At 34.5% G+C, this 122,394-nt stretch overlaps 13 protein-coding genes and 1 non-coding gene across 19 annotated transcripts; 10 read left to right on the top strand and 4 right to left on the bottom strand.

Moving 5' to 3' along the window:
• Positions 1 to 3,547: 3,547 nt before the first annotated feature.
• On the bottom strand, positions 3,548 to 4,494 carry LOC110424573 (auxin-responsive protein SAUR71-like). Its single transcript, XM_021439168.2, has one exon. It carries the CDS (start codon positions 4,282 to 4,284, stop codon positions 3,934 to 3,936), a length of 351 nt encoding a protein of 116 aa, XP_021294843.1. The 5' UTR covers positions 4,285 to 4,494; the 3' UTR covers positions 3,548 to 3,933.
• Positions 4,495 to 10,316: 5,822 nt separating this feature from the next.
• On the top strand, positions 10,317 to 14,328 carry LOC110424381 (zinc ion binding / transcription regulator). 3 transcript variants are annotated; one of them, XM_089784971.1, is made up of 7 exons: positions 10,317 to 10,499; positions 10,596 to 10,709; positions 10,788 to 10,868; positions 12,322 to 12,426; positions 12,726 to 12,779; positions 13,631 to 13,701; positions 13,809 to 13,950. In XM_089784971.1, exons 1-6 carry the CDS (start codon positions 10,497 to 10,499, stop codon positions 13,661 to 13,663), a joined length of 390 nt encoding a protein of 129 aa, XP_089641097.1. In that variant the 5' UTR covers positions 10,317 to 10,496; the 3' UTR covers positions 13,664 to 13,701; positions 13,809 to 13,950. The 3 variants fall into 3 exon arrangements, with proteins under 3 accessions (XP_089641097.1, XP_089641096.1, XP_021294611.1); XM_089784970.1 differs by lacking the exon at positions 13,631 to 13,701 and having other exon boundaries at positions 13,809 to 14,328; XM_021438936.1 differs by lacking the exon at positions 13,631 to 13,701 and having other exon boundaries at positions 12,726 to 12,803; positions 13,809 to 14,328.
• Positions 14,329 to 18,556: 4,228 nt separating this feature from the next.
• LOC110423672 (putative LRR receptor-like serine/threonine-protein kinase At1g56130) lies at positions 18,557 to 29,860 on the top strand. The gene is made up of 24 exons (XM_021437960.2): positions 18,557 to 18,841; positions 21,116 to 21,305; positions 21,658 to 21,729; positions 21,911 to 21,982; positions 22,505 to 22,576; positions 23,286 to 23,357; positions 23,451 to 23,522; positions 23,642 to 23,716; positions 23,837 to 23,908; positions 24,032 to 24,103; positions 24,241 to 24,312; positions 24,402 to 24,473; positions 24,605 to 24,670; positions 25,380 to 25,442; positions 25,698 to 25,742; positions 25,928 to 25,989; positions 26,107 to 26,489; positions 26,647 to 26,842; positions 26,939 to 27,100; positions 27,860 to 27,978; positions 28,096 to 28,306; positions 28,577 to 28,808; positions 28,910 to 29,060; positions 29,168 to 29,860. Exons 1-24 carry the CDS (start codon positions 18,730 to 18,732, stop codon positions 29,555 to 29,557), a joined length of 3,105 nt encoding a protein of 1,034 aa, XP_021293635.2. The 5' UTR covers positions 18,557 to 18,729; the 3' UTR covers positions 29,558 to 29,860.
• Positions 29,861 to 34,840: 4,980 nt separating this feature from the next.
• Positions 34,841 to 44,793, top strand: LOC149526705 (putative LRR receptor-like serine/threonine-protein kinase At1g56140). The gene is given in 29 exon segments (XM_089784896.1): positions 34,841 to 35,185; positions 36,586 to 36,775; positions 37,302 to 37,373; positions 37,603 to 37,674; positions 38,278 to 38,349; positions 39,117 to 39,188; positions 39,294 to 39,365; positions 39,483 to 39,557; positions 39,667 to 39,738; positions 39,868 to 39,939; positions 40,022 to 40,093; positions 40,188 to 40,259; positions 40,396 to 40,461; positions 40,791 to 40,853; positions 41,108 to 41,152; positions 41,300 to 41,361; positions 41,487 to 41,866; positions 41,993 to 42,188; positions 42,268 to 42,429; positions 42,507 to 42,510; positions 42,757 to 42,825; positions 42,827 to 42,875; positions 42,988 to 43,195; positions 43,508 to 43,524; positions 43,526 to 43,604; positions 43,607 to 43,739; positions 44,160 to 44,310; positions 44,412 to 44,689; positions 44,691 to 44,793. Coding segments are annotated over 29 exon segments (3,147 nt in total). The 5' UTR covers positions 34,841 to 35,016.
• A 7,546-nt stretch (positions 44,794 to 52,339) lies between these two features.
• On the top strand, positions 52,340 to 60,309 carry LOC110423671 (putative LRR receptor-like serine/threonine-protein kinase At1g56140). Its single transcript, XM_089784900.1, has 21 exons — positions 52,340 to 52,374; positions 52,985 to 53,056; positions 54,225 to 54,296; positions 54,402 to 54,473; positions 54,592 to 54,666; positions 54,783 to 54,854; positions 54,978 to 55,049; positions 55,185 to 55,256; positions 55,353 to 55,424; positions 55,572 to 55,637; positions 55,934 to 55,996; positions 56,255 to 56,299; positions 56,455 to 56,516; positions 56,642 to 57,021; positions 57,181 to 57,376; positions 57,456 to 57,620; positions 58,250 to 58,368; positions 58,484 to 58,694; positions 59,010 to 59,241; positions 59,650 to 59,800; positions 59,910 to 60,309. The coding sequence occupies exons 1-21, from the start codon at positions 52,355 to 52,357 to the stop codon at positions 60,291 to 60,293; spliced, it is 2,673 nt and encodes an 890-aa protein (XP_089641026.1). The 5' UTR covers positions 52,340 to 52,354; the 3' UTR covers positions 60,294 to 60,309.
• Positions 60,310 to 63,954: 3,645 nt separating this feature from the next.
• Positions 63,955 to 64,036, bottom strand: TRNAS-AGA (transfer RNA serine (anticodon AGA)). Its single transcript has one exon. It is a non-coding gene; the product is annotated as a tRNA-Ser (tRNA).
• Positions 64,037 to 64,725: 689 nt separating this feature from the next.
• Positions 64,726 to 65,292, top strand: LOC110423931 (uncharacterized). Its single transcript, XM_021438366.2, has one exon. The coding sequence runs from the start codon at positions 64,826 to 64,828 to the stop codon at positions 65,030 to 65,032; it is 207 nt and encodes a 68-aa protein (XP_021294041.1). The 5' UTR covers positions 64,726 to 64,825; the 3' UTR covers positions 65,033 to 65,292.
• A 113-nt stretch (positions 65,293 to 65,405) lies between these two features.
• Positions 65,406 to 70,743, bottom strand: LOC110423930 (putative potassium transporter 13). The gene is made up of 9 exons (XM_021438365.2): positions 70,082 to 70,743; positions 69,190 to 69,421; positions 68,845 to 69,093; positions 68,534 to 68,584; positions 67,997 to 68,257; positions 67,857 to 67,909; positions 67,484 to 67,598; positions 66,798 to 67,052; positions 65,406 to 66,709 (listed from the first exon to the last, which is right to left on the bottom strand). The coding sequence occupies exons 1-9, from the start codon at positions 70,121 to 70,123 to the stop codon at positions 65,730 to 65,732; spliced, it is 2,238 nt and encodes a 745-aa protein (XP_021294040.1). The 5' UTR covers positions 70,124 to 70,743; the 3' UTR covers positions 65,406 to 65,729.
• Positions 70,744 to 80,090: 9,347 nt separating this feature from the next.
• On the top strand, positions 80,091 to 84,370 carry LOC110424819 (E3 ubiquitin-protein ligase WAV3-like). 2 transcript variants are annotated; one of them, XM_021439516.2, is made up of 2 exons: positions 80,091 to 80,470; positions 82,113 to 84,370. In XM_021439516.2, exons 1-2 carry the CDS (start codon positions 80,291 to 80,293, stop codon positions 84,063 to 84,065), a joined length of 2,133 nt encoding a protein of 710 aa, XP_021295191.1. In that variant the 5' UTR covers positions 80,091 to 80,290; the 3' UTR covers positions 84,066 to 84,370. The 2 variants fall into 2 exon arrangements, with proteins under 2 accessions (XP_021295191.1, XP_021295190.1); XM_021439515.2 differs by having other exon boundaries at positions 82,110 to 84,370.
• Positions 84,371 to 84,803: 433 nt separating this feature from the next.
• PEX1 (peroxisome 1) lies at positions 84,804 to 93,941 on the top strand. Of its 2 annotated transcripts, XM_021439099.1 has the most exons (17): positions 84,804 to 85,179; positions 85,302 to 85,475; positions 85,629 to 85,728; positions 86,041 to 86,517; positions 87,304 to 88,032; positions 88,723 to 88,814; positions 89,264 to 89,337; positions 89,510 to 89,732; positions 89,922 to 90,015; positions 90,165 to 90,319; positions 90,628 to 90,852; positions 91,401 to 91,601; positions 92,058 to 92,183; positions 92,261 to 92,322; positions 92,694 to 92,811; positions 93,095 to 93,379; positions 93,467 to 93,941. In XM_021439099.1, the coding sequence occupies exons 1-17, from the start codon at positions 84,979 to 84,981 to the stop codon at positions 93,503 to 93,505; spliced, it is 3,375 nt and encodes a 1,124-aa protein (XP_021294774.1). In that variant the 5' UTR covers positions 84,804 to 84,978; the 3' UTR covers positions 93,506 to 93,941. The 2 variants fall into 2 exon arrangements, with proteins under 2 accessions (XP_021294774.1, XP_021294775.1); XM_021439100.1 differs by lacking the exon at positions 84,804 to 85,179 and having other exon boundaries at positions 85,434 to 85,475; positions 85,629 to 85,724.
• Positions 93,942 to 94,294: 353 nt separating this feature from the next.
• LOC110424445 (Vacuolar sorting protein 39) lies at positions 94,295 to 101,132 on the top strand. Its single transcript, XM_021439007.1, has 14 exons — positions 94,295 to 95,494; positions 96,015 to 96,290; positions 96,638 to 96,834; positions 97,103 to 97,244; positions 97,918 to 98,190; positions 98,304 to 98,376; positions 98,554 to 98,602; positions 98,944 to 99,232; positions 99,422 to 99,477; positions 99,625 to 99,693; positions 99,812 to 99,923; positions 100,114 to 100,203; positions 100,271 to 100,441; positions 100,782 to 101,132. Exons 1-14 carry the CDS (start codon positions 94,406 to 94,408, stop codon positions 100,872 to 100,874), a joined length of 2,979 nt encoding a protein of 992 aa, XP_021294682.1. The 5' UTR covers positions 94,295 to 94,405; the 3' UTR covers positions 100,875 to 101,132.
• A 1,399-nt stretch (positions 101,133 to 102,531) lies between these two features.
• On the top strand, positions 102,532 to 108,963 carry LOC110424197 (cyclin-T1-4-like). The gene is made up of 7 exons (XM_021438725.2): positions 102,532 to 102,680; positions 104,269 to 104,607; positions 105,773 to 105,854; positions 106,226 to 106,360; positions 107,031 to 107,206; positions 107,291 to 107,442; positions 107,770 to 108,963. Exons 2-7 carry the CDS (start codon positions 104,381 to 104,383, stop codon positions 108,789 to 108,791), a joined length of 1,794 nt encoding a protein of 597 aa, XP_021294400.1. The 5' UTR covers positions 102,532 to 102,680; positions 104,269 to 104,380; the 3' UTR covers positions 108,792 to 108,963.
• Positions 108,964 to 110,222: 1,259 nt separating this feature from the next.
• PSAF (photosystem I subunit F) lies at positions 110,223 to 111,598 on the top strand. Its single transcript, XM_021438738.2, has 2 exons — positions 110,223 to 111,014; positions 111,364 to 111,598. The coding sequence occupies exon 1, from the start codon at positions 110,322 to 110,324 to the stop codon at positions 111,003 to 111,005; it is 684 nt and encodes a 227-aa protein (XP_021294413.1). The 5' UTR covers positions 110,223 to 110,321; the 3' UTR covers positions 111,006 to 111,014; positions 111,364 to 111,598.
• A 2,498-nt stretch (positions 111,599 to 114,096) lies between these two features.
• LBD4 (LOB domain-containing protein 4) lies at positions 114,097 to 116,807 on the bottom strand. Of its 2 annotated transcripts, XM_021439270.2 has the most exons (3): positions 116,376 to 116,807; positions 114,843 to 115,016; positions 114,097 to 114,603 (listed from the first exon to the last, which is right to left on the bottom strand). In XM_021439270.2, exons 1-3 carry the CDS (start codon positions 116,550 to 116,552, stop codon positions 114,592 to 114,594), a joined length of 363 nt encoding a protein of 120 aa, XP_021294945.1. In that variant the 5' UTR covers positions 116,553 to 116,807; the 3' UTR covers positions 114,097 to 114,591. The 2 variants fall into 2 exon arrangements, with proteins under 2 accessions (XP_021294945.1, XP_021294943.1); XM_021439268.2 differs by having other exon boundaries at positions 114,222 to 115,016.
• Between the last annotated feature and the right edge of the window lie 5,587 nt (positions 116,808 to 122,394).

Here is a 122,394-nt window from a genome sequence, read left to right as displayed (position 1 = left end):
TTAAAAAGAAAAAGATATGCTCAGGTAATTGTCGCGGCGGAGAGCTTCTTACAGACGACTAAATATGCAGGGTGCAGACAAAGAAAAGGAGGGTGAATCTGTTCCTAAAGGGTATGTCCCAGTCATGGTTGGGACGGGGAAGGATAGTGCAAAGTTTTCGATCCACATCGATATGTTAAAAAATGATTACTTTGCTGGATTGCTTGAGATTGTTGCTGAAGAGGTTGGCTATGAAAACCCCGGCATCCTTAGAATCCCATGCGATGCAGATTGTTTCAGAAACTTAGTCAACGAGATTTCAAGGGTCAACTAGTGCTTCAAGCCTACAACTGGTTGTTTGTTTTTTTTTTTGGCAAAATTCTTTCATTCGTTAAATTAACTTCACAATTCCTGCCCAAGTAGCAGAAAAAAGCAGCAGCACAACACATTAACGGTATTAATATTTGAAGTGCAATGAATTGGGCCGAACCCACTAAGGATTTGGGGCCTCTTAACTATTTGGGCCGACGTTTTATGGACCAGTGCCCTTCACGTTCTTTTATTTGTTTTTCCCTTGTTCACAAATTACATTCTATTTGTTAAAAAATTCCTAAATACATCACTTGATCAAAAAATTGCGATGTCATAGAATTAGGCAAAGAATTTTAATTTTTTCAAGTGTTTATTTTTAATGATTCAGTGACAGTAATACGTTTTAAGTTTTTCATTAGTTTTTTATTTTATTTTATTTTTTAGATCACGTGAACCTCCCGCCGACTTTCCACATGCAAGCAAAACACAAGTATGCTCTCCAGTGTGAAACAGAAGTTGAATTTTTAACAATATTGCCATTTAGATTAAATTTTTTTTTTTTAGTTTGAAGCAATACTCCAATTTGATATAATACTAAGATTCTTATACAAAGTCAATGATCCTTTCTAGCAGCTCAGTGATTAAGATAATTAATCATCAAACTATTTCTTTAATATAGCATTGAATGAAAGATCTCAAATTCCAATATCTTAAAAACGTTTTCTTTTTGTTGATTTCTTAATCCAATGTTTTCTTTCCTTTGCTTTTATTTGTGTCAGTTGAATTTTACAATACTTTCTTGATCTTTCTTTAATTCTAAACTCAAGAGTAAAATTTATTAATTATTATTAATCAAAATATACTACGATTTTATATTTTTAATTTAAAACATATACTTGTTAAATGTATGAAAAATCTTTATTTGTAAGTTCAAAAGTCTTTTAATTTAGGATCCATAGAGGAGAGGGAGCTGCTTACCTTAATCTTAATATCTTATGAAAAGTCTCACATAAGAAAATTTTTTAATAAATTCAAGTACTATTTGTGATGGGTCTATACTTATAATCCAAAAAATATGTCTAATAAGTAAAAAAAAACTTTTATTTATAAGCTTAAGATTTATTTTATTTCTTTTCGATGTGTTGATATTCACAACACAAACAGAAAAATAATTAATAAGTTAATAGAAAGAGTCTAATTTCAAGGGCTTTTTTTTTAACCAACACATGAAAATGAGACTATTCCTTATGAACTTAAAATTGTGAAATAATTGATGATTGATCACTCAATTATATGTTCAATTTGCGTAGATATTTTAGCTGCAATGTCAAGCTAGAAAACTTAGTTGGTTTCCTCATTCGTACCACGGAAAATGCACTTTGTAACGAATTGTTAAGGCGCAATGAATAAACCCCGAAAAAACCACATGAAAAGACTTTCACTTTCCGAGAAGACGTAAAGGAGGGCAAGGATGGAACAGCCAACTCAAAACCGTCGCACGTGCAAAAACCCGAAAAGAATTAAAGTAGTTTAACCACATGGAAAACGCTTTCATGAAAATGGCGAGTGCTCTGGCGACCACAGCATTTACTGTGCCAAGCCATTCCTTGTTGTTGAGTATTCCACGTCACATGCTTTCGGGAAGGACACCAATGTTTGTCCAATTTAACAAACCATATTTTTTTTTAATTTAAATCGCACAGCTTCACCGTCGTACGGAGGAAAGCACGTAACGTACGGAGCATTAACGTCGACATCTACAAAGAAACAGAGTACTGCTTCTAACATAAAAGTGTCGGACATTGTTTTACTTACTCGACATCTGTCCATTGTTGTAGGCGAACCACCGAAATAAAAATGGGAAGAAGTTGCACTGATAAGGCTAGACAACAACTTGTACTCAAATCAACGTTCGTGTTTGGTATTGTGAATAAACTAGTTAAATTTGATTGTTAAGTGTCCACATTTTAAGTGAAAACGTAATTTAATATCATAATTAATACAAAATTAAATTACATAAAAAAATTTAGTGTAATTTGATATTCATTATTTATATTTGTAAGCGAGAATAAAAAATCCATTATACATGTAAAAGTTACAAAAAAAATAAATTCAAACATCAAAATATATGTGTATTTGTGTAATTTAATGTTTTTTCATTTTTTTTCACATTCTTGTAACTCTCTGAAACTCTCACGTATTAGTAAAGATCTACTACTTAATCACCAGGAATCTTTATTTACAAATAATTCTTAACTATTAAGTATAGTTATTTTTGAAATAAACTTAATCACAAAATAATTTTAAATCAATAAATATCCAACAGTAAATAAAATATCAGACAAGATATAAAAGTAAGATGAAAAATTTTCATTACCATAAATCTATTTTCAATCACAAAAGTAGATATAAAACTATAGTTACAATTGTGATTACAATTGTTTTTAACTGCAATTGTAATGTAAAGCCAGAAAGGAAGGGATTAGTGGGCAATTTTTGGTGTATGTGTTTTCCTTTTGTCATCTTCAATCACGGATAACAAAGAAGAAACAAAATACTATAATTCAAGCTACAAAAATATTTTAAGAAATTACAAAAACTATATGACATTGAGAATTGTTTAAATTTAATCATCTTTGCACATATAGATCTTCCGTTCGTTTGTTTAAAGAAGTATTGTACAAACTTTGGGCTGCAAAGGCAAGGAGGAACGCAATATGTGTGGAATTAAAAAAAAAAAAAAGAAAACCTTGGAATGCCGGACGATGCCGATTAAGAAATTCCGTACGGTGGCAGTTGTAATCGAGTATGGAGACCGTACAGTCGCATTATGCCTTTCTGAAATCAAAACCAAGCATCTGGCAACAAATGAAACCGGGGGCTTCCCCAATTCAGCCGAAAAGAAGGAAATAAGTAATTAAACAGAACTGGGGTTGCCTTTCAAAAAAAAAAAAAAGGAAAGGAAAAAGGGAAGTGGGGCTTGCTATTAGTCACCCCGAATCAAGGCTGTGCAAACTGCAAATTGCAAATGGAGTAGAGTGAACCAAGACTTATAATCATTAATTGAAGTTTTGACGAAATTAAGAGTTGTTTTATAAATACAACTAGCATGTTTAGCGTGAGTAAATTATCTAGTAATGAGCAGTAATTGGGAAAATAAATGGAATATTAAACAAAATAAGAGTAGAAAAACGGTATTTTCTCGCATGGATACCAGCACAATCCTCTCAAATTAAAACAAAAAAAGAAAAAGAAAAGATACTTTTCTGTGTTAACAGTATGTTTGGTCCCAATATTTAAGAACAAATTCATCCAAATTGTCTAAGCAAATACATTAAAATTAGCATGGAATAATTAATAGCTTCTTTTTATTTATAATAATCCAATTTCACAAAAAAAAAAAAGCAGTTTAATTGAGCACTGAAAAAAAACAAAAAGCCAAGGTCCTACTTTCGTTTTGCTGCTTTTGAAACAAGTAACTGCTATTTTACAGCACCAAAGCCTGCTTTTTCCATCATCACATTATATACAAACGACGAGGAGATATCTCACCTAACAAGAAATATCGTAAGAAGAAAGGGAAAAAAACATTCTTTCTTTTTGGTTTTTCATTTATTTCCCCTACATATTTTTCTTGTTTAACTAAACCAGTTCATCAAGACTGGAAGGTTCTTGGCCTTGCCTGAGAGATTCAAGAACACGTTCAAAGACAACATCGTTAATGGGGATCCTCAACACTCCCCTTTGCTCGTACCCGTACTCTTGGGCTGATCTGTTCAGCAACTCCACGAAGATCGGGTGCCGCAGCATCTCGGCACTGATAATGAACCTCCGCCCCTGATCAATCCCCACGTATACCGGGAAATGCCCTTGCGGTACGTCCGATCTTTGCTTGGTGGGTTCCACAGGATCAGGAGGCTCAGATCGGAGCACTGAGTATTGGGTCGAGTGAGTCACCTTAACTCGTGATAGTCTTCGCATCAGTTTCTTCATAACCTTAGAAAAGAAAAAAGGAAGAAGAAGAAGAAGAAAGTTGAGAGGCAAAACGAGAGTGTTTTATAGAGAGATTACAATAAAAGAGCCTTATGGTACAAACAAGAGTACTTGAAAAGTACATAAAAAAGATGGAAAGAGAGAGAAACAAATCAATAATATTTAGGTTTGGACTATGCGTTTTTTTTAAGAGAAAGTGATCGATGGCCACATATCCCACATGCATGATCTCATGTCATGAAACTAAATATACAATACTAAGCTTCTTAAAAATTGGAAAATTACATGTGGGGTTCTTACTCCAAGTGCGTAAATTAATTTGGGAAGGGAAAGGGAAAGTTTTATGCATTTAGCCACGAGAATGAATGTTTGTAAGAGCGTAAGCATTAATTAATATATCTCATTGGGTCCATATTACATGCCAAAATGTAATTTTAAAGGACAACCCCCAATTGGTTTCGTGAAATTTTGGGTTTGTTAATCATAGCATATGGATTTCGTTGTTACGTGCAAAAGATCTTGTCCATTTCTTTTAAGTTATCGGATCAACCACCCCTTTTTTAGTTTCATTCAATACTTCATCATCATTTTGATTTTTAAAATTCAAAAATTCAATGCTCAAAGTGTTTGTCTCTATCCGATATTTTGAAAACTATTGCATGTTTCTTGCTTTTTGTATGTAATGTAAACCTATGCTCGAGTGCCATCTCTATGCCGGGTAGCTAATGAGCTTGGCCTTTTTAATGTGATAAGTTTGGAATCTTTTCTTGTAATTGTTCTGAGTGATTCAAACTAGAAATCTATTCGTTAAAGGAAAAAGTGAGTGCCCCTCCTAATTTTGCATGCTGTATCATAATGGAACCTTTATGGAACTAATTAATACATTTTCTACCTATACACGCATCTAGCTTGACGAGAGAATCACTTTTCATTTTCTACATATTTTTAATATTTTCTCCACTTGACACGACGTATACTAATTATTTATTATATATTAAATTATAATTTTATACATTAATGACAGAATATAAAATTTCACACGTCTACTAAATTAAGTATACATTAATTTTGAACTGTTTGTGAAATTCTTAAAATGCACTCTTAAATAAATGCATTATAGATAAATTGATGCATACACAACGTATATGACCTTAAAATAAAGCTTAATTATCCAACCATGGTAAAAAGAAAGATGTATAAGCAACATTGATCAGTTGACAAATTAGACTAATTATACAGTTGATCTTATATGATGTGTGCTTTGTGGTTTTTTCCCTGACTTGAGTTTACTATACCGAATGAATACATTCATGTAATTTGACCAAAAAAAAAAAGCACGTGCGTCATACTTAGGGCCTTTAGACGTGTAGAGCAATGCCATGGAAGCTGCTCCCCACCGCACTATCTCGGCAGGTTTAAACGGCTTTTACTCAAGAAAACATAGCAATTGCGATGATTGATGGATGAGAAATTGAGAAATAATAATAAATAAACAAATGAAAAGGTGAGGAGGAAAGGGGAACGTTGATTGCGTGATTGTGGTTCTCTTTCTTCTGTAGTCCGTTTCAGTACAAATTCCGTGAACAGAGCTTGTCTTCTTTTATGCTTGTGTGGCAGTGTCGTTTTCTACTCAAAAGTGTCGCAGTATGTGTTATTTGTTTTTTCTTTGCTTTGAATTTAATCAACCTACCAAGTACCAACGCTTTCTTAATAAATCCAAGGTTCCACCTAATTTTGTTGATGTCATTAGATGTAATCACTAAGCAGCCAGTTAAGAACCTACTCCTCAAACCTGTTTTCCAGAAATTAATCATTTTTTTAAAAAATAAGGATGAATAATTTATTTCCCAAAAAAAAAAAAAAGAGGGATAAGTATATCCCCTTCCATCTTTGCAAAGGACCCGCAGCAACAACAAAAACCTTGCGGGGAGCAAAATGCTTTACATCATTGTCAAGAGAACCACTAATCTATATGAGATTTGCACAGGGTCATTACAAGTTAAGAGCAGTTGCCAAAATATTAACTATCGAACGGGTCCACCAACATGAGAGAGTAAGATATTAGCTCAGACAAGGACCCATGAAAGAAAAGCAAAAGAACAAGGATAAAGCTTTCATGACAGGAAATGCCTCCAGGCAGGAAAGCGGCCAAGAAAAAAGAACTCAGATAGTGAGTGCAGCCTCCAGTTCCTGTTCAACAACTTGGGATGACCTGTGATCACAAATTCAAAGAAAGTTCTCTGGTTTGAGAATGCCTTCTTTGGTCAGGAAATCAGCCTCGTTATTTGCCGTGTGCAATATGTGTTTAATCTCTCATTCACTAATTTTACGAAAAAAAATAAAAGTTTGGATTACCAACAGTCTCAACCTCCATGGCACATCACTAGGAAAAGTGATCCATTTGACGACATTTCTGTTATCAAATTCAATAAGCAGAGGGTGAGAGATGCACCTTCCAGAGGTAGCATAAATGAGGGCGGCTTCTCTTACTGTCATCAATTCAGTCTTGTTAGAATCACAGATGCCAACAGATTTGGCGAAGAGAACTAGTACATCCTCGTGCTCATTTCGTAGGATACCACCAATCCTTGAGTCAACAGGGCAACCTCTTGAGGCACTGTCTGTGTTAAATTTTAGTCTTTCCATAAGTGGTTTGGTCCATGCCATCTTTTCCTTGGCGTTCTTATTCTTCTCAGGAGTAGTTCCCTCGCTTGAGAGCCTAGCAAGATCACCAATAGAGCCATTATGATTTGGCCATTTTGCATTTACCCAATATGCAACTCAAAGCTTCATAAGTTCAAAGATTTGTTTCTCGTCCCAAATTTTGCCGTTAAAGATAATGTCATTCCTTTTTGTCCAAATGGCCCATATGACGGCATACCAAGCCATTGTCCATATTTGCCCATTGCTAAGAGAGCTGGCCACTTCCAGCCGGGAAATGAAGCAAATCGGAGGGTCTTTATAGACAACTTAGCGCACATTTCACAAGGCTTCCCACTACTGCCACAGGTGCCAAGGTTTACCACAGAAGAAGAAAACATGGTTCACCGTTTCTGTTTGGTGTCTACATAAAAGATAGGTTGCTGCTTCAACACCAATAATGCCCCCACGAACTAGGTTGTCCTTAACAGCCAATCTTCCTTAAAGAAGCTGCTAGCAGAAAACCTTAATTTTAAAAGGGGCAAGACCAATCTAGACGTGGTTCCAATGCTTAGCCGAGGTAGAAATACGTGTGAGCACCTCCCGGCTAGAGGTATTAGGGGAATAGGTGCCATTAGGGCTATGCTTCCCAATAAGCTATTTTGAAAATCTCTATGTAGGGCCTGCTCATTGATCAAGTTGCGGAAGCTAACCCATTGATCATTAGCCCATCCAAAGATATTGTTGCGAAGTGCAATGTTCCATCTCCATTTATTATCAATCCAGTTGCGAAATTCATCAATATTTGCATCTTTATTGGCTCGCTAACGCTTAGATTCTAGGACAGTCGCACTCGAGAATAAAACTATCAACCCATTCGTCATTCTAGAAACTTAATATGACAACCGTTACTCAAAGACAACCTCATGCCTCCCACAACATAAGAGCTGAACTCACAAGAACCATAAAAAGGCTTGGTGAAATTTTTCCACAGGTTTGAAGCTTCACTCAGGTTACCTTGCTCAAGAATAATTTTATTTTGATCCAAACTAGATTTTGCAGCAACAAGATTTGGACTAACTTATAGGAACCATTTGAAAATTTTTTCAATCGCTGTCTTGATTTTTGTCGGCATCTGAAACAATGACATATGGAAGAGAGGCAGACTACTCAATGCAGATTTGAGAAGTGTGATACCCCCGCTCATCGAAAGAGTTTTAGCCTTCCCAGAGTAGAGCCTACTTTCCATTTTTCTAACAGTTGGCTGCCAAACACTAGTAGAACACGAGACAGCTCCCAACGGTAGTCCGAGATAAGTTGCTGGCAGAGTACAAACTCTACAATTAATCATACCAGCCCAAGAGTTCACAAGATTCAAGTCAATCCCAACATCGTAGACATGACTCTTCTAGAAGTTAATTTTCAAACCAGAAGCCACAAACATTTTAACAACCGTTTTAACATTAATAGAAAAGTAAGGCTAGGCTTACAGAAAATTACCGTGTCATTGGCATATTGGAGATGGGAAACAAAGACTCCAGTAGAACCTATTGCAACCCCTCTGATGAGCTACTTATGGATAGCCTTGAACATGAGTGCACTAAAGGTTTTAGCAACCAGGTTAAAGGCATCGACAGTGATGGACAACCTTGCCTAAGTCCCCTCCTCAGGTGTCAGAAATGAATCAATATAACTTGAAAATAAAAGAGACTTATTTAATTAAAGTTTGGAAATATGGAATGATTTATTTGTTTCAGTATGAGCCCAAGGGGATCAACTCTCTCCTTAAAAGGAAAAAAAATGCTTTCTTAAAGGGAGAACAAGATGAGTTGTTAGAGTTCACTGCTCATCACATTATTAGTCATTAAGTTTGAAGTTATCATTTCCTTTATTCATAAGTAAAGAAATAAATTCACATTAATGGAGCTAATAATAAAGAGATTGGAAAGGTCAAGCAACGTGAGCGTGGCTTTAATTATGGGAACATGACTTGTTTTAAAGGTTTTTGATGTGAAATTGTTAGACCTTTCAATAAAATCAGTGTTTGTACTCTATAATTCTTGATATGATACTGGGTAGTTAAAAATAACATTTAAAACTATCTTACTCAATGTGAACAAAAAAAAATCTACAGTTATGATACATTAATTTTAAGAATTTAGAAAATAAATAACTCTAACAAATCCTTATCTTCAAGTAAAATATTTGAATCTTGTTTAGATGGCAATCATGCTTCAAGGTTTGAATAATCATCATCTAGTATTCATTATTATAAAAGAAAAAGAGATAGTGAGTTTTAATTTATCTAAAATTATTAATTTGACAAGAAAAAATTAGAGACATTGAAACATATAAAATAAATAATACAATCAATAGTTAAATTATTAATTTTATATAATTAAATATATAAAATTATTACATTAACTAAAATTATTAATTTTTTTCATTTGGCCACAGGGTTGGCCTGCACCAACTCGAGATAATCCACCGATTAGATGGGTTAACTCATCAAGACCCGATTCTAATATGGGTCTGAATTTTCATACCCTTACCCATCTCACTTTTAATAAAAAATGAACTGACCCAATGAGTTAAGTTCATTTTGAGAGGACTAGTTATTTGTATGTCGCATAGTATTGATGTCATATACTAACATGTTATAATGGCAACTGATGTGGCATTTCACTTTTCACGCTAGTGCCATATAAACTTAGTCAATTATTAGCTACGATAATTTATTTGATTTAAAATAAAAGTATAAAAATTTAAATGAGTCTACTAGTATATATAACTCATTCAAATTTTTTTAAATAATTTTAAGATTTTAGATAAATTATAAAATATTTATCTTTAAGTCAATTGTCACGATTTTTGTTTATACTTTTTCTTTCCAAAAATGATGTACGTACGTATGCCAATTAATTCCAACTATATGTGTTAATGGCCAAAAACGTTTTAAGGTTATTATCCAATCAAACTAATAAATCCAATTCTAGCTGAATTTAAGCAAAATGAGTACTCGAATGATTTAGTAGGCCATGTTAACAAAAAAACCATTGCATAAATATGTACTATTCATGTAATATTTTACATATTTTAAATATTTTAATAAAAATATATTTTCTATTCAAAAAAATTTTCAATCAAACTTTTTAGCACAAATTTGTAATTTTTTTAAAAAAAATATCAGGATAATTTTGTAATCATTAGAATGAGCATCCATATAAATGGACGGGGTTTTCTTACCGGGCCACCAATTACAAGCCCGTAATTCTATGCCGAAGTCGGCCTGCCATGGGCCGCGATCCGTAAAGAAGGCGGTGTTATCGCAGGTCATTTTCTTAGTTTAAATAACCAAAGTATAAACCGTACTGAACGCGTGGATCCAACGTTTCAAAACAAAAAAGAGAAAAAGACAGCGAAAGGTTTTCCGCCTTCAAAGTGTGTTCTGTCCAGTGTTCTACCCTCGCTCTCTCATCTAGAAAGAAAGAAAAAAAAAACTCTCTTGCCCAGTTCTCCAAAACCGCGGAGGCGGCACTGCTGTTTTGGCCGTCAATCTCCACTCTCAAAACATGGTATGATAATCTTTTATTGCTTCGTCTAATTTTGGTTTTAGTAATTTCTTTTGTTGGAAACTACGAAGTTTTGATCGTTGTTGGATTAATTCTTAGGTGGAGAAGAACGCGGGAGCTCTGTCTTTTAACGTGGGCACAAATGGAGTCTTGCGTAAACGTAAGTCGCGTTCTAAATCTGATGGTGATCTATCTGATATCGATGACGCTGAGGTGCGTACCTTACGAAATACTTGTTTTCATTTCGGGTTTTTGTTTTTTTAAATTTAATTAATCCTAACTGCATTGTAGATTACCGGATATCTTAACAACAACACAGAGATGCTTTTCAAGAAGATGGTTTGGGAAGCTATGAATAAAGATTATCGAAAGGTATTTTATTTTCTTCTCTCCTCTCTCTCTTTGTTTGTGTTTCATTTTTCTAAACTATTATGTGAATGTCTTTAAGTTTATACTACAGTTTTTAAGAACTCTAACAAAGAGGGGAACAAGTTGTAGAGGAAAAATGAAACTGATTGTTTCCTGCTTGTTTGAATAATTGGAGTTTAGGGGATGAGATATCCTAATATCTAGTATCAATGTCGCTTCGTGTTCTAGATGTTTTAGCAAATAAGTTAGCAGAGTGAGCCTCGAAGGTAGATGCAAGTCTTTCAGCTGAGAATTATCAATGAAGCTTGTCAGCAGAGGTGCTGAAGGTATATATTGTTTTTCCTTAATAGTTTAGTTCAAAAAAAAAAAAAACCGAATTCTTAGCCAGTTTAACTTTTAGGTGACTTCAGTTGTAAAATATTTCTTTGGATTTCGTAGTTCTTGCATATTGCCTGAGTTAGAAGCATATTAATTTAATAAGTAATCTTTATTTTCTGAGTGAAGTTATGAGCTACTGGAGATATACAATTTTTTTTTTTTGATAAGATGGAGTTATACAAATTGGTTAGCTAGTTACTGCAATTTTTATCAGAAATTCTAAATTGGTTAGTAGATTGCTAAAAGAGGATCCATTGGAACTAGAATGTGAGCTCTTGTATGCCCTTGCTAACCTTTAAATGATATTTCCTGGTTAATATAAGTAAGATATGCGAATGAAGATAAAGATTAATTAAGGAGTGGAAGAGATATGATGAGGGATGAATGAGAAGAGGTAGTTCTCTGTTCTCTCTGTCTTTGCAGTTGCAAATTGCCGTTTGGAAAATAGAATGTTGCCGTGTGTGCTAAACTGCACAAAGTCCAAGTGGTCATGTTAACTGCTAATGCTTCAAGTCTACCATTGGAGTCCAATGTCAGAACTGCTTTCCCCTTGATGTCATATTCTTTTTGGCATGCATATAACAACTGGCACATGCCTTTATTTATCACGTGCCTATCAACATTTCGTAGTTCTATTTGTTCATACATTTTGTTTGTCTGAATTAATGTTAGAACTTGCATTTACTTATACTTTTATCATCAATCACTTTCTTGGAGTCCTAGACCATGCATTTGGTTTGTCTTGCATTCAAATTTGTGATGTGCGGTAATGAATCTAGGCAGTGGTTTTAGCTTGAACTGTACAATCACTTCATCAAACACTGGAAACTTGTGTCACAAGTTTTGCTTGTTCCTTTATTATATCTGTTGCTCTCTTAAAGTTCATGGCTAATATCTTTAGTTAATCCTGATCATCATCATGTCTTTGGTTAAGGATTATGAGGGCATCTGTATGCTGGTGCCAACAAATATAAAAACTGGGTTAGCTACTGATTCTATTTTGGCCTCAACTTATTCAAATTCTCCAATATCTTATATATATATATATAATATATTTTTTTTTTTTTTTTTTTGTCAGCAAAAACAAAAAAAGCCTACTATGGGAAAGAAATCTACTTCTGCTAAGAAAGCTGTTGCTAGCAGGATGGAAAAAAGAAAGGAAGAGGAAAAGGAGAATAAAATGGTAAGTATAGAGAAAGTTGTTAGCTATACCAAGTGTTCCTCGCATGTAACATATCCCTTGTTGAAGTTCCGTTTATTTACAGATGAGTGGTAAGTAATGTCATGGCATGCTTTCTTGCAACACTGTAGAAAATTTCACTAGTAATCTTATGAATTTTTTACATTTCATATCCGTGCCTTGCTGAGATGCTTCTTTATATTGTTAAAGTTCTCTTTAAGTTTTCTTCCAGAGTAATTATTTGTGGTCCTATTTTTTTCACTTTTTTTCATATTGATGTGGATTTTTTTCCTCCTTTGTAGAGGCTGAGTTCAAAAATCAACTATGATGCATTGGAGAAGCTAAGTGATGAGCCTGTACTCTCTCTCTCTCTCTCTATGGTATATTATATTATAGTAATTTATGTTAGAAATAGCTTGCATATAATGCTTTAATTGAACACAAATTGTCACTGTTATTCAACGTATTTACGCAAATTTTCTCTGAATATTTGCACATCTGTACTCTCTTGATTAACATCTGATAGATTGCTTTGTATTTCTTCTTTGAAGAGAACCTCTAATCAAGCAGGAAAAAAATAGTAGTAGAAATGTTCACATACATGATCTTGTGCTCATATGCTTTCACCAGATCATGCAGTTGTCAATAATCTTTTTAGAATTCAATTATCTTGTGAATCCATGGTTTGTTAACACAAATATTAGGTTGTGTGAAGCTTGTCAAAAAAGTGGGTGGTAGGTTTCATTAGATACTAAAGCATGAGAAACTTTCAAAAAATAGTGCAAAGGAAATGTCTGATAGTGTGATATCTGATGGTATTCTTCTTGATTTCATCACAATTACTACAAATGCATCAGCTATATTTAGTGTGAGAAACTTTACAAATCCTATATTGATATTGACATTGCCAATGTAATGATCAGGTTAAGATGGGTTTTTATTTGGATCTTACATTTGTATTTTTACTTGGTCTGCTTAAGTATTTGTAGGGATGACTTGCTGTTGAATAACATACTACTCTAAGACAGAATTTACCTATAAGTATCTATATAGTTTGTATTAACATATCAGTTTCATATTTCTACCATCAGTAACCATTGGCTTTTGGTCTCCTTGCATTTGTCTAACTGGTTAGAGAAAGACTTGGACTTTCATCTTCTTTTCATCTTAAATATGCTACATTTTGCTTTTGATTGGGAAATGACAGATATCAGACCATGACAGTTTGCCTAAGACCTGATATTATGTTGATACCTAAGAGACAAGAACAGTAGAAGTGTAAGAAATCAAACTATAGACCAACCATCTCTTTGAGATAATCCAAAATTTAATTAGAAAGTTTTACACCTGGATTTTGTGGATGTACTTAATTGATTTTCTTATAGGAAGAAGTTGCTGAAAAGACTAAGACGAATAGTATAGACTTGAACTGGGGCAATCAAATTGACACACAGCAGTCCAGAGGAACATCAGGAACATCGGGTTTGGAAATATGTGGTTTTGAGGAAGACATTTTCAGTGATGAGGTTGAGCCTGAAAATTGTAATCTATACTCCTATGGAGATGGGGAAGAGGATGGATATGGCTATAGGGAAGATTATAACTATGAAGAATTTTGAGGGTAAAGTTCTTTTGTCGATATTCTAGTGCTGTTAAGTTTCTAGGCAGGCTTTTAGGTCACAATTATGTGATGAAATTTTGCATAGTTGGCTGCTATTGCTGCAACAGTTTTGCAACTTGTGAAAATACATGATGCAACTTATTGCTCCAAATAATGGAGTTATTTTGTAAGATTACTTTTTGTTAAACGTCGGTATGATATTGATATTTGTGTCTTATAATCTATATTTTCAACTTGAAAGACATGTTTATTAAGTGGAGGAAAACTTTTATTTATAAGTTTAAGATTAATCTTATCTTTTATTGATGTAAAATTTTTGATATTTTATCTCATTTAATTGTGCAATGCTCTTATTACATTGATTTTTTTACTCATAAAAAAGAAAGATTTATTTTGATTTGGATTGATTTCAATCGTAGTATCTCTCATTAATCTTACATAAATGAAAAATTGAGTAGGTTTTTTCACGAGTTATATTTTCAATTTAAAAAATATTGATTGAAGTAAGATTACGTATAAATCTAAAATTTATCCCATCTAATATTGATACGAGATTTATAATATAAGCATGAATAATTTATGATATAAGCATGAGTCATTGGGATAAGGTTGTGACTCGTGTGAAGGCGAATGCTCGCACTTGTAACTTGTGAGTGCTCAAGGTGCGTTAGCATGACGTGCCTAATATTACAAATGAAAGGATGAAAAATGGATATTTTGATTGTAGTTTTGGATCTACTGGAAGTGGCGGTCCAAGGAATTTTGAACGCGAAAGGTGATGGATATAGGCTTTTGCCTATTGGGTGGATGGAAACGGATCATTCATATCTTGGGCGTTAGTCAAACCAAGCCGTCAATGTGCAGCGGCTTAGCTTTGCGACCGTGATCACAACCTGCAGATGTGATATTTCCTTTGTCGGCTCATACATGAACGGGGTCCTTTTGGCTGTGGCCCTTACACGTCCTGCTTTTTCTGCCGTTGTTTATTTTTGGTTTACTGGTTCTCTTCATAAATGAGATCGGAAAGCAAGACACATTTCTTCCTTCTTTAGGTCCCACAGAGAAGAATATGTAGTACTGCTACAAAATAAACAAAGTACTAAATGGCGTTTGGTTTTAACTTTTGACATTTGTCAAGTAGTTCGGTAAAAAAGTATGAAGGAAGGAATGCTAGGATATTCCCCTGGCCTAGGAGCAGGGTATCTTCAAGCGTAAATTACCAACAAAGATCGATTCGAATTAGTTAATTCATTTATTTTATTTTTGTTGTTATTATTTAAAATAAGTGAAAATATTGCATATTCATGCGTGGTTGGAAAATTGGAAAAGTCTATTGCATGCAGACTTTTATTGATCATGGAGAAGAAGCAAGCAAATTCGTGCCACGTGTTTCTAGACTGTACCGCGTTGAATCAGTTTGTGAATGTTGCGTTCAAATATTCTATTAAGTGAAACAGGCGCCAAAATAGAGGTGGTGGGAACACTGGTGCAACATGTGTTCTCTTCTCCTGTGTCCTCATCTGTTTAGGTAGCCAGTCATATTTCCTGACCCCTCGAGTTTGAAAATTTTGCAGTGTGTTGATGTAATAAAAACGTTTTTAGTACGCCATATTCTCGTGGTCCGCCATGGGACCGTATTTGTCATAAAGCTGAGATTCTTTATTGATGGTACAGCTTGATTCCCTTCTCCTCTAACCGCCCGTTCTGGTTCATAGAAAAATGTCTCACAGAAGAAAATAGGATTTCATGTTGGAGCTCCAAATATATGTTACTTGGATCGGATAAGAGACGATTTGTTAAAATCAAAGATTTAAAGTAAAATATTTAAATTAAATTTTTTATTAAAATTTTATTTTTTAACTTTTTGATATGTAAAATTTTTAATTAAATTTTTATAATTAAGTTTTTTAATATATTTTTTATTTTGATAATATAGTTAATATGTTTAATCTTTTTTGAAACATTATTTATTTTAAATAAGATTTTATTAATTTTAATTTCAAAAAATTTCTTTCTTCTAAAATAACATTTATTGAAATTTATTAATATTATTTTAAAAACAATATATGCAGTTAGAAAAGAATCGAGTTTTTTTATAAAATTAAGTATATTGATCGGATTATTATTTTTTATTTGTACAATTTTTTTTCAAAGTTTTAACTTTGAAAACCATCAATATAAAAAAATTGTAATATTTTAAAGAAACAATATTTTTTCAAACTATTAACTTCAAGTTTTTACTGCTAAATGAGCAAAATGGTCAGAGGATGATGGAGATATGGGAAATGAGGAGGGGATTGAGATCCCACTCATAGGCATAAGAAAAGAACAGGAAAAAACCCTCAGGAACCCTTAGTGGTGTTCCTTGATCATCAAATTGTTGGGAAAGCCCTTGAGTTTCTCATCTCTTCAATGTCAAGTATTCAAGCTTTGGAATCTTAAGGGTGAGGCTAAATTAATTGATCTAGGGCTTGGGTATTATGAGGCAATCCACAAAACATGCTTTGGTTGCGAAATAATGGGTCATCGCATGGAGAACTGTTCTTAAAGGATGGAAGCGGCTGCACCTATGGCAGTAGGAATAATGTAGCCTTTTCACCACTTGATCTTAAAAAATGTTTATTTACTAATTGCTCTGACAATTCTGTTGGTGTGGATAATGTGTCCTGGAGTATACAATTCCCTTTGACTCTATGGTTCATTTGGAAGAATTGAAACATCTACATCTTTCAAACCATTAAGACTCCCTTAATCGAGTGAGGAATAGTGCCAGAATAACGGCAAAGGAGAATGGCAGGGTGTTAGAGAAGAAATCGAGAACTAATATTGCGCCTCGATGGGTGAAGTGGCACCCACCACGATTGGGTCAATTTGTTCTTAATACAGATGGGGTTGTTGAGTCAAGTTCAAAGTGTGCTTCCGCTGATGGGCTGATATGTAATAGTGGCGGAGAATAGATTAGTGGACCTGTGTCAAACATTGCCATCACTGATAGTTTAATGGCGTAACTCTGGGGTATTAGAAAGGGTCTAATTTTGACAAAATCAATGGAACTAACCAAAGTTGTAATTGAACGTAACGCAGAACTGGTAGTTTACTTTCTGAAGAAAGGGGTTGAAGCTACTCATCCATACTCTACATTGATTCAAGATGTGATTGCTCTAATACTGGGAGGATGGATCATAGAATTTTGGCATATACTCAGAGAAGAGAATAAGTGTGTTGATTTCCTTGCAAATTTAGCCCAAAATTGTAGATTTAGGACTATGGCACTAACCAATCCGCCTTTGGACCCTCTTCCCCTTCTAGAGAATGATAAGCTGCAAATACCTTGTATAAGAATGTAAGTAAGGTCTTTTTAGCCTACATCATATGTACAAAAAAAAAAAACCTTTTATTGTTAAATAGAAAATTAAAAATATTTTCATATATCTTAAATTATTCAAATTTACTTTAGAAAGAAAAAATTGCTTGATCTAATATGTATAAAAAGTAATCAATTCTAAATAATTCTTCAAGAGATCTTGTTATTTCATTAAAAACATTCTCATTAAATTGATTTTTTTTACGAAAGATTCGTGTATTACAAAATTTATGTTTTACATTCATTTTAAATGTAATTTCTTTAGAAAAAATCAGAGTAAATGCAAATCCGCCTTTTAATTGTTGGGAATTATTTTTATTGTAGGAATTACAAAATAAAAAATTAAAATTTATTAGATACATAATTAGAGAAATAAGATAATATATATTATTTTATTAATTATCTATTTTTAATGAGAAATGAGATAAATAATTAAAAATTAATAAGATGTAAAAATGAGAGAAAATATATATATGATAGGAGAGAATATGTAAATATTTTATTAATTATTTTAATTTTTATATATTTTAAATATAATTAATTATATTATACTTATTATAAAATTATAAAATCTTCCAAAATAGGGCATCTAAAATTCTTGCTTGGTGACTTTACCCGAAGACCGGCCCTGATTGGGATTGGGACAAGATGGCTGCTACAATCCTCCCATGAGTAGTGTGTAAATATTATTAATCTTTATAAATTTTGCTGTTTATGCCATTTTAACTTTTTTTTTTATAAAACCATACGAATTTCACTTTACAGTTTAAAGTGAAAAAGCAAGTATGCAATTTAACCGATCTAGTGTCTTTATAAAATAAACACTAGGCATCAAGGCGACTTTTCATAATAACCATGCATTGATTCCACTTGCAGAAACTTTCAATAAAAAACGATCAACCGTTTCACCTAGAATCCAGCTACAAGCACTGCGTTTGACTTGACTTAGACATTAAAATTTGATAAAATGAACATCGATAAAGCTCCCAAGTCGGAACCCGAAGTGGCAGAGCCCCTTGCCAGCTGGCATAGCAGGTACAGCACACCGCTGTCTGCGGCCTATTGAAGTGAGTGTAGGCTTATAGTGTTTTCCTCAAGTTGCCAACTTCCAATTATAATTGAGAACACGCTGACAAACGGTTGGCAACTTGTGCCAAAATCAATAACTAGTTCCAGAGTTCAAATATTTTTGTTAATTTCTTTGTATTGACCAGGCTAGCTCCGAGTCGATGCTTTCTACCTCCGTACAACGAGATGTTCATAAGAGGTGACTGAGAAGCAGGAGCAAACGTCCAGTTTCCTGTCTGTGGAGAGAGAAAAGATGATTTTGAGGCTGAAGCCACCGTCTTCTTCCATATGCCTTGTGCTCTTCTTTGTCTTCTTTTCGTGCAGCAAATCCAATGCCCAGAATGCTACCACTGACCCCTCTGAAGGTACTGATTTCTCAGTCTCTTTCTCTGTTTCTCTCCCTTTATATCTAGATATGTGTATGTCTCTGCAGAATCCAAGCTATGCAATCTTCAATCATGTTAGTAGAGTTAGTAGAAAACGGTGGAACAGGTAATCATATAAGAAACAAATGAAACAACATCGTATCATATCAAGATCATCTATGTTCAATTCTTAAACTAGGAATACACCGATACTATCCGAACTCCTCAGATATCAGCTGTCTTCTGCTAATTAATCTTCAGCTATGAATCCACTCCGTAACACAAACACACACACTCTCTCTCTGCCTATCTCTCAGACAAAAGGTTATTGCAGATAAATTTTGGTTTTCTTTTGGAAGTGGTAGGTTGTGTCAGAATTTTATATACCAGTTAGTTGCCATCCGAATATTCGTTTGCCTAACAAGTACAAACAGATGCCACTATATACTTCCAACTAATGATCTTTAAAAAATATTATCTGAATCATTATATGTTTGTTATTTTGGCATGATAATGGTGAAGCAACATTCATACCTTTCGTTTCTTAAAATCCAAACGAGTTTGTCCAGATCATCGAAATTTTAATTGAATTCAGTCATCCATTTTTTTCTCAATAAATTCATATCTGGGTGCTTTTACAATATTGAAGTTCATCTATTTAATGGAAATTCTTGGAATATTATGCTATGCTTGTGCGCAGAAGTTCAAACCAGTTCAGAAGTTTTTATTGCTTGCTTTGAAATTTTCTTTAATGAAGATACAAAATGTAACAGTAATAATTAACCTGTTATTGGGCAAATCAAAACGAATATGATATTTTCAAAACCAATGTAATAGTCATAGATATTTTCAAAAGCAATCAGGCTCATTATTTTGGTGCAAATATGATTATATTTACGCTGTCCAGGTCAAAAGGAACCTCTCTCATCCACCTAAGTCTTCATCAGGCGATTACATTTATGCTTTCAACTTGTCATTTTTCATCAGAGGGCGTAAGCATGCTGAAACTTTTGAAAGCTTCCGCCTTCCATTGACTGTTTTGCCCATTAAAAAAAAAAGATTATCATCAAAGAATTTTGTGCCATTGCCCTCATCCATCTCTTTGTCAAACATTTAATTAGAAATTGTTGACTGTTCCTTCTTACTGTTAATTCTCCTAAAGTTAATAACTACAATATATAAAACTTTTTGGACAGTATTGTCATTTTCGTATTGTGTTTGATTTGACTATATCGAGAAAAGATTCTAATTTGTATTTGTCCTTACCGAATGCACCCAGCCAGGCCGTACAATTTAGATCTGTCGTTTTCATTGTCCAAATGTGAATTCTTTGAGCTTTCGCTTTTGCTTTATGAGCGTTGATTATAATTGGCTATTATTGTCAACAGAAATATTTTTCCAGCTTTGAACAATCTTTAGCCTTGATAATTCTGCTTAAGGGTTACGCATGGGCTAAATTCTTGGTATCAGCTCCGTACACAAACGTTAATTAATAGCTCTTTCATTTCTGTTATGATTCACAAGTTAGCTTCACATGAAGAAATTCATCTCTATTTTCTACTAATAAGTTCCCTGAGAATTGACTTTTGGACTTAAATTATTAATATAAGTGAAATAAATATATATTGGTAGATTAATTGAAGCCTTCTGTTTTGGGGCCGCAAGCCAATTATCTTTTTCCTTAACTATTTCCAGTTAATTAAGAAGCTCTTGAACAATTTGTAGAATGGAAAAAGGGGGAAATATGGGTTTAGCAGGTTTTACATGTGTCATTGACCTTTGAAAAAAAACAAAGAAGAAGTTTGATCAAAGTTCAGTTTTGCTTCTAAATGGTCTCATATTCCACTGTATGCTTTATTGCTTTTAGATAGAGAAATATATGTACTTTTGACCAAGTGTTCTTCCACAACTAAATATTAATACCATATTTGACTTTTGTTTAAGAGAAAATGAACAAAGTAATTATGGGCAAAAAAAAAAAAAACTATAGGAATTAAAGTTATGTTTGATCAACTCAATTATGAATTTGACTAAATATATTATAGTATAGAATGATAATTAGTATGATATATTAATATAAAATGGAAAAGTTTCCTCTCTTCTGACAATCATTTTAGTATTAGAATCTTCAAGCTGATTTTTAAAATATCAGTAGAAAATGTTAATAGTACTTATTATTTCTGATAGAATTCTGTGTTCTTAGCCATAATTAATTATGTTGGTAATGTCCTAACATGTTTTAATTTTTCTTGGATTATTATTAATGGGAAACAGTAAGGGCATTGAACACAATCTTCCAAAAATGGGATACACAAGCTGTGGCATCATGGAACAACAGTGGAGAGCCATGCAGTGGGCTTGCACTTAGTCCAAGTGATTCTGTGTTTGAAGATGGTGCTAATAACCCAGCTATCAGATGTGATTGTTCTTTCAACAACAACACTCTCTGCCACATCACTAGACTGTATGCTTGCACTCTCGCTTTCTTCTTCATTTCCTCTTTTCGTATATACGATATAAATATTAATTATTAATATTGAAGTACCAGTTAATTTAAAAAAAAATGGTAGTACCAGTTAAAATAAGGCCAAGGTCCAGCTCCAACTAGTCCATATTGACTAGTAATATTGAAATGGATCTTCCGGAAAGATTTAAGCATAAGGTTTTCATATATTGTAGTTTAATTAGAAATCTTTTTGAATCACATTGTGTTGCAAGTAATCCTGCCACATTCCAAATGAATTCACGTTATGATGACTTGAATCAATAGCCTTGTGGGGGTTCTAATGGTTTACATGTTTATACACTTTTGTCAGGAGGGTATACGCTCTGGATAAACGAGGAGTGTTACCAGAGGAGCTTTTGGATTTGCCTTTTCTGACATTCTTGTAAGAATGTTCTTTTCCCTCTCTTTTTCTCCTCGATTTTTAAGATTTCCAAATGAATACAGATTTTATAGTATTTACCATATCAGTAACTGTAAGGATGTCTTTTATTCATGGTAAATAGCTAATTGTATTCATTATAATGGGAGAGTAACTAACATTTATTCCTTGTTTGATGATGCAGGAAGATTGATCAAAACTTCTTTAGTGGTTCCTTGCCAGCCTTTATTGGAAATATGTCTAAACTAGAGTTATTGTAAGTACTGAAGTCTGGTCTCCTTTTTGGTACAACATTATCTCTCTGAAATTTGCAAAATCTATCTAGCTTTGTAATGGTTTCAGGCCTTAACAACAAGTTTCCAGTAGGAGTAGTTAAGGATTATCAACATAATAAAGAAAGGAGCCAAAAAAGGCCACTTCCATGCCTAATTCAGTAGTGGGTTTCAACTATGGGATTACCTTCAACTAATAACTAGTGGAACTCATAAATTTAATCTCATTCCCTGTCATACATGGAAGCATGGTTTTTATAACGAAGATGAACCACTAAAGTGTTAAACTCCTCTCTCTTTTATTCTAGCATAGAAAATCATTCTTTTTCCTTATTTTCATGTATATTTTCCTTTTTTTTATTGGTACAATATGTTTCATTTATTTTTGACATGGTAATTGTGCACACTTGAAATATAACTACTCATTTAAAATATTATTATTGCAAACTTATTATGTTCAAGGAGACACTATTCTTGAGATTATTTATTTGTTTTAATTTGTACAGGTCAATTGCCCACAATGATTTCTCAGGACCCATTCCAAAGGAGCTTGGAAATCTTAAGGAGCTATATATGCTGTAAGACTTGAAAAAACTCTCTAAAAATGAAACAGGGTTCTTTTGTCACCTTAAAGAATCAATTAGTTCTGGTTTTTAGGCAAACATTTACTCTTTTATGCTACCATATGCCTTAAAGAATAAAGTAATTGATATTGTCTTTCATACTTGTCAAGGAATACAATTATTCTAGCTTTTGATTTGAAGGATACTGCTGCTTGTAGATGTAGTTGCTTGTACATGTTCTGCTAAAGTGCTGTTGCTTTAATACCACAAATCTAAACTAGATATAATCAGTTCTTCTCTATTAAATTTAAGGATATAAGTAATATACACTTCCTGTTTAATTCGATCACTTCATCTTCATGAGATTATCCAACTTTATTTACAGTCAAACATAAGATTTCACTGATTGCAATTATAATCATTCACAATCACTGTTGTATAACCAAAACATCAGAACATAGAGAAGAACCACCTCACAACAGAAAATTTGGTATGCCACTCAGACATCTTTCTTAATACACCTTATTTAAATTAGAATTTCTGATGAAACTCCTCAAAAGAGTTAGATGTGAATTCTCTGGAAAAGTTTTCTGATTTGTTCTCTCTTTTGTTAAAATTGCATGATTTGTATCCATTCAGGTATATACATTGTATGGTATAAAAATAAATCGGTTCTTATATATGATTTCTGCAAAAAGTATTTATGTGAATCTATGTCATGCAGGTCTTTTGGTCATAATAATTTCTCAGGAACATTCCCTCCAGAGCTTGGTAATTTAGTCAACCTTCAACAAATGTAAGTTCTAACCTTTTTTAGTTCTTTTCAGGTGATTTTGTTCACAGGTTTACCATGTGAAATTATAACAACATTGGTTTGTAAATGTGACAGTTACATTAACAGTTGTGGATTGGGTGGTGAGATTCCCTCAACATTTGCTAGCCTTGAAAAACTGGAAATTGTGTAAGAAAGACCTAGGGATTGTGACCCTTCCATATGTTTATTGCCCTTTGTGTCTCCAGGACCTGCAAATTGCCGTACATTACCTTACCTTATTAACAGTGAGCTTTGCTGAATTTCAGGTGGGCATCTGACGTTGCTTTCACAGGCACAATACCCGACTTTATTGGCAATAACTGGACAAAGCTTACATCATTGTATGTTATGAAAACATTTTAGTTAATCTTTCAAATTAGTTCTCCCTGAATCAGCATTAAGGATAGCTCTGCCTAGATTTTTCATCAGTTTGACTAGTGATCTGTCACATGTTTGTACAGGAGATTTGAAGGGAACTCTTTTGCAGGACCAATACCATCCAGTTTTGCGAACTTAACCTCATTGGAGTCTTTGTGAGTAGATATCTTGTTTTTTCTGACACTTTCCCACACAGTGGGGCTCTTTCTCATTTTGTGCATACTTGTGCTTGTATGTATATAGGAATGTGTCTTTGATGCTTGTATATAATCATGTAGGCGAATTGGTGGTATATACAATGGAAGCTCTTCTCTTGGTTTTGTAAGAAATCTAAGGAACTTGACTGACTTGTGAGTTAAGCATACTCTTTACTTCTTGTACTCATCTGTTACTTCTTTTTGGGAAAAGAAAATGAATGTTTTCATCTAAATTTGTCGACTAAAAGACTTATTAAGCTTTTTTTTTTGTTTCTTTTTATTTCCTGTAGAGTTCTAAGAAATGTCTTACTCACTGGTAATTTGCCATCTTATATCACCGAATTACAATCTTTACAAAAGCTGTAAGTTTTATTTACAGATTAACTGCTTCTGTAGTTTATCATATTTGCTTCTGCTTTATTTATTTATTTTTTAATTTGTCTGCTTCCAGGGATTTGAGTTTCAACAACTTAGCAGGCCAAATTCCAAGTGCTTTGCTCAATATGAATTCTCTTATATACTTGTAAGCTTTAAAAAAACCATCCCTTCAATTGTTAAAAATCTCATTTTATGTATCTTGGACTTTTTGTGAGCTGTAAGTTTTATATAGATAGCATCATTCTCCTCTGTTGTTTTTTCTAATCAACTGGCCAGGTTTCTTGGAAATAATAGTCTGTCAGGTACCCTTCCGAGCCAAAAGAGCGATACTCTTCAGACTATGTAAGTCATCCTATCAAACCAACTTATTTCATTGCATCAATTTGGCATTATCCTGCTGACTGATGTTGTTAATTCTCACACGATGCATAAACCAGTCTCCCAATAAAACAATGTCATCGCCGCCTTTAGAGGAAAAGGAGGGCTTGGGAAGTTGTAGGGGCTGGTATCTTTTGTAGCATACCTTGGATGGCATGAGTTGACTAAGGACAACCATCTGTTACTGCAACCACTTATAATTTTGCAATGGCATCATCCTGAAGATGCATTTTTGCTAAATTCTTGGATGAGAGAAAAAGGAAATAGACTAGTCAAAAAACAAATCTCTTGTAGGTTGCATTGCTAAATTGGTTTATGGTTTTGAGTGGTTACAAATAAAATTCTCGAAAAGAATTTTCCATAGCAGCTTCTTATGTTCCTCACCATTTTCAGTAATCTTTAAGTTGCATGTTTCAATCTCCCTTTTCTTCCATGATGGAAGAGGGTTGGGGAAGTAGCTGCAGGGTAAATCCTCCATGCAAGTTCAATTAGAAGTTTCTTTTTCATTGAATATGATTCTTAAACATCCACCATCTGGTATTAACCATAATTGAAGCCATCAGTCAGTATCTTCCACCTAGAGAACCATCAAACAGTAAAAGCAGTTAAATCCTGTTTCTGATAATATGTTCATACCCCTACTTACTTTTTGCTAATGTACTTCTCTGTGCAGAGATTTATCATACAATTTTCTATCAGGAAACTTGCCATCATGGATAAACTCAGGCTTACAACTGTATGTATCTCAAATCATGATACTTCCTTTAGTTACCTTTCTTTTCTGATTTTAACACTATGCTTTGAAGCTTAAGGCTTTTTTGGTGCTCAAATGGAGCTTACTTTCTCATATTGATAACTTAACGTTAAAAGGAACCAATTGCAAATCAATGCCAATATTTAATGGTGTACTTTGTTCACACATTGTCAAAAGGATTTAGGACATATACTTAAAAGACATTGTTAAGAGGTTGTTTCATGACATTTTATGTAGGAATTTGGTGGCCAATAACTTCACATCCAACAGCTCAAACATAAGGTGAGTTATCATCCTGTGGCACCCTTTTTTTCCCTTCTTTCCATATTTTCCCAATGAGTAAAAGTGTAAAACTATCTGGAAAGAATTGTTGTACACCTATGAAACCAAATGCTTTCTACTATCTCTGTTATGTGATGCATTGATTTTAGAATGCCTAATCCAGTAATTGCTTTGAAATTCCACAGGCTTTTGCAAGGATTAGAATGCCTTCAAAGAAGCTTTCCATGCAATAGAAACACTCCACGATGTAAGCTTAGCTGTAACTTTGGAACCAGCATTTGTTTTTGAGGTTTCAATTATATATAGATTAATCATGACAAATGCTTAGTAGTTCGCTAACATATTTCAATGTTGGCATTGGCAGATGCAAACTTCTCAATCAAGTGCGGTGGCCCACAGATGACATCTAATGGGATAGTGTTTGAGGCTGAGAACAGTACTACTCTAGGTGCAGCATCTTTTAATGTAACCAGTACACAGAAATGGGCAGTTAGCAATGTTGGCTTGTTTGCAGACAGACGAAATCAAAAGTATGTGGAAAACACCTTTGCACAAGTGAGAAGTACAGGCACTCCGGAGCTGTATCAGACTTCAAGGCTATCCCCTGGATCACTCAGATACTATGGCCTAGGCCTTCAGAACGGGCTTTATACCGTAAACTTGTTCTTTGCAGAAACAGGTTTCCCAGACCGAAGTACACAGACTTGGGAGAGTCTAGCAAGGCGTGTTTTCGATGTTTATGTTCAGGTAATTTTTCATTTAAAGTAGAACTCCATACCATTCTCAGTAGTAGATCATATGATTCATGCCCTCTATTTCTGATGTTTCTATGGTGACAATTATTTTCACTTAATTTTACATTTAGAAATTTTACTGCTATAATATCTCATCAATGCTTCATCAGGGAAATCGGCAGTTAAGGGATTTTGATATATCAAAGGAGGCAGGTGGGGTTCAGAGAGCAATAACTAAGAATTTCACTGCTAATGTAACGGAGAACCATCTTGAAATTCACCTGTTTTGGGCTGGTAAGGGAACCTGCTGTGCACCAGAACAAGGTTATTATGGTCCATCCATTTCAGCTATTAGTGTTGTTCCAAGTAAGACACTTTAAAACTTATGAATCTTCATGTATTATATGCTTCATGTGCTTATCTTCTGTTAGCTGTTTCTAATAAGTTTGTTTTGTTGCTCAGATTTCAGACCAACTGTCAGTGGGATACCGCCAGGCACTCCTAAAAAGAAAAACCAGACAGCATTGATTGTTGGTATTGCAGTTCCTGTTGCAGTCGTGGCTTTGATACTTATAATTGCAATTATTTATGTTAAGAGAAGAAAAGAAGATTATGATGAGGAAGGTAAGAGCATCAGTATATCATAAAACATATATGTAGTAATAGCAGTCATTCTATGTCAGAAAAAAGATGCATCTCATTGAATTTCTTGATTTAGAACATTGAATCCTCCCATTCAAGATTTTGAGGGAGTTAGTGAAGGAGTTACTTTTCACGTTTTAGCTATGCGGGAGGTAGTGGATACTATGTGTATTGTAAATTCTCTACATTCCCTTGATAGCAATGGGAAATGGTTTAGTTTATTGCAGTTAAAAAACTTATTTTTCAAAGGCCGTGAGAGCACAGGCACATACTTGCCATGGATAGAAGATAACCAAAGCTCACTGACAGAAAGTAGTACCCTGTCATGTGCTGATCAGAAAATTGGAGAGACACTAACCATTCTGCATATCTTGGAAAATTTGCTTGAATAATTCGAATCTTAGCCTTCTTGGTTTTGGAATTTTATAAACATTACGCATCTTGTGCCCCGTAGTGCGGTTAAGGTTCAAGGCAGCTGTTCTCACCTTTGGATCTCTTATATTCAATATCATTCTTTTGGATTAATTTATTTGAAATTACTCCAAGATATTAAAAAGAGAGAGAGAGAGAGAGAGAGAAAAGCCTTCTGTCTTTAAAAATGGGATGCTTCCCATACACAAGCAAATTTCATTAGTCTTTCAAAGTTATACCTAACAATGTTTATTGGTGATAGTAGAGAAGTGTTTTTGCATTTCATCCCTACAACTTGCATCCTACTAATTGCCTTACCTGACTCTGCAGTGTTTCTTGGTATTGGCCCTAGACCAAACACGTTTAGTTATTCTGAGTTGAAAGCTGCCACAGAAGACTTCAGTCCTTCAAGGAAGTTAGGAGAAGGGGGATTTGGACCTGTATACGAGGTAAACTCCGTCTTACACTTTTAGCATGTAGCCATGGTAAAAGCTTGATGTATAATGATGAAAATGACTAATAGATGATGATTTATAACAATGTTACTAAATCTTAGTACGTTTTAGGGAACACTTTCTGATGGGAGAGTTGTAGCTGTGAAGCAACTTTCAGTAGCATCAAACCAAGGGAAGGATCAATTTGCTACTGAGATAGCTACCATATCAGCAGTGCAACATCGTAATCTTGTCAAATTATATGGGTGCTGCATTGAAGGAAATAGGCGCCTGCTTGTTTACGAGTATCTTGAAAACAAAAGTCTTGATCAGGCACTCTTTGGTATGAAGAACATTCTGTAATTATTTAATGCTCCATATCCTTTGGAGCCAACGTCCTCTGCAGTTTCCAAAATTTCTAACCTATAATAATACAACTTTTTGTTTTACAAACAAAAACATAAAAGAATGGGATTTGAATTGTAAGATAATCATGTGCAAGATTTAGTTTCTCTTGTTCAGTCTTTTGACAGGAAAATGCAGTATATGTGCAGTCCAATTGATTCCTTAATTGATTAATGAACAAGTTTATATGACTTCTTGGATTATGCAGGAGACAATGACTTGCGTCTTGATTGGCCAACTCGCTTCAATGTCTGCTTGTCAACTGCAAGAGGGCTAGCTTATCTTCACGAGGAGTCTAGGCCAAGGATTGTCCATAGAGATGTCAAGGCAAGTAATATTTTGCTTGATGCAGAGCTCTGCCCAAAAATATCTGATTTTGGATTGGCAAAGCTTTATGATGACAAGAAAACGCACATCAGCACTCGGGTTGCTGGAACCATGTAAGCCCCTTCAACCTTTTGTTCATGGCTCCCTCCATAATGCGTGGTTAGGTTTAGGTAGTTTCTATAACCATTCACCATGTAATTTAATTATCTTGAAGTGGTTACCTGGCGCCGGAGTATGCAATGCGTGGGCATCTCACTGAGAAGGCTGATGTTTTTGGCTTTGGTGTTGTTGCTTTGGAGATTGTCAGTGGTAGACCAAACTCTGACAATAGCTTAGAAAATGACAGAATTTATCTTCTTGAATGGGTAATGAAAAGGAAAATTTTCCCTTTTGTAGTACTATATGTTCAAGTACCCTTTAAAATTTAAAGGACTTACTCATGATCATATATTTATTTCCACAATGTCTCTAGGCATGGACCCTGCATGAAAATAACCAAAGCTTGGATCTGGTGGATCCAACTTTAGTGGAGTTTGATGAAAATGAAGCTCTTCGAATGATAGGAGTGGCACTTCTATGCACTCAGGCATCACCAGCGATGCGGCCGCCCATGTCCCGTGTTGTGGCTATGCTTGCAGGAGATATTGAAGTGAGCAATGTCACATCAAAACCAAGTTATTTAACTGATTGGGATTTTAAGGATATAACGGGCACCTTCAGGAGTGAAGAAACACAAACATCCAATGCTTCCGATGACAGCGACATCAAGAGTAGTAAGAACAAGACTACTTCAGCGACAGAACCAATGCTCTCTCCATTAAATGTTACTGAATTCACTGACATTATTGGAGATGGAAGGTAGAGTTGTTTGTTCCATGCTGCTAATACACCACGTCACTATGTTACGAACAGAACTTGGTACCTTTCCTCTATGTTGTTTCTTCTGCTGCTTACTTTGCGGTCTTTGAAACTATACTCTCTGCACATATATGGAGTGAATTGTCTTATGCTATACCTTGGCAATATTTTGATTTTCAGACCACAAAGACTTGCTGTTGTTGGATTATTGATGGATAACCATAAATTGTTAGGAGATCGAACTGAAAAATGTAGAACTTGGTTTCAAAGGGGTGTATAAATGGCATTGTTTTTAAAGGTTTATTCATTCCTATTAGGGTTGTCAACAGGTAGACTACTTGTTAATTTTGAAGTACTCAAATCCTAATCTTATAAGAAATAAAGTATTCAAATCTTAGTAACTTCTCGAATATTTTTAAAAATTACTATTCTAACTTTAACACTAATACATCCCCACTATCCTATAATTAACCTAACTCATTTGAATATCCCATTATGTAAAACAATATTAAAATGCTATTCATGGGTATCCAATTGTCCGAACTCGAATCCATAACTGTATCCATATACAATAATGTTTCTTGTACATATTTCATATAATTTACTAATAAGTAAATTAATAAAAACACACAAATATTAAAAGTAAAATTTAAATAACCAAAAACAAATATCTCAAACTTAATTAATAATTTTATAAGTTATAATTTTTGTAATGTTAACACAAAATAGAAAGCAAATATATTTATATATAAAGTGTATATATACGAAAATACTTTTAATATATATAATAATAATTATATTTTTTATGAATGAATCCAATGTATATAAACTATATATATTAAAAGACATTACAAGTAAATTAATAATCATAATTTCATTAATTAATTTAATTAATTATATGAGTGTTTCCTTAATTACATGAAATTAAAAAAAATAACTAGATTTCAAAATTATTCTAATCTCAGAGCTTCCTTTTAGATTTCTATATTAGAAGTTTATATAAACAAAGGTATATATATATTATAATAAATAATTTTATAAGTTATAATTTTGATAATGTTAACATAAAATAGAAAGTAAATATGTTTATATTTAAAGTATATATATATTAAAAGTATTTTAATATATAGTAATTATATTTTTTATAAATGAACTTAATATATATAAAGTATATACATTAAAAGGCATTACAAGTTAATTAATAATTATAGTTTCATGAATTAATTTAATTAATTATATGAGTTTATCCTTAATTTCATGAAATTTAAAAAAAAAAACCAGATTTTAAAACTATTATAATCTCACAGCTTCTTTTTAAGTTTATATAAACAAAGTTATGTATATTATAATTAATAATCTATAAGTTATAAGTTTTGTAATATTAACACAAAAAAGAAAGTAAATATATTTATATTTGAAGTATATATACACTAAAAATATTTTAGTATATATAATAACAATTATATTTCTTATAAATTAACACAATATATAAACTCTATATATTAAAAGACATTACAAGTTAATTAATAATTATAGTTTCTTGAATTAATTTAATTAACTATATGGATTTGTCCTTAATTTCATAAAATTAAAAAAAATAGTTAGGTTCCAAAACTATTTTAATTTCAAAAGCTTTCTTTAAGTACATATATTATAAGTTTATATAAATAATGGTATATATATTATAATTAATAATTTTATAAATTATAATTTTTGTAATATTAACACAAAATAGAAAGTAAATATATTTGTACTAAAAGTATATATATATATATATATAATAGTAATTCTATTTCTTTATAATATGAAATGATATTCATATTATTTAAATATAATTAATAATTTTTTAATTTAAATATATTAGTATCATCAGATTAATAATTAGAGTAACTATACTTTACATATATTTGTTAGTTTTTAACAAAAAGAATTGCTTGTAAAGTTGGTAAAAATTATATATTTTTAATTTAATTATTGAAATAATAAAAAAATATTTATAAATAGTAATCGAGTTCGAGTGTGTACCCAAGGGATGAAATTTGAACTTTACTCAAACTCGATATGGGTAGAGAAATCACTACCTAAACCTGTCTTAAATCCAAGTATAAAGTACCCTAACCCTATATAACCGATACACATTGCCATCCCTATTCCTCACTTGTAATATACAAAAAGGTTACCAGCATATAAATCTCGAACATATAATGAAGCTTAGTGATTGACGACATTTTGTATTGACGAAATTAATCTTTTGAGCATTCATTGGAGTATAACAACATTTTCAAACTTTTATAAAATTTTTATGCAGCAAAGTGATATAAAAGAAAATTTAGAGAATATTTGAGAAATGAAGGAAAGATATTATTGCTTTATGTTGTGCGTTTTGTTAGTAAAAGAAGGTATTTTTTATAAGCTTAGATATCCATTCTCAATAGGTATAGTTTGTGTCTGTTTCAAATAGTTACAATTGTTGGTCTCTTCAAACATACATGATTTTTTTTTCAATAGATGTAACCCTTCCTTTATTTTCTAATTTCCAATGGTCATAGCTTTTCCTTTTACTTTAATATGGAATTGTATTCCATATTTATTTGAAAATATCCAACAATCTCCCATCATTTTCAAATTAATCGAAATTTTTGATAATCCTGAAAATCAATTGCATAAATGAGAGTGTCTTTCTATAGAAACTTCACTTAGTAAAAATATGTTAAAATTAATCGAAATTACATGGTAGATTATGCTTTGAACCAGCTATTCCATTTGGTTAATCGAATACATCTCACACAACGATTTCAACACTAATGAATGCACTGTATCCTGCAATGCTTTTATGATCATGCGTCTGTATCCTCTTTTCATCAATGCTGTTAGAGCTAATATCTTGAAATCCTAGAAACGATCACATTTTACACTCATATAGCTAGATCCTATCAAGAATACCCCTATAACTAAAGCATTCTAACAAATATATGTTATAGGTTTGTCAAAAATTATAATTCATCATTTCCTTACCATTACAGTACCCAGTGCTTTATTTGGGATGAAATATAATATATTTTATGATAGTGCTAGTAGCCACATGCAGATGATATATTTTGTCTCATTGAACTCAGAACTTGACATTATACCAAGTGTTGAGTCAAGTTTCCACCATGAGTGACTTTCAATTTATGAGCTTGAGCCCTATCCTCTTTAAGGTTTGATTTACAAAATCTTTAATAAGACTTTTTGTTAAAGGATCCATCAAGTTTTCACTAAACTTCACAAAAGTTATAATAATCACTCCATCATAAATTAATTTTCGAACATAGTTATATCTTAATCTAATATGTCTAGACTTTCCAGTATACACTTGGCTATATGCTTTTGCTAGAGTTGCTTCACTATCACAATGGATGGAAATTGGAGAAATTAATTTCGGCTACAAAAGCATACCATAAAGTAAATTTCTTAGTCATTCGGCTTCCTTGGAGACAACAGCTAATGTAATAAATTCTGCTGCCATGATAGAATCCGTTATATACATTTATTTCTTAGACCCTCAAAAAATGGCACCCTTAAGCATGATATTTTCATCTTAGAATATTTTAATTTCAAAAATGACATCCGTTACATTTATATTTTTCATTGCAAAGTTATTTGGCAAAAACTTCTTTGTCTCGTCAACTTGTTCCAAATCCACACAAAAAATTAGCATATCATTCACACATAAACAAATTATAACACTTTTACCATTTTGAAATTTACTATATATGCACTTGTTAGATTTATTTATGTTGTAGCCATTCTCTAAAACAATTTCATCAAATTTTTGATCCATCCGCTTGTGGAAGCATGATCTTCTAAACTTGTGATCCAACTAGCATTTGAATATCTCTATGGTACTAATGGATATCTATTATAACAACGTTCATAATTGATTATTTTCTTTAAGTATCTTAGTACTTGATTTATGGCTTGTCAATGCATAATATCTGAATTACTTGTATACTTTCTTAACTTTTCAACAGTAAATGCTATATCTAGCTTTGTACATATTATTGTATGCATTAAGCAACTAATTACTCTTGTATATTGTAATTGATTAATAGCCCTACCAGTATTAGGTATTAATTTAATTTAAGAATTTATAAGTGTAAATATTAGTATATAATTACTAAGATTAAAATTTTTAAGTATTGTTTGAATATAGTGTGGTTGTGATAAAATTATAGTATTTTTATCACGAAATATTTTAATTTCCTTGTCATTTTGCACTGTGATGTTCAACTTTATGCAATCAAAGATCAGCCACCAGAATAGCGGTCTTGGGACACAGTTGCAACTATACAAATTAAATTATGCAGTCACAACTTTATGCATAAAGTTCAATAGCAGTTCAACTTTATGCAGTCAAAAATCAGCCACCAGAGTATCTCCCTCATATCCTTTTCAGTAGTTGTCGAAACATGACTTTTTCAATAGCTGTACTTGAGGTGACCACAGCCTCCGTTTTTGTCTTTATAGATGAATTTATCAATAAAATTCTCTCCTCTAGACTCTACCTTAACAGCTAACAATTCAGTTTTGAAAAAGATCTCAAATGTTTTTGTTAATCTAAGCACCGGATAATTTTCCACTCATTCATAACTAAACTATACAAATTTGTCTTGTGAAATTAATTAACATGCAAAAAATTTTTGTTCTTATTTGTGTTATTTGGGATCGTTACAACCACCTTTATGGTTATTGTTCAAGCTTCCTTCACTCATTGATTTTTATGTTAAAGAGGAGTTTTCAGTGAACTTATAACGACGGTTGTGAGGTTAATAAAATTACTTTCAAAAAAACCATGTAAAATATATTGTTGGTGGGGAACCTTCGTACAAGATTGGCTCCCATCCTTGTAATATATTTTTTTAAAAAAAGAAAACCGATCACGTAAGTTTTGGCAAGTGGAATGGTGGATGGACATAGAAGTGGGTCAAGCCACCCAATTCTGGTGGCTTGACTTTCATTTCATATCATCCACTACCCAACTTGCAGAAACTTTCATATAATAATCACCTTGTAAGCAATATTGCACTGATTGCTGATGACCCAACACTTAAAAATTCTAAGAACAACTGAATTTGGATGATGCACCAAAGGCCAAACTTGTTTCACGCTTATTCACCAACTGAAAGGGCATTGCCCGCTTGCCTGCAGGTCAATGGTGCGGGTCCTCAAATACTAAATGAATCAACTGACACGTAAAACATACTTTTGTATATCGGTATTGAAATTCCGTTGGCGTTTGGGTTTGCCTGGTCCGTTGCAAGTCCCTAATACAACAAAAATTTACTAGTATATATTACCAGTATTCTAACAATAATAAAGAAGTTGATATATATTGTCTATAATTGACCAGGCTCCTTCCTTGGCGTTTCTCTCAGCTACAGTGCAGCGCTAGAGGCTAATTTAAAAGTGGGCACTAAGTGCATGTATATCCCCATTTCTCTATTCGTGAAAGAAAGGAAAAAGATGATTATGAGTACGAAGATGCCATCTTCTTCCAAATGGTTCTTCTTCTTCTTCTTCGTGATTTCCTTTGTTGCTTTCAGCATATCCAACGCCCAGACTCAGAATGCTACAACGGATCCATCTGAAGGTTGGTCTCTTTCTCTCCCTCTCTATCTCTGCATCTTTGCAAAATACCATGTGTGCCTGAACGTCGTCAACTTCATGAATGTAAGTCGAAAAAAGAAATGGAAAGAAAATACAAAGAAATTAAAGAACAGTACCGTTCCAAGATCATCTTTATCCAGGATATAGTTATACTTAGAATTCTAGTGAAACTATCCAAGCTCTTTCGTATACTTGCTGCAACTCTTCAGATAACTGCTATTTCCTCTAGTCTTCGAATTGCGATGGAACTGCATCAATCCAAATCCCCAACAAAACTTTCTCTCTCTACAACCAGTCCTATCATTTGTTGGGCTAATTCTGCTGGGTCAAATTATCCAGAAAAAGAAAATAAAAAAGTTGGTTTATGCTTGGTTATCGGGCTGCTATAGTGGCTACTGTTTTACGATTCATGCTCTTAACTCTTAATTAATTAGAAGATTGTACCGCTTTTGGTTGTTTAATTATTTAAAGATGGAAAGTGTTACTTCCTTTTGCATATAATTGGCTAACTGTATACTTATCCTTTTTCTTAAAAGAGATAAGTATGAACGGATAAATATCTAAGTTAATTATTTAATTTAAAATTTTTGATGTCTACATCATTACAAATAAATTTGTTAAATTAACTTGTTAATTAATATTTCTTGATGAACCAACATGTGCTTTGGTTTCATAAAATATCCGAATGAGATACAATACTCGATTTTTTTAATAAAATACATTGATGATTTTTTTTGAAGACAATTCTATATGATTCGTAATAATATTTTAAAAAAATTCTTAAATTATTTTAAAAAATTTAATAAATAAGATTTTTTTAACAGTTGATTAATTACTAGCAATTAAAATGTCACTTATTATTTTTATAATCACATGATGTTGATGTGATGTTGAGATAAAAAATAAAATTTATCATGAAATTATATTATTATATCATATTATCATTCATTATAACATATCAGTATGTCACGTTTTGATTAATAATAATAAATCAACTGAATTAATTATTGGAGACTATTTGATATAAAATAAAAATATAAAGATATGATTAAATGTAATAAAAAAATTTTAAAATTTTTTTGAATAAGCTTGATTTTAAATGTAATATATACTAGACAAATGAAATTATGATAATAGTTACTCTATATAATCTTAGACAAAAGGCAAAGTAGTTCATTTTGAATTGGTTTTATTGCTTCCACATGTTCAAATAGTCATACATTCACATGTACACGATCATATTAATGTGATAGTTAAGAGACATAGAGTTCTTTGTTCAACTTGTTAGTTAGCCATAATTGACTGTTTTGGGTAGACATGTATATATTTTTTCTGACATGTAGTGTATTTTTTTCTTCAATATTATGAATGGAAAATTAACAGTAAGGGCGTTGAACTCAATATTCCAACAATGGGAAACACTAGCTCCGGAGACTTGGAACATCAGCGGAGAGCCATGCAGTGGACTTGCTCTTAGTGACAGTGATTCTGTGTTTGAGGATTCTTCTAATAACCCAGCTATCAGATGTGATTGTTCTTTTGAAAATGGCACCACCTGCCACATAACTAGACTGTATATATATGCTCTCCCTCACTCTCCTTTTAACACTTTATTATAACAATTCAATAAGGCCAAGGTCGAAACTGGTCCGCTTTTGATTTTTTTTTTTTTTTGTGTTATGGTTTTTATGTTTCAAGCTTGTTTGAATATTTAGAGCAACCCTTCCAAACTCTCCCAATTGCACTGGACCCGTAACCCCTTCTCGCTGCAATAACCCCTTTAAACATTGCTAAACCCATAACCTCTACGTGATAGGGAAAAATTTTCATCGTGCTACTCTGCACCTGAATTTTAATAAATAGCGAAAGCTTCATGATTATTTTTGGCATGACAGGTCAAGTTAACATTTCTGGGACTGATCCTATTTTAGCACAAAGCATTTGGACCATGCAATTGGATACCTTATATAAACAATCATAATCCTAGAATTCTTGGATATTCCTCATTGTAATGTTGAGCTGAGTTCTTTCTTTTTTTTATCCTTCGTATATATTACCTCTGCTGTGATTTGAAATCATGTCTAAACAATTATTTTCAGGAGGGTATTTGCTCTAGAAAAGCGAGGACAGATACCAGAGGAGCTTTTAGCTTTGAGATTTCTAACCTTCTTGTATGAATACTCTCTCTCTTCTCCTCATGTAATTCATTTTTATAAACCAATTAAAACTACTAACTTTTAAGATTTTGCAAATAGCAAATGATATACAAGTTTTATTTTTACATATTAATATCTATGGATATACGTCTTTTAGACATGGAAACTGTTTAGATTAGACATACTAATTACAATTGGAGTTTTAAAGACACTAATTATGACCATTCATTGTTTGGTGACGCAGGAAGATTGATCAAAACTTCTTCACTGGTCCCTTGCCAGCTTTTATTGGAAATATGTCTAGACTAGCGTTTCTGTGAGTACTGAAACATTGTGCCATAAATGCAGTATATTCATTATCAGTTGATATTATTTCCCACAAATTTTCAGTGTCTAGCAAGCTTTGTATAGGTTTTCAAGGCCTTACAATGCGTTTCCAGCAGCTGTAGTTAAGAATTAGCAACACAATGAAAAGAGGGAAAACAGGGTGCTCCTTATTTTATGCATGGTCCTCTTAAATGCTTAATTTGAGTCGCCTAATTTCTTTGCTATCTCCTTTACATATAATTGGCTTATAATCTAGTAGTAAAGTTTTTAAGTATTTAATCGAATTATTGTCCAAAGAAAGGCGGCTTTTATAATGAAGGAAAGGCAATAACAAGCTTGTCTTAGTAAAACTTGGAGTAAAATGTTTCCTAGCATGAATGAAATCATTTTTTTTTTCTGCATATGGTACAATCTCATCCTCTTTTTTACTCTTTTTACATTGATGTACATACATTCATTTTTACTGTATGAGAATGGTAATTGTATTTATTTGAATAAGAAAATTCGATTGATTTAAGTTACTATTATTGGTAATTTCTTACTTAATAAGAGATGCTGATTCTTTGTATGACACTTAAAAATAAATTGACAGGTCAGTTGCTCAGAATTCATTCTCTGGACCCATTCCTAAGGAGATTGGAAATCTTAAGGATCTCTATTTGCTGTAAGACTTGAAGAAATTCTCTAAAATGAAACATGAATCATCTTGTTCATATAGCATACTTCCATCATATAAATAAAAATGTAATTCTCTCTGCTATAATATATATATATATATATATGCATGCCCATGTAATCAAGGTTAAGATTTAGTTAATGATTTCTTAATTAAATGTTGCTTAATTCATTTATTCTGGCTGCTGTTTGGAAGGAAGCTGCTGCCCGTAATTTGCTAGCTATGTACTGGACTAGTTGCTGTAGTGATGTGTTGCTCTGATATCATGGAAAAAAAAAAAAGTGATATCAGCTCTTTTCTACAAAATTTAAAGAAATAAGTGATATGTTTCTTCTTTTATGGACAACTGTATTTTTTTTATCAGAAGATAATTCCGTTGGACAACTGTAGATTTCCTGCTTTATTAACTCTCAAACATATATTTTCACTTGAAGATTAACAATATTTGAGGTATAGTTAAAAAAAGAAGCACCATAAAAGAGAAAAGTAGGTATTGGTCATTCAAAATATTAATTTCTTTAAGATACTTGATTTTTAAAGACTTGACTTTCCTATGAGGCTCTAGATCCTAAGAGTAGCAAAATCTAATAAAGTGATTTCTTGTTCTTTCTTTTCTATGTTAAAATTGCATTATTTAAAAATGTATGCATTCCAATACACCTATATCTACCTATGCATGTATACCGACTACACATATAGAACCCCATATTTTGCTGATTTATTCACAAAAAACTAAGATGGTGTGTGTCATGCAGGTCTCTTGGTACTAATAATTTATCGGGAACGATCCCTCCAGAGCTGGGTAATCTAGCTAAACTTCAGCAAATGTGAGTTATAACTTTGTCTCTAGTTTGTTTTAGGCTTGGAAGGATTGCATTAATATTTTTATGATCATCGGACATTAAGACAAGAGTGGTTTATGACTGTGACAGTTACATTAACAGTTGTGGATTGACTGGTGAAATCCCCTCAACATTTGCTAACCTTCGAAATTTGCAAATTGTGTAAGAAAGACCAAGAATCATGATTCTTTTGTATACTTATTGCTTTTTGTTTCATCTGCTCTTGAAAATTTCCTTAGCTTACCTTGGCTTGGTAATAGTCAGCTTGTTGAATTTCAGGGGAGCATCAGATAACGCTTTCACAGGCAAAATACCTGACTTCATTGGCCATAACTGGACAACGCTTCAATCATTGTAAGTTATCAAAACAATTTTCTTTGTAATATTCAAAAAAAAAAAAACAAATAAGAAAAATAGCCCTATTCTGCTACTTTCTTGAATTGTCTGTCACATGAAACTACAGGAGACTTGAAGGGAACTCTTTCGAAGGTCCTATACCATCCAATATTGGAAACTTAACCTCACTGACGATTCTGTGAGTAGATTTTTGTTTCTCAAGTTACTCCCACCACCCTCCAAGCCCCCAACCCTCAGGCTGTCTTTCTCTACATAGTCACTGTTGAAGACATGTAATATCTGATATGAATGTGTTTGAATCATGTAGGCGAATTTCTGGAATATACAACGGGAGCTCTTCTCTTGATTTTGTTAGAAATTTAAAGAACATAGCTGACTTGTGAGTTAAACATACTCTATAACATCTTCTTGTGTCATCTGTGACTGACTAACAAACATTTTTTTTTTCTTTTTTCCTGTAGAGTTCTAAGAAATGTTTTACTAACTGGTAGTATTCCCACTGACATCGCTGAATTCCAGTCTTTACAAAAGCTGTAAGTTTTATTCACAAATTAACTGCCAGCACTGTAACTTAATTACAAGTTTTCTCTGCTTTACTAATTTTTATCAATTTCGTTTTTCGTCCAGGGATTTGAGTTTCAACAACTTAACAGGTCAAATTCCAAGCGAATTGTTCAATATGAATTCTCTTACATACATGTAATTTCGCCCCTTCAACACTTGAAAATCTCATCTATGTCAGGCTTATCTATAATATGTGTTTCTGGCTCTGTGCTTGTCACTTGACTGACATTCTTTCTTTTGTTTCTTATTTTCATGCCGTTGAAATGGCCAGGTTTCTTGGAAATAATAGTCTGTCGGGTACCCTTCCTAGTCAAAAGAGCCAAAGTCTAAAGAATATGTAAGTCATCATATCACACTACCGTATTATTGAATCAGTTGCCAGCAATTATTATGATGAGTGCTGTTTTCACTCATTGCATCATTTTGAATCCCAATTAATGTCATTTCTGTCCATGAGGAGGGTTTTTAAGTTTTATGAGAGGGGGATGATGAGTGATGAGTGATGAGTGATGAGTGATGAGTGATGCTGCTTGTAGACAGCACCGTTTGATGAACATCAACAACTGTAATGCCATTAGTCAGAGTCTAGTGAACAGAGGCAGTTGAAAATTATATCCAGGTTATGCGTTCCTACTCACCTTTATCTAACGTAATTCTCTGATGCAGAGATGTATCTTACAATCATCTATCAGGAACTTTGCCCTCATGGGTATACTCAAGCTTACAACTGTATGTCTCTTAAACCATGACTCTTCATTATCTTTGTTTTCCAATTTTGATACTTTGCTTTGAGGATGAGGCTTTCTGGTGCTCAAATGGAGCATATTTTTTCATAATCATCATTAATATAGATGTAATATGCCTAAAAACAATGTGACAGCCGGTCCCATATTTGAAACACACATGTGGGATGAGGAAATTCATCAAATATTTACAGACACGGATTAAGAGAATAATTGATCGTTTTATGGCATTCTATGTAGGAATGTGGTGGCCAACAACTTTACACTCAACAGCTCAGACATGAGGTGAGTTATTGCCCCTACCACTCAGTTTTTATCTTCCCCTTTCCAACTTTTCCCTATGAGTAAATGGCTGCTGCCGTTGCAGCTATGCGATGCATTATTTTCCAAATGTCAAATCCTGATGAACAATAATATTTTCAAATTCCACAGACTTTTACCAGGATTGCAATGCCTTCAAAGAGGTTTCCCATGCAACAGAAATGCTCCACGATGTAAGCTTCGCTAAAACTTCGGTATCAGTCTATATTGTTGAGATTTTAATTAAATGTAGAATCCTGGGGAGATAATGACAATAGCTTAGTTATTTGCTAATCATATCTCAATGTTGGCATGGCAGATGCAAACTTTGCAATCAAGTGTGGCGGTCCACAGATGATTGCAGATGGGATACTGTTTGAGGCTGAAAATAATACTCTGGGCGCAGCAACGTTCAATGTGACCAGTACACAGAAATGGGCAGTTAGCAACGTAGGTTTATACGAAGACAGGGAGAATCCGCTGTATGTGCAAAACACTTTTGCACAAGTGAAAAGCACCAACACACCTGAGATTTATCAGACTTCAAGGATATCCCCTCTATCACTCAGATACTATGGCCTAGGCCTTGAGAATGGGCCCTATACTGTGAATTTGTTCTTCGCGGAAACAGCTTACCCAGACAGAGGCACTCAGTCTACGAAGAGTCTAGGAAGGCGTGTTTTTGATATTTATATTCAGGTATTTCTCTCAAGTATAGATCATAAACTTCATTCCCTCTATTTGCAGTGTTTATATGAATGCAATATGTTCATTTAATTTTACATTGAGGAATTTTAATGCTATATCTCACCACTGCTTCCCTAGGGATCCCTAAAAGTGAAGGATTTCGATATTTCAAAGGAAGCAGGTGGAGCCGAGAGAGCAATTGCTAGGAATTTCACTGCTAATGTGACAGAGAACCATCTTGAAATTCATCTGTTTTGGGCTGGCAAGGGGACCTGCTGTGTACCAGAACTAGGTTACTATGGTCCATCCATTTCAGCAATTAGTGTTGTCCCAGGTAAGAATCTTTATTTAAGATTCTTCAAATGTGCTTATCTTTTTTCTGCTGCTTCTGATAATTCTATTTTTTTGCTCAGATTTTATACCAACTGTTAGTGGGTTACCACCGGGCACTTCTAAAAGGAAAAACCGGACAGCATTGTTTGTTGGTATCGTAGTTCCTGTTGGAGTTGCGGCGTTGATACTGATATGTGTAATTATTCACTTTAATAGAAGAAAAGAATATGATGATGAGGAAGGTAAGAGCATCCGTACATCAAAAAGCACAAAGTAATTCTATATCAACAGAAGATGCGAGTTCATTTAAAACAATGAGTCATGTCAGTAGCCCACTTTTGTCCCTGCAGCTTCTGTAAAGGTCCTATGCATCTGTTAGCACGTTGAATATCAATTTTTAAAAGGGCACAATCTGGTCTTCTAAAAGGCCTTAGCGGTTAAAATTTGGGATGCTTCTCCAATGTGGCACTATTTACAAGTCTTTCAATATTAAATATTAATCTTCTAAAGTTTTTTGTGTTTCATCACTACAACTTACAGCCTACTCCTTGCCTCACTTGACTTTTCAGTTGCTGTCTCGCAATTGGTCCTAGACCAAACACATTTAGCTATGCTGAGTTGAAAGCCGCCACAGAAGACTCAGTCCTTCAACAAATTAAAGGAAAGGGGATTTGGAGCAGTATACAAGGTAAGCTATGTTTTACATTTAGCATGTTATCATGATGCTGGCCTGACATGTAATGAAAAAATTTGAGAGGATGACTTATATTTCAACCTTACTAAGTTAAGGTACCTCGTAGGGTACACTTTCTGATGGGAGGGTAGTAGCTGTGAAGAACTTTCAGTAGCATCTCACAAGGAAAAGTCAATTTATTGCTGAGGTAGCTACCATATCAGCAGTGCAACATCGCAATCTTGTCAAACTATATGGATGCTGCATCGAAGGGAAAAGGCATCTCCTTGTTTATGAGTATCTTGAGAACAAAAGCCTTGACCAGGCACTCTTTGGTATGATGAACACTGTATAATTCTCTCATGCTTCCTCTGTTTTGACTTTGGAACCGTAGATAATAGGTTCTCTTCACTTACATAATTGTTAGCTAATGGATCTAACTTATTATTTTACTACTGGCTGTTGCTGAAACAGATGAAAACATAAAAGAATGGATTTTAATCTTATGATTAACAAGTGCAAGATTTGTATATTTTCCCTTGTTCAGTCTTTTGCAGGAAAATTCGATTATGCGCATGCCAATTTATTCCGTTGTTGATTGCTCATTAGTGAACTACTTAATAGGATTTCTGGCACTGTAAATGCAGGACGCAGTGACTTGCATTCTTGATTGGGCAACCCGCTTCAATATCTGCTTAGCAACTGCAAGAGGGTTAGCTTATCTTCATGAGGGGTCTAGGCCCAGATCGTACACAGAGATGTTAAGGCAAGTAATATTTTGCTTGACGCAGAACTGTGCCCAAAAATATCTGATTTTGGATTGGCAAAGCTATATGATGACAAGAAAACGCACATCAGCACACGGGTTGCAGGAACCATGTAAGCCTCGTAAGCCTTTAGTTCGAATGTCCTTCCTTCATGGCCTTTTTAGTTATTTGTTTATCATTATAATGTTCTTTTTATAAACTGACCACACTTACACTAAGCCAGTGTAAAATGGTTAAAGTTTTGCGATAAAAACGACAAATGACTATTAAGCACATATAGAAGTTAGCTTCGAAACTATTACCGACCACCCTCCCCCTTTTCCTTTCCTTGTCTTTCGTAATTATTATGCAATTGTTAGGCTAATGGTACTACTGTCACTAATGCCTCATGTACTAAATTTCAAAGGCTTGAAGGCTTAGCATAGACCTTACTTCTATCTAAATTATTTGACTCCAAGGTTTCAGTAACCGAGTAACTAGATATAGGAATTTTCTGGATAAACATTCACCATGTGATTTAATTATCTTGAAGTGGCTACCTGGCGCCAGAGTATGCAATGCGAGGGCATCTCACTGAGAAAGCTGATGTTTTTGGCTTTGGAATTGTTGCTTTGGAGATTCTCAGTGGTAGACCAAACTCTGATAACAGCTTGGAGGATGGCAAGATCTATCTCCTCCAATGGGTAAGTATTAAGAAATCTTTTTTCATAAATAGCAGTTTTGAGTGCCTTCAAAGGACTTTAAAATTCATGATGCATGAGATTTATTTCTACGATGTTTCTAGGCATGGGCTTTACATGAAATTAACCAAAGCTTGGATCTGGTTGATCCAAATTTGGTGGAGTTGGATGAAAATGAAGCTCTCCGAGTGATGGGAGTGGCACTTCTGTGCACCCAGGGATCACCAACGATGCGGCCGTCAATGTCCCGTGTCGTTGCTATGCTTGCAGGAGATATTGAAGTGAGCGGTATTATAACAAGGCCAAGTTATCTAACTGACTGGGATTTTAAGGATTTAACAGGCAGCTTTATGACAGAAGATACACAAAACTCCATTGCATCTGAATACTGACAACAATAGTAATATCAACATTAACCCAGGGGCAGCACCAAATCTTTCTACGGTAAATGTCACCGAATTTAGTGACATTATCGAAGGAAGGTGACAAGTGTTGGACATTATCAACGATATCAAGGGAAGAATGAGAAGAAGAAAATCATTTTATAGATTTGCACATTTAAAAAGTCATGTCTGTACAAAAAGATATATTTTTTATCTATAAATAAGATTTGATCTCTAAAAAATGAACAAACAGAAAAATTTGTAATCACTCTTTCTATTTTTTTTTCAAATTTTTCTCGTATTGTTTCTATATTGTTTTATTGTATGAAAATTTTTTTAAAAGTTTAATAATCTTATTATATGTCAATGAGTGCTTAATGTATTGATTTAGTTAAGATAAAATGTAATCAATTACTAAATTTCAAAAAATACACAAATATTTATTGCATCTGAGAATACTAACAATAGTAATATCAACATTAACCTAGGGGCTGCACCAATTCCTTCTTCAGTAATGCCACTGAATTCAGTGACATTGTTGAAGGAAGATGAAAGGTGTATATGTCACGATCCAAACCCAGGAACTGTGAACAATGCATGAGCCATGCAGGCAAAGCCGACAATTCCTAAGCAAGCCTCACAAAGATCGGGCAGTCAAGTGGACATTACCAATATTTCATGAAGCCTAAACGGCACATTTCATAACATAAGTCCAAATATGTCCATAACATACTACCCATAACATTTCAACCAACAAAAGTACAACCATGTACTATTTACAAAAGCCATACATTAGCTATCATGGTGAGTCTAAGCCAGTACAAAATGAACCAAGGTTTATACATATTAAAGAATATACAATGCCATTAAATAAAACTACCAACATTTGTACAAAATCCAATGGAGTGGACTTGTAGACAAGGTTCCTACCCGGTGCCGAAATTGTCGATTTATCCAATCAACGCTATCACTCGTTCTCACATGGAAACCCACAATCTATTTGTCTGCACATAGCAGCAAACAATGGGATGAGTCTCCAATGACTCAGTGAGCGGGTAGAGAATAAACAAGTACAACAAAGATATATTCTTCAAACACAATGATATGAGAAATAACAATTTAAATGTACTAAAGCATGATATTTAATCAAAACTCCTCAGAGTATGTAAGTAAACGTTTAACCAACTTACCTTCCGCTAAGCATAATTCAAGATTTGTTATATACTTACCACGTCGATCAAGACTCATCAAAGCACGCAAGGACGTGAGATTCTTACTCATAGTCTCTAAACATCAAAGAATTGTATCCGAATATTTTGTTTATTAGCTGATACATTATCCTCTACCTCAAAAGTAAAGTTCAAACCCCTCATTCCCTAATTAAAAAAAAAAACAAAACAAGCCCAAGGCTGAGGTCTCTATGGTAAACAAGACTAAAAGGGCTGCAACACTTTCTTACTAATCTGTACCATTGTCCTGAACACTTTCATTCGATGGAGTTAAGTCAAGAAGTCCTCCCGAATAAAGAAGACACGTCTAGGGCTGAGGCTGCTGATGGTAAACAAGACCATGGGGGCTATGACACCTTCTGACTAGACCGTATCATCGTCCTACAAGTATTCATCAGATGTAACCATGCCAACATCAGTTAATTGTTGTCATTTTATGTGCAAGGATCATTCCCATGGCCATTAAACATCATTTGTACATAATCGAGAATGTAGCATAATCAACCTTCACATTTCATATTCACCATAGTTCACTAATGACCTTGTCACGTAGAAGTTGTAATTGTGCTAAGGGCACCAAGTTAACATTTGTGCAAGCACATAGGCAAGGGCACCAAGTTAACAAAGTCGTTTTGCTGCTTATAGTCGTTAGGCATGTGTGGCTGTCTTGGGAATCTAAGCACAGATCCCTAGCATCATGAATTTTTAAGTCCTTTGAAGCCAAGTGTCTTGGGAAATTTTGTTTCATTTGTAGTACTCATTGTTTTAATGCCTTCAAAGGGTGTTTCATTTGAAGCCCGTGTCACCCTCTGTGGCTTCTTGGTGTTGAGGGCTTTGTGGTGGCTGAGCTGAAATTGGGGAATTTGTGCCCAAAATCTGGTTTGCTGGAGTCATGGATTTCCCCCGTTTGGACCAAGATCGGGTTTTCGGGGTGGGCTGCCTGATGGTCAAAACAATCTAACTCCTCAATCTTTTTGTGTCAACCCAACATCTGATGGGTTGTAAAGCGACCCACCTTGTGGTGGCCTATCACCGATGAGGGCCGGTTGTATTGCCCATCTTGAAATGGGTTAGAGGGGAATCGATCAGCATGGGGCTGGCTGTCTTGCGGTGAGCTAGCTTCAGCCTAACTGTCCTGGATTGTGCCAGATGGGCATGTGTTAAGTGCAACTGCGTGGGACGGGCTGGCCATACTCCGCAGTTCATCTGGCACTGAGTCAGATTCTTATGGCTCAAATTGTGATCTTTTACCTAGGTCCACAAATAACTGACTGGGATTTTAAGGATGTATAAAGCACCTTCGTGAGTGAAGAAACACAAACATCCATTGCATCCGATCATAGCGACATCAAAAGTACTAAGAACAAGAATATTCCAGGGAAAGGACCAATGCTCTCTCTCTCTAGTAAATGTTACTGAATTCACTTACATTATCGGAGAAAGAAGGTAGAGTTGTTTGTTCCATGCTGATAATGCCATGTCACTATGTTATAAACAGAACTAGGTATCTTTCCTATAAGTTGTTTCTCCTACTGCTTACTTTGTGGTCCTAGAAACTATACTTTCTGCGCATGTATAGAGTGAGTTGTCTTGTAACAAACGTTGGCAATATTTTGTGTTTCAGAGCATAAAGTCTTGTGGTCGTTGGATCATTGATGTATAATCATAAATATAGTTTTCAAAGTATAAAATATCTCCTTATCCCTCTACATTGTAATGTTCAACATTGTGCAGTCTACAGCGGTAAAATTCAAAAGTCTTCCTCAAATTATTTTAAAATGACACTTTGACCTTCTTGTTTTAAAAAATTGTTTTTGTTCTTTTAACTGTTAATGATGTTAGTACAATTAAAAAAAATAAAATTCAACACTACGTCATATACCTTTTTTAAAAAATATATATCTGTTCATCTTTCTCTTAAAAATTTTGATAAAGAAAAAAGTAAAAGAATTTGAATTTGAGAGGTAAAAAGAAATACAAAAAAATTTCACCAGACGCAAAGCAAGGAGGAGCTTTTATAGAAGTAACCCACGAAGGGAAAAACAAGAAATTAAAATCTTTTATTTGTTGTTGTTGATGATGGTTGATATTTCTTGGAAACTGTCCTTGAAGAGGAGAATATTCACTAACATTGACCCCTGCATCTGCCAAGGTCTTTCTTTTCTTTTCTACTTTTATGTTTTCTCTTTTTTTTATTTGGATTAACCACCCAAATCTGGTGGCTTCACTTTCATTTGAGATCATCCACCTAACTTGCAGAAGCTTTCACATAAAAACCACCTTGAAAGCAATATAACACGGATTGTCGATGACCCAACATTTAAAAATTCTACGAACCAATGGAATTTGGATTGTTAAAATAATTATATAATTATTTTAACATGGATGATGCACCAACTTGGTTCACGATTATTCCCCGTCCGAAAAGGCCAGCAGGTAAATTGTGCGGGTTCCCAAATACTAAATGAATCAATTGGCATAAATAAAACATATATTCCCTTGCGCTTTTGTCTTGTCTCTTGCAAGTCTCTACAGGCCTTACCAACCAACACAGCAAAAATTAACTACTATATAGTACCGGTTGACATTGTCTATAATTGACCAGGCTCCTTCCTAGTCGTTGCTCTGAGCTAAGGTGCAACGGAAGATGCTACTTTAAATGTGGGCACTAAGTGCATATATTCCCATTTCTCTATTCTTGAACGAAAGGGAAAAAATGATTATGAGTACGAAGACGACGCCATCTTCTTCCAAATGCTTCTTCTTCTCCTTCTTCCTCGTGATTTTCTTTCTTGCTTTCAGCGTATCCAACGCCCAGATTCAGAATGCCACCACGGATCCATCTGAAGGTAGTCTCTTTCTCTCCCTCGATATGTCTGCATCTTTGCAATATCCTAGGCGTGCCTGAACATCTTCAACTTCATGCATGTAAGTCGAAAAAATTCATGCACGTAAGTAGAAAAAAAAATTGGAAAGAAAACACAAAGAAATAAAAGAGCTTAACAAAAAAAAAAAAGGAGAGAGAAATAAAAAAACAGTACCATACCAAAATTATTTTTAAATTTAATCTCCACCAGAAAGTGAACTCATTTGGCTTCTGATTTGAAATCGAAATCTGGTTTAGATCTTTAATCTTTTGTGTTTAAATATAGTTTTTTTTTTGAAGTGTTGTGTTTAAATATAGTTGATCAGCTCTGCTGCTTCATTTCATTTCCGTTACGTGGTTTGTCATTGAGGTACTAATTGTTTTTACTGGATATGGTAAGAGTTGAAACTTGGAGACATCAAGTGATATTTCTCTTGGAATGATTGAAATCATTACTTGAATTTTTAATTTACAATATTTTTATAATGTATTATAAATGTGTTAATCATTTATTAATTGTGTTAATCGTATTTTAATTGTATTATTCATGTTAATCATATAAATATATTATAAATTATATAAATTTTAATTGTGTTGTATGAAAATTAATCATATATATTTAATAAACATGTTAATTGTGTTATACCGTATTACATGATTATTAAAGTATCTATATATATATATTTAAAATCTTGATAGGATTCATTAATTGTGTCGTATTCATATTTATCTAAATAATCATTAATATTTTATATTTACATAATACAATTAAGACATGAATACATGAATTGTCAAATATAACTAACCTTTTCAAACAAAAGCAAAACAAAAGCTTCTGTCCATCCTCCAGCACCCCTTGCGGAGCATCCTGCTCACTCCCCTGCACAAAAACAACATATTTTTCCCTTTACAAGAGTAAACCCTGGACAATCGTAATCAGAATCACACCAATACAAAATTCTCAACAAACATGCCATACAGTCATCCCAATCCCAACCAAAAACCCAGCTAACATGCTGTACAAAAACTAAGCAGCCCTTCACCAATCAACACAGAGGGATGAAACAGAACCAACACGGGGAAACTAATCAGTCAATGTCTAACACAAAAATAAACCACCACCCGAAGCCGCACCTTCTCCATGAGAGCCTTCCATCCAGCTCAAACCAAAACATAGGCATCCGGAGTGGGCAGCTCTATCGCGGCACACGAGGTATGAAACAGAATCATCAAAAGCATATATCAACGAATGGCGAACACAAAAAATGACATCACAGAGCCTTTGTTAGTATTAATCAGTATTATTTCTTTAAAACTATCAAGATTGCACCCATGAGAAATTTTTTTTGGTTATTTGGTGGTTAATAGATGGAAACTGTTACCTCCTTTTGCATATAATTGGTTAATGTATAATTATCTTTTTCCTTTAAAGATAAATATGAACGGATAAGTATCTAAATTTATTATTTAAAATTAATATAATGTTTTAAAATCATTAAATTATTTAAAAATGTTAAATAAATATGTATTTTTTTATTATATTTAATTAAGATCTTGTACTTTTATTTTAAATTAAATAGACTCTTATAATTATCATTAGTCATTCACTTATTATTTTAAATTCATGCAACGTTAATGTGGCCCTAATATGAAATGTGAAAAATATTATATAATCACGTCAACGGCAAGTGATATAAAAATGATGAGTGATATTATTTATTAATAACAATTAGTCAACTATTAATTATAAAAACTTATTTAGTTAAAAATAAAAATAAAAGATTTAATTGAGTAATTAATAAATAAAAACTTATTTAAAATTTTCAAAATAATTCAAAAATTTTATTAGATATTATCCCTTTAAGCTTATGGTGTCTAAGTCATTACACAATTAATTTGTTAACCTAACATGTTAACAAATAATTCTTGATGAAACAACTTGTACTTTGGTTTCCATAAAATATCTGAATTAGTTAGAACATTTAATTTTTTTTTAATAAAAAACATTGATACATTTTTTTTTTAATAAAACTCCGAATATGATTAGATATTTTATTTTGAGTTTCATCAAATTAACAGTAGTTATTATATTAATAATTAGAAATTAATATAAAACCATCATAATTATAATTTCTAAGTTTAAACATTATACCTAAAAGAGTTGTGCTTTTAATCCTATCGTTGTTGTCATTACCTTATCAGCAAAGCAAAATATATATATATAATTATGCTTTAAATTTTATCTTTGTTATTTTTTAGGCAATTTTTATAACAATAACCTAACGAACTAAATTCAAACCTAAAACTTTACATTTTTGACAGTCTTTTGCACCCAAAAGCTCGTTGCAATTGATGTAATAGTTAAGAGACATAAAATTCTTTGTTGACTTCTTAGTTAACCATAATTGACTATTTTTATAGACATGTAAATACTTTAGCTGACATGTATATTTTTTTCCTTCAATATTAATGAATGGGAAATTAACAGTGAGGGCGTTGAACTCAATATTCCAACAATGGGAAACACAGGCACCAGACACTTGGAACATCAGCGGAGAGCCATGCAGCGGACGTGCTCTTAGTGACAGTGATTCTGTGTTCGAGGACTCTTCTAATAACCCGGCTATTAGATGTGACTGTTCTTTTGAAAATGGCACTATCTGTCACATAACTAGACTGTATGTTTATGCTCTCTCTTGCTCTCCTTTTAGAGTTACCCTAGTAATATTTTAACCCATTATTACAACAGTGCAATAAGGCTAAGGCCACACTGAAACTTTTTGAAATTATGGTTTTCATGTTTGAACTTCGTTTGAATGTGTAGGGCAACTCTTCCAATAGCACTGAAGCAGTAGCCCCTTCTCACTGCAGTAACCCTTTTAAATGGCATTGAACCCTAACCTTTACGTGGTCGGGAGAAATGCTTATGACACTATTCTGCACGTGAATTTTAATAAACAGTGAAATTTTAATGATTATTTTTAACATGACATGTCAAATTGACATTCATATTTACCCTCGACATTGTTGTCCTTAGACTGATCTTATTTTAACCCAAAGCATTTGGACCATGCAATTGGATTCCTTATTTATACAATCATAATCATAGAATTTTTGGATATTCCTCATTGTAATGTTGAGCTGTGTTCTTACTTTTTCATTTTTGTTTACCTCTATAGTTGTGATTTTAAATTATGTCGATGCTATTACTTTCAGGAGGGTATTTTCTCTAGAAAAGCGAGGAAAGATACCAGAGGAGCTTTTAGCTTTGAGATTTCTGACCTTCTTGTATGAATACTCTCTCTCTTCTCCTCATGTAAATCATTTTTATAAGACAATAAAAAACACTAACTTCTAAGATTTTACGAATGACAAATGGTATACAAATTTTATTTTTACATATTAATATACATGGATATATGTCTTTTAGTCATGGAAACTGGTTAGATTAAACATACTAATTACAAATGGAGTTTTAGAGAAACTAATTATAACCATTCATTGTTTGGTGATGTAGGAAGATTGATCAAAACTTCTTCACTGGTCCCTTGCCAGCATTTATTGGAAATATGTCCAGACTAGCGTTGCTGTGAGTACTGAAACATTATGCCATAAATGCATTATTTTCATTACCAGTTGATGTTATTTCCCACAAATTTTCCAAGTCTAGCAAACTTTGTGTAGGTTTTCAGGCCTTCAATGGGTTTCCAGCAGCAGTAGTTAAGAATTAATTAACAACACAATGGAAAGAAGGAAAATAGAGTGCTCCTTATTTTATGCATAATTCCACTTCAATTTGTGTGGCCTGATGTCTTTGCTATCTCCTATACATGTAATTGGCTTATAGTCTAGTGGTAAAGTTTTTAAATATTTAATCTAATTACTGTCAAAAGAAAGGTGGCTTAATTTTATCCTGAAAGTTAGGCAATAATATAGTTGTGTTAGTATAAAAGAAAGGTGGCCTTTATACTGTTAAAAAGTTTCCTAGTATGAATGAAGTCATTTTTTGACATATGGTACAAACTCATCTTTTTTTTCCCTTTTACATTTATGTATATTCATTTTTACTTTATGAGAATGGCAATTGTATGTGCTCATTTGAATAGTAAAATGCGTCTGATTTAAATTATTATTATTGGTATTTTCTTATTTAGTAAGAGGTGTTGATTCTTTAAATGACACTTAAAATAAATTGACAGGTCAGTTGCTCAGAATTCATTATCTGGACCCATTCCAAAGGAGATTGGAAATCTTAAAGAACTCTATATGCTGTAAGACTTGAAGAAATTCTCTACAATGAATTATAAATCATCTTGTTCATAAAACATACTTCTTCGTACAAACAAATATATGATTTTTTTTATGCTATAATACATGATATTATATATTTATATATATTCCCTTGAATTAAGCTTAAATTTTAGAGTTTTCGGTTTTTTATAAGAAGAGATTATTTTAGGTTTTAGAATATAAGTAGACTCCTTTTTCAAATACGTGCGTGTGTATGTAAGATGGTCACAAGGTGAAAATTTAGGGTGTAAGATGTCTTAACTAATTGTTGCTTAATTCATTTATTCTAGCTGATGTTTGGAAGGAAACTGGTACCTGTAATTTGCTAGATAGGTTCTGGACAATCTACTTTAGTGTTGTGTTGCTGTGATATCATGAAAAATATCAGCTCTTTTCCACAAAATTTAAAGAAATAAGTGAGATTTCTCTTCTTTTATGGATATCTGTAATTTCTTTTTTTTTTTTTTACTCAGAAGATAATGCTGTTGGATACATAACTGTAGATATCCTGCTTTATTAACTCTAAAATATAAATTCTTTTTTTTTCTTTGTTAAGCCAAGCTTTATTGATGCATTAAATGATACAATAAGAGGCTGGACAGGTTGAAGCATAAACACCAACAGCATTGTGTTTGTCTTTAAGAACAGTATATAATCTGTTTCATACCACCCAGAACAACCCCTACAGTTACCATAATAGTTCCCAAGAACTACACGCAGCCCAGAATAAATTAAAGAGCCCAATTCTTTTATCCATTGTCAACCAATTTGTAGCATTACCGCCTCACACTTACACCCAAGTGACAAACAAATCTAAATCTGAGGTATAGTTAAAAAAAGAAGCACCATAAAAGAGAAAAATAGGTATTTGGTCAGTCAAAATATTAATTTCTTAAGACACTTGATATTTAAAGACTTAACTTTCCTACGAGGCCCTTGATTTGAGAGTAGGAAAATCTAAAGAAGTGATTTCTTGTTCTTCCTTTTATATGTTAATAGTGCCTTATTTAAATATGTATGCATGCCTATCCCTCTATATCTATGTATGCATGTGTACCTACCATACATGTAAAACCCCATATTTTTCTTATTTTTTAACAAAAAAAAATAAAAAATAAAAAAAAAGAACCGATGGTGTGTGCCATGCAGGTCTCTTGGTATTAATAATTTCTCTGGAACGCTCCCTCCAGAGCTGGGTAATCTAGTTGAACTTCAACAACTGTAAGTTATAACTTTCTCTCTAGTTCACTTTAGGCATGTAAGTATTTCATTAATATGTTTATGATCATAGAAAATTAAGACAGCATTGGTTTATGAATGTGACAGTTACATTAACAGTTGTGGATTCACTGGTGAAATCCCCTCAACCTTTGCTAACCTTCGAAATTTGCAAATTGTGTAAGAAAGACCAAGGAATCATGATTCTTTCATATGCTTGCTGCTTTTTGTTTCTTCCGCTCTGGAAAATTGCCTTTGCTTACCTTGGCTTGGTAATAGTCAGCTTGTTGAATTTCAGGTATGCATCAGATAACGCTTTAACAGGCAAAATACCTGACTTTATTGGCAATAACTGGACAAAGCTTGCATCATTGTAAGTTTTCAAAACATTTTTCTTTGTAATATTCAAAAAAGACAAAAAAAAAACAGATAAGAAAAATCAGCCCTATTCTTATACTTTCTTGAATTGTCTGTCAAATGAAACTACAGGAAACTTGAAGGGAACTCTTTCGAAGGTCCTATACCATCCAATATTGGAAACTTAACCTCACTGACGATTCTGTGAGTAAACATTTTTTTTTCATATTACTTCCACGACTCCAAGGCCCCCCAAGGCTCTCTTTCTCTACATAGTCACACATGAATGCATGTAATATCTGATATGTATGTCTTTGAATCATGTAGGCGAATTTCTGGTATATACAATGGGAGCTCTTCTCTTGATTTCGTTAGAAATTTAAAGAACATAGCCGACTTGTGAGTTAAACATACTCTTTAACATCTTGTTCTGTCATCTGTGACTCTGACTTTTTTTTCTTTAATATTTCATGCTAGCTCTTACCTAAATTTATTGACTAATAAACTTTTTTTTTGGTTTCTTTTTTCCTATAGAGTTCTAAGAAATGTTTTACTAACTGGTAGTATTCCGACTGATATCGTAGAATTCCAATCTTTACAAAAGCTGTAAGTTTTTTATTCACAAATTCACTGCTAGTACTGTAACTTAGTTACAAGTTTTCTCTGCTTTATTAATTTTTATCAATTTCTTTTTTCATCCAGGGATTTGAGTTTCAACAACTTAACAGGCCAAATTCCAAGTGAATTGTTCAATATGAATTCTCTTACGTACTTGTAAATTCGACGAAACCATCCCCTTCAATACTTGAAAATCTCATCTATGTCAGGCTTATCTATAATATGTGTTTCTGGCCTAGTGCTTTATCACCTGACTGACATTCTTTCTTTTGTTTCTTATTTTCATGCTGTTGAAATGGCCAGGTTTCTTGGAAATAATAGTCTGTCAGGTACCCTTCCTAGTCAAAAGAGCCAAAGTCTAAAGAATATGTACGTCATCATATCACAATACTGTATTATTGAATCAGTTGCCAGCAATTTTCACTCATTGAACCATTTTGAATCCCAATCAAAGTCATCTCTGTCCATGAGGAGTGATTTTTAAGTTATGTGAGTGGGGGATGATGAATGATGAGTGATGTTGCTTGTGGACACCCACCTTTGATAAATATCTATAATTGTAAAGCCATTGCATAGAGTCCAGTGAACTGAGGCAGTTGAATTGTATCCTGGTTATGTGATCGGTGTTGCTTCTCACTTTTAACTAATGTAATTCTCTGATGCAGAGATGTATCTTACAATCATCTATCAGGAAATTTGCCCTCATGGAGAGACTCAAGCTTACAAGTGTATGTCTCTAAATCCATGACACTTCCGTATCTTTGTTCTCCAATTTTAATACTTAGATTTGAGCATGAGGCTTTCTGGTGCTCAAATGGAGCATATTTTTTCATAATTATCATTAATATAGACCTAATATGCCTAAAAACAATGAATGTGTCAACCGGTCCCATATTTGACACACACATTTGGGATGAGGACATTCATCAAATATTTACAGACTCGGATTAAGAGAATAAGAGATCGTTTCATGGCATTCTATGTAGGAATATGGTGGCCAACAACTTCACACTCAACAGCTCAGACATAAGGTGAGTTATTGCCCCTACCACTCAGTTTTTATCTTTCCCTTTCCACCTTTTGCCCATGAGCAAATGGCTGCCGGCCTGCTGCTGTTGCAGCTATGCGATGCATTACTCTTCATATGTCAAATCCAAATGAACAATAATATTTTCAAATTCCACAGACTTTTACCAGGATTGCAATGCCTTCAAAGAGGTTTCCCATGCAACAGAAATGCTCCACGATGTAAGCTTAGCTAAAACTTTTGTATCAGTCCATATTGTTGAGGTTTTAATTATATATAGAATCCTGGGGAGATAATGACAATTGCTTTGTTATTTGCTAACCAAATCTGAATGTTTGCATGGCAGATGCAAACTTTGCAATCAAGTGTGGTGGTCCACAGATGACTGCCGATGGGATACTTTTTGAGGCTGAGAACAGTACTCTGGGCGCTGCAACGTTTAATGTAACCAGTACACAAAAATGGGCAGTTAGCAACGTAGGTTTGTATGAAGACAGGGAGAATCCACTGTATGTGCAAAACACTTTTGCACAAGTGAAAAGCACCAACACTCCAGCGATTTATCAGACTTCAAGGATATCCCCTGCATCACTAAGATACTATGGCCTAGGCCTTGAGAATGGGCCTTATACTGTAAACTTGTTCTTTGCGGAAACAGCGTACCCAGATAGAAGCACTCAGTCTTGGAAGAGTCTAGGAAGGCGTGTTTTTGATATTTATATTCAGGTATTTCTCTCAATTATATACCATAAACTTCATTCCTTCTATTTGCAGTGTTTCTATGAATACAATTATGTTCATTTAATTTTACATATGAATACAATTATGTTCATTTAATTTTACATTGAGGACTTTTAATGTTATATCTCACCACTGCATCCCTAGGGATCCCTCAAAGCAAAGGATTTCGATATCTCAAAGGAGGCAGGTGGAGCTGAGAGAGCAATTACTAGGAATTTCACTGCTAATGTGACAGAGAACCATCTTGAAATTCACCTGTTTTGGGCTGGTAAAGGGACCTGCTGTGTACCAGAATTCGGTTACTATGGTCCATCCATCTCAGCTATTAGTGTTGTCCCAGGTAAGAATCTTTATTTAAGATTCTTCAAATGTGCTTGTCTTTCGCTTGCTGCTCCTGATGCCTCTTTTTTGTTGCTCAGACTTTATACCAACTGTTAGTGGGTTACCCCCGGGCACTTCTAGCAGGAAAAACCAGACAGCATTGATTGTTGGTATCATAGTTCCTGTTGGAGTTGCAGCTTTGATACTGATATGTGTGATTATTTTCTTTAAGAGAAGAAAGAAATATGATGATGATGAGGAAGGTAAGGGCATCCATACATCAACAAGTACAAAGTACATACTCGTGATAGTCTTTATATATCAACAAAATATGCGAGTCGATTTCAAAAGTATGAAGTAATTCTATTTATGGTTTTAGATTCTGTCAAGGGAATTTAAGAAAATTGACATTTTTCACTTTTCAGCTGGGAATAACTAGTGGATACTTTGTACATAGAAATTCTCTACACTCTTGATAGCCGCAGTTCATGAATTCTCTACACTCTTGTAGATATAATAATATATGTTCTTTCAGAAAACTTAATACCCTGTCATCTAGTGATAATTAAATCGAGAGAAACAAAGTAATCTTAATATCTTGGAAAATTAGCTCGAACATTTTGATTTCTTAGCCTTCTTCCTTTTGTACCTGCAGTTTCTGTAGAGGTCCGATACATCTGTTAGCACCTTTAGATCTCTGTTGAATATCAATTTTTAAAAGGGAACGATCTGGTCTTCTAAAAGGCCTCCTGAGTTTAAATTTGTGATGCTTCTCCAATGCTGGCACTATTTACAAGTCCTTCAACATTATATTAAATATTAATCTTAGAGAGTTTTTTGCATTTCATCACTACAACTTACAGCCTACTCCTTGCCTCACTTGACTTTTCAGTGCTTCTCGCAATTGGTCCTAGACCAAACACATTTAGCTATGCTGAGTTGAAAGCCGCCACAGAAGACTTTAGTCCTTCAAACAAATTAGGAGAAGGGGGATTTGGAGCAGTCTACAAGGTAAGCTATGTTTTACATTTTTAGCATGTTATCATGATGCTGGCCTGACATGTAATGAAAAAAGTTTGAGAGGATGACTTATATTTCAACCTTACTAAGTTAAGGTACCTCATAGGGTACACTTTCTGATGGGAGGGTAGTAGCTGTGAAGCAACTTTCAGTAGCATCTCACCAAGGGAAAAGTCAATTTATTGCTGAGGTAGCTACCATATCAGCAGTGCAACATCGCAATCTTGTCAAACTATACGGATGCTGCATCGAAGGGAAAAGGCATCTCCTTGTTTATGAGTATCTTGAGAACAAAAGCCTTGATCAGGCACTCTTTGGTATGATGACACCGTATAATTCTCTCATGCTTCCTCTGTTTGGACTTTGGAACAGACGAACCGTAGATAATAGGTTCTCTTCACTTACAAAATTGTTAGATAATGGATCTAACTTATTATTTTACTACTGGCTGTTGCCGAAACAAATGAAAACATAAAAGAGTGGATTTTAATCTTATGATGAACAAGTGCAAGATTTATTTTCCCTTGTTCAGTCTTTTGCAGGAAAATTCGATTATGCGCTTGCCAATTTATTCCATCGTTGATTACTCCCTAGTGAACTACTTAATAAGATTTCTGGCACTATAAATGCAGGACGCAGTGACTTGCATCTTGATTGGGCAACCCGCTTCAATATCTGCTTAGCAACTGCAAGAGGGTTAGCTTATCTTCACGAGGAGTCTAGGCCACGGATTGTACACAGAGATGTTAAGGCAAGTAATATTTTGCTTGATGCAGAACTATGTCCAAAAATATCTGATTTTGGATTGGCAAAGCTCTATGATGACAAAAAAACGCACATCAGCACTCGGGTTGCAGGAACCATGTAAACCTCTTAAGCCTTTAGCTCAAATGTCCTTCCGTCATGGCTTTTTTAGTTATTTGTTTGTCATTATAATATTCTTTTTATAAACTGAGCACACTTATACTAAGCCAGTAGTAAAATGATAAAACTTTTGCAATAAAAACAAGTAATGACAGGTTGGAGTTAGCTTTTAAATTGTTGCCGACCACCCGTCGTCCTTTTTACTTGTCTTTTGTAATTATTATGCAATTGTTAGGCTGATGGTACTACTCTCACTATTGCCTCATGTACTAAATTTCAAAGGCTTGGAGGCTTAGCATAGACCTTACTTCTATCTTAATTATTTGACTCCAAGGTTTCAGTAACAGAATAACTAGATATAAAAATTTTCTGGATAAACATTCACCATGTGATTTAATTATCTTGAAGTGGCTACCTGGCGCCAGAGTACGCAATGCGTGGACATCTCACTGAGAAAGCTGATGTTTTCGGCTTTGGTATTGTTGCTTTGGAGATCCTCAGCGGTAGACCTAACACTGATAATAGCTTGAAGGATGACAAGATCTATCTTCTGGAATGGGTAAGTATTAGGATTTTTTTTTTTTTCATTTGTAGTACTCATTGTTTTAAAGCCTTCAAAGGACTTAAAAATTCATGATGCATGAGATTTATTTCTACAATGTTTCCAGGCATGGGCTATACATGAAAATAACCAAAGCTTGGATTTGGTTGATCCAAATTTAGTGGAGTTGGATGAAAATGAAGCTCTCCGAGTGATGGGAGTGGCACTTTTGTGCACTCAAGGATCACCAACGATGCGGCCGCCCATGTCTCGTGTCGTTGCTATGCTTGCAGGAGATATTGAAGTGAGCGGTATTATAACAAGGCCAAGTTATCTAACTGACTGGGATTTTAAGGATTTAACAGGCAGCTTTATGACAGAAGATACACAAAACTCCATAGCATCTGAGAATACTGACAACAATAGTAATATCAACATTAACCCAGGGGCAGCACCAAATCTTTCTTCAGTAAATGTCACCGAATTCAGTGACATTATGGAAGGAAGGTGAGAAGTGTTGGACATTATCAACGATAACAGCGGAAGAATGAGAAGAAGAAAATCTTTTGAATAAGTATGCATGTTAAATATAATATCTGTTTAAATAATTATATATATTTAAAAAATTATGTCAATAAAAAAACATTAAAAAACATATTTTTATTTATAAATAAGATTTAGATTTTAGAAAATGGACGAACAGAAAAATATTGTAATCTTTTTTTCTTCGTTCTTCAAATTTTTTTAATATTGTTTTCATATTATTTTGTTGTAAGAAAAAATTTTTCCTTTTATATAAAGAGTACTGAGTAAATTGATTTCGTCAATGTAAAACGTAATCGATCACTAAATTTTATTATATTAATAAAATTTATCTTTTGTAACCATTTTACACATCCAAATAAATAATCAATAAAACTTTAGAAAAGAGACATAAATACACACCTTAAAATCATTCTCTAATATTTGTTGTTTTCAGTTATGTGTTCTGTGAGAGGTGTAAATGTCCTCGCTACTTTCCTCTTTAAGACAGAACTTTGCTAACTTTTCCTCTCTTTTTTTTTTGAAAGTTATAATTCATTTTATACAGGAGAAGGTCTCTCCTTCTGCAGACAAGATTATATGTCCATAGATTTTCAAGTAAATCTATTGACCTAGAATCATAGCCACTAATGTATATAAAAGATTAGTGTTTGGTAGTTTGCTCCCACAAGACTCAGCTATACAATTATAAAAAATTCCTCATGTAACCAAGAGGATCCAATTTTTAAAAATTGACATCTAAACAGATGATAGACACAATAACTTTTTGATCAAAAAGACTTTCACACAATAACATCTTCTTAATTAACCACAATCACTCTTTCGAAAACTGATCAGAAACGAAACAACATACCAATGTAGGTAACCATGGACACCACAAGATCGTCCTCAGCCTGATCAAAAACCGCCAGACCTTCTTTGCTTCACTTGACCCTTCATTGTCTAGTGATTATTATTGATGCATACCATAACTATAAAGAATATTGTGCTTTTCAATATATATATATATATATATATGTGTGTGTGTGTGTGTGTAAAGAATGCCTTTGTAAGTATAATATAATTTGTGAAAGGTGCAGTAATTCAAAGATGCATGCCCCTGTTAGGTAGTACACTGTTAGCAGCCTGCAAGAGCATTGACAATGACTATCACCCTGTCAACCTTCCAGGAAGAAGAAACCATCAATGTGATTAGTTCTTCTGATAACATTGTTTTGAATTGGAATTTGCTATTGAATTTAATTAGTAAAACCATCAGGAATATTTTCTAGGACCAATCTCCATCCTGGTATACTTGGCTGCAAAAGAAAACAGATTGAGATCAAAACATGAAGTCAAATGTGTAAAACCGAACCCTGGATTGAATTTTTTTTTTTTTGTTTATAAGTGCAAAACCAGCTTAATTAATTAAAAACTTTGAGCAAGCTGCATGGATGGTAGGAAACTTATTATTGACCCATATTTTCCTTTTCATTGTAAGGGAAGGGAAGGGTAAGGACTAAGGATTCTTTCCGCGATAAAAAATAATGAAAATGTTTACTACCTAAATCTAAAGTAATTGATATACATTGAAATTAACTTATGACTAAAATTTCGATCGAGAAAGATGAATGAGAATTAGTTGAAAAAGAAAAATAAAATATTTAATGTTTGATTTTAAGTTTATTTAAAAATATTTTATATTAATTTAGAATCAAGTAATAAATATCTTGGCTAATTATGAGCAGCGAAAAAGATGGATAGAAAATGTTGATGAATAATTAAATCAGAAACATCTGAAAGGAACTCAGAACATGCTGCCAGCCAAACTGATAAATATTTTGCAAGGACACTTGATTGTAGTTGACGGGGTAAAAGTCAAAACCGAAAACTATCACAATTCACGAAGTTATTTATAGTTTACAGAACATGTAGAGGTTGGAGAAATAAAAACATAACAAAATTAAGAGTAATGGGGTGGTTAACTCCAGGACTTTGATTAATCTGTCCACACCATTCATGACTGGCACTGATGGCAGTGTTTGTTTTCCTGATTTGCTGTAAAATCATCGAGTATATTTAACCAAACTACATGGCTATGTATGTATCTCATAGTCTTGTCATGAGCTCTGTGGTGAACTTTTATAATCAATCAAGAATTATTCCCAGAGTTGTTTTCTCAATACCTAGTTTGTAAGAACATTAAAAAAGAAAGGCAAATTATTGATAAGATAAAAAAGTCAAGTGGGTGCAATTTTCCTGGAGCTCTCAGTGACATAAATAGACATTCATGGTTTAAAATTAAAGACAATTAGGCCCTCTGCGTTTGGTCTCTCTCTCCATTTGATGAGCATATAGCAGAAAGTTTGTTTTAAACAACTTCTTTTTTCCCATTCTTCCTCCAGATAAAACTGTGGAGCAGACATCATTATCCATCAAAGAACTTTCATCTCGTACTGCAGGTAGCTCAAAGGGAAATCTTGATCATCCTAAATATTCCTGAAAGAGAGCAAGACTGAAAAATGGGATATGTGGTGATTGTTCCACTTCCCATGGTGGTTTTCTTCATTCTCTTATCCTTTGGTTGATACGCTTTAGGGAGGCACAAGGGGCAGCAAGAAGGGCAAGCCATGGCTGCTCAGCAGCTTGGCACTAATTCTCAGTCACAGACGATGATTGCGGTTGCAGATGGTGTATGGCCACAGGCACCCCTCCACCAGCTCCTCAATATCCTGCATTTCCTTCTCCTTCTCCCCATCATCCCAATCCAATCTACTTGAAGCAACAAAATGGAATGAATGTTGTTTAAAACTCCTCTTTAAGAGAAGAAGTGAGAGCATCAACAATTCAACAAATATATATATGTTTTTCCATGTTATTTGAACTAAATAAGCTCTTCATTGTTTGGTGAGGTTTCTCGATGTCAGAACTATTTTTTTCTATAAGCTATTGTGATGGATTGAATTTTTCAATTTTCTTTTCTCTTCGTTTTGGTTTGGTGAAGAAACCAATTTGATTTGATGTCTTCATTACTTCAACTGAAGTGTGTCTCAAATCTCTGCCCAAACAAAAAAAAAAGAGAGAGAGAGAATAAGAAGAATGTGACTCAAATATACTGTATGCATATACACAAGGAAACGTTGCAACCGAGTAGCAACGAAATGACTTATGGGGAATCAAAGATAAATACATTTCTCTTGGATAGGAATTTAGATAAGCGAAGGAGACAGCAGCAAACGCTTTAGTTGGTGATTATTGATTGATCTCAAAGTAAGACTTATGGGGCATTGACTTTAATTTAATCCCTAAAAAATAATGCTGATATAATGGTAAGTCAACCAAAAGTCTAAATCATTTTTTCCAAAGTCAATTCTTTGTAAATAAACTGGGAAATTTAAATTTAAAAGTTTCATGTGTGAAGTATGAACTGTGGGGTAAACAAAAGGAAAAAAAAACCTCTTACCAACCAAAACTTCAATTTTTTTTAAAGAAAAACCTAACGGGCTGACAGAAATTCTTGGCCCAATGTGAACTACAGGCCCAAGTAGAAGATGGACGTCAAACCATGCCAAACTTGGGTTTGGATTTGGTCCAAGCTCAACATTACCCTTTGACCTTTTTCATTGAAGGGATATGTATAAAAACGATGGCGTGAACGGCAGGATTCGAACCTGCGCGGGCAGAGCCCACATGATTTCTAGTCATGCCCGATAACCACTCCGGCACGTCCACCTGTTTTTGCTCCTTAAAGCCATCCTCATCACCAGTACGACTATTTATAAAAAGTATACATTGTTTTTCACACTCAAGTAATCCTATAAAAGTATTGTAGAGTGGTTAACCAAAACCAAATTATACTGGTTAGCTTGTGAATTCAAAAGAATACTTTAAAAGAACATTATTTTCTTGCTTCAAACTAATCAAAACGTTGAAATTTTGGGATATGGAGGTTTTTTCTTTTATCTAGTAATTTTGTTTAATCGGTGAATTTAACCACTAGGATAAAGTCGAAAAATTCATGATTGGTTGCACAATACTTGGTAGCCCTTTTCCCATCAAACAAAAAATAAAATATATCTTTTAGAAGAATCTTCTTGGTAAATTTGTGGCAATCTTTGATTTTCGTATTGTTGCTACTAAATTGAGCTTGATTAGAGAACAACCTTCACTAAGTGGAGGCATAATAATAAACTACTCTCCTAAGACCCGAGGAGAATCGGAATGTCGTGATTTGGCAGACAAAGGCCCCTTCGCAAGCCAACTCACCATGGTACACTTTCTCAGTTTCTCCACTGGAAATGCCAAAGTTACTTTGGACTTCTGGCCCACCAAAAAAAAGTAGCCGTTGGAGGCTTGAACGTTAAGCATACTGAGAGCAAGCACCTTTAAAATCCCACCCACGCCACTCTGTTCTAGGCAGAATCTGAAACCTCCAAATTCTTTTGAAGAAGCCAAACTTCTTATAACATATTCTCCCCATCCCCTCTCTTTGTGAAGTCTTCTTGGGTTGGTTGAGTGAAGATGGGCATGGTGGTAGTGATCTCTCTGCCTCTAATTATCTTCTGCATATTACTTGGTGTTGGGTGTTACTTCTGGGGAAGAGCTAAAGGGAGACAAGATATCCGCACCAACCCTCAGATTTATGGGGTACCAGCTCCGCCGCCCGGTGCAACAACCTCTTTCCCATCTCCTCCACACACCAAGCCTGACAACTTGGCCAATGTTTGATAGGGGCATCTCAGAATTGAAGTTACAACAAGAATAGATTTTATATCTGGGTTCCTTTAAAAAACAATTTTTGGGTTGTGTGTTTTTGTTGCTTATACCTGTGTGAAATTGAGATATGTTGTGTTGGGTGTACATTGGTTGAATCATGAATCAATAAAGATGTATAGCAGCAATAAATCTATTTTCTGATGCATAATTTGGTTTTAAGTTTTGATGTGAATCGTCCTTGCTTGACAAAGATTAATCCACTTATTTCATGATGCATAATGTTTGCTGATGCTATTAATCCTTAAAAATTAAGTGTTAAGTGGTAGGAATTTGTTGTTTCTAAAACTGTTATTAAACAACAGAATAGGTGTTACAGAGAGATGGGACAAGGAAGACTGCTTTTTGATTACATGTTCTAACTTCAATCAAGGAACAGCCAGAGAGAGATCTGAATGACACTATGAAAAATTATGATTACATGTTTGCGTATTCCTATAAGGCTAAATCTGCAAAACCTCCAAACCTAAGAAAACCTGTATTATCTGTAAGAAAACCTAAGCAACGTTTAAAATCTAATTACATGTCTTTATTACAAAAAGTGTTAAAATTAGGCAGTTAGGTCAATTTCCCTCCTTTTGCATCGGTAGATCCTTTCCCATTTCAATTCTGTTCAAAAATCTTTACCTTCTTTAAAACCTTGTGCCATGATTTACACACGATAAACCATTCCTACTTCGATCAGAGAGGTGTGTGGGATCCCAAGTGCTGTGGCTGGATGCCTACAGTTCTGTCTCAAGAACCTATAAACAATGTTTATGACAAACTTCTTCAAATACGAAGATGTTTCACTCGCCAAAATACAAGTGCTACCCATCATATATGCCAGACCAGATTCCCTTGCCTCTGTCAGATCCTCCAATTCCTTACTACATCCCACTCCACGAAATCTCACTGTTCTCTTGCTAGCTCTGCTATTGATTCCATTCTCAAGCCCCAAAGCAGCAACATCCTCTGGTGGACTTGATTGCCGCTGATTCAGGCCGAACTCCATTCCTAAGGCTCCAACTTCACTATCATCACTGCCGCTCTGTAAAAATTCTGCCACAGTTTCAATCAGACGACTCTCAAAATCATGACTATCCTTCCTTTCATCCTTGTAACCGTATCTAACAACACATTGGAAAAGCCGGAACTCTGCTGGGCCAATGCGACTTATAACATATCGCTGATTGAGAGGAACTTTAGGAACTGTGAGAGATCGAATAGTAACAAATATAAGGATACGGTGAAAGGCAGGAAAGTTGGTGACAAAGTGGGTAAACATTGGTGGGACCCCTGTGGTCACATTTGAGTAGATTAGGCCTATTCCAGGAACACGATTTATACCCAGGTTTGGGCCCATGCTTAGAAGCATATCCAAGCATACCTTGTTGTGTGACTCGTAAGAGTGTTTCTTTAGAGTCCCGTAGTGCCATATGCACATTGTAGACAGAACTATTAGGGAGAAAATGAGAGGGAACCAACCCCCTTTATGAACTTTTGCAAGGCAAGCGGAGAAGTAAAACATCTCCAGGGACCCAAAAACAATGACAAAAGCAACAGCTCCCAAAATGTTCCTCTTCCAAACCATAACGATAACCAGAAACATCAAGCAGGTGGTAACCAACATTACAGTAATCACTGCAAGGCCTAAAACAAGAATAGCAACAAGTCAAAGTTGAATGTGAGTGAACTGCAGGGAGAAGAGAGGCATAAGAGAGAGAGCTCAAGATTGTACCATATGCATTGCCTATCATGTCTGTATCCCTATAGCCAGCCACAACAGCAAGGCATAAAACCATCAAGATCCAATTCACCTCTGGTATGTAGATCTGCCCATGTATGTGGTTTGATGTGTGTATCACCCTGACTCGTGGAAAACACTTCAAAGCCCTACACTGGCTGATTATTGAGAAAGTAGCAGAAATAATTGCTTGACTCCCAACAACTGTTGCAAGGGTTGCAATGATAAACACTGGCCAGAATACAACCTCTGCATAGAGAAAGGGGGGGAATTTTGCTATGAGATTATGACCCAAGCCCCATGTACTACATCTGATAATAATGGAAAAAGTACCTCTTATTTTCAGCCTTACTAGTATCTTTAACACTCCTCTATGCCATAAAAAATAATTAAAAAGCAATAGTGTCATTTGCAATTATATGTAGCATTATTTGATTGGAGCAGATATTTAAAGATTTAAGCAGTCCAAACTTCTTTTTTTCACTCAGCAGTAGTCAAGACTTGAACAAGTACCCTTTAAACTCATCCAAAAGGCTTACATAGCATAAACCTTTACAATTGTGCTTGCTAATCTATATGGTTTACATTTTTTTTGACCAAACACAGTAGACAACAAACCATCTTTTACTCACAGAGCAACAGCTCTCTAGTGAATTACAAGACTCATTCATTTGATTTACCAGGGATTGATTTATAGAAGCTTCTCTGAAGGTCCTCTTTGTGCTTGGAGAGATACGCAGCCTCACCCATATACGCCAAAATTAAGCAAGGGTAGACAACAACAGTGAACGCAATCTGTTCATCAGAAACATATGTTAATAGAAATCAAGAAAGCAGATCATCATGCTTTCACATAACAAATAGGCAAATATGTCTACACAAACCACTGAACAAACAAAGATAGAAAACAGAGAAAGATAAGAAACATTCACAAAGACATTTACAGTTTTTGCAACAAGCAAAAAATAGGGGAACAGATGATAGCAAGCATTTGATGGCTCTCATTCATTTCCAAATTATTCAAACGTTTTACATTCAAAGGTAAGAACTTACCCGGATGGAAAGCTGGGAAAAATGACCAAGATCAGCAAACATGGCCTCGGCACCTGATTAATAGAAAGAGGGAATATTCATTATTCTAATCAAAAATACCTTAAATGAAATGGGTTTATCTTGAGGGGTTATTGACGAACCTGTAACACAAAGAACAATGCCTCCAAGAGAACTCCATCCATCTTTTCCAGTCTTTTTGAAAAAGTTATACACATAATATGGTGACAGAGCACTGATTACACGTGGATTCCAGTGTATTATGTTGTAAATTCCAACGACACTAATGCAAAAGAGCCACGCTAACAAAATAGGAGCAAAAAGAAATCCAACCCTACGAGTCCCAACATGCTGAAGTTCGAACAGCCCCACTAAAATCACACATGCAATAAATACAGTATAATCTGCATGAAAGAAGCCAAATTAAGGATGTGAATCCATTTTATTGATCAAAGATGCAACTTAACTATATTAGCTCCATTCAAATGGGAGTTATGGAAACTCCTGTCCACGTGTAAAATGCTAACTAGCTTTCCTGCAAATTTCCAACTAGCTAGCAACTGGAAGAATGCAGTTGGGCTGGCTTTTAGATATATCTGTTATCGGGAGCAACTTGACTGAAGCAATTATAAACGAATTCTACACTCTAAAGGAAGCTTGAAAATGCTAGTTTGACTTACTCTCATGAAGACCGGTAGCCTTAATTTTGATGCCATTAACTGCAGAAAGAACTGTATAAAAAATGCAACTCATTCGTAAGTGCAGGAGGAGATCATAAAGGAGAAGAAAAAATTCAGCAGATGAAGTAACAAGATGCAACTTTTTGTGATTAGTACATCAAGAAGCAAGTAACAGTTATATTCAATTTCATAGGGTTCATCTGCAAAGCAACATCAAAATGACCTGTAAAATAATCTAACTTCCAGATTCATCCTTCTGAAAAGAATTAAAGGTAATCGAATTCCAAGTTATCCAAGGAGAAAGATAATACCAGACATTGATGGGGTTAGGATACCGTCACCAATAACCATGCTAGTCCCCAGGAGCACAAGTAAAAGCAAAACAATACGGGAACTTTGATACTTATCAAAGAACTCTTTTAAAATTGAACTAGCTACAGTTTCCTTCCTGGGTAGTCCAGAGTTATAAGCAGATATGTCATCATCAGGCACATCAGAAGCACTCAAAAGACCAAGCTTTGCACGCCGGCAAAGCAATGAATATAAAGCAAAGGTTCCACCTGCAGGAATGAGGCTTCCTTCAGGAAATTCACACTAAATGGAGCTATATTGGTCTCAATAAACAAGGTGATAAATATGCAGGACTTTGAAAGCACCTTCACCATTATCATCTGCCCCTAATACAAATATAATGTACTTGCATAGAGGGATTAGAGTCAAAGTCCAGAAAACCAAAGACAGTACCCCAAGTATTTCATCATCTTCCTCATGAAGGCTCAACCTCCCAGAAAACGTGCTTTTATAAACATATATTGGCGAAGTGCTCAGGTCACCATAAACAACACCAAAACTCTGATACGCAAGACATAAAGTACTCCTGTAAAATTTCTGCATGTAAAACAAGCATCAAACATATTAGAATTTTGGCTGAGCAAAAAAACACATATTAGAACTTCCTCATTCCTTATCAAAATTCTTTCTTGCACATAATAAAATATGCGAAAATGCTATGGTATGCTTTCTAAACATCTCCAATAAGTGGAACATTAGAAAGAGAACAAGCACGTTCAGTAAGTCACGTGCAGGAAAAAAAAAAACAAGCAAATTAAAATTCAACTTCTTTTGGAACTTCATATTTTTCAAAGAAATGATGTATTTGTTCACAACGTAATATTAAAAGCTAGTAGGGAACTAATATAACAAACCGGCAACCAAAACCGAACTCAATAAAAATTGAATAATAACAGAAAACTATAATGATATTTATAATGGAAAACTGAATTCAAAGGCAACGTGAACTAAGCCCAGTCATCCCATTTAGTTCACTTTAGATAATCCTATACAAAAAATATCATCAACATTAACAAATTCAAAATTCCTTACTTTTCTTTCACATTTTCTCAGAAAACAGACAGAACCCAAAACTAACAAACACGAAAACTAAAACCACTACGAAAAACCAATAAAAGAGAAGTACCCAGTTAAGCAAATCAACAAATACAAACATAAAAATCCCAAAAATCTAAAATTTGAAGGAAAAAAAAGTACCAGCCGAGACTCCCGGGTCACGGACCCGGCTTCCGGATCCATACAACAGTGTCACTTCTTCTTCTTTTTACAGTAAGCAGAAGGAGCTCCGAAATGGGTAGCGAAAACGAAACCCCTAAACTCCAAAAGAATTGAAGAAAAGGGCTTTGAGATATCGAAAAAGAGAGTGTAAAGGTGAAGAGAGGCAGAGAGAGTTGTAAAATAGAGTGTTTTTTATTTTTTCCCTCTATTTTGGGTTCTAGAGAAAGAAGAAAAAACAATGAGTTCGATTTGGAGAGAGGCAGTTAACAATATTAATAATAATAAAAATAAAATGAACGTGTGAAGCAAGGAACAGAGACTTTTTTTTTTTCTCTTTTTTGAAAGATCGGAACAGAGACTCTTTCTCTTCATTCTTTTGAAGGGCGCCAAAAAACCAAAAACACGAACTAATTTCGTGTCAGCTTCCTTTCTCCTCATCTGTTTATGCTTTGATCTTGTATTTAGACATTTGGTTTCATTTAGTCACTATTTTGGAGAATATTTTCCATATATAAGGAAATTTTCAATTGGTGGGAAAACTGAAAGTCCCAAAGGTTGCACTCACTCCTTTAGAAAAACTCTATTGAAAAATGTTTATGGAAATATTTTGCGCTGTACGTCGTGGGTTTCTTGTTTGTACGAAAAGATAAATAGTAAATACGTTTTTTTATAATTCCATTTTCAGCAGTGGTTCCCCTTTCTCCTCCCTTTTCAATTGGAGTGAACAAAATACCAAAAAGTCACATGGTTGGAAATGAAATTTTGACTTTTGTTTTTAACTAAAATTCAAGTTATCATACTTTCAAAAAATATTCAAGTTATTAATTATTTATTTAAAAATTATTGATTGTATTATGAGATGTGATATAAATATTCAAAGATGATAAAAATTGATCAAATTTAAAAACTCATTTTGTGAATCGATTCAAAATTTAAAAAAATTAACTTAAATTTTTAAATAAATAACTCAAATTGTCCAATCTGAATCCATTCAATTGTCAATTATTATACATTCCATGCTTATAAATATAATTTTTTATAAAATTTTAATAAATTAACATAAACTTGTAAAAGAGGTTTCAATTATACAGTCTTAATGTATCATAACTCATGAAAGGAATTCTACTAATATCGATGGCTGGTCTTAGCAATATTTAAACTAACAAACCAAACTCAAGCCTAACAAATTTAAACCCATGAAATGATCTAACTCGCCTAACATATTTATTTGCTTTCTTTTTTTGGGGATAGCCTAGTCGGCTAATCCCATTCTACATTTTACCATTATCTAAACCTGAGGTATCCACCAAAATTTTTTCATCTAACACAGCCTTTAGCTAATGTTTTATAATCTACATTTATTTTGCTTTGCATTTATTTTGTGATTTGATTTGATTGGATTGGGAAGGATTCCTTTGCATTAATTAAGAATCATTAAATAAATAAAAAAACTCACCAATTTGGAATTTAAAATATCCAAAATCTCTAATTGACTGGGGAATTGAGATGGTATTCAATCAACTTCATTTGTAGACAAATGGAGTGACTCCATATTTTATGCAAAGGGCAAAGAGCATAAAGAATTGTATTATCTCTTACAACATAGAGTTTCCATGCTTTTTAACTTTGTATACATCAGGAATGTCTCATACATATATATGTTATATATATTAAAAAAAAAACGGTCGTGTGAGAATGCCTGTGACTCCACAATCGGAAAATAAGAATATTCTCAAAGGTGAAGAGTACATACCGAATCTATTATGATAGAGGCCTTAGCTAGCTCCCATTATATATTACATAATGTGTGTATATATATATATATATATATGTTGGTAGCTCTATAATTTGATTTTATTGCTAACCATGACAAATTCAACAATTATGAAACATTTTATTTGTTATGGATAGGATAAATATATAAACGGGTGTGACAAATATGGAAAAACCAATCTTATACTTTTTGGTGAAGCCTATAAAATTATAAATTTGTAACCTTAAAAAGATAATAATTGAGCATTAATAACAAAAACAGAAAGAAATTTTCAAAAAAAAAAGTTAATAAAAAATTTTGAAATTTTTGTTGTATAATGATAAGTTTTAATTATTATTATGAAATTTTTTGCCAGAACAAAATGATAAGGTTGGCAAAACACATTTGTGCAACTTGGGATCTAACCTTCCTTTGTGCCCAAAAAGAAAACTTAAAAGGAGGGCTATGATATTTTACATCAATGACGAGTTTTTAGATTTTGAAAACTGATTTATGTAAATAACACATTATAATAATGTTCATTTATAAATTATTTTTATTTTTATAACTTCATTTATGAAATTTAAATATCATCCATATAAGAGATGATTTTACATTTAATAGTATATATATCACATAATTTATATTAAACAACGAGTGAAATATATTAGCTAGATAGATATTTTAAAGGTTATGGATAATAATAATAATAATTAGAAAAGTGTTAAAGAGTGGCAACATAAAAGCAAAGGGCTTGGGTACGGGCGAATTCCAAAGGGTATGTCATGCATTACCTTTTTATAATGGCGACAATTAAGAAGAAAGGAAAATTATGGACCATGGCAGGTGAAGGCCACAATTTGTACTTAGCTGAGGAAAAAGCCAAAGGAGTCTTCAACTAAACAATTCAAAGAGCTGCATGTGAAAAGCAAGGGAAGGAAAAGTAAGCAGTTTTCTTTCCTTCTTTCGCTTTGGGAAGGCAGAAGCATTGAATATGAGACAGTGACATTGGATTAAAACTCGACTTAGGATTCCATAAGTGAGAAACAGGCCACTTTTATTTTATGGTATAAAACCTATGCCAAACATTTGGAAAGCTTTTAAAGGCGATAAACTAACTTTTGACCGAATCAAAATTAGTTGGTTGTTTTCGTTTCTTTCTTTTTTTAAAAAATTATTTCAAATAAATCTTCTCATGCTCTTGGCAGCAGATTTTCATGGCTACTATCAGATCAAGCTACCAAGATGTCGACCAACGACGGTGGTCGATGGCAATCGACAAATGATGTCACATCCATTGTTTTGTTTTGACTTTTTTTTCATGGAGGAAGGAAAACCAAAGCTTAAGAATGAAGAATTTGTTGTTAATTACAACCTTGGATCGGACGTGCATGCCTCTTTGTGTGACTTTTTTTTTTTTTCAATTGCTAAGCAAGATATATATATATATATATATATGTTTTTAATTTATTGTTGATTACATATTTATAAGCATATATTTCACATATATGATTTAGGAGATTTTATTAGTTGATCAATATTGGTGATATCTTGCAAATTATTATTAACATTTGACATATTCAATTATTTTACTATGTGATCCCTTGAGCTCGTTGTAGAGTTATATCTAAATATATAGACTTATATATGGTAAGGAGCTCTTCTGAAGGCTCATATATATATATATATATAATTCACAAACAATATGAATTATAAACAATGTCATCATGTGTATTAAACCTATTTCGAGTTCTATCATGATTTTGTTTTTCTACTTCAAATTTTGAAAAAAAAAACTTATGGGATCAAAAAAACAAATTACATAACTTATAGTGCCAGTAAATAATAATCATCATGCAATGTTATTAAATAAAAGACGAAGCTTTCAAAAAGTTCTTTCAAAGCACGTAAGAAGCTTTGAAAAAGCTTTTGGAATTATGAATTAAATTTTAAGACTATTTTTTTTGTTAATCTTCTGTGGTCTTGTTGATTGCTAAAGGTCATGAAAACAAATTTATACTATATATATATGAATTTTGTTCAAGGACCTGGCTTTGAGAATGTCAATTTCATGAAATAATAAAGGTGTATATGTAATCAGTCTAAATCTATGCCATCATCTTCTTTATTTTTTTTTTCTTTTTACACACTAAGTCGTTCAATGTCATCATCTATGCTGCTTGAGATAAGCTATGTCGACAGCAACAAACACTTGTAAGATTGTCAATGGCAAACCAAAGCAAACAAAATCTCTTCTTTGCTGGTTTGGGAAAAGACCAAAAATAAATAAAGACTTATTCTTTTCCTTCAACTAATAGATTATTAAAGAATTCGGGGTAAGTAAGAAAACAATATCTCAAATCAATGGCAGCCAAGTATACATATAGAATAAGATAATGGGACTGAGAACAACTACATCAACATCCCTGCTAATTTTCCACCATCTTTCCATTTTTTTCAACAAGTGACATGTGTAGAAATACTACTCTTCTTATTTCTCTCATTCCAACATTTTAATTGTTTATTATAATTTGAATCAAGTTATGAATCAAACCATCTTTTTCAACAAGTGGCATGTATAGAAATACTACTCTTATTATTTCTCTCATTCCAACATTTTAATTGTTTATTATAATTTGAATCAAGTTATGAATCAAAGTCTTGCCCCCACCCCCCCCCCCCAAAAAAAAAAAACTATCATAAATAATAAGTAGTAGGAGAATATCTTGGCATTTCCCAATCAGATTGTTAATTAAATTAAAATACAAAAAAAAGAGATGAAATATGAAATTGTTACGTGTGTGAATACATTTATATAATTTTTATTTCAACAAACAAAAAGGGTGATCGCATCAAAATTAAGGGAGTTGAATTTGGAAATCGTAGGAAAACCGATAGTACAAATAGATCAACTGCCAAATATATTTGACTTTTTATGGCACAAGTCTTTATCTTCCTAGCAATAGCCTCAATTATATTTATGCAGTGTTTGAAGATGGAGTACTTGGCAGCTTCTGGAGTTGTCATTGGAATCTAATTTTTCTTTGCTAGTTGTTAGTCTTTGATTTTGTCCAAGAAAAAGGGGAAGACATTTAATTATAAAGACACAAGTAGGCTTTTAAAATGATGTGACAATAAAGATGCTAATGCTCTCCAACAATACCTCATGTAAAAAATATTGTTGTTTTTGCACCCTGCAATTGCTTCCAGAAATTAATGACATGGACCCAGTTATGTGGCTATATATGGTTGCAGATGGAACCAAGCATATACCTATTGAATGGCTATTTAAGTATTTAACTTAATTTGAAAAGACTAGGAGATCCATGCACTGTGGAAAGTACTGAAAACCAAGCTTGGATATGGTCATTTTCAGATTGAACGAAGTGATAGCAATTCGTACATGTCGTGCAAGTCAATGCCTTCTTGGCTAAATAGAAATTAAACACGAAGTCCAAAGGTTTGCTATAAAAATATGCAGCTGAATCACCCAACATTCCAGTGGAAGACCTTGAGACATAGAAACGTGAGGAGTTTCTATCTTATCCTTTCAAAGAAATTAATGAAATTTGAACAATTTCTCATGCTTATCCATGCTAACTGAATATTATTATTGATTAATGTATTGAAACATTAGCTGGATTGGGAAGCTAAAGATCTTTTAGTCATTTTCCAAGGATGTTTTCTGAATATTAGAAGAATGGAGTCAATTAAAAATGAATATATTTCTCTACTTCTTTTGAATTTTGATTTTGCTTTAGCAGGAAAGTGAAAAACGTGATTGAGAAAGATATTTTTATTTTGTCCACCTATGAAGGGTAAGCTCAAACGTTTATGGTGATGAAGGTGGTCAGCAAAATATGTGGTAAGCTCAAACGTCTATGGATAATGATCAATGATAAAATATTATTAGAGTCAATTTGGGTATCATATTAATGTCATATCAAATATTTTAATAAATAAAATAAATAAGATAATTTCATTCGAAATGAAGACCTTGTAGATTTAGATAAGAAAATATATTATGAAATTTCATGTCAAATAAAGAGATAAGAATTTTGTATTTATAAGCATGAGTATTAAACATTTCAATGAGTTAACATTTTAGAGAGAGGATAATAGCACTATAATATGTGCACACTTTTCAAAAAAAAAACTTAAAAAAAAACTATAATATGTGCACTATGTAAAAACAATATTAAAATATTAAAATGCTCACAATACAGATCATTATATATAGCTTTTGTATTTTTTGTATTTCATTTTGCGAAAAGTATGAATTATGTGGCGATGCTTTCATGTAACTGTTTCATTCTTTGGACAAGTTCAAAGGTATGTGTTAAAAATAACTAATGATGGCCCTTTAAAACATGCCAACATATTTAATGTTTGAATGAAAATAATTGATAACTTATTGGTTCTTAAAAACATATCAACATGTTAAAATTTGAATGAAATGATATACTATTAGCTTAATACAAGTTATATTTGTTGACATGGAATAAATATTTATAAAATTATTTTTAATTTTTTGTTACTTTGTTTACTTAATTTTAAAGAATAATTTTTTTTTAATTGAGAAAAAAAAATTAAAACCTTATTCTTTGAATAAGATATTGTATCTTAATCAATGAGTTAAATATTAAAATAATTTTTTTATATAAATTTAATTTTATTTAAAAAAAATAAATTGAAGATCTTTAAATTGAAAATTTTATTTCTTAACCATGTAGCCAGGGTGTCCTGCAGGGGACAAAAGTTAAATGACCGTAGGTACAGGTCATTAGGAGGTTGAGTAGACCAGTTTCCAAGGAGGTTCGTATAGAGCAGGTAGGGCTACCCAATAAGGCCACACGGTAGGGTTCTTACCTAACAATGTATTAAATAAGAGAGTTACACTTTTGGGTTGCCTGGAATTGGATAATATCTTGTACAAATATAGCACATATTTCCGGAGACAAGCAGCTTGAATTCTCACAGCATTATGATTTTGTTCCCCGAGTGGCAATCAGTATCCCTTGGAATCTCATTTTCAAATGAACTCATTTTTCAATTTATTTGGGCTCAGAGTGTTTAGAAGGTCAGGCTTTATGTCTTCAGGCTTATATATTGGCCCAAAGTCAACTTGCTAGGCTATGCGCCTAAACATTGGGGCTTGATGCTGCCATTCAACTCAATTAACATTTATATTGGGTTTTATTTCCATTCCACCCAATGATTTTTGCTTTCCCGACAGGATATTGTTGGTTATTACGTGCCTTTGTACTGTTTCTTCTCCATTTTCTTCAACTCAAAGGTGAGATAGATGTCATCGTCCGTAAAACCGTAACACGCACAATTAGCAAAATTAGTCGAAATAGCATTAGAAACAAGTGTCGTACACTTTTTAAGGCCAAATATTAATTTTAAACCAACATCGATTGAGGGTCCATCAATAATCAATGGGTCACATACACACCATGCCACCTTATTTGTAGAATTATGGGTTGTGCGTAAGGAAGATTGCACAATAAACCCAGCTTCAAGTTGATTGCTCAAATAGAGTAGTTTATAGAATTTTTACGTATAGTTATCTATTTATTTTAGTTATAGTGAAACTTTAAATTAATTATAAAATATTTATTACTTTAATCTTCTCCTAAACTATTAGAAGTAAAGTTGGTTAAAGATTAGTGAAACCCTATTATAAATAGTCTCTTATTCCTTTAGGAAAAGGAATTAGAGTCAATCACCACAACCTATGTTCAAGCATTTAGGCTTTAGGTTACTTACTTAGAGTCCTATTCATTTGTTTTTCTCTAGCCCAAAGTCTTTTCTTTCGTTATAATAAATAATACTCTCTACAGCGTTAGGAGTAGGAATTAAAGTCAATTGCCCGCTATTATAAATAACACGAAAAGCAATTAGAATCAATTGCCTCGTAATTATAAACAGCACTGCACTTGTACGATTCAAGCCTGGTCTATTTTCAAGCAAGTCAAGCATTTAGGCTATTTGTTTAGACTATTTATTTTTTAAAAAAATAATATAATTTTTTTTAAATTTATTAAGTTTTTGTTTTTGTATCTTTGTGCAAAGCTTTTAGGCTCTAGGTTATTTGCTTAGAATATTATTTTCTCTTAAATCTTTTCTTTAAAGTTTATTAAGTTTTTGTTTTTGCATATTTGCTCAAAATTTTAAATTAAACTTATATAGATTTTTAATTCTTAAATTTTAAATACCATGCGGAGTTTGACTAAAATTTCAACTCTTATCATCCTCCAAAATATAAAAACGTATTTGATTTTCAATTATTTAGATTAAAAATCAAATCAATATTTGTTGAATTTACAGGCTAGCGTGCTTGAGGAAAATAACAGCAGACAACATCTCTGCTCTGGGCAGACTTGACGTGAGGTTTAGAATCTTGCAAAATCCACCTTTCTTTTTCCTTCTTATTTTACTTTAATAAAGAGGAAAACGTTTCTTTGGCAATACATATCCAATGAAATTGAGTCACAGTCATGCTTAAAATTACAAGTTGTAATTAATTTTTGTGGGCAATCAACAATCGTTTTTCTGCTTCTGCTTAAAGGCACATATGAGAAAATAAAAATTTAAAAATAAAATCCATTGAAATACTCATTTACGAGACAGTAAATTTATTGATAATTTTATTTTATATTATTATAAAATTCTTTTTTTTTTATAATTTTACTAATTAAATTGAGGTCACTTAACTGGTGTTGACAGCCAACTCAAAACTTTATCTATTGTTGGGGTTACATTTAAATTTTAAATTCATAATTATTAAAAATTATTTTGGTTGATATATTTTTTTAAATGAATAAAAAAGATACAAATGAAATTAAGTAATTTAACAACAATAAAAAGGGAATTATTCAGTTGATAACTTAAATTCTTCTTGATTGTGTTCTATGTTCCTACGTTACACATTACTGTCATAAACACTTTAATTATATTTATAAGATAAGAAATAATGTGTTATACAGGTAGCGGACTTACTTCTAGGTAAAATAAAAAAAAGATTTAAATTGTGCTTAAGATCAAATTAAGACCAAATAAAATCCAAATTAAATGATTTTATTTGTATCCAAATCATGAATTATTTGTAAGATTGAGTTGACTTTAATTCGAAGTAGATCAGGATGGAGGAACTATCAACTACATGCTAAAACAGTGTCGAAACATTTGTCGGCATGCACCATGCATCATGCACCGTCCCCTGGCGTTATGACATGTGTCCACTTCGCGAACAACAGACTAGCAATTTTTTCGTCATTCTCAAAGGCGTGAAAAAAATTTTAAAATCCAAATATTTCAAACGTCCCTCAAATGGCTTCTCTTTATTATGGTCGGCAGGGGGAGTAACTTTCTCATTCCTAACAGCTTCAACATCCCCAATTATTTTCCTCCTCCTCTTAGAGGATGAACATTTAAAACATTTAGAAAAGGAAAAAAGTATCATACCTTTTTATTTTAACAAACAACTTTCGTAAGACTATGACGCATATCAATGTCATACGAAATGCATATATATCACCAAGTTTAATGAAAGAGATAACGTCCCAAAGTCTACATTCATTTCACCTAGTTCAATATCCATTGAATTATTTTTTATTTTTTTTTTATATTTAAATTTTATTTTATTCGAGAGAGATTATATACTAATTAATAAATTAAATGTTTGAATGTAATTTTTTATTTTTTTAAATAATGATAATATTTTTTAAAAAAGTAAACTTAATTTGATTATATTCAAAAGTACCTATTAGCATACAAAATTTATAATATAATACATTAAACTTAATGTTTTTCCTTAATCATCCCAAATCAACTTGTTTAATTAGGGATGTGGGGGTGAAAATGCATGATAAAATGAAATTATGTGTATTTTGGATAGGGTTTTGGTAATGTTTTTGCTCATCTATACTACAGAATGAACCATTTTTTGATGGAAAAAAAAAAGTGTCATGCCTCATGCCCCACAGGTCAATTAGCGATTGGGCATTTTTTTTTGGTCAAAAGCAATTGATTACAAGTGAATAATATGGTCCTTAACATAGAAAAAATGATAATAATTGAAACTCACAAATCCCACTTCCATTAATCATTTGTTATCAGTCGAGAGAAATCCAAATAATAATAATAATAATAATAATAATAATAATGAAAACGGCAATCCTATTTAAACGGATGGCCGTAAGGTGCAAAAAGGATCCCGTAAATAACATCTCGTTTTAACTTCCCCCACCTCTCTCTCCCGCTTCAACTTCCGCTCTTTTTCAGTTTTCTATTCATTCGGGCATAATATATCCAAAAACGCCGCCAGCAATGCCATTTTCGTAATTCCAATTCCTAACAAAATTTCCCTTAAAAGAACACCCTTTCTCTTACTTTCTATCTTTCTGCTCTTCTTCTCTGTTTGCAAAAATATGGCGAGTACTTGGAGAAAGCTGAAGAAATCTCTGATTCCGAAAATCTCTATCAACCACCACCACAGCCGCTCCTCCTCTTCCAGTTCCTCCGCCAACGGCATTGCTGCTTCGCCTTCCTCTTCCCTCTCTCGCTCTTCCTCTCTGCTCTCTTACAGCTTCAGCTTCCGATCTTCTAAGGTCATTTTTTTGCCTCTTTCATTTTCTTTCTCACTTCGAATTTGTTGTTATTGTTGCCTTTCTCGCTTTGGCCGTGACTTGACCGCCGGTTCCCACTGAGTTTTTTTTTTTTTAATCCCGGCGGATGAGTGAATTTTGGTTGCCGCGAAAAAACCGGGAGTTCAGTTTGCCTAACCGAATTAAGTTTATATGCTGATTGACTGAATTACCCTGCTGATATCTCATTTTTTCTATTTGTTTTGTTATGCCAGTGAGGGTATACGGGTAAATTTGCATGTGAAGGATGATAATTAGGCCACGTCTTGTTTATCGAGTGATTATTGGAGTTAAAAACGGTGTTTAGAGTCAACCTCGATATGGGAATAAATTACGGATTATGCCACGATTGTTTTTATCTACTGTGAAATAGTATTTGACTGTGAACCTCAATGCAATAATGTTCACCTTTTTTTTTAATTGTAAAATAACGGTGTCGATCACTTAAAGTGACATTATTGCTCACATTTATTCGTTGGTCTGGTTGGTGACTGGTGATGTAAAAATTTCAGAGTTACTAAAATGTGCCTTAGGTTATGTAGCTTTTAAATCGTACCAAAAGGAAGTTGCTAAATTTGTTGATAGTTTTTTTGGTTGGCCGATTTGTACGGCTTGAATTCACACAATAATTCAAGATAACACCTAGGTGCTCGACCCTACGTTTTAGGTGCATGTAAGCCTAAACTAAAATAATTGAATTGGAATTTTCAGTCTCTCGATTTATTATCGAGGAAAAATAATGAAAACACAACTTGCATTTGAAATGATAAAATTGTTTTCCTTTTTTGGGATTCGCTAACATGGAAAAAATTTTCATTAAGTGTGTCTTTAATAGAAGAAAAACTTTGAATATCTTTCCGTATTTTGGCTAGTGAAAATAATGGGTGTGGCCAGTTGTCCATGCAGAAATCATGCATTGAATAATTGTTCCGATTTAGTTTATTCACCATGAGCCGGAAACGGTTCTAGACTTGATAGTATTAATTAAAGTGCCTGGTTGGGAGTTTTAGGTAACTTCATGCTTCCAAAGTTGTTGGGATTCAGTCTGTTATTTTTTGTCAATTTAGAGGTGACCAACTTTTGAAAAATTGAAGCAGTGGTGTTTTTATGTGTTTGGTGTATACGTTGGTCTTAATGGTGACTTTGCACTCATGTCTCGTAATTAATTTCATGACCCTTCTTAACGCTACATCAAATTGTGCCTGCTTCCTTATCCCCGAACCCCGTCCGAAAGGAAATGAGATGTTGAACTTTTGCTCGTTCCTAAATCCATGTTTATGAATTGAAATCCCACCATAAGTTAATAGATTCAACTCATAATCGGTTTCCAGCTGGATTAAATTGTTTTTATTCTTAAGCATGTAGTGTTTGCTTTTTGGACTGCTTGTTTTTTATTTAATACTTGTCCAACTTAAGTTATCCTACAGGTATAAGAACCTTTTTTTAATGAAAGGTAAAGGTATAAGACCTTTTATGTTGTGGAAGTTCATATGAAGTTAAGGTAATTTATTGTTGATATTAGCTATCTGGTGAAACGAATACTATATACCATGCATCATATTCTTCATCTTTTACACCTATTCCTCTCTCTTTATCGGTTCAGAAGATTTGTGCAATTTGCTTGGGAAGCTTGAAAAAGGGAGAAGGCCAGGCCATCTTCACAGCCGAGTGCTCTCATCCTTTCCACTTCAATTGTATTGCAACCAACGTGCAGCATGGAAATCGCATTTGCCCCATTTGCCGCTCTGAATGGAAAGATATCCCTTTCCAAGCACCTTCAAATGCTGCTGATTCCCGGCACAATAACAGCACGAGCCGAGCCCAAGTGTCTCCCTATAATGCTCCACTTGAAGATACTTTTGTATCTGGCGTCAATCATAATTTACTGCAATCAACCCTGCCTCAATTTGAACCTGACTACTTTTCTGATGATGAACCGATTCCAGCCATCCATGCAGGCCCTGCATCCTCCACTCGTCCACAAACCATAACCATTAAGGCATTGCCAGAATTTCCTGCTGTCTTAGCTTCAGATGCTGCGTCCAAGTTTGCTGTTCTTGTTGGCATCCGTGCTCCACCTTTTCATGTTGATGTTCAAGAATTTGACCGTGCATCCATCGACCTAGTTGCTGTGCTTGATGTTAGCGGCAGCATGGCTGGCAAGCTTGCCCTTCTTAAGCGTGCTGTTTGCTTCATCATACAAAACTTGGGCCCTTCAGATCGGTTATCCATAGTTACTTTCTCATCATCAGCTCGCAGGATGTTACCGTTGCGAAGGATGTCCGGCAGTGGTCATGATGATGCTATCCGTGTCATCAATGCCCTTACCTCTAGTGGTGGGACAAACATAGTGGAAGGTCTAAGGAAAGGGGTTAAGGTTCTTGAAGAGCGACGTGAGCAGAATCCCATTGCAAGCATTATCCTCTTATCTGATGGCCATGATACAGTAAATGGTGATACTTACAGACTATACCGCAGTGTACAGAATCACACTTTAAATCCAAGGCACAATTTGCAGTATCTTTACCTCCTGCCTCCTTCAATTTGTCCCAGGAATAGTGCATCTGGGGATGAGTCGCGGCAGCTTACCATCCCAGTCCACACATTTGGATTTGGTTCAGAACATGATTCTAATGCAATGCATGCCATATCAGATGTATCAGGTGGCACTTATTCCTTTATCGAGTCAATTGACATTTTACAGGATGCATTTGCTAGATGCATTGGTGGTCTTCTCAGTGTCGTAGCTCAAGATGTCCAACTAACAATACAATCGATTTCTCCTGGAGTGCAAATTGGTTCAATTCCCTCTGGGAGATATAAGAGTGAAATCTTTTCTCAAGGGCAGAAAGCTATTATTTACGTCGGAAGTTTATATGCAGATGAAGAGAAGGAATTCCTGGTATACCTCTCAATTCCAGCATCAACATATGCTGATGGTGAGAAAAAGTTGGATAACATGTTATTGTTGGATGTCTTGTGCTCGTACACGTATTCAACAACAATGGAGATCTTTCATTTGAGCTGCGAGAGAGTTGAGATAAGACGACCTGAGGTTTTGTCTCCTACGGACGGTATGGTGTGCTTGGAGGTTGATCGACAGAGGAATCGTCTGTGTGTGGCGGAAGCTATTGCAAATGCTCAACGGATTGCTGAACTGGGAGATTTAGAGCATGCGCAGGCTGTGCTGTCAGAGCAGAGAATAGCTTTGTTATCTTCAGTCTCAGCCCAAGCAGGGGACCGCCTGTGCAACTGGCTTGAGGCAGAGCTGAGAGAAACCAAGCAGAGAATGGCAAATATGGAGTTATATGAACAAACTGGGCGGGCATATGTTCTCTCAGGGTTAAGCTCACACTCATGGCAGAGGGCCACAACTAGGGGCTACACAACAACAATCATACCGGGAGAAGGTGTAAATCCAGGCACTAGTGGGACAATCAGCTATGAAACTCCTTCGATGGTCAACATGGTGTCGAGATCACAGGTTCTCAATTATATATCCCCGCAACAACCCCAAAGGCTTAGCAAGTCATGCAGCCAGGTTCAACGAAATAAATAAGGGTGGTGTATATAGTCTAACTGGATAAGGCAGTTGTTTCACCAGCATGGTAGAGTGCTTCCAGGTTGGTAGCAGTAGTGATATGGAAATTCAACACGATGGTTGTATTTTTATTTCTTTTAGCGGGTTTTAGCTGTTCTTACTTTCGACTGTTCACAAAGTAGATTATGTTAAGTGGCTTTTATAGCGTAGAGACATTGCAGCAACAGATCTGATTGGTGCTGCTTGACTCCTTCTATGGTTTAATGCTTAAACATTTCTTCTTGTTTTATGAAAAACTGTAGTTTTATTGTACATGAGAATAAGGAGAGAGTACTCGGCTTAAGTAATAAGAGGAGGACAGCTTATGATGGTGATTCTCTCCTAAGTTCTCTTCCTGACCATTGCAGCAATGGTTCAAAGGTCTAATGTACTTTTGCCTGGCAAGAACGTAAATTGCCTAACCCATTGCCCTCTGCTGCTGTTCTAGATTTGGAGCAGTTAGCAAGAATTTGGTTTTCTTTCAGCTACTCTAGTGATAATTCATAGAAGCGATTAAGAGGAAGATGATTTGAGTGGTGGTCTGGCAGATGGCTTTGAAATTTCAATGTAGTTAATTTATCTTTAACACAAAATTAAAGAAAAAAATAAAAAAGGTTTTATTTAAGCTCACTAAAGACAAAAAAGAGGTTAAAACTTTTCTTTTCTCTGGGCATTAAAAAATAAAAAAACCAGCTAACCGTAAGTCGTCCTGGGAAGTCTAAGACCTCGGGAAAGAGAATGACAAAAGTTTCAGTTAGGGCCAAGTGCAACCCAATTATATCGTCTTCTTCGTCACTCTGTTTTTACTTTATCCTCTCGCGTAATTACTCCTTTCCCTTTTCTCCACTTCCTCCTCCTCAGCTTTGCTTCCCACACCATCTCTCCATTTTCGATGGAGTTTGAGGTGAGACACGTGGCAGGAATAGAGGACTGCTTCGTATCTCTTCCTCTCCTACTCATCCAAACCCTTCAATCCACCCGCTCTTCTCTCCTCCCTCCCCTTCTCGCTCTCGAGCTTCGCCTCCCACGCTCCTCCGACCACCCCTGGATCGTCGCTTGGTCCGGCGCTACTTCTTCTTCCACTGCTATAGAGGTAAACTAACACAATAACACTTGAACAATTCCTCGAGACTTTGATTGACTTGGGAATTTTTCTATTTTACAACTAATCTCTTTCTCCCCCCGCAATTTTCCTATTTTTCTTTGGCTATGAAGGTTTCTCAACAATTTGCAGAATGTATATCGTTGCCAAATCACACCACAGTTCAAGTACGAGCAGCTTCTAATATGGCTAAGGCTACATTAGTCACAATTGAACCTCATACCGAGGATGATTGGGAAGTTTTAGAGCTTAACTCTGAGCATGCAGAAGCTGCTATATTAAAGCAGGTATTCAACTATAATTATAATGAAGCAAATGATTGATGAATTTCGCTTACGCCCGAACTGAGAACACTTTAATAATTTTCTAATGGATTTTAAATACGTTATATGATGATTTCAACAGACTTAAATATTCGAAACACCTATTGTTGATTGTAGGTCAGGATTGTCCATGAAGGAATGCGATTTCCTCTGTGGTTGCATGGCCGCACGATCATAACTTTCCTAGTGGTTTCAACCTTTCCCAAGAAAGCGGTGGGTAAGATAATATTGATACGATTATTCTAATTGTAGCGATATAATTCTCTAGATGTTTGTAAAGCCATCGCTTCATTATAGAATTACTTTTATCTGCGTATTCATTTTACTTAGTTGTGAACATAGTGCGCAATTTTGTGTGGAAATTATTAAGAAATTATATGTGTTGAATCTTGCGAAGTGACAATGTTCATAAATTCACATATGCTTATTGAGAAATTATTTCTCATATGGCTGTTAAATCATGTCAACTGCAAAATTTGATCTTCACTTGGTGGGATATTTTTTTCTGACTTATGATATGCCTTTTCAGTTCAACTTGTCCCTGGAACAGAAGTTGCTGTTGCTCCAAAGAGACGTGAGAAAAATTTAAACAACATGGAATCGTCTACCAGAAAATCTCATGGTGCAAAAGCACTGCTACGTTTGCAAGATTCGGACAGAAGATTGTTTCACAAAAGCAATGTCAAAGGTGTTGAGCTTGGGGTAGCACTTACTTCTGTCGCCTTTATTCATCAAGTAACAGCTAAAAGATTTTCATTGGAGTCTCTTCAGTTGGTTGTTATAGTGCCAAGATTGTCATCCAAAGGGAGTGTGAAGAATCTGGAAAATGATGCCTTGAGAATGAAAGGAAGTTTAACTTCCAAGGAAGTAAATAGTGGAATTTCAACTGATAATAAGGAATTTCGTCAAGTGATTGTTCGCCTTTTAATTTCAGATTCAGTGGCTGAAGGACATGTGATGATTACTCACTCTCTTCGGCTTTATTTGAGAGCAGGACTACATTCATGTATGTTGAATCTTTCAAAGAATCAGTTACTCATATTACTTTATTTACCTCGGAAAGGTTTTCTGGCTTTCTTTTTATATCCTTGAAATAGTGGTTTAAGATGATTTCTGAATGGAAGTTTTTTTAATCATGTTTATGTGTTAGACCTGAAAAACTTTGAATCATCTGACAAGTTCTTTTGATGTATGCATCAGATGTCTTCCTGCCTATAATTCAAAGTTCATTCTTTGCTCCATTCCATAAAGAGTGCCCCATCGACATTGCTTGGTCTTTAGCGAATTCAATTAATGCAACGATAACCAATTCCTTTTAGCTTTTCTATTCTGAAATCACCTTTCCTCTCTCATTCAGGAGTAAATGTTTATTTACATACACACTATTGACATGGGAAATGCTTTTTGGATGCCAATTAACTGTGCCAGATTTCTAGTTTTAACGGGAAAGAAACTTTGTAAAATTGTGGATTTCATGATATATGTTTCTTTTGATTTAATGAATTTAGCATTTAGATTTCTTTTTGTAGATGCAACTTATAGGTGCAAATTTGTCATTGCTAAATTTTCCATTGTTTGCTTCTCTATCCAACTTAAGTGAATTCACCTTCTGTTCATGTCTTTCTTTTCATTGCTTTACTTCTGTTCAATGCCCATTCTTGCTTGTTTTACAAGGAGAGGAGAAAAAACTTATATTACTAGTTATTTTGTTGTTGTTGTATTGAAATTTCATGTACTTTGTCACTTTTCATATATGAATAAGGTTTCTGAAAGAAGGCTCCAATGCTTTCAGGGGTTTATTTAAAAGGGTATAATGTTGGTTTGAAGAAGGAAATTTCTGTACTGTCACTTTCTCCATGCCGCTTCAAGATGGTTGCAAATGATAAGGCTCTTGAGAATGGTCTTGAAGTGCTTGATGGCCATAAAACTCGTAGGATGAAAAACTCTGGTTCAGGAACCTCTTTGGAGGTAGTAAATTGGTCAACCCATGATGATGTTGTGGCTGTTCTTTCTTCTGAATTCCCTTTCCAAGAGGCTGAAGACTCCAGCCAGGAAGACACTAAAAAGGGCTTAGAATGTCTTCTTCGTGTGTGGTTTCTTGCTCAACTTGATGCCATAGCTTCAAATGCAGGGACGGAAGTTAATACGTTGGTTTTGGGGAATGAAAATCTACTTCACTTTGAGGTGAACAGATATGATTCTGGGACTTACGGACTAGTCTCATCTAATGGTTTTTCAGAAAAGAGAAATAAGACTAAGAATTTGCCAGTAGAAATTTCATACATATTGACCATTTCCGAGGAACCACTGCACGGTGGAAATTTTAATGCGTATGAGCTTGCCCTTGATGATAGAAACAAGAGGAATGGTGTTCAGGGTGGTTCCGAGTTGTTTGGAAAGCTAAATTTGGGTAACCCTATGTCCCTATATTCTGTTAAAGACAGAACATCTGTCAAGGGGTTTAGCACAAATGCATCTTCATTAAGCTGGATGGGTGTGACTGCATCTGATGTTATCAATAGTAGGTATTTTTCACTTTTAAAAATTTTCACATGTAAACAGAATTGGTTGCCAGTTACTTGATAGGAATTACTGGCAATGCTAATAATGTATTTCTTACAGTTTGCAGTACCTTGTTGTGTGAAGGTGCTTTTAGGGTCTTCTTAAAATTGTTATTGGTATCTAAAAGATTTTGTGTGCTGAGTTCAGTTTTATGCTAAATCTAATACATATTGAACCTGAGTCCCCCTTTGTTATCTCAAAGGGATGGCAGATAGAGAAAAATTTTATTGTCTTAAAGTGTTATCCTTGTGGGCAAGTAGGGACAAGTAGGGTAGCGCATATAACTTGTCCAAGGCTGAGCATGATAATGACTTTCCTAATACCAATTTGCTTTATTTCCCTTGGCATCAAGTTAAACTAAGATCTTATGGTATTATTTTTCCTAGTACCAATTTGCTTTATTTCCCCTGGCATCAAGTTAAACTAAGATCTTATGATATTTTTTAAGTTCTGTAGTTTTACCTTCACTTTGATCTGTGATTGATCCCAGGAATACAGCAATGTGATTTTCTGTTAGTTTTCTTAACAAATTTTAATATTGTGTGCGAAATGACACTAACTTTTCCTCTAGGCCTTACATGTAAGTGTCACTTTATTGTCGCAATTGGTTTTAAGTGGACATGTTCCCCTGACAAAAAACTACATGCAGGAATGATGGTGTTGTTAGCTCCTGCTTCTGGAATTTGGTTTAGTACTTACAATCTTCCTCTCCCAGGACATGTTCTAATATATGGACCTGCGGTAAGTTAATTCAATTTGTTGCTGCTTTGGAATTTGGTTTTGATCTGTACGGAATCAAGCTTTAAGGGGAAAATCTTTTAATGTTGGCTTTGGGGAGAAAGCAAAATGTTATAAACTCCCTTATTGCAAATTACTATCTTACCACACAACCTGCAATTTCTAATCTTTTCAAAAATAAACTAAAATTCTCAATAGTATCTTGTGGAGATCTTTTTGGTGTTGCAACTAGATATCACCTTATACTCAAACTTTGTTCTCTCTTTATGTTTTGTGATAAAGAGGTTGGTGCATAATTTTCTTTTGCCTTTTCTTTTTGGGATGACTCTTTGAAAGTATTTTGTTTAGAATCTACTTCTGCTGTTGTTCTTAAGAGTGTTTTGTTGTATTTAGTTGACATATAAATTTTATTATTCTTCCTAAATTAAAATTGGTATATTCTTTTGTATTAGGGTTCTGGAAAGACATTATTGGCTAGAGCTGTTGCAAAGTCCCTTGAAGAACATAAAGACCTGTTGGCACATGTGTAAGAAATTATTTGAAAATGCTTATGCATCTCTTCTCAATGTTGACATTTGGAAATGCTAATACTTATTGCTGACTCTGTGTGGAAATATCTTCATTGCTTTCTAGTTTCTAATTTCGATTGGTTGTTTCTAAGGGTGAAACCTCATTTTGATTTTGGTATGTGCATGCAGAATCTTTATATGTTGCTCAGGACTTGCTTTAGAGAAGCCCCCAACTATTCGTCAAGCGCTTTCAAGTTTTGTGTCTGAAGCTCTAGCTCATGCACCTTCAGTTGTTGTTTTTGATGATCTTGATAGTATCATCCAATCTTCATCTGACTCAGAAGGATCCCAACCTTCAACCTCAGTTGTTGCACTTACTAAATTTCTCACTGACATTATTGATGAATATGGGGTAAATATCTTTGTGATGGCTACTTGTTCCTTATATCCTTTACGGTTGCACTGAAGCCTGAACAGATGTTGATTTCAGTCTATTAAACTTGTCGTCTTGGTCCAAACATTTTTCCTTTTGACATCTTAAATGCATTTTGATTTGAATAATTCATGGATAGCCAATAGATTTTGTTGTTACATTGAGCAGGAAAAGAGGAAGAGCTCCTGTGGTATTGGTCCAATAGCTTTTATAGCTTCTGTGCAGACTCTGGAGAGTGTCCCTCAGTCTTTGAGCTCATCAGGTTTGTCTTTGCCTTTTTGATATTGGTTTTTGGATCCTGACCTTTTTTCACTTTTGTTAGCATTGTAATGAAACTTGGCTCTAAAAGTTCTTTCATATCCTCTTTTTCTCATACTCTGGATATTGATTCTTGAATTTGTTTATTATCAGGAAGGTTTGACTTTCATGTGCAACTGCCTGCACCCGCTGCCTCTGAACGTGGGGCCATATTGAAGCATGAAATTCAGAGGCGTTCCCTACAATGTCATGATGACATCTTACTTGACGTAGCTTCCAAATGTGATGGATATGATGCATATGATCTGGTATTTTTGTTTCTTTTGTGGTGTATATATATTTCTGCCTAGCATTTTTTTTCATACTTTAAAGGGGCATAAATGTTTGTTTTTTTTTCTTGTAAGTTTGCCATCATCTGTACATTACCAACATCTTTAGTTCTCTTGTTACTAATTTTCTCAATGTTTTAAATCTGCATGTAGTTTAAATTGGATATGCTAAGTTGTCCTGTGTGATATTTTAGGGGAAAGAGATTGCATGCTCTTTCAATATTGCTTATCCTAAAATAATGCATAAAAATATTAATCATTGATACAAAGGTATTTCTTCGTTTCAGGAAATATTGGTTGATAGAGCTGCTCATGCTGCCATTGGTCGGTTTTTGCCTTCTGATTCTGAAGAATACGTGAAGCCCATTTTAGTTAGGGAGGATTTCTCTCATGCTATGCATGAGTTCCTTCCAGTTGCCATGCGTGACATTACTAAATCTGCTCCTGAAGTTGGTCGCTCTGGTTGGGATGATGTTGGTGGTCTCAATGACATTCGAGATGCTATCAAAGAGGTGCAAGTCTCCTTCTGGCTTTCTAAGTTGCCTATGGTTATTTTTAATCAATATGAGGATTATGCAGGTTATATTGTTTCACTGATTTGCTTCTAGTATAAGCTAGAATGAAAACTTCATTCTTCTCTATTGGCCCCAGCATGCTTATCTTCTTTATTTATGTGAAAAGAGAATATGACAAACTGAACCTTTTATTTTTACAATTTGGTCCTAAAATGGTAGTACTTTCTTTTGATAGATTTAGTCAGGTTTGCAAAAAGACTTTTAACTTCTTATGTTTGCAAGTAGGATCTTGGTATGGGCTGATTTGAATGGGATTATGCTTTAGCAGTTAGCACTTTGTCACCCTGCTATTGGTATCGTTAAAATAATTGGCTTTTAAGACTACCATCAAAATAATGTCTTTATTTATCATTTCTATTATTTATTGCTGCTATGTCCAAAATTCATCTTCTGATGCTAACATATTCCCTAGCACTCATCACTTGATTCCAATCTGAAAGTTTCTTATTCTATATTTGTTGCTAATACTTTTATGTCAATGGCAGATGATTGAAATGCCTTCGAAGTTTCCGAATATATTTGCACAAGCTCCTTTAAGGTTGCGGTCTAATGTTCTTTTATATGGTCCTCCTGGCTGTGGTAAGACCCACATTGTTGGTGCTGCTGCTGCTGCTTGTTCACTAAGATTTATAGCGGTGAAAGGGCCTGAGCTACTGAACAAATACATTGGTGCCTCTGAGCAAGCTGTAAGAGAAGAAAATTAAGCCTTTTGGCTGTTACTGTCGTTTATCAATGTCGTTTGTTTCTTGATATGCCAGTAATATTTATTATGAGTAAAAGCCAATTTATAGAGAATAGCTGATCTAAACAATAATTTTCCAATAAGCCATGTTTGCATAAAGTGCATGTATTGTTAGAAATTATGTTGCCTAAAATGAAATGGAGTGGCAAGTTCATGTTACTTGCTCTGAGGATTAGATTGAAGGGTTTGGGAACCCAGAACATATAATTGTGGTATAAACCTGCAAATTTGTAGTATTATTAACTTATTCTAGAGTTACGGGACCAGGATGCTGAGTTGTACAGACATTGTGCTTTATTAACTAAGAAGACCAGCTCATCATTATGCTCTGGAAATATGTTAAATGCATTTCTACTGAAAAATGTAACTTACAGTGAATGTTTAATGCCTATTTTATCAGGTTCGAGATATTTTTTCAAAGGCAGCTGCTGCAGCGCCATGCCTCCTCTTTTTCGATGAATTTGATTCCATTGCACCTAAAAGAGGGCATGACAACACTGGAGTAACTGACAGAGTTGTTAATCAAGTCAGTATATTTTGCTTACCTCATTCTATAATTTTGTCTTAACCTTGACGTCTCATTGTTATAATCTTTTGAAACAGTTCCTAACAGAATTAGATGGTGTTGAAGTTTTGACTGGTGTATTTGTGTTTGCTGCAACGAGGTTAGTTTTCCTGTGGAATCATGTTTTATTATTTTGATATTCTTCTTTGGACATCAATAATTATATTAATCTCCAGTTAAAAACATCTTTGTTGATGATGTTATTAAGCATGGTTCACAAATTAGGCATTTTCCCAATGCATATAGATGTGGGAGTTGATGACTCTCAACTACTAGATCTTGACGGATTTAATTTGACATGAGATGCATGACCAATAGAAGATAGCTGTGCCAATAGAACAGATTTTGAAAAAATATATAAGTTTCCCGATTTCTAGATTTTACATAAATATATGAATTTCGTATTTCATTGTTTTTCTAATTAGTTGGATGCCTTTCATGAAACTTGACTTGAATTCTTGTATCAAGCAGTAGACCAGATCTGCTTGATGCTGCATTGCTGAGACCAGGTAGGCTCGATCGCCTCCTTTTCTGTGATTTTCCATCTCAGCGTGAGAGGTTGGATGTTCTGACTGTTCTTTCAAGAAAGGTTAGTGATACTTGTTAATCAATGTATAATTTAAATTTTTATTGCCTCATTTTCTTATGCTTCCTTCCTTTACCTTTTGTTTTATCGTACTAAGTGTAAAGTTCTCCAGACACTGATGCTTCCCAGAAGTTCATTTTCATATGTTCATTACTCTGTTAACATATGTAGCACATTGAAGAACGAAAATATGTTGCTACTTATGGAATTAGAAATTTAACTTGATTTAATGTTTTTACGTGTCTTTCCTTTGTAATGTTTCTTTGCTTTTGTACAAATAATGCAGCTACCATTAGCCAGTGATGTTGATTTAGGCGCCATAGCTTGTTTGACAGAAGGATTTAGCGGAGCTGATCTCCAAGCTCTTCTCGCAGACGCACAGCTTGCTGCAGTTCATGAACATTTGAGCAGTGTGAGCAGCAATGAGCCTGGAAAAATGCCAGTCATAACTGATGGTGTTTTGAAGTCTATTGCTTCAAAGGCAAGACCATCAGTTTCAGAAACCGAGAAGCAGAGACTTTATGGCATCTACAGTCAGTTTCTGGATTCAAAGAGATCCGTTGCTGCACAGGTCATTCTCTCTTACAAACACATTTTCTTCTATAGATTTCAACTTGTCACATTAGTCACTCACTGAACTTTAAACAACTGATTGCAGTCGAGGGATGCAAAAGGCAAGAGGGCAACTCTGGCATGAAAAATAATACCAATAGACAGTCATAGCTGCCCATTTTTCGTGGAACGGAAAGAGCGATGTGGGATGTCTTTTTCTTTTTCTTTTCATTTTCATACGTCATTCTTTCAAATATGAATCACTGTAGGTTGAGGATAGATTTGTATTGCCATTGTGCGTGTGTTAGAAAACTGTATAGTGTTCATTGCTATGGAGGTTGCTCTTTGATTAGTGCCGTTGGATTGAAACATCGGCCGATAGGATAATGGGCTGAAACGGGCATGTAAGCAGTTAAGAGCCTTGAACTTAAGACTCGTCTAAGGCCGTGGCCATACGATCTCGGCCCCAACTGGTTTTTTAAGGTAAAATTATTTCAATTTTATTGTAAAACTGAATGTTCCTTAAGAACAATGCAAATTCCTCGTCCAAATAAATAGAAGGCCAACGATTACTTGGACTATGCTGGGGAAATATGTTTCTTAGCTTCATTTGATGATTAACGCATCACAAGTTTTTGGCTTTTAAATATTAAAGGCCTAAGCTGTGTTTTGGACTTATAAATGAACATAATTAAACCATGTAGGATGATAAATGCTCATTTTCCTTTTTATGTAACAGTTATATGCGTTATTAATTATTTACATATTTTAATCTAACACTATAATTTGGTACATTTACTTTTTTATTTTAATGAGCATCAAAATATAAATAATAATATTAATATTTCTTAAAAAAATAAACGGACTTGAGAAATAATCAAGGCTGAGCGACACGGACGCGCGCCCGGGAGCAGACAAAAGAGTCTTCAGTTGTCGTTTTACTGGTAGGTAGTCTTAGAAACTGTTTACTCTTTGAGTCTTCTTTCTCTTTCAAAACTTTTCCGACCCAAATTCAATGGCGTTCTCTTCCGCTATCCCCTAACCAATGGCCAAGCCCAAGTCTCGCACCGCCGTCGAGCCCTTGGCTCACTTCGACCTCCCAACCCCCAACCTTTCTATCCGCTCCCTCTCTCTTTCGCAATCCACCCTCTACGTCGGCACCCAGAACGGCTACCTCCTTTTACTCTCCCTAAATCCTAACCCTAACTCAACCACAAATCCACCTCCGATCGAATCCGTTTCTCCCTCTTCGCTTTCCCGAAACGTTTCCCTTCTCCGCACCGTTCCGCTTTCTGACTCTCCCCTGGAATCAATATTCGTGCTCGCCGAGATCGGCGTCGTTTTAGTATTATCCGATGGCTTCTTGTTTTTAACGGATTCGCTCTTGATCCAGCCCGTTAAAAAATTAGGTGGTTTAAAAGGAGTTACAGTAATTGCTCGGAGATTCCGAGGAACCCATTCTCAAAGCACCGATTTAACCGATACTACATCGAATTTATCAAAAGGGCAACGGATTTTGGATAAATTTGGAGGGGTTAGGGCAAATGGAGTGAAAACAAGTGTATTAGAACAGAGACGAGAAGGTAGTTCTGTGTTTGCCCTTGTTATTGGTAGGAAATTGATGTTAATAGAGCTTGTTTTAGGCAGTAGTTTTTTAAATGCTTCTTTTGTGATTCTAAGAGAAATGCAATGTTTTGATGGAGTAAAGTCTATGGTATGGTTTGATGATTCCATAATTGTTGGCACGATTAATGGATATAGTTTGTTTTCGTGTGTTACGGGGCAAAGTGGTGTGATTTTTTCATTACCCGATTTATCTAGGCCGCCGTTGTTGAAGCTTTTGTGGAGAGAGTGGAAGGTGTTGTTGTTAGTGGATAATGTAGGGGTGGTTGTCGATGCACTTGGGCAGCCAGTTGGAGGGAGCTTGGTGTTTCGTAAGGGTGGTCCGGATTCAGTTGGGGAGTTGTCATCGTATGCTGTGGTTGTAAGGGATGGGAAGATGGAGCTGTATCATAAGAAATCAGGTAATTGCATTCAAACGGTTACTTTTGGTGTTGAAGGAGTTGGGCAGTGTATTGTTGCGGATGAGGAAAACAGAAGTGGGGAAGTTGTTGCTGTTGCTACTCCCACTAAGGTATGTGAACCATGGTAGTGAAATTATGCTAGTTTGCTACTGTTTAAGTAATCTTAAATTATCACATTGCTTCAAATCTGCATATGATTAATAAAATCCTACTCCTACATATGCACTTTCTATTAGATGTGAGGTTTGGATCTTGAAATTGATTTTGTGAGTACATATTTACGTATACTCTAGGAAATGTTGGCATACTGCTTGAAAAAGGCTATTGGCAACTTGATGGCTGATGGTTTGCATTTCAAGGTTCAAGATATATTGTGGATATATTAATATTGGTAATTAGAGCTAGGTCCATCAAATTTACTATGCTGCATAAGTTATCACTTCTTAGAGAATTAACTTCTTTGGTCTGGGCTGACTGTTGAACGAATTGTGAGTATGTTTGTGGCTTAGGCTGCTTTTCCATGCTAGGTTTAGGTTTCATGACCCCAGTGGCAACCCATATACATTTTTATGCTTGTTAATTGTAATAGAGTTTTCATACATCATCCTGTTTAGTGCTAAATATTTCCAGGTCATTTGCTATCGGAAGGTGCCATCTGAAGAACAATTAAAAGATCTGTTGAGAAAAAAGAATTTCAAGGAATCCATCTCCTTGGTGGAGGAGCTTGAGTGTGAAGGTGAAATGTCTAAGGAAATGCTTTCCCTCTTTCATGCTCAAGTGGGTTTCCTTTTGCTTTTCGACTTGCACTTTGAGGAAGCAGTGGATCACTTTTTGCAGTCAGAGACAATGCAGCCTTCTGAAGTATTTCCGTTTATAATGCGAGACCCCAATCGCTGGTCTTTACTGGTATGTCTTTTATATTTGCATTTTTTGACAGTTTGATTTGTACATTCTGCAGTAGTTCATATGATTTTGGGGGATAATATGTTGATCATTATATGCTACACCTTGTCACTATTGTAAACTAAATATGGGCTATTTAGTGTCCCACTGAAACTAATTATTTACTCAGATTATAAGTATAGCTGGTCAATGAACAAAGAAGCTACTCTTTTGCATTGTTTGATATGATTTGAATTGCTGAATGAGCATTCTCTTTTGATCTCTGCTTGCGTGAAACATGTTGAACTCCTTGGCTCCTTATGCAAGTTTTTTAAGGTTTGTTGTCATAGCAGTTGCATTGACTTTTTCAGGTTCCTCGAAACCGGTATTGGGGTTTACATCCTCCTCCTGTACCTCTTGAAGATGTTGTAGATGATGGGTTGTTGGCTATACAAAGAGCTATTTTTCTCAGAAAAGCAGGTGTAGAAACTGTGGTTGATGAACGATTTCTATCGAATCCACCAACCAGGGCTGAATTGCTGGAGTCTGCAATTAAAAACATGATCAGGTGCCCTTCCAGCTTAGTATGTTTTCGTGCTTTACTTATAATAGTTACTTCTTTTTCGGCTCTCTCTCTCTCTCTCTCACTTAGCCAGGTGAAGCTATTGGGACTCTGTGTGTGTGTATGTTGGGAGGGAGGGTTATGGAATGATTGACTTCCAATTTTGATATAAATATAATCATTTTGTTGTTCCTCTTTTAGTATTCTTTTCAGCAAGGTCTTGTGGCTGAAAATGTCCTCAAACATTGTTCTTAGTCTTTGTTCCATGGAACAGGTATCTAGAGGTTTCTCGTCAGAAAGATTTGACTTTGTCAGTGAAGGAGGGGGTTGATACACTTTTAATGTATCTATATAGAGCCCTAAATTGTGTTGATGATATGGAGAAGCTGGCATCTTCTGAAAATTGTTGTATTGTGGTATGTGCTTCCTTGTTCTTTGCTTATTTTATTTTTAAATTCCTAAGTTAATACTTTTTTGTATTTTAATTACTCAACTCTTGGTATATAGATCATGGTTGGTCTTACTCTTCTATTTCACTTAAAGGAAAAAAAAAGAAAATTTAACAAACGCAGCATTTTGTTAAGCTTATTTGAATATATAGTAAAAAAGATTAATTGGGCATGATTGTAGCTTTAAAATTAGAATTTTAGTGGTCCGACAAATTTTTTCCCTTGTCAAAACAAAAAATGATGGACTTTTTGGTCAAATAAATGAAAATCTGCTGTCAAGTTGAACATCTTTTTGGGCTTGGTTCATCAATTAAATGCTAGTTTTGTAAACAAAAGACACTAAGAGATAAGTATCTCATTCTCACATGAATTAAGTATGTATTTCTTAAGCTGGAATGGAAGCAGTAACTGGTATGGGAGATTGGAACCATTCCAGTTCTTTTGGGTTGAATACTTTTGGTTCTTGGTTAGCTGTAGTCAAGTTCTAATTATGGCTCTAGGTCTAGAGCAATGCACTATGTGCAAAAAAAACGTTGATAAAATGTGGAATCTTAGTATTCCAATGCATTGGAAAACAGAGAGAGACCGTTGTCAGGAGGTTGCTTGAAGGATGACTGTACAACTTGCATGGGCAGTGCAGGAGGAGTTAGAAACTTTATTAGATGGCTCTGGGCATTTGCGGACACTTGCCTTCCTATATGCTAGTAAAGGGATGAGCTCAAAGGCTCTTGCTATTTGGCGCATCTTGGCGAGAAATTATTCATCTGGTCTCTGGAAGGACCCTGCTGTGGAAAATGGTGTACATGATGGCAGTGCATGTATAGTATCTGGCAGGGAGACTGCTGCAACTGAGGCATCAAAGATTCTTGAGGATTCGTCTGATCAAGATTTGGTTCTGCTGCATCTTTCATGGGTGTGTAGTAGTATTTCTTATGAAAGATTTTATTTTCATAATATCTTGAAATTGAAGGTGTTGTGCTCCTTGAACTTAATGGTTAATTATGGAACTTGGAAATTGCTTATCAGATAGCAGACATAAACCCAGTCCTTGCCGTTCGAGTTTTGAAATCAGAAAAAAGAACCAATCAGTTTTCACCAGGTGGGCGTCATTTTAAGCCAATAATTTTTCTATCGATTATGGTTCTGGCACATGGTCAATTACATTTTGGGATTGACATGCACAGTATTTATGTTATTGTGCAGTGACACTAAGTGTTTTAGCTGTAAATTTTGTTTCTGGATGATGCACAATTTATTAATTAGTTTCTTGCTGCAGATGAAGTGATTGCAGCAATTGATCCAAAAAAGGTTGAGATTCTCCAACGGTACGTTCATATCTCAATTTATGGATTGTACTTCCAAAGTGTTATAATTAATGGTTGCACTTTTGGCTTCTAGGATCTTCTCTCAACATTTTAGTTACGTTATACATGGGGTTTGGCAACTCCTGCTTATTCAGCTTGTCTTGAAATATTTCAAGTTTTATCATCATTTCACCTTTCTATCATACATTCATACTAATAAACACAATTGTTTTGTTTGGGTATAGTATTCTCCTTGTTCATGTAAGCTCTTTAATTTTTTAATATACAAGTTTTCCTTCTTATTAGCATTAGATGTGACCTTCACTGCATTGATTTTGCATTGAGCTTCCTTATCCATGCAGGTACCTCCAGTGGTTAATTGAAGATCAAGACTGTGATGACACTCGGTTCCATACATTCTATGCTATTTCACTTGCGAAGTCAGCTATTGAAACCTTTGATTCAGATATCAGGTCCCAAAGCGATGATACTGAAAGGCAAGAGCAAGTGAAAATCATTGATACTCAAAGGGAGTCGATCTTTCAAAGTCCTGTGCGGGACCGACTGCAGATATTCTTACAGTCTTCAGATTTGTATGATCCAGAAGAGGTCCTTTTGTTAGTAGAAACATCAGAGTTATGGTTGGAAAAGGTCGGTGAGAGCTTTGCATATTCTCTTGAACTGTACGGTTGACCATGTTTAGTTAAGTTTTAATGATATACTCAACTAGAACTCCTAGATTGCTGTTTATTTTTTTATAAACTACTATTTTTAAATTTTTATATGAATAGTTGTTGCATTTAGCATTTGCTAATTTAATATAATGTTTTGATTTGTTAGGCTATTCTATACAGAAAATTGGGACAAGAGACATTGGTACTCCGAATCCTGGCCCTGTAAGATTCCAATAAGTTACAGAATGTTGGTTAGGATTTTAGTTGCATTAGGCAATTTTTAATATAATCTTTAGTCATGAAGATTGCAGACGACAAAAAAAATTAGAATTGTTGTATTCTTATCATTGACGTACAATGGCCTGTCAGAAAACTGGAGGATAGTGAAGCAGCAGAACAGTATTGTGCTGAGATTGGCCGACCAGATGCATATATGCAGTTAGTTTATTTGCTTTCTTTCTTTTTTCTCATAATTTCTTTCCTTTCTTTCTCTACTTATGCAAGTGACCTTTGGTTTTTTGTTTTATTTAATCTGATTGTCACATGATCATATCAGGTTACTGGATATGTATTTAGATCCACAAGACGGTAAAGAGCCAATGTTTAAGGCTGCTGTTCGCCTTCTTCATAATCATGGAGAGTCACTGGACCCTTTGCAAGTATTAGAGGTCAAACCCTCTGTCTTTCTCCTGCATGCATGATTCCATGCAGGGATGTGTGCAAATATGCCATTAAATTATCATGTGGCCTGACCAAACTAGTTACTTATGCTGGAATTGTTGAGTCCATTGTTTCTTTTTTCATATGGCCTGTTTATTTCAAATTTTTATTTGATAAGTCTGACTGTTGATTTTGCAGACACTGTCCCCTGACATGCCTCTTCAGCTTGCATCAGATACAATATTGAGAATGTTGAGGGCTCGACTTCATCATCACCGTCAAGGACAAGTAAGATAGCTTTTTAGTCTTGTCCTCCTTATAATGTGAGCTGCATCTTGATCTTTATTTTTCCCAGATTGTGCATTATCTATCCCGTGCTGTACACATTGATGCAAGGCTTGCAAGATTGGAAGAGAGATCACGACTTGTGCAGATTAATGATGAGAGCCTCTGTGATTCTTGTCATGCACGGCTTGGAACCAAGCTTTTTGCCATGTATCCAGATGATACAGTTGTCTGTTACAAGGTAGGTGGTGACTAACATTATATATTTCGTTTGTCTTTCCGAAGTTTGATAAAAAATGGGCTAGTGTGTTGTTTCTATATGAAGCTGCCCATGGGGTGGGAGGAATAATGACTTTTTTATTTCTTTTAGTTTTTACACCCATCATTTGAAACCCCAGCGGTTTTAGTTTTCCCTCCTATCTGCTAAATCAAATGCAAACCTGGCTAAACAAGGTTTGGGTGTGAGAGATTGTTACATAATGATGCGACCTGTTTTGGTTGTTCAAGTTAAACATCAGGTTGCATTTACATATATCTTTGTCTTCCCATTTGTTTGAGAACTGCATCTGCTTTTTCTACAGTGTTTTCGTCGCCAAGGCGAGTCTACTTCTGTCACCGGCCGTGATTTCAAGGAAGATGTCTTGTTCAAACCTGGTTGGCTGGTAAGCCGCTAAGCCACAGGAAGATAGAAGTCTTTTTCCTTTTTTTATGCCATGGGGCTGTATTTCCCTGATTCAGTAATGGTAGAACTTCATGGCTAGCATTTTGACAGACAAAATTCTGTATATACTACAGTAAAACCGGAACATTGACACTCCTTGGGGTGGGGTTTTACCCTAGCCCATTGTCTGACCTCATTGTTGCCTTTGCTGTTTCGGGTAAACAACAAAATGACAACATACCCTTTTTTATAGACCTTATCACTTTTTACACCTCGCTCCTGTTTTATAGCATCGCTTCATCATTTTTTTTATATATTAATATAATGAAACTCAAGTCGTCCTCGTCATGTTTTCTTCCCGCCATTAAAAGCATAATAATGTTAAAAATTATCAAAAGAAACATAAAGTAGAGACAATGATAATGTATTAGAATGCTTTGGATTCACTTTTATCCATTTTTTAAGTAATTTTAATGTGTTCAATAAACCGATTCAAATGAAACTAAGAAAATTGAACGTGAGAGTATTAAAACTCATAATCTAAAAATATTCAATTAATGTTTACAATATATTTAATTAATTCAATTAAGAAAATTTATTAACCGACCAAGACTATGGTAATAACATTAAAATAGTGACAATGCACTTCTCACTGTGCAATTGGAATTGGCTCACTAGTCATTCAACCCCACCACAGGCTTGGTGGACTGCCCAATTGTACCATGAGGCAAGGGGTCTAGTGGTTCTAATGGCGCTAGACTTTCTGTTTTTTCCAATGTTACCATCAATTTTGTTTTTTATTTTCTTTTTTACCATTCATGTTATAGTTGAGCGACCAAAATGTCTTTGCACGTAGTAGTCGCACTTTTTTTCTTTTCCTTTTGTCTTCTACTCCTACGCGTCAAATGTAAATATATTATTTTTAAAATAATTTTATATTTTCTTAAAAAATAACATTAATATACTTGCGTTAAAATAACACATGAGAATAAAATTCTCATAACAAATAATTTCATAATTTTTAACTTTGAAAATTTCAAGTGTATTTCGAATTACTATATGTAATCTTTTTTTTTATTAATTATTATGTTAATATAAAATAATATGCTAATATTTTTAAATTATTTTCACTGTTTATGAAATTAAGAATTACGTTAATATAAAATACAAAATATACATTACAACAATTAATTTATTTATATACTTTCAACTTAATAAATTTTTTTTAAAGTAGCATCAATTCATTTCATTAAAGCAGAGAAATCCTACACATCGCACCTCATTGCTATCCTTTTATTTTATTAAATACACATTTTGTTTCACGGTTGGTTGGATTATCGATCTTATTGTCATCATTATTTTCAACTTGTATATTACACAATGTCAAAAATTAAATTTAAAGTTTATAAGATTAAGATAAACACAAGATTAAGAAATGATACGAGAAGGAGAAGCATAAATAGGTGGTGTACGAGAATGAATAAATATGATCACAAGATTACACTTAGATCAACTAGAAAAAAAAAAAAAACTTGTATATTTGCAGTAAAAATAGGAGGAGTAAATTGCAAGTGATCATTTATGTCAGGGGCAATCTCTATATTACAAAAGAGAAGGGCTAATTATGTAAATCCGTAAAATCATTTTAATATATAAATAAACCCGAAATTTCTTTGCGTACTTTTGCTTCGTATTTCCACACAGAGAAAAAAAAGGAAAAAGAAAAAGAAAAAAAGAAAAGAAAAGAAAGAAGAAAGAAGCGAGCAGTGAGAGAGCAGCGTAGAGCCTGCTTCCGCCTCCGCCTCCGCTCCGCGTCCAGGTTATTTTCATTTTCTTCTTTCTTTATCTTCCTTAAATTTATTAGATTTTATGCTTTGCTTCTTCATTGTCGTGTTCTCGTTATCTTAGAGTGAAATAGAAAATGAGAAGCGAAAAGAATCGATGAATTTTTGAGTTTATTTGATAGATAAAAGTTTCCGGATCTAAATTTCGAAGAATTTTACGCTCCAAGCTTTCGATAGCCGAATTTGACGGATTTTAAAATCGCAATCCTCGAATTCGGTCCTCGTTCGAATGGGCTCTCTGTGACCTAGGTTTTTGGAGTACGGCTTTCTCTATTTCTCTTTCTTTTTTAAATTTTCACTGTAAGTGATAAATACTATGTTTTAAGCGCGAAAATTGTAAACTTAAAGATCAGTTATAGATATTCCCTTTATTTTGCGATTAAAAAATCTCATTTCATTGTGTTTCGGACGATTTTCCCTTTATTTTATTTGTTCGATGAATTATTTTTGTCTCTTTTGTGAATCTTTATTTTTCCATAGTAATTTAACATGCTACTTTTAATATGGTTCTTTTAGTGCTGATAATAGTATTCCCTTTCTTTTCCATATTATTTTCAAAGGTTATACTTGTGTTTTTAATTGCTTTAATAAATCTTTGTTGATTGCTTATGGATAATTATCTGATACTAGCATTTATTCTTGTGATGGGCTTATACTATTCCGAACCAATGCATGTACAATAAGTGTAATATAGTCATTATTAAAAGGCCAATAAATTTCATTTTATAATCTACAATTTCTCTGTATTGGTAATTCCTCATTTCTTGTGTTGTTCATTGTTGATAGTGATTAATGATAGATTTCTTTTTTCGGGTGTGTCAAAGGAAAATATGTACGTATGATTGTATTTGACTATGCTCTGTTTCCAATTAACTTCATATTGCTATCTTAGTGTTGAAAGGTTTCTCTTGTGGGTTTTATCAAGTATGTTGTGGAAAAGGTTGGGATACCATTAAACAAAAATTGATTAGAAAGATGATGAAGTCATTAAAGATGCTTTTACTGTAATTTTGCTGTCAAAAACCAGTTGACCTTGACCATCTCTAGAACCTTTATGGGAGATTTAGTTTTTTGGTACAAGACAGAGCACCATGACATGAAGATCTGCACCCTCTAGAACCTTTATGGGAGATTTAGTTTTTGGTGCATGACAGAGCACTATGACATGAGGATCTGTACCCTAACACCCCCCATCCTTACCACTAGAGAGTTTCAATCTGTCAGAAAAAAAGTTTTATCTCTATTTCTTTGCAATGGGATGTTTCTGTTGGTTGTATAGTAATAAGGTTGAAATTTAAGATGTTAAGATCTTAAAAAAATGTGAGATATGTAGTTAGGTAATGTTGAACATCTGAGTTTTCATTGTCATGGTAGATTTTTGCAGTTTTCCATTAGGATGTCCTTGCTTTTTTGCTAACAAGTTCTGTGGTTTAGCATGTCTTTTAATTGGTCATCAACTGGAATTAAAGCATTGTTGAATGTTTGCTTAGGTGTTTTGTACACGTGACATTTTAAGTCTGCATGTCAACATGATCTCTCACATTGTGTTATATTTTTTATCAGAACAATACTAAAAGGCTGGTTATGAAGAAATAAAGTCTTGCTCCTTCTATAGGGAGTTGTTTTTTGTCTGCGGTATCCTATTGTTGGGAAATATATATATATATATATATATATGGCGGGGATGTTACCTGGGGATTCCTCACATCATTCAGCATCTGAGAGCGGGCCTTCTAGAAATTCTCAAGAAAAGCAGGAGGAAGTAGGTCGTTGGTATTTTTCAAGAAAAGAAATAGAAGAAAATTCCCCATCAAGAAGGGATGGTATTGACTTGAAGAAAGAGACGTACTTACGCAAGTCATACTGTACATTTTTGCAGGATTTGGGCATGAGGCTTAAAGTGTAAGTTCATTGTATAAATTCTGATGCAGCGTTTTTCTGGTTGGATGCAACAAATGGGCTGATTTCTGCTGTTGAGCTTTAATATGTTGTTTATATTGGGTTCATTATTAGCCATTCTGATCATGATGAGCATCATTTATAACTGGGAAATAGAAAGTTAATGTGATTTTGTGCATGTTTTATTCATCTGTCTGTGTGTGTACATGTCTGTTGTCGTATGTATGATCAATTTATGTATATAGTTTCTCCACTAAATTTATAGCATGAGAAAGGGAAGTAAATTCTAATATTTCTTTTAGGTAGAAAGTTTTAAAAATTGTGTACTTAACATGGTTATATCTCAATGTTCAAAAGACTGAGATATTATTTACTGCAATGCCTATAATTGTTTCAGTGCTGGTATCTGCATGGAAAGTGGAACATGAAATCGCTTTATCATGGTTTCGCAACAGAAAGAAATGATCTATATGATAGCTTTATGCTTTTAAAAATATACATATCTGGCATTCCTCTGTCATAGCTACTATATCATTTTAGGCAACATTGCCTGGCTTAGAGAGGATGCCTTTTGAGAAGCTATCTTTGGATTTCTATTGCCTGCTGCAGTGAAATAGTCTTGACAAATAGTTGTTGGGAAGTGGACTGATGCAGGAGGTGGTCTTGTTTGTGCACATCGGCACATGTGTGTGTCTGTCTGTCAGTCTGCCATTCTTTGCCTTCTTTGTATACACGTGCTTTATCGCTAGCAAAAGCTACTCATGCATATAAACGTGTGAACATGTTGTTTGTGCGCGTGCATGTATGTGTGGTGTGTGTTAGTGAATATCTATCATTCTTTGTCTGGTTTTGGCATTATATTTCTGGAAAAGGTGTTCTTTATAAACAAAAAATGGTTGTTAGTTGAACAGGGCATTTCATGTCTGAATAGGTCTAATCTATCAACAGTTGATCGAACCCTGAGAGCGTACTGATGTAATTATTTTTAGTTCTTTTACTTTTAATAACCTCATGGGTGAAAGGAGTTTTTTTGACATTTAGTTGTCCAATATTACTAAGTTGCATTCACACAAAGATCTCCACTTCTGATATTACATGTATTGATGAACATGTGGATATTTATTGGCTCTGATTGAATGAATTTGACTAAATTTCTTACCTGATACAGGCCGCAAGTAACAATAGCCACAGCAATAATTTTTTGTCACCGGTTCTTCATTCGACAATCACATGCGAAGAATGATAGAAGGGTGAGTTGTTATTCTCATTTGTCTGGTGAATTTGTTGTTAAAATTTGGTTTGCCTTCTTTATTTAAGGTAAATCTGTTTACTCTAAGTATTTCCTTTTAGAAATCCAAGCAGTCTCTATATTTTGAATCCATTTCATTATGAAGTTTTATCCATTTTGCATTTTGTTTTTGATGACATAGTGTTGGTATGCCTACTAGATTGATTGAGGGTGAAACTGTGAAAAGTGTTATAATAGAAGCTGTAAATGTAATTTCTTTTGTTAACTTTACTTACGATTGTATTTCTGATAGAGAATTTTCTTGTAAGAAAGAGCATTGAGTAGAAAACATTTGTATGTTCTTGTGCTTAATTTCATTTGTTTGCTCAACAGACCATTGCTACTGTGTGCATGTTCCTTGCTGGGAAGGTTGAAGAGACGCCTCGCCCATTAAAGGATGTTATTCTTGTTTCCTATGAGATAATACACAAAAAGGATCCTGCTGCAGCCCAGAGGATCAAACAGAAGGTGTTCTTTTAATTAATGGTGTTTTTGCCAGTTTATTTGTATTCCACTTTCTGATGTTTGAGTTGCCACTTTACCCCCATGTCATATCTCTTCCTCCCTGACATTTGCTATTTATCTCTAACCTAAATCTCACTTGCCATTCCATTTGTGCAGTCTTTCTCATTTCCTTTGCTCTTCTGTTTATTTATTTATCTTTTTCACTCCTTTTCTTATTCCTTGGGCATATAAGGCTGACCCCATTAGCTATATTTTCTTCTTATAAAAGTGAGCAAGCTAAAATCCCATTTATGGTTCAGTGTGAGGATTTTACCTTTGAGATATTAGCTCACACATAACAATTGTCCAATCTGTTGATTATTTGGTGAAATATTGCCAATGTGTGTAAAATACTTGGCAGAGACATAACTTGTCAGTATTTTGGTGTGTTCGCTTTCCTTTTGTCAGAATTTATTCTTCTGTCCCTCTTGAACTCAAAATTCTTGCTCAGAATCCACTTTTTTCCTCCACAGCTGTGTCCTTGGTAAAATATCTCCCTGCTACCTCACTTTTTTTTTAAAGTATTTTTAAAATATAACATTGCTTATTATCTAGTTATTATTGTTATTTTTAAATTTTTATTTGCATAATTTTAGTTAGTATTGTTACTCATTAGTGTATATATGTGTCGCAGGAAGTGTATGAGCAACAAAAGGAGCTAATTTTACTTGGGGAGAGGCTTGTACTTGCCACTTTGGGTTTTGACCTCAATGTTCATCACCCATATAAGCCTCTTGTTGAAGCGATAAAGAAATTCAAGGTTGCACAGAATGCTCTTGCTCAAGTTGCATGGAATTTTGTTAATGATGGGTATGTGTAAGTGGTGTTTCTTCAAGTTTCTAATATGATCTCTTCCTTCTGTTCTCTTTTGACACACTGCAAAGCGGCTTGCAGGCTGAGGACGTCGCTGTGCCTGCAATTTAAGCCCCATCATATAGCTGCAGGTGCCATTTTCCTTGCTGCCAAGTTCCTCAAAGTGAAGCTTCCATCGGATGGTGAGAAAGTCTGGTGGCAAGAATTTGATGTCACCCCACGCCAGTTGGAGGGTTGGTGTCCTCTTCATTATTTTGTAATAAAGATTTTGTGGATACAATTGGACAGTTAAATGGCTTCCTGACACTGATATTGGTTGTGGTTGCTTGCTTATAGCATTTGCCAAATGTTGCTTCTCTTAAAATTGGCTGACCAAATACGGGATTATAATTATCTGTTTCATGTAATTCCTTTGGTTTTGGTGGGCAGTCTGCTTATTGCCATGTTGAGTGAAATGCCCTGGATGTTGCTCCGATAGCTTTGCTGTCCTTTTTTATCCTTTTTTCATGTGGCTTTAGTTGGCTATTTTACTTGGTCACTGGTGTTATTTAATCTTGCAGAGGTTAGCAATCAAATGCTGGAACTTTATGAGCAAAACAGAGTGCCCCCATCTCAGGGTAGTGAAGTAGAAGGAAGTGCTGGTGGTGGAACATCTCATCGAGCCCCAGCAAAACATCCTTCTGGAAGTGAGGAAAAGCAAATGTCATCACGGTCAGCAGCTGACCACTCATCTGCAGACAATCATGGGGTGCCATCAAGAACTGTGCAAAATCAAAGTAATGATAATGGGAGTGGGGAGATGGGCAGCGTTATTACTGATCACAAGACGGATATGGAAACAAAGGATAATCAACATCCTGAGCAATTGCCCCAGAAGGAGAACATGAGGGAAGTTTCAAATAAATCTAGGTCTGGAATGGAGCGAACTGGGGGAGAGGACCATGAAAGAACTGGTGGAAGAAATGAAATTGCAGAAACAGGTGAGTGGAGAGATGATGGAGCATCACGGAAGGCTAGCAGTGTGGTTGGGAGGAACTTGGACATGAGGGAAGGCCCGGTTGGCCAGTCCCCCAAAGAAGCTATTAAAATTGACAAAGATAAGCTGAAGGCTGCACTTGAGAAAAGGAGGAAGTCTCGTGGGGAAACAATGAAGAAAAAGGATGTAATGGATGAAGATGATCTTATTGAGAGGGAGCTAGAGGATGGGGTTGAATTGGCTGTCGAAGATGAGAAAATCAAGCGAGAACGTAGGCAGACCTGGTCTAGGAATGAGAATATGGATCATGGAAAGGACCATGGGGAAATGGGAGAAGGGAACCACTTTGTTACAAAGGGGCAGTCATCTAGGGGATTTGAAGCAGAGGCTGCTGAAGAAGGAGAAATGCTGGATGATGCTTCTCCCATGGTGAACAGCCGAAAGAGAAAAGGTGGAAGCCCACCAGACAGACAGTTGGAAGGAAAGAAGCGGCACGAGTATATGCCAAGTTACAACCATGACAGCATAGAAGATGGGCAAAAGATGGGTCGGAGTAGTTATGCAGATAAAGAGCATAGAAGGCATGCACACGAGAATCATTTGTGAGGAAGTAACACGGGGAAGAGTGGGCGTGCATGATCTATCATATGATCTTTGGGACACTAGTGTCTGACCGTTGCTATTGATAATTGAACTTTGGTCACATAAATGGTCAGAATGATCCTTGGGAACTGAAACATTGCTGAAATGTACTTAAATTAGTTTGATTTTGATTGCCTACGATGGCGCATATCTTGGCTGTAACGGAATGTTAGAATGAGGATACATCAGTGGCCACAATGGCAGGGGCATCAAGAGAAAGTAAAAGAGGCAGTTAATTTATTTAGTTCATATATATATATATATATATGAAAAAAAAAAATCGAGCGTAGACAATTTCTATTATATCTCTTCGTACTTGTTCCCCCCCCCAGCTCACATTCCTGACTCCCCAGTTTGTTTTCCTGGTCGGATGTAGGATGAGTTATTTGGTTCCAACAGAACTCCCGAAAATGCCCAGGCTAATTGTTATATTGTGTTTAACTTGGGTTTGATCACTGATTCCCTGAAATGTGACTGCTACCGACCGATATACCTCTGTACATGATGTTACGCATAAACTTTGGAACGACTCGTTTATCTTTCTGAATCGTCTGTTTGCACTTGGTTTTCATTTTATTGAATTGTGATATGTGAAGGCGTTCATCCAAAGTAGTAATCAAATCGATAGGATGTAAATTGCCTTTGCTTGGGGATACAACTAGCAAATGATTCAGGCACCTATGCCTGCTATGCTATGTTAAAATCGATTCTCGATTGGGACTGTAGCAATCCCCAATTGTGACTCAAACGGTTGCCACATGGCCAATTCTTTTTGTTTTGAAATTATTATTTGTAATTAAAAATAAGATTTTTTTTTGTTTCTTAGATGAATAAGATATTAATAAAAAAATATAATTCCAAATAGAAAATAATAATGTTTTGAATAATTGAAAAAAGATCATAATAAAATTTATTAAATATATTATGGTTTCAAATAATTAAAAGAATTCAGAAAATGGGTCATCAAGCAATTAATATTTTTATATGAAGAGATTTGAGTTCAAATTTTCAAATGAAATAGGCTTATCATTAAATTAAAAATCAAGTAATTTATATTTTTCTAGTGAAAAATGAAGTCAGGGACTAGAGCATATACACCAATTCCCATGGTTATTGAACTAAATAAAAATGGTTGCAATGCAAATAAAGTTGTGTCAGTGATGTTAGTGACGCGTGCAGAGACATCACAAGAGTACTAGTGAATGAGCAAGTAGCTCGTGTCGAGCATAGGCGCAGAGGACAAACTCTCTTTATCCAAACTCTTGAGAAGATAGATATAGAGAGAATCTGGAACTCACAAGTAAACACCCTTAACCAATCGCAACCATCCAACTCAGCCTTGTTACTCCCTGCATCTTATCCTTCCTCCCACCACGAGCCTCTCCCTCCCAGAATCTAAAGCCCATCCCTCCCTCCCTCCTCCTCTCTCTCCTCTCAAATCTCCCTCTTCATCATCAAAGCAAAAGAGGAATCCCAAAAATATAGAAGCCCAAGATGTCTCTTACAATCCCAACTAATCTCTCAAAACCGCTTTTGAAGCCAAAGCTAAACTCCCAGGTTACCCCCAAAGTTTCAAGGTCGTTGGTGGTGTGCTCAAGCACTCCATCCTCAGACAAGAATTCGACATCACCCTCGGCTCCGCCGCTTCAAGCCTTCTCAGCTGCTCTAGCTCTTTCTTCCATTCTTCTTTCAGCTCCCCAGCCTGCTGTAGCTGACATTTCAGGGCTCACCCCATGCAAGGAGTCCAAGCAGTTCGCCAAACGTGAACAGCAGCAGATCAAGAAGCTCCAGTCATCGTTGAATCTTTACGCCCCTGACAGTGCTCCAGCTCTGGCTATCAAAGCAACCATCGAGAAAACCAAGAGAAGATTCGACAACTATGGGAAATACGGGCTGCTTTGTGGCTCTGATGGGTTGCCTCATTTGATAGTGAACGGTGACCAGAGGCACTGGGGTGAGTTCATCACACCAGGCCTGTTGTTCTTGTACATCGCTGGATGGATCGGGTGGGTTGGAAGAAGCTACCTGATTGCTATAAGGGATGATAAGAAGCCAGCCATGAAGGAGATCATCATCGATGTGCCTTTGGCTAGCAGTCTGCTCTTTAGAGGCTTCATCTGGCCTGTCGCAGCCTACAGAGAGCTTATCAATGGTGACCTGGTTGCCAAGGACGTGTAATCTCCTCAGGTCTGCCTATCTTCTCTCTCATTAAACTTATATTTTTCAAATTTAATTATTTATGTTGCATTACTTTATCTTGAATCGTTAGCGATAACTTTTTTTTTTTTTTGGTTAACAACAATACATAATACTGTAGTAAGTAACTTGTGATACATTTTGTCTTGAAATTCATGAGATAGAACGAAAGGGAATCGTAAAATCAGAAAATTTTCCTTGATTATTTGTTTTATTACTAAGCTATCAATGTTTCTATGTTTTTATTATTAAGATTGGAGCATTCCTATGTATGATAGTAGTTTATAGTAATTAATTGGGTGTATTAATTTGGTTTCTATTGTGATGTTTTTGGGCACAGATATTGAATGGAACGAACACTGGGATGGGACGGAAGACGGTGTGCTTTAGACTGAATATTGTTTGTGGGAAGAGAGGCATCTTGGGAAATTTCTTGTACTTAAAATGCAAAATTTTTTCTTTCCCTAGTGAATGCAATGCTAGTGTTAAACATTTGGAGCTCATCAGCTTTCCATTTCAATCTGTTGTTATCCAAAGTCATGTGACTATATGTTATATAAATATCTCCTTCTAAACAGCAATCTTAGAATACTATGTGCTCTTGTACTATCAGTTTAGATGTGCAGCAAAAAATAGACATAAAGTGGCAAATGTAGTTAGCAATAAGTAGCCTCTATCACCTCGTTATGGCACAAACTAAATAAAAGGACTAATAGAAGGCCAGGAACTTGCTCTGATAGCTAAATTTTAAAACCTAAATCATCAAAAGTTTAAAAAGCTTATGAGGTAATCTAATTCAGTACAGAAATGTGGGACTTGTCTTTTCGTTAGTATTGAACTTTTGTCTGCGTTGGAAATTTAACTTTCTTCCATGCCAGTGTTCTGTAAACACAGAGAGCCGATTTCCCCTTCAAGCTCATGCATTCCAGGGCCATTGAGTCCAGGCAAGTCCATTCATAACATTGGCATTCCTTCTCAATTTACATGCAGTTTATAAAACTACATATATATTAATGGTAAAGATTATTATATTCTTAGGTACAATTAGTTAATTAATTAAAGGTAATATAAAGCCAATCCATTAGCAGCGAGGCACCTGTCTTCTCTGCACTCGGAAATGAAATTGGCAAACCTGGATCTCGTCATTAGCCCATCTTTTTAGCCACTACCCGCTGGTCTTGAGCCCTCTATGTTGGACCTTGACCTGACCTAAGTTGAAAACTTGCAATTTGCCTTTTTTCAGGTTAGTTATATACATCGATATTGGACTACATACAAACCATGTTTGGGCCTTGATCATTCCAATAAATTCTTGAATTTTAGTCATCCTTGAGCTAAGTGCATCCGCTATGACATCTATTAGAGAAAAAAATAGTGAACATAATTGTGTCTTCGATTAGATGGACTGGAACAGAAAAAAGTGAGTTCAAATAAAGTAAAAAACAAGCTCAAATTGGTTGATTTAATGGAATCTAAATTCCAGCCTTGAAGTGGATGAAAAATGTCCTTTTCCTAGAGTTGACTTGGAAGACAGTGGGTAAATCATGGAGCATAAGTTATGTATGGAATTCAAGTTAAAAATCACTTTCTTCGCGTTTAAACTTTAGAGTCCAAAAGATAAAATGTGGGTTTGTGGGTTAATTAGCCTGTCTACATCATAGCCAAGGGACATAATGAGAAGGGATTTGACTTGTAGAAGTCCATAATGGTGAGTGCATCCACCAACCCCAAGCTTTCGAGAGGGTAGAGGAGAGGAGGGAGCAATCCTCATTCCTCATTCCTCATTCCAAATACACCTGCCACTTCACTGTTGGTAACCCTAATGGGGAGCAAAAAGGAGCTAGTACAGGTATGATTTGGGTTTGGTAAATTTGTCAACATTTTTTAGCTCATGGTAATTTCTTTTCTTTGGGAAGGTTAGATCGATGAGTGTAAACATTTGACAAGTTTACTGCAAGCTTGGCAGTTTTTTCTTCCAAATTTTGATCCTTTGTTTCATGACCAATCACTTTTCTTGCTTTTGTTTCAACATTAACGGTAAGGACATTGATCTCTTTTGATAGTATTGGCTTTGACTAATGAATCAATCATCGCATATCCACAGCAGCATTTAGTCTCACTCTCACCCAAAGATATTGTTTTTTTTTACAAAAAAAAAAAAAGGCAAGGAAATCTAGTGCTAATTAGGCTACCTAAGACCTTTTACCGAAAATGAACTGATTTTTCATGTTCCATGGCTGTTCTCCTCTTTTACTCCAAGTCAGTATCATTTCTTCACATGATCCTTGATTGAACCAATAAGAAAAGATGGTCAGACACATACAGCTTAACAACTCTGCTTGGAATAAAGCTACCAATCTTTGAAACTATAGGAAGTGGTTTTCTATTGAGGAGATCCAAATCCAATGTGCTTCTGTTGTCCTCCGACCTTAACTGTAAACAACTGGGAAAATATTCATGATTTTCACCATTTTCAGTCTAGAAGATAGACTGAATATGGACATGATTGGTTAAGGTTAGACTTTCTGTAGAGTCCCATGCTGCATTATTTGACAGCACCCACATATGCAACACTTATTTTCTCCAAACCCAACATGTTATTTAATTGATTGGATGGAAGGACATTAAAGTAGGCAAGCAGTCTACTCTACTACATAAGAGGGAGTGCATGCTGGCCACATTAACCACCCTAAACTGCTGACCTCTTGGTGAGATAGCTTCCATGAGCTCAATAAGATCTCATCATTACGGGTTTGATTATTGGGGAACCGAAAGAATTAATGTCACAAAAAGGAACGCTAGCTTGATGCTAAGGAGTCTTCAACCAACTGAATCATGATGAATCGCATATGCCAGCTGCTCCACAAGGGCTTTCGAGGTGTTAATGTCTCTCTATAGTAAGAGAGCGATTTCCAACGTCCATTCAAAACGTTTTCTCCAAAAGTTTTCAACAAATGAACGTGACAACAGCATAAAATTGTCTTCTTTTTAATAGCTTGCTAGACTTTTCTTACGAACCGCCTGGCATACCTAAGTTTTCAAGTCCTTGGCTTTTTCTGTTGAAATTTTGAACTCTAATAAAAGTAGCAATAAAATTTCCATTAGCTAAAGCAATGGAATCCTGCAATTCCATTTTTTTCTTTCTCCCTTCTTTTTTGAGTTGAAAAATTCAGTTAAATAATGTGACAAATTAACCAGATAAATTAGGTGAATCCCCAGCTACCCCATTAGCCAAGGCAAACAAGAGTAGATAAGAAAATTTATCAAATAGTAATGGTGTTGACGTGCTATATGTGGTCGGTAAACAAACACCACAAAGTATTAAGCCGATGCTGAAAATACAACCAGTCATCACATCAATTAGATAGAATGGCGAAATTCATGCACCAGCCTCAGTCCATTTATATAAATTACTATTATAAATGACTCGCTATATATAAAGTTAAATTATATATGTACATTCTAGTTAATGACCAAGACCCTTTTCAAACCAAAGTAAGCTAAATGACCTTGAACCACCACTCTAGCCGCCACAGCGCCACCGCTGCTGCCACCACCTCTCTTTTCTCTACCCAAATTGCTGTATATAAAGGGATTATATTAAGAGGGAATTTAAGCATAGGGTGACAAAAATTTAGCCTAGATATAATTAAGCTAGTATGACCACATAGACTCTCCCAAGCTAGCATGGTCCACTACCATATCCACGTCAAACATGGGCTTGGCTTGCGAACCCATGAGCTTAGGAGAGGGTGACCCGCTATTACTTGGGCTTCCTGGGCCAAAACCATGATGTGAAAAGGATGCGGTCTGCCTCACCCGGAGGTGCACCACCTCTGCCTGTGCCAGGGCCAGTTGGGTTTGAAGGGCGTCTATCTGCTGCTGCAGCGATGATATGGCTCCGACACACCCGTAAACGGGATCACGGACCCTGGCGTTGGCCTCATAGACCATGCTACTGACCGCGTCGCCCCGCTGGTGCACTGGCAACTCCTGCAAGTTCAGCTTCATTTTGTCAGATATGCAGGGCCCAAAAGGGGGGGAAAACAGCAGTAGTCATCAGGCGGAAGTTAAGGCCCATGGGCCTGAAACCGACACTAGTATGAGGTCTAGGCGGCCTCATCTTAATATCTCTTGCCTTGCGTCATTTTCTATGGTTTAGTATTAAATTGAATTTGTCAACAGTCCAGGACTATTATTCAGCACAAAAAGGTGTTTTCTTTTACATTTTTATTTTTACTGGGTGATTCCAGGGCGCCAACTTCTAATCGTATTTTACTTGGTGGCCTCTCCATGTTGGCACCGAGCTTGCTTTTTGGGCAATAGATTTAGGTGCCTCAATTCTTTAGTTATATTTTAATATGTTGGGATCTCTTGAGTGAAAAGACTATTTCATGCCTACTTGGGGGTATAGTATACCTATATATTCAATCGAAAACAAAGGTAGTCAAAAGAGATATTTGCTTGTAATTCTCATTAGAAAAGCAACTAGGAGACATCTTCACGTGATCCCCAAACAGCCCTTAGAAATTCAAGCAGAAATGAGAAAAGCAAACTCATTCTAAATGTTCTTAATTAAATACACTTGTTTTTACCATCTCAAATGCTCTTGACAATGGATAACGCGTGTTTCAAGTAATCAAATAGCTGAATAAGTGATTTTCAGCTCATTAATGTTTGACAGTTTGAAATCTAGCTAGGTCCTAGCTAGAGAGGTTCAAATAGAAAAGAATGGAGCAAGTTATTGGCATTACCTAGAGGCTCTATAGGGACGGGCACTGTTGATTAACTTTGGTTTCATCTTAAAAAAAAAGATACCATCTACTTAAAATGAAGTAAACAACTGACTGGGTTAATCTTTGTACAAAAAATTAGAGACTTAACAGGGAAATTAACAACTGCATATATTTGACCCTCTAAATTCTAGGCATCACCAGAATTGCTTTTGCTAATTAGTGCCAGCCTCATTACCCTAAGGAAGGAATTGGAAAAAAATGAACAAAAAGATTTATTATTCACCAAAACCCTTTAATTAGGAATTAATTTCTCTCAGAAGCACTTCAATAACAATGACTATTGTAATCTGCTCAATTCTGCTATATTAGTGTCAAGTAATAAAGTCAATTAAGTCATAGCTGCGGGCAAGCTTCAAGGCAGAGTCTTAAAGTACTATTGGAACGTAGAATGAAATAAAATTTCCCATGGTTTAGAGAAATAATCTTAGTCAAATTAAAGCTAGAGAATCAAAGAAGTCATTTTCCTAAGCAAGAAGGAGTTCCCAAAGCCCACCCAAGTGTTTTGGTGAGAAAAAAACTTAGTATTAATTTATAAGTACTAAGTGGTAGTAGAAACCTGTAGCATCTTGTTGACATTGCTAGCCCCAAACACCTTGTGCACATTAGCAAACTTCTGGGGCTCATCGGCAGGGAAATAAGGAGCAAAAACACAGTCTTGGGCACACCTTCTCCTAAGAAGCTTGCATGCTGCACATGGTGACGCTGCGCCCTGCTTCCTGCCACTCTCCTTCATGGTTGCCACGTGTTTATAGCTAGGGGTACCCTCACTAATTTTAATACTGTCAATGAGAAAAAAAAGTGCACCCCTACTTTAATTCGTAGAGTGTCTTTTTTTTATTATTTTGTTTTTTCTTGGTGAGTAGCAGAAGCTGAAGGGCAAAAGAAAGATAAAGCAGGTGAAGAAGAAGAAGAAGAAGAAGAAGGAGGAGGAGGAGGAGAAGAAAAGTAGCCAAAGAGGGAAAGATGGATGGTGAAATGAGAGTAGGGGAGGGAGGGCTTGGAGGGCAAGAAGTGGTGGTATTTTATAAGCAAAAAGGTCAGGACATCTGAGATGGACCCCATCTAAGAAAACCCTTGGGATTTTGGTAGACAAAAAACATCTCCAATGACTTGACACCTTTGGCTTCATTTTTCCAAATCTTTTATACATTTCTATAAACTTTTCTACATAATTATATTATATTATTTTCTTACAGATAAAATGTACTCATGACAGTGTCAAATAACACTCCAAATTAATCCTCTCAAAACAAGTTTATTAAATTTTGGATTCTGAAATGAGATTTTAGTTTTTTCTGATAAAATTTGCATATTCATTTTTAATATTTGAAATTAAAAATTAAAAATTTATATATGAATGTATCCATTTGAAAGTTGTTATAACTGAAAAAGTAAATGGTTTTTTTCATCAAAAAATGACTATGATCATATTGAGGAAAATAGGGACATGATTTTTGCTCTTTTTCTTAATAGGATTTGCATAGAATGGGTTTAATTTATTTGGTGGGTCCCTAAAATTTCATTGCATGTTAGGCCTCTCTTTTAAGCAGTGTGAAAATGATGCATGTGCATGCCTAGGAGCATATGCTAATTAATGAATATTTTCAACATTAATCATGATACTAGAGTTTGGCCAACAAAAAACAGATATTTTTATATATTTTTTATGGATCCAATGCATGTATAGAAAATTCTCACCTCTTGTTTCCATCTTCTTACTCTAAGCTAGTGTGAACCTATGGACTGGTTGGTCAATTGGGATATACTGAAGTGAGAATATATACTAAGATTTATTCAGTTTCATGAAGATGTAGATTTTTGAAACAAGAGATTTGCACTCCTAATTATTTAAGCAAATAATGCAAGTTTTCTTATACCAAAAGAAATAGCAGAGAGAGAGAGAGAGAAAAGAAATAGTTATTAGAAAGCAAAATACTTTGACAAATTCACTATCTTAGAACAGTAGGGAAAGGGCAAAATTATGATGCTAGAATTTCCTGATTAATTAATTCAGATAAAAATAAAAAAAAAACATAGGATTGCTGATTGCATGCTGCAGCTGCAACTGCACTAACAGATAAAATAATACTAATAATGAAAGAGCAATTTGCAATGACATGTTGGGAAATGCTTTAATTTAATCGAAAGCAGCAACTTCTTTTTTGGTCACAGAGGACGTTTTGTTAGTTATACAGTGCTTTACCTTTTTTATTTATATATATACATAACAGTTAAAAAACATGATGCATTGGCTTGTCAACTTAATGATGATTTGCGTATATATGATGAGATTAATTTAGTTTAGCAAGCAATTAGGCATTTAATTAATGAAATACAAATTTAATTGGAGATTGTTTAAGAAAATTATTCTCACCTGTTTCTCGACCGTTCTATATATTGCTTTAAAAATAGTGCAAACATGCGTACGTCTAGGTTATATTCCCACGAGCCAATAATTTCAAGCCATAAACAAAAATAGAGAGTCAATAATTCCGGCTTCAGAGGATACAATTTTTTTTTTGAACCTTTTTATAAGCATATATATGGAACTTTATTCTCTATCTGAAACCTACGGCCTTTTCTTGCTCACACATGATAATTTCACCTTTTGACTGCTTGTGATACAAGCAGCTATTTTCAGCTGCAAAAAGTGGAAGCAAAATGTTTGGCACTCGAATTTAAAATTTTTCCACAAAAATTATTTTTTTATTCACATTCAATTTTTTTATTTAGTTCAATTTTTCTTTTGATTTCATTTATTTTGATTTTTTTTGTTTTTCATCAAAACTTATATTAATATTTTAATATAAAGATTGAAACAAATCTACTTACTTTTGAATTTTTGCAACAAAAAAAAATTGTTATGTAATTTAATTTTGGAGAATTTTTATAACTTAAAAACACGAGGGCGGGCATATTGGTATCTAGAATGCAGCCTGTTATCTTTCCGTACGTCCTACTTTTAAACTTGCCGTTTCAGCTCTAAGTTGCAAGTGCATTGTGAACAGTGCCTAATTCGGCAAAGTAGGAATTGCAATTGATGATAGCCAACTTTTCAACATTGATTTTTTATTTTTATTTTTTTTGTTAACTTTCTTTTTCCATATTTTGACTGTGCTTAATTTGTTTATTACAACTTTGTAATTTACAGTAAATGGTATGTACATCATGACCACGAGCTTCCACACTCAAGTATATATACCCCCACTGCAAAATAATGATACCTACTTGTTATGATTAATGTGTTAATGGGTTTGAGCAAATTGAAGTAATTAGTGCCTTAACACTAATTAAACCAACATAATCATGGGTATCTACTCATTATCATGAAGGTATATCTGATTGGATAAGATATTTTACTATACCACTTCAATTGGTAAATGTAAAAACACATAGTCAAGTGGATTTTGTCAATGTGTAATGTTTCCAACTTAGAAGTGCTTGTATAATAAACTTTGTAAATGCTCTTTTGAAAATTGAAAGACCATAGATTGGCTATAAAATTTAATCTTTTGCCTATAAAAAGGTAAACAGGAAGGATAAAGTTTAAATATATAGCTGGCTATTTTCAGCTTTCATTTGTCTTTTGTCAGGTGAAAAATCAAATTATACAAGTGTAATTAATAAACAAATAAATGCAAAAAGAATAAAGTTCCAAAAACTGTTGTTGTAGACCGGAAGGTAGGCAAGGCAGCCGCAGCTTGTCTACTTATCATGTTTTGGTATAAATGGCTGGCTCTGTTGCTTGATCATCAGTATGTTTCCAACGAGAATAATGGTTCCTTTTAATGTGGCACCAAAGCATTGAAATTATATAATTAATGCATGGTTTCCTTTTGACTTCTGCCCAAGATAAAAAAAATTTCCCCATGTCCCTACATATTTAAAAGATGCAATACGATTGGTTACTATAAGAATTAATTCGACATCATTGCTTTAACCTAAAACTCTCGCATTGAAGAAATTGGTGTACTACAATATAATCTACATATAGAGTTTCAAAAAAGGGGTAAAAGCAAAATTTTGCAACAATTTTGCTTCTCGGTAAATGAAAGAAATCTAACCCCATCACAAATATAAAATTTTCAACACTACCATAATTAATGTTCTATAACACCATAACAGCACAAAATCTTTTCTCGATTTTAAGTTATATAAAGGGACAAGATACAAGGAGTTTTGGCAAGGGCCACGTTCGATGAACTATAGCTAGATTTGATAAACTTAGATACGATATGGATCAGTTGCATAAATAATGTGGAAGGAACGATATTTCAAGGTGTAAACACGTTTTGAAGTTCACCACCCAATGGATGAATGAACATTGACGTTGACGGTAGTTGTGTAAAAGAGAATCCGCGTAGTTCATGCGCGGCAGGAGTAATGAGAAGCGCTAAAGGTGAGTAGGCAATTACAGGTTTTGCTTGTCGTGTGTGTTGATCGGACATCTTGACTGCTGAGCTTCGGCCTATTTATTATGGTTTGCCATCAAGGTCAAATCTAGGTATAAGCCAGTGAGGGTAATTCTGAAAATTGATTAGTATTTGTCAAAAAATAATGCTATAAGTATCAAGTTTTAGTATACTCTAAAACTACTATGTATGGTTTTGTCTTCACTCTAATTGAAGAACACAAAGCAAATATAGATACTCTAACACAATAAAGTGTATAGTATACTCGGCATATATGTGAGAATCAAGTTTGTGAAAATTTACCCTCGTTGAAGAGATCAATCCAAGATCAGGATCTCTCCTTGTTTGCAATTAAATTGAAATCGAGACTTGAGTCTATTATTTTAGAATTTGATTTGAAAGTTATTGTTTTAAAAGTGTTTAATTTCCTTTCTCTCTACATGCTGCATTGTGATTTTAATTTGTGTGATTTGGATGAATTTCCCTTACAAGCATCTTTCATCAAATTTGAAAGAATTTTCAAAAAATTTTGAGTGTTTGCACACCTTAATTAGTTGCGGTAGGATTGTACTACTCCCTTGTACAATAAAAAAAAAAGACTAATAACCAGTTTTATCAATATATAAGATGAAAATTGTTAAAGAAAACAAGTTTATTTATAAAATTAAAAATATTAAGTAACTATTTTATTCACGATTAATTACCTCATCACGTTGACAACAAAAATTGATCAGTTGAACTCAAATGGGTGAAGTATTAAATTTTCCTCTAGTCAATCAATTTTTATAAGAGGGCGAATAAAATAATAATAAAATCGTATAATAATTGCACATTATAATAAGACACCAAAACTTTATGTAGGATGTACCTGAATTATTTTTTAATGCATGCTATTGTAAAGACAAACAAGCAAACATGCTCTATATCTACTGCATTATTGCTCTGGTAAATGGAGAGGAAGCACGTGCACATGCCAGGTCAGGAGGGATGTTCTGAAATCTGAATCGTAAATTGGGAGGTGGGCAGTTGAGTGTGGTACCGTCGGCAAATTAAGACTGGCCTCTTGGCTCCTTCTTCTATGTTCTGAAACTTAAATTCGTTCAATGAATCAATCAATCACCAAGCCCCATGTGTCTCTAGCTCATTTTGGTCCAGGCATTGGAGCTGCATTTGGCACCATCTGGCATGTATCTGTTGGCTGTTGCATGTTTTCTTTTTCTATATTATAGTGATGGGCGCAAATTCAAACGTAGAGTTGAGACCGAGATTTCCTTTTCTTCTTTATTTTTTGAGAATGACAAAGATTTGGTACTGTGCCGACACCGGAACTTGTCGACATGATCAGAGCAAGATCTTTGTTTGCGTTTTTGTCACAGTTTCAATTAGAACATGCGCTGAGTGTTCATATTACAAAGATATATAAAGATCCAATGAGAACCGGGGAGGCCGATGACATGGCATTCACTGTTTGCAACTATTGCACAACATTATACACAGATCATATTTTGCACTGTTACTACACCGACATAATCTGCGTCTTTCTTTCTTTCTTTTTTTTTTTTCATATTTTGATTCTTTTAAATGTTCAATTTTTTGCCGGTAAATGATTTTTTATAAGCTTTTGGGTCGTTTGATCTTGTTCTTTCTTTTTTCCTCATAGAAGTGCAACTTACTTTTTGAATAGGGGATTTGTAGTTTGGAGTGTGAATTTCCATGATCATGCCTTCTAGAATACTCGGTTTCCATTTGCTTTAAGGATAGCAAAAACAAAGAAAAGAAAAGGGCGTGATCATCATGCATTATGTAGAGTAACATCAACAGCAGAAATGTTCTACTTCGGTGCATGCCCAAATCATTCATGCCCACCAAAAGGGGAAGGCGGTGAAGAGAAGAAAAGAATTAAACCAAGAAAAAAAAAAAGAAAAAACATAATGGGGAAAGCCAAGCTGGGCCCCAGTGACAAGAGAAACTCATAATGAGGTGCTCAATGCCAAAATCTTTGGGTTAATGGATACAATAAGTATATATTGGTCAACTCTGGTCTCCTACCATTCGGTCAATGAATGTGCTTTAAGATCAGTGATTAGGGCTCCACTACCCTAGAGAACAAACCTCAATGGCGGTTGAAAATTGTGTCTGTCCAAGATCGTCAATGGAGGATGA

Source organism: Theobroma umbraticum, unplaced genomic scaffold (assembly GCF_002168275.2).
Source record: "Theobroma umbraticum cultivar Fairchild unplaced genomic scaffold, ASM216827v3 scaffold_204.0, whole genome shotgun sequence".
NCBI lineage: Eukaryota > Viridiplantae > Streptophyta > Magnoliopsida > Malvales > Malvaceae > Theobroma > Theobroma umbraticum.
This window is presented reverse-complemented; position numbering and strand designations above follow the sequence as displayed.

Bases quoted from the DNA above. Each gene is read 5' to 3' on its own strand.
- LOC110423672 (XM_021437960.2), top strand. From the start codon at position 18,730: ATGATTTTGAGGCTGAAGCCACCGTCTTCTTCCATATGCCTTGTGCTC. The intron at 18,842-21,115 runs GTACTGATTTCT...AATGGGAAACAG, and splicing joins TACCACTGACCCCTCTGAAG to TAAGGGCATTGAACACAATC. The intron at 21,730-21,910 runs GTAAGAATGTTC...TTGATGATGCAG, and splicing joins TTGCCTTTTCTGACATTCTT to GAAGATTGATCAAAACTTCT.
- LOC110424197 (XM_021438725.2), top strand. From the start codon at position 104,381: ATGGCGGGGATGTTACCTGGGGATTCCTCACATCATTCAGCATCTGAG. The intron at 104,608-105,772 runs GTAAGTTCATTG...TACCTGATACAG, and splicing joins TTGGGCATGAGGCTTAAAGT to GCCGCAAGTAACAATAGCCA. The intron at 106,361-107,030 runs GTGTTCTTTTAA...TATGTGTCGCAG, and splicing joins CCCAGAGGATCAAACAGAAG to GAAGTGTATGAGCAACAAAA.
- LOC110423931 (XM_021438366.2), top strand. From the start codon at position 64,826: ATGGGCATGGTGGTAGTGATCTCTCTGCCTCTAATTATCTTCTGCATA.
- LOC110424445 (XM_021439007.1), top strand. From the start codon at position 94,406: ATGGCCAAGCCCAAGTCTCGCACCGCCGTCGAGCCCTTGGCTCACTTC. The intron at 97,245-97,917 runs GTATGTGCTTCC...TGGGCAGTGCAG, and splicing joins CTGAAAATTGTTGTATTGTG to GAGGAGTTAGAAACTTTATT. The intron at 98,377-98,553 runs GTGGGCGTCATT...TTCTTGCTGCAG, and splicing joins AACCAATCAGTTTTCACCAG to ATGAAGTGATTGCAGCAATT.
- PSAF (XM_021438738.2), top strand. From the start codon at position 110,322: ATGTCTCTTACAATCCCAACTAATCTCTCAAAACCGCTTTTGAAGCCA.
- PEX1 (XM_021439099.1), top strand. From the start codon at position 84,979: ATGGAGTTTGAGGTGAGACACGTGGCAGGAATAGAGGACTGCTTCGTA. The intron at 89,338-89,509 runs GTAAGAAATTAT...ATGTGCATGCAG, and splicing joins AAAGACCTGTTGGCACATGT to AATCTTTATATGTTGCTCAG. The intron at 92,323-92,693 runs GTTAGTTTTCCT...TGTATCAAGCAG, and splicing joins TTTGTGTTTGCTGCAACGAG to TAGACCAGATCTGCTTGATG.
- LOC110423671 (XM_089784900.1), top strand. From the start codon at position 52,355: ATGTCCAGACTAGCGTTGCT. The intron at 55,257-55,352 runs GTAAGTTTTTTA...TTTTTCATCCAG, and splicing joins TTCCAATCTTTACAAAAGCT to GGATTTGAGTTTCAACAACT. The intron at 59,801-59,909 runs GTAAGTATTAGG...CAATGTTTCCAG, and splicing joins AGATCTATCTTCTGGAATGG to GCATGGGCTATACATGAAAA.
- LBD4 (XM_021439268.2), bottom strand. From the start codon at position 116,552: ATGAAGGAGAGTGGCAGGAAGCAGGGCGCAGCGTCACCATGTGCAGCA. The intron at 115,017-116,375 runs GTTTCTACTACC...CTGAACTTGCAG, and splicing joins ATGTCAACAAGATGCTACAG to GAGTTGCCAGTGCACCAGCG.
- LOC110424573 (XM_021439168.2), bottom strand. From the start codon at position 4,284: ATGAAGAAACTGATGCGAAGACTATCACGAGTTAAGGTGACTCACTCG.
- LOC110424381 (XM_021438936.1), top strand. The intron at 10,710-10,787 runs GTGCGTACCTTA...ACTGCATTGTAG, and splicing joins CTGATATCGATGACGCTGAG to ATTACCGGATATCTTAACAA. The intron at 12,427-12,725 runs GTAAGTATAGAG...CCTCCTTTGTAG, and splicing joins AGGAAAAGGAGAATAAAATG to AGGCTGAGTTCAAAAATCAA.
- LOC110423930 (XM_021438365.2), bottom strand. From the start codon at position 70,123: ATGGATCCGGAAGCCGGGTCCGTGACCCGGGAGTCTCGGCTG. The intron at 67,599-67,856 runs GTAAGTTCTTAC...TCTGATGAACAG, and splicing joins TTTCCCAGCTTTCCATCCGG to ATTGCGTTCACTGTTGTTGT. The intron at 67,053-67,483 runs GTAAATCAAATG...TTCTCTATGCAG, and splicing joins CTTCTATAAATCAATCCCTG to AGGTTGTATTCTGGCCAGTG.
- LOC110424819 (XM_021439515.2), top strand. From the start codon at position 80,291: ATGGCGAGTACTTGGAGAAAGCTGAAGAAATCTCTGATTCCGAAAATC. The intron at 80,471-82,109 runs GTCATTTTTTTG...TTATCGGTTCAG, and splicing joins TCAGCTTCCGATCTTCTAAG to AAGATTTGTGCAATTTGCTT.